At 44.6% G+C, this 144,179-nt stretch overlaps 4 protein-coding genes across 5 annotated transcripts; 2 read left to right on the forward strand and 2 right to left on the reverse strand.

Annotated features, from left to right (window-relative positions):
- Positions 1–15,991: 15,991 nt before the first annotated feature.
- On the forward strand, positions 15,992–30,646 carry PLA2G1B (phospholipase A2 group IB). Its single transcript, XM_040420250.1, has 4 exons — positions 15,992–16,025; positions 22,672–22,831; positions 29,131–29,258; positions 30,528–30,646. Exons 1-4 carry the CDS (start codon positions 15,992–15,994, stop codon positions 30,644–30,646), a joined length of 441 nt encoding a protein of 146 aa, XP_040276184.1.
- A 3,265-nt stretch (positions 30,647–33,911) lies between these two features.
- Positions 33,912–94,327, reverse strand: LOC120991433 (hydroxysteroid 11-beta-dehydrogenase 1-like protein A). The gene is made up of 7 exons (XM_040420251.1): positions 94,193–94,327; positions 86,589–86,759; positions 77,107–77,237; positions 67,178–67,289; positions 43,391–43,576; positions 35,524–35,667; positions 33,912–34,157 (listed from the first exon to the last, which is right to left on the reverse strand). Exons 2-7 carry the CDS (start codon positions 86,671–86,673, stop codon positions 33,943–33,945), a joined length of 873 nt encoding a protein of 290 aa, XP_040276185.1. The 5' UTR covers positions 86,674–86,759; positions 94,193–94,327; the 3' UTR covers positions 33,912–33,942.
- On the forward strand, positions 93,574–95,286 carry LOC120990771. Its single transcript, XM_040419674.1, has 2 exons — positions 93,574–95,101; positions 95,189–95,286. Exons 1-2 carry the CDS (start codon positions 93,775–93,777, stop codon positions 95,284–95,286), a joined length of 1,425 nt encoding a protein of 474 aa, XP_040275608.1. The 5' UTR covers positions 93,574–93,774.
- Positions 95,287–103,415: 8,129 nt separating this feature from the next.
- On the reverse strand, positions 103,416–112,922 carry SIRT4 (sirtuin 4). Of its 2 annotated transcripts, none has more exons than XM_040416507.1 (4): positions 112,880–112,922; positions 110,482–110,998; positions 110,029–110,323; positions 103,416–104,136 (listed from the first exon to the last, which is right to left on the reverse strand). In XM_040416507.1, the coding sequence occupies exons 2-4, from the start codon at positions 110,973–110,975 to the stop codon at positions 103,957–103,959; spliced, it is 969 nt and encodes a 322-aa protein (XP_040272441.1). In that variant the 5' UTR covers positions 110,976–110,998; positions 112,880–112,922; the 3' UTR covers positions 103,416–103,956. The 2 variants fall into 2 exon arrangements, with proteins under 2 accessions (XP_040272441.1, XP_040272442.1); XM_040416508.1 differs by lacking the exon at positions 112,880–112,922 and adding an exon at positions 111,323–111,443.
- Between the last annotated feature and the right edge of the window lie 31,257 nt (positions 112,923–144,179).

Below are 144,179 nucleotides of genomic sequence, written 5' to 3' on the forward strand. Positions count from 1 at the left end.
ATATGGCTTGTGATTGGATTTTTTGAAAATCGCCAGCCTGACAGCCAATGATCGTTGCTGGCAGGCTGGTGACTAAATTGTTCTTTAAATTTTGCCGGCCCGCGATGCGCATGCGCGGGCCGGCTTTGAGCGAAATCTCGCGTCTCGCGAGATGACACGTATATGCGTGACTGTGCGCAGCGCTGCCACCTCCGGAACGCGAATCTGCGTTAGGCGGTCCGGAGGTGGTTAAAGTAGCATTACCAGAGTCCACAGAAAGAGACTTGATAATCGATCGCATTCACAGAGTGCCTAAACCAAAGGGATTGGAAGCAACTCTGCCCCGGGATGTCATTGCGAGGATTCACTTTTACACTGTTAAAGAAGAATTTCTGAGAGTCCTGAGACAAAATCCTACACCATCTGATGTTTTCAAGGGCATCTCTATTTACACAGATCTTTTTGCAGTAACGCTCGCCAAAAGGAAGGAGTTTGCTCCGATTACTACAGTGCTGAGACAGTGCCAAATCAAATACCGCTGGGGATTCCCGGTAAAAGTGCTTGTCACCTACAAGGGGACTCTGCAAGTCTTCAACTCACCACACGAGGCATCTCGCAGGCTACTTGAATGGGGCCTCATCACCGAAGATTCCCAGCTGGCGAAGGAGACCACATCGCGTCCAGACAAGGTCTCTCCGGACTGGGACACTGCCTGATTTGTGAGTCTCTCAATGTTCGGCAGCAGTTAGTTATAGTTTGTAGTGTTAGTCCGAGGTAGGGGGCTCTTGTTTCTTGCCCTAACTCGTATTCTTCACTCTCAAACAACACCTTGGTTGTTTAGGCCATAAGCCTGTCCAGGCTTTTCTGCCATGTTGGCCTTATCACGTACCCTAATATTCATGTCTCTATTACTTGTTTTATGTTCTGTTTATAATTATGTTCCTGCAAATGCCATCATTGTGCTTTTTAAAATACACCGCCTGGTGTAACACTGCCGCTGCACTGCGGTTGGGCAGTACAACCTAAAGGGAATCTACAATTACGGGTCATGGGGATAAAGGTTTTTTTCACTTCATCAATTCCATGATGTTCTTTGTTTTGGTTTCACTTTGTCATCTCTTTTCCTTCTCCCAGCTGTCATCTATTTACACTGATTGCCTCCCTTTATATTCCCTCCCATACTGCCTCACTTTGCGGTTTATACTACTTCCTGGATTGTGTTCACTGCTAGAGGCTGCAACTGCTGGTTCCTCAGATAAGTCTTTTTCCTTTATTTGTGTTTCCGTGCTGGCTTGATTCTAGGTGACCCTGACTCCCTCCGTATTAAGTGCAGGGAGCCGGTCGTGTCCCCTCACTATTATAGGGTTTTCAGGTGTCACACAGTTTAGGTACGAGGGCATGCAATCATCTATCATAAAGATCTTTGCATGGGCATAGCAGTCAGGGAGAGCTCTAGGGGTTTTATAGGGCTCACCCATATGTTCCTTAGTTTGGGATCAAGTCAGTCGGATGTTTATTTATACCTTCCAGTTTTCTGCAACACCATCCGTGACAAATAATCACAAGCTTCTTAATAACACCTAGAACTTAGCTACCCTACAGGAGCGCAGGTCCTCTCTTATAGAACCTTGCTCTTATACCGCCAAGAATCAGGAATGAAGCGCTTACAATCCAACTTCTACCACACAGGAGATAGGGCAGGTGCAATGTTGGCCCGTGAACTAAATCATAGACGGGCTGAAGCTAGAATTGACAGACTACGCTACGCTAATTCTGTGTTCACCCACCCACAAGATATAGCTAATGCTTTTGCATCATATTATTTATCCCTGTACAACCTGTGGCTTGACAGTAATATTTCTCAGCCCTCTTCAGCTGACATCTCATCATTCCTAAACTCTATATCTCTCCCCAAACTGTCTTCGGATGCCATAAGCATTTTGAACAGACCCATAACTACTCATTAAATCCTTACAATTATTAAAGCCACGCCATCTAATAAAGCACCGGGGCTGAACGGCTTCCCGGCGGAATACTATAAAACATTCCATTCCACATCACTTCCTTACTTTCAAAAGCTCTATACCGGTTTTATGTTGTCTGGAGGTATACCCCCTGACATGCTAGCAGCTACAGTGGTCACCTTGCCCAAACCTGGGAAATCTCCTACTGCCACCGAAAATTTTAGGCCGATCTCCTTACTCAATTCAGACCTTAAAATATTTGCTAAAATTCTAGCAGCTCGCATTAACGCTGTGTTGCCTCCATGGTTGTCCCTGACCAGGTCGGTTTTGTGCCTGCAGGCAGTGCAGGCAGGCACTAGGAGAATGATAAACTTAATTCAGGTTGCGGAATGGTCCAGGACCCCCTCTGTCTTTGTCTCCCTGGACGCTGAAAAAGTGTTTGATAGAGTTCACTGGGGGTTCCTGGACCAAGTGCTTAGGAAATTTGGTTTCCATGGGCACATCCTACAAGCTATTCTGGGGTTATACTTTGCTCCCTCTGCAAGGGTCCTGGCCTCAGATTTTTTTTATCAAAAACGTTCTTAATCACTAACGGCACTCAACAGGGATGCCCACTCTCATCCCTTATATTTGCATTGGTTATGGAACCATTGGCGGAAAAGCTCCGTACATGTAAAGAAATTTCAGGGATTCTGGTAGGAACACGCTCCCATTGCATAGGGCTTTATGCCGACGATGTTATTCTAACACTGTCGACCCCTTAGATCCCTAGATGCGGCATCTAAGATAATTCACCAGTATTCCTCATTATCATATTACAAACTCAACATCAATAAAACTAATGTATTGCCCATTAATGTGCCGGATACACAGAAGCATGAAATTTGTGCTCGGCACCAATTCAACTGGGTGGACAAATCAATAACATATTTGGGGGTGGAATTAACTAGCTCAGTCACTGAGATGGTCCACCTTAATATTAGGAGACTAAGGGCCCAATTGCAGAGGGACTATTCTAAATACTCCAAGGAGCAACTTTCGTGGATTGCAAAAATTAACACAGTTAAAGGGTTTTTCCGAGTTATGAAAAAAAAATATATATAGCACTGAAAATCTGATGGGCAGCAATATATAACTAAGCTAAGCAAGTTTTATGCATTAAGTAATTTCCCTGGTTCTTTTCTGGCCCTTTGTTTACATGCAAAAAACAATCTCTGCCCCTTCCCCTGCTCTGCTAAGGGAGTGGCTACAAGAGCTGCCCTGAGTGACATGTCTGCCTGCTGGGGGACTCAGCAGCATGTTGTATGTGTAGGACTACAAGTCCCAGCTGTACAATGACACTGCTAAGGGAGTGGCTACAAGAGCTGCCCTGAGTGACATGTCTGCCTGCTGGGAGACTCAGCAGCATGTTGTATGTGTAGGTCTACAAGTCCCAGCTGTATAATGACACTGCTAAGGGAGTGAATACAAGTTCTGCCCTAAGTGACATGTCTGCCTGCTGGGAGACTCAGCAGCATGTTGTATGTATAGGTCTACAAGTCCCAGCTGTATAATGACACTGCTAAGGGAGTGAATACAAGTACTGCCCTGAGTGCTGGGAGAATCAGCAGCATGTTGTATGTGTAGGACTACAAGTCCCACCTTTACAATGACACTGCCTTGTCAGTGGATACAAGAGCTGCCCTGAGTGACATGTCTGCCTGCTGGGAGAATCAGCAGCATGTTGTATGTATAGGTCTACAAGTCCCAGCTGTATAATGACTCTGCTAAGGGAGTGAATACAAGTACTGCCCTGAGTGCTGGGAGAATCAGCAGCATGTTGTATGTGTAGGACTACAAGTCCCACCTTTACAATGACACTGCCTTGTGAGTGGATACAAGAGCTGCCCTGAGTGACATGTCTGCCTGCTGGGAGAATCAGCAGCATGTTGTATGTGTAGAACTACAAGTCCCAGCTGTATAATGACACTGCTAAGGGAGTGGATACAAGAGCTGCCCTGAGTGCTGGGAGAATCAAAAGCAACTTGTAAGTGTAGAACTAGAAGTCCCACCTGTATAATGACACTGCTAATACACACAGGATCTTCCCCCTACCTTCTTGTGCAATGCTCTCTCTAGTCTGTCAGCTCCTGTGCTCAGAATTGTCACTGCTGCAACTACCCAGTCTGTGCAGCTGAAGGGGTTAAAAATCCTAGGAGAGAGCAGACAGCCTTGAAGGGGGGAGTGGCCAGCACAGTGACATATGGTTTACAGGCTTGTAAACAAACTTTATCAGAGCAGGGAGAGAAGCTGACATCACAGGTCATGTGACCCTCAGTGAAATCTGAGAAACCAGTCACTGGAGATAAAGTGAGTTAATTGGAAAGCTGTTACATTTGCCTAGGTAGGAACATAGAAAGAACAAAAAAATAACTCGGATAACCCCTTTAAGATGTTAATACTCCATAAAAACCTGTACCTGTTCCGTTGTGTTCCCCACAAAATACCGAAGCAACTCATTGAGCGACTACAGGAAGATATGTCGTGCTTTATTTGGGGCAAGTCCCGACCCAGAATCAGTAAGGGAGCGTTATATCCCTCTCTGCGTTTAGGGAGCCTGGGGGTTCCAGAACTGTACATGTACTACTTAGCCAATTTGTTAGATCAAGCCATGGAATGGTGGTCTCCAACTATACCCCACCAATGGCTGCACATAAAAGAACACTTTGTCAAAAGACGGTCTCTAAAAACACTACTGGCAGCATACCTGTTAAAACCCTTTAGTTGTTCTTTGACTCTGAGAACTATGCAGGCTACCCTTTTTGCCTCGGCACACCTGATTAGACCCAAAGCACAAATACCTCTGAACAAAGGACCCTTTCCTATCACGGTTATAGAATACCATATCCCTACACTTTTACTCACTAACTGGCTAAATTGCGGGGTGGGTACTCTGGGATGCCTTTTTGACCAATCCATATTAAAGCCCTTTAAATCATTACACTTCACTTATAAGCTGCCCAATTCGATGTTCTACCAGTATCTGCAGATCCATCACTTTCTTTCTTCTCTTCCGTCTCAGGCAGATAGAGGTGAAGTTGGCACACTCTGTAGTCTACTTAAAGAGTGTAGCACCTCTCACTCCAGTCTCTCAGTCTGGTATGCGATTCTTTTGTCAGTCGATAGTGGGAACAAAAAACCCTTCATGGTTAAATGGGAGGCTGAAATGGGGAAAGTGTTTACCCTGGACTCATGGGCAGATGCTATGTACTGGTCCGTGAAGTGTTCTAGATGTATCAACCACGCGGAGCAGAGTAAGAAGATACAGCTTCAGTGGTATTTAACACCGAATAGGTTATCTCACATTATTCCGAACTACTCACCCTTATGCTGGAGGGGATGTGGTCAAGTGGGCACCCCGTATCATATGTGATGGCTTTGCCCTTCACTTGCTCATTTCTGGGCAGCTGTTTCTGCTGTTCTAGAGGAGGTGACGGGTCTGCAACGGATTTTGAACCCTGAATTGGCTATCTTAAGTATAGGATTGGTGGAGTTCCCACATAGCGCTAGGGGAATTGTAGCCCATATCCTTAATGCTTCAAAAAAGGTAATAGCATGTCAATAGAAGGAGGTACACTCCCCCTCAATTAAATAAGTGGTCAGTCTGGTGAACTTTCCTATGCAATGTGAGTTTGTGTTTGCTTAGTCGATGAGTTACAGGGTGACAACACATAATAAGTGGCTCCTGTGGTTGTCCAGCTCTTATGCCCAGGGCCGCTGATAGGCCAGTACAGCTGGCCCAGTTGTACCGGGCCCGGCTGGCAGGGGGGCCCGGGCTGCCGACTCCCGAGCCATTTTAATTTTTTTGCTGTCAGTGGGCTGGCTCCAGTAACAGCAGGCAGTGTGGGGGCGGCGCTCACTCACTGACGTCACACGCCTGCTCCTCCCACTAGGCGGCGCAGGCGCGTGACGTCAGTGAGTGAGCGCTGCCGCCCGCACTTGTTACTGGAGGCTGGAGGGTGGAGGGAGGAGGCAGGAGCTGAATGTAAGGTAGTATTTTAGTAAAGAGATGAGCGCTGTGCCTGTGCTAAAATTAAAGTTACTGTCTGCAGCCTGCACGGCTGCACCGATTTATTAATGTATACTACTGTGAGTGGCGGGGGGGGATCTATATGGATGACGTCATGACGGCACTGTTATAGGGAGGGCGGGGGATCCGTGGATGGCACTGTTATGGGGGGGGGGGGGTCTGTCATGTGGATGACACTTATGGGGGGGGGCCGGGGGGTCTGTGGATGACACTTATGGGGGGGATCTGTGGATGGCACCATTATGGAGGGGGATCTGTGGATGACACTGTTATGGGGGGGATCTGTGGATGACACTGTTATGGGGGGATCTGTGGATGACACTGTTATGGGGGGATCTGTGGATGACTGTTATGGGGGGGATCTGTGGATGGCACTGTTATGGAGGGTATCTGTGAATGGCACTGTTATGGAGGGGTATCTGTGGATGACACATAGCATAAGATGCTATATACGGTATGTGTCATCCACAGATCCCCCTCTATAACAGTGCCATCCACAGATCCCCCCATAACAGTGCCATCCACAGATCCCCTCCATAACAGTGCCATCCACAGATCCTCTCCATAACAGTGTCATCCACTGATCCCCTCCATAACAGTGCCATCCACAGATCCCCTCCATAACAGTGCCATCCACAGATCCCCTCCATAACAGTGCCATCCACAGATCCCCTCCATAAAAGTGCCATTCACAGATCCCCTCCATAACAGTGCCATTCACAGATCCCCTCCATAACAGTGCCATCCACAGATCCCCTCCATAACAGTGCCATCCACAGATCCCCTCCATAAAAGTGCCATTCACAGATCCCCTCCATAACAGTGCCATTCACAGATCCCCTCCATAACAGCGCCATTCACAGACGACCCCCCATAAGTGTCATCCACAGACCCCCCCCCCCATAAGTGTCATCCACAGACCCCCCCCCATAAGTGTCATCCACAGATCCCCCCATAAGTGTCATCCACAGATCCCCCCATAAGTGTCATCCACATTACTTATGTTTATTTGGATAATAAAACTTATAACTGGCTGGAGAAAAATAAATATCACTTGTAGACAAATCTGCATGTTGTTTCAAGGCGGCGTCTGGGGAGGGGCCAAGGGCGGGGCCAGGGGTGTGGCTGAAGGAGGGATCAGGGGGTGGAGCTGAAGGGGGCCCCGTCATGTATGCTGTACGGGGCCCCATGATTTCTATCAGCGGCCCTGCTTATGCCACTCCACTACCATTTCACCTCTTCTGAAGCGGTGAATATGTGAGGTGCACAGTGTCTATGCACATGCATGTTGTAGATAATATTTGAACATGGCAATTTTGTATGGAACTATTTACTGTTCATTATTATTGTTATGTTATTACTATTTTCATTGTATTTCTTTTCCTTTTTTTTTTTTTGCCTACCAAATACTCAATAAAAAATGTATTGACAAAAAAAAAATGATTGGGGGGCATCTATGGGGTACTTGTTACTGGCACATGATTGGGGGGCATCTATGGGGGCATTTGTTACTGGCATATGATTGGGGGGCATCCATGGGAGCACTTGTTACTGGCACATTATTGGGGGGCATCTATGGGGGCACATCTTACTGGCACATAATTGGGGGGCACTGTGGGGGCATCTATGGGGGCACTTCTTACTGGCACATTATTGGTGGCACTTTCTACTGGCACATTATTGGGTGGCACTATGGGGGCACTTACTGGCACATTATTGGGGGCACTATGGAGGCATCTACTCAGGCCACAAAGAAGGGGTATTTTATATGGGGTAAGGGGGGAGAGGAACACTATGGGGCTTCTACTGAGGCCACAAAGAAGGGGTATTTTATATAGGGGCTCTGTATAGGGTTATTTTATACTGGGGCAGCACATTATGGGGGACACTAAGGGGATCTACTGGGGCACTATATATGGGGCATTTTATACTGGTACATTATGGGGGGCACTAGGAAGAAGGGGGAGAGGAGCACTATGGGGCATTTACTGGGGGCACTATATAGGTGTATTTTATACTGGCACATTATGGGGGCACTATGGGGACATTAGCTCAACTGGGGGCATTAAAAGGGGGTATTTTTTGCACTGGCACATTATAAGGAGAATTATTACTACTGGAGGGCATTATGATAGGCTTTATTACTACTGTGGGTCTATGGGAAACATGATTACTAGTATGGGCACTATGGGAGCATTATTACTTCTGGGGCATAGTGGGGACATGTTGGGGGCACTATAGGAGCACTATCACTACCATGTGTGCTCTAGCAGAGAATTATTCCTATTGGTGGAACTTTTGGGAGCACTATTACTGTGGGGGCACCTTGGTACAGTATCAGCTTACCACAATTATTTTTGGGGGACGTTATGTTTACACTATTAGTGTCAGGGGCACTATTTGCTGGGTGCAGTTACTATATGGCACGGCACTGTGTGCCAATAATTATTGAAGGGCGCTGTCTGCATGGTACTACTATTATCAGGGGGTTTATCTGTTTCTGCAGTATAGTATTGTGGAGCACAGCGGCACAGTATTGGAGGTGGTAGGATGATTTGTTCAGAAGATCGGAGGATGATGGAAAAGTAGTAAACTAAGGCCCCTTTCACACGGGCGAGAATTCCGTGCGGGTGCAATGCGTGAGGTGAACGCATTGCTCCCGCACTAAATCCGGACCCATTCACTTTAATGGGGCTGTGCAGATGAGCGGCGATTTTCACGCATCACTTGTGTGTTGCTTGAAAATCGCAGAATGTTCTATATTCTGCGTTTTTAACGTAATGCAGGCCCCATAGAAATGATTAGGGCTATGTGAAAATCGCATAGCATCCGCAAGCAAGTGTGGATGCAATGCGATTTTCACGCATGGTTGCTAGGAGATGATGTTAGTAAGTTGATTAAAGTTAATTTACTGTATTATTTTCCTTTATAACATGGTTATAAAGGAAAATAATAGCATTCTTAATACAGAATGCGTACTAAAATGTTGCTTAAGGGGTTAAAAAAAAAGTTAACTCATCCACTTGATCGCGCATCCGGCATCATCTTCTTTCTTTTTCTTTGAGGACATCATGTGGTGAGCGCAGTGACGTCAGCGCAGGTCCTGCTCATGGGCGTCCGCAGGGAGGGGCAAGGGGGGGGCAAGTGCCCCCCCCCCTCTGGAACTAGCGAGCTGCTCAGAAGTTGGGGGTTCGGCGGCGGGGCACAGGGAGATGAACGCTTCCATTCTGGAAGCGTTCATCTCCATAGTCATCTGTATCGCCGTCCTCAGGACAGCGATACAGATGACTGTGCTGAGGCAGGGGAGGGAGAGGCGTGTCCCTTTCCCTTCCTCTGATAGGCTGCCGGCCTAGTGCCTGCAGCCTATCAGAGGCCGGCCATGGGTGTAGGAACCCCCAAAAATCTGGGGGGGACAGCATTTTTGCTCGCCGGGTAACTGCGAGTTGTTTATATCGTTAAGTTTTAAGTTTGTGTGTGTGAAAAATCTTTTTCTGGCTCAACAAAATGATGCCTGACTGGTGATTCAATGATCTCTTTTTGTTGACATGCTTCTGAGCTTAGATAGATCACAACAAAAAAGAGTGCCAAAACATACCATTAATGAATCATAAAATGTGAAATTTTATTAATAACAATAGTAAAATATCCACAATACAAACTTGTGAACAAGCAGGGACAATAACACAGTAGCACACCACCACATAGATGAGCTCTAAACTTTAGCAAATTGCAACAATAGAAGATGACCTCTAAAGATGTTAATAACACATCCCATTACAGGGTAAACCGGTCATATAAATATAAAGTGCGTATGCATTGGAAAGTATGCCAAAAAGTGACCTGTGCATATTATGAGCAGCAAAGTACCTACAAATAGACTAGCTAAACTACAGATGCAGCATGAATGGCAACATACCAATAAGAAAAGAGGTGAAGACGGGGTGGTGGCACTCCTTGACGCGCGTTTCGCGTGTGATCGCTTCTGAGCTTGATGAGGATGTATTTGCTTTACTAGGCTTTGTAAAAAACTTGCGGATATCCATTCTGACTTTCTTCACTCAAACTGACTTTGAAGCATAAAGCTAAGGTTCCAGAAAAGACAAAATTTAAAGAAGAATGATAATACTGAATGATAACAAAAGATTTAGATTCCTAACCTGGGGGCAGTGGCGTGCCTAGGGTATTTGGCACCCGGGGCGGGTACTTTCTCTGGCACCCCACCGCCGAAACAATAATCTCCCCTTATATATAATTTACTTACAGTTCTGAAGACTCAGGGGTGCTGGCTGGCTTGGCCTCAGGGGTGCTGGCTGGCTTGGCCGGGCAGAAGGAGTGTGGGAGACTGTGAGGCCTTTTTCTCCAAGCTGCTCCGGATCAGTACTCTGGGCAGCTGGGCTCCGGGCTGGAAGTGAGCACAATAAGAAAAAAATATTTTTCATTACACCTCAGGTCAGACCACCAATCAGACCCCCAATGTTAATCAGACCTCAGCTAACAGAGCCAATAAGATCCCCAATGTTAATAAGACCTCAGATCACACCTCAGCTCAGACCCCAATCAGACCTCAGATAAGAGCCCCATGCCTCATAGCAGCCCCCGGTGCCTCTCCAGCAGCCCCCAGTGCCTCTCCAGCAGCCCCCCGCGCCTCTCATCAGCCAGTAACAGCCCCCCCAATCATGTGCCAGTAATAACAGCCCCCCCCATCATGTGCCAGTAATAACAGCCTCCCCAATCATGTGCCAGTAATAACAGCCCCCCCAATCATGTGCCAGTAATAACAGCCCCCTCATCATGTGCCAGTAATAACAGCCCCTCCCATCATGTGCCAGTAATGACAGCCCCCCTTGTGCCAGTAATGACAGCCCGCATTATGTGCCAGTAATGACAGCCCCCATTATGTGTCAGTAATGACAGCCCCCCATTATGTGCCAGTAATGACAGCCCCCATTATGTGCCAGTAATGACAGCCCCCCATTATGTGCTAGTAATGACAGCCCCCCATTATGTGCTAGTAATGACAGCCCCCCATTATGTGCCAGAGACCTCCTTGGCAGCGATGCGATGCAGGACTCTTCCGGCCTGTGTCCCGCGCTGTACGGCTTAGGTGGCGCGATGACGTCATAGCGCCGCCTGCGCTGGCCTCATGGGGGCGTAGGAAGCGGGGGGGACGGATCCCCCCAGTAAATAATGTGGGGGGGACACAGGTATGGTGAAATCCCCCCCAGCGGGGCAATGTGTGCGGCGGCGGCGGGGCACTGAGATGAGCGCTTCCATTGTGGAAGCGCTCATCTCCATAGTGATCTGTTTGTATCGCCGTCCTCAGGACAGCGATACAAACAGAAGGCTGTGCGGAGGAGCAGGGGAGAGGTGTGTCCCTTTCCTGTTCCTCTGATAGGAGGGGGGCTGTTGTGGCAGCACATGATGGGGGGCTGTTATTACTGGCACATGATGGGGGGGCTGTTATTACTGGCACATGATGGGGGGGCTGTTATTACTGGCACATTATTGGGGGCACTATAGGGGCATCTACTGAGGCCACAAAGAAGGGGTGTTTTATATGGGGGGCTCTGTACAGTAGAATTTTATACTGGGACACATTATGGTGGGTACTATGAGGAAGGGGGGAGAGGAGTACTATGGGGTCATCTACTGGGGGCACTAAGAAGGGGTATTTTATACTTGCAAATTATGGGGGACACTGAGGGCATCTACTGGGGCATTTTATACTGGTACATTATGGGGGGCACTAGGAGGAAGGGGGGAGAGGAGCACTATGGAGGCATTTACTGGGGGCACTATATAGGGGTATTTTATACTGGCACATTATGGGGGCACTATGGGGACATTAGCTCAACTGGGGGCATTACAAGGGGGTATTTTTTGCACTGTAAAATACTATATATTTGTGTCAGAGGTTGTGCTTTTTTAATTTTTAGAATAATGATACAGCCATTTTACTACTCTACGAGGTGTGTGGAAATTTTTTTTTTTGGGTATGTGTTATGGTGGAGGGCGTGATTGCATGTTACGGTGTGGGAAGGCGGGATCCAGGGGGCCCAAGTAAGGGTCCAATCAATATTAAAGACGGCCCTGTATACGACCACTTCACAGCTAATTTTGCCGCCCCCCCTTGACTCAGCACATTGACCACACCCTTTAACCCGCCCCTTTTTGTCGGCCACCTATTTAATGATTGTTTCATGCAACATTTTACTTGACCAGCTAATTTTTATTATTCTAGATATTCTTGCTGGTCATCTGTGCCATTTTGGCCTCAAAACATTACATGGCCCCCTACACTACATTACATTATTGACAACTGTAAGTTTTTACCTTGACTGGTGGTGGCCTAGGTGTGTTTATCAGCAGGTCTGCTCCAGTCACTGTTATGGGGGGATCTGTGAATGACACAGTTATGGGGGATCTGGGGATGACACACTGTTATGGGGGATCTGTGGATGACAAGATCACTAACCCCCACATAAGGGTTACATCGTCTAGATTACTTACGTGACCATCTATTAATCCTCTACCTAAAAGATTTTGAAGATTTTAAATGTTCTGGGTATTTTATTGTATTTTATTGAATTTTTGGATCCCATTTATAATCATATCCCAATAGTGGGTTTTTTATTTATTTTATTGTATCTGCATTTTTTTTTGGGACCTATTGATATGAAGATTGCAATATAATAGTTTAGGAACCAAATAAATTACATTATGCACCTGGATCTGATAATGAGAGGAAGATATAACAGATAATATACTTTTAACTTCAATTATACTAGCTCACAAACGAGGTAGCGAATATTCCCTTATCCCAGTTATACAATGGGGGAATCTAGCAGTTTTTATATAAAAAAACGCAATGGATGCGGAAAAATCGCACAGAAAACACATATAAAACGCATGCGATTTTTTTCTGTTTATTTTATCATTTTTAGCTTGATTATATTATGTTCTTATAATATTCATTTGAGATGGGTGTTATTGGTTTTAATGTGAAGAATAATGCGATGCGAAACAATAGGGTGAGAGGTGGAACAAATACATCTAAGGGGGAAAATCCCAATGCCTTGTTTTGCGATTACCAATGGAATATAGGAAGTGAGGTATAAAAGGACGTCTCATTTAGAAGCTAAGTTACCACTGAGGAAGAAGTCAGATAATTCACAAGACTTCGAAACGCGTTTGGGAGGAACTTTGGCTTCGGGATATCTATACTTAGTATGCGCTGGAGAAAAAGATACGAAAACAACATTTAATCAGGTATTTCGACATCTAAAATTTGAAATCCCCGCTTAGCCGGCAAGCAGGGGAAAAAAGGACTCTCAGTTGGTCGACTCTCAACACGTGATTAATCGAAGGAGGAGTCGACAACACGAGGGACGCCAAATGTGGATCGAAAATTTGAAAGAAAGGCTGGAAACGGGGACAAGCGAAAAGACCCACACTGATGTTTAGTGTGGTCACGCTTTATACATAAATACCTCGCAGAGAACCAACTGAACAGTGAGTACCTCTGAAATTAAATCGTGTGATAATGAATATACACAAATCGAATAAACGCATACTGCTACACTGACTCCATTATCTAAAGTCTACATATTGAGAATTCGAGAAAGAAAGCTAGTGTTTTATCGATTTGAAAAAAACACAACAAAGAGAATTGTTCATATGAAATATTAATCCCGATAGTTTATGGAGTACTTAGTGGACTAAAGTGCTATATGAACTGTTTGCTTTACCCCATTATATTGAACATCTATTGGATCAAAGTGCAATGATGAATTAAGATACCTTCAATCAGAGTTCACCTATTGTATGGATTATCAGCACAACTGTATTGAATTCTATCTCAACATATACCATTGAGTGTAATTATTGCAATATTTATTTATTTTTTATATTTTTTGTATTTTAATTGTTTCTATTGCTGTGATTTATTTGAATTATTCTTGTGAATAAAACCCTATCTTTTGCTGCATCACTCCAGATGTCCGAGTGCCTATCGAATCTTAACTTTGCTATTTAATTTTGGTGACTGTGAGGGCAGTAAGTCACGATACGAGCATCGGTACCATCCACTTGGAGGTAGAGCCACATTAATACTAATTGATCCACTGTTTTTCTAAGATTGACTTAATGAGACTTCTTTGACCTATAATACACTAATCACAAAAAGAGATATTTGGTTTTCGGGTGAAATTTGTGGAAAACTTAAAAAGTTCATGCTACAGTGATATTATATCATGAAAGTAGGGCATTTAAATAGAGGTATGCAATGGTGATTTCCTCATCTCAAACAATTTATTGAAACAAAAGTCAACAAAACTGGTGGTTATACCCTAACAAAAAATATCAATATCCCAAAAACTTGTCATGTGGCCTTCAGCATCAATTATAGCTTGACAACAATGTCTCATGCTGTTCACAAGTCGACTTATTGTCTGCTGAGGTATGGCATCCCACTCTTCTTTAAGGGTGGCCCTCAGGTCATTGATGTTCTGGGGTACAGAGTTACGAGCCTCTACACGGCGACTCAGCTAATCCCATAGGTTTTCAATGGGATTCAGGTCTGGAGAAAGTGCAGGCCAATCCATTTAAGGTCCCCTGGTCTCCAGCAGCCGTTCCCTAATGATGTGACCCTCAATGAGCTGGCGCATTGTCGTCCATGAAGATGAAATTAGGCCTGTGTTGTTCATGCAGAGGCACAATGACTGCATTAATGATGTTATTCAAGTATTATGGGCTTGTCACTGTAGCAATCACAAACTGTAGGGCAGTTCTGTATTGACTAGACACACCTGCCCACACTGTAACACCATCACCACCAAAGGCACATCTGGTGGCAACAGTGGCTGATGCATAGCGCTCTCCTTGATGTCTCCAACATTTTATGGGGGCCATCAATTCTGCTCAGTGTGAATCGATTTTCATTAGTGGACAGAACTGAGGCCTACTGGTCCCTCGTCCAGCATAGATGCTACCTGGCCCATCCAAGATGATGATGCCTGTGGTCAGGTACTCTTGAAGATCGTCTAGCACGCAGACCACGCTGAAGTAAATGGTTTTAAATGGTCTGAAGTGACACTTTGGTGCCTCTCACCTCCCTTAAATATGCTTGGAGTCGTGTGGCATACATAATCTGGTTCTGCAGGGCATTGTTCACAATGAAGTGGTCATCAGTGTGGGATGTGGCCAAAGAACGTCCACTTCTATGCCTTTCTGTGACTCTTCCAGTCTCTCTGTATCTCTGTTGCAACCTGCTGATGACTCTCTGTGACACTCTCACCTCAGTGCCCACTTCCCTCTGAGAACATCCTGCTTGAAGCCTCTCAATGGTGAGGTAATGTTGATCAATTGTTAGGTGTCGTCTTGGTCTCTTTATGTCAAAATGTGAACAGCATGATGAGGAGGACTGTTTAAAATACCAATTTTAATTGAACCAGGAAATTTATTGGGTGATTCACGGATCAAACACCTGTTGTGAATTTTGCCGTTAAGCTCCTTGTTAGGGAACAGCAAGTTGTGCAAAAAGTACTGAAACATTGAACAGTTGGACATGTGCATTCAAAAGTTTATAGAAGGTCACATTAAGTTCACTTGTAAATGTTAGAGCGCATTTTAGGTTAATCCTGAAATTTTACCCACAAGCCAAATAACCCTAACTTTTTGTGAGTAGGGTATGAATTTGTGGTATTTAACCTATTATTATACCATTCAAATATATTATAGAGAAGTAAGCAACAGACTGATTACACAAGTAAAAAATTATCTCTTTCCTACGAAAATACAGGACTTCTAGTAACAGTAAAAAAAACAGGTTGAAGGCCATGCTTCGTCTGTCACATCTAAAGTGAGAAAATGTGCACTTGGCAGCAGAGTGTTGTCAGAACTTGATATTTCTGAATGTGAAGGTCAATGTTTCACTATTTATAGGGGTAAGGTTAAACATGCACATCGAGTCTTTACCACCATGATGCTCGGATTCCTCGCTGTTCTCCTAGCAGGTAGAGTTATTCTTTTTACCTGTGGCACATTATTAGTTATGGTCTTCAACTACCATGGTTGTGGAGAACGATTCTATCAAGAGTATTGTATACTGGTATAATATATACTGTGACACAGTGAGGGGTTGTGTCTGGCAAGGCAGGTATTTTCCTCCCAACATGTGTGGCTGGGCAGGTTTCCATCCAGGTGAGGTCAAATACCGGACCAGAGTTTAAGTGGCGGTCCGGGTTTTGGAAGCACCTGGCTGTCCTTAAATAGGCAGCTGGACTCAGCAAAGTTGTCTCTGTTTTTGGGATCTGAGGCTTTGTGCCGTGCTGGAGGGCTGAGAGGCGCACGCTAGAGAAACAGGCCCCCTAAAGCCTGCTGTGGGCTACTGGAGGCAGAACTGCCAACAAGGTGACTTGTGTTATATGAACTTCCCTTGTGTGTGAATTAACACCAAGACTGCAAAGTTACATGCTGTTTTGCGCAACTGCCTCAAGTGTGAATAAACACTGACGTTTTGAGTTAAGAACTTGTATTTTGCCTCTGTACTGTGCCCGCTTACCCTATCTACCAGAGCAAAACCCCACAATACATATTGTGTGCATATGGTATAGCAAGGTTTTATATGTGTTACAAAAAAAATAGAACTATGCAAAGACACTAAGGCTAGTTTCACACTAGCGTCAAGGAACTCCTGCAGGCTGTTTCAGCAGGTGAACAGCCTGTTCGATCCGTGCTGCCGCTATTGACTATAATGACATGTCGTGCTGCCCCATTGACTATAATGACATGTCGTAGTTTTATTCCAGCCACCTCTCGGCATGTTTGCCGTGCTGCTGCAGGAACTCCGTCCTGCCCCCATTATAGTCAATGGGGCCGGAGCGGTAGTCTGGGGGCATGCGTGCACTAGTGGAAGCATGGATCTGACAGGCTGTTTACCCGCCGGAACAGCCTGCCGGAGTTCCTTGCCGCTAGTGTGAAAGTACACTTAGCGACTCATAGAGACACATATTGGTGTAGGCCTATCAAAAACTATTGCAAAGGAAAAGTGATGGAATATAATCCAATGAGGAAACATGAAAGCCAGTACCTGACTGATTGTTATGAGTATGGGTGACCTCACAGTTGACGAGACTGCTGCTTTTAACCTCTGCAATTCAAAAGCTGAAAGCAGTGGGTAAAACTTGCTGCATAAATTTACATACTGTACAACGATGAGGATCTTTGCCAGAGGCGGATTATAAATAAATAAATGGCCCCATGTTGTAGGCAGGTCCAAATTGACAGAAGCTGGGGCAAGCAATACCTTAGTGCAGGACACAATACCACAGTGCAGCATAAAAACAAACAAACAGCAGAGCCAGATACCACAGTGCAGAATAATATACTGCCCCAGCAAAACCACGTATCACAGTGCAGCACAATACACTGCCTCAGCAAAATCAAATACCATAGTGCAGTACAAAATACTGCTTCTGCAAAACCAAATACCACTGTGCAGCTCAAAATACTGCCGTCTGTGCCACAGTATGAAACTATATCTTCAGGGGGACACATGTCACCGCTAGACAGGAGCATATGTGCCTGAAGCTCCTACATTAATTAATGCTGAGAGCATCAGATCTTTATATACCATGCTAGTGGCCAAGAGGAGGACTTGGGTGGCTTTCTGGGCATCGGCCCACCAGGAAATTTCTCTGTAGGGTCTATGGCCAGTCTGCCTATGTCTGTTGCACACTAATTCACCATAGCAAATCTACAGTGTTTATGCCCTATTGACCGGTACCGAGTTTTCCTTACGTTTACTCCAGTAGTATCATGAATTTACATTAATTTGTTTACTTTAGAGGCCGTGTTTCAAAACTTTTAAAATCCCCCCTAATATACGGTACATCCACACGTGGCATAAACATAATAAGACATATGGGTTTGAATTAGAAAAAATGATTTTACTACTATTTGTAATGATTTAGTTCTATTACTTCTTTGTAGAAAAACTACAGTTGTGTTCAAAATAATAGGAGTGTGTTTAAAAAAGTGAATAAAGCTCAAAATCCTTCTATTAGCTTTTATTTCCATACACACAAATGCATTGGGAACACTACACGTTCTATTCCAAATCAAAACATGAAGGAAAATATATCAAATTTGTGTTGTCCCTCTAAAAAAATTGAAGAAAAGTGAATATTAGACTGTTCAAAAAAATAGCAGTGTTTGTATTCTTCTTTACAAACTCAAACATTCACTATATAAACTGAAAAATGTTTGAAGATTTAGCTTTCCTTTGAATCACTTAACTAAGGGTTCTTTCACACTTGCGTTGTCCGGATCCGGCGTGTACTCCACTTGCCGGAATTACACTCCGGATCCGGAAAAAACGCAAGTGTACTGAAAGCATTTGAAGACGGAACCGTCTTCAAAATGCTTTCAGTGTTACTATGGCAGCCAGGACGCTATTAAGGTCCTGGTTGCCATAGTAGGAGCGGGGAGCGGGGGAGCGGTATACTTACAGTCCGTGCGGCTCCCGGGGCGCTCCAGAATGACGTCAGAGCGCCCCATGCGCATGGATGACGTGTCCAATGCGATCACATGATCCATGCGCTTGGGGCGCCCTGACGTCACTCTGGAGCGCCCCGGGAGACGCATGGACGGCAAGTATGCTGCTCCCCCGCTCCCCGCTACACTTTACCATGGCTGCCAGGACTTTAGCGTCCCGGCAGCCATGGTAACCATTCAGAAAAAGCTAAATGTCGGCTCCGGCAATGCGCCGAAAACGACGTTTAGCTTAAGGCCGGATCCGGATCAATGCCTTTCAATGGGCATTAATTCCGGATCCGGCATTGCGGCAAGTGTTCCGGATTTTTGGCCGGAGCAAAAAGCGCAGCATGCTGCGGTATTTTCTCCGGCCAAAAAACGTTCCGTTCCGGAACTGAAGACATCCTGATGCATCCTGAACGGATTTCACTCCATTCAGAATGCATTGGGATAATCCTGATCAGGATTCTTCCGGCATAGAGCCCCGACGACGGAACTCTATGCCGGAAGAAAAGAACGCAGGTGTGAAAGAGCCCTAATATTTATTAGTATAACCACTGTTTCTGAGAACTGCTGTACATCTGTGTTGCATGGAGTTAACCAACTTCTGGCACCTGTGAGCGGGTTTTCCAGCCCGGGATGATTGGACTACATTCCACAGTTCTTCTCTATTTCATGGTTTTGCCTCAGAAACTGCATTTTTTATGTCACCCCACAAGTTTTCTATTGGATTAAAATCCGGGGATTGGGCTGACCACTCCATAACGTCAATCTTGTTGGTCTGGAACCAAGATGTTGCACGTTTACTGGTGTGTTTGGGGTCGTTGTCTTGTTGGAACACCCATTTCAAGGGCATTTACTCTTCAGCATAAGGCAGCATGACCTCTTCAAGTATTCTGACGTATTCAACCTGATCCATGACCCCTGGTATGCGATAAATAGGCCCAACACCGTAGTATGAGAAACATCCCCATATCATGATGCTTCAGTGTACTGTGGCTTGAATTCAGTGTTTGGGGGTCATCTGACAAACTGTCTCCGGCCACTAGACCTAAAAAGAACAATCTAACTTTTATCAGTCCACAAATTGTCTCTTTCGGCCAGTCAATGTCGTCTTTGGCAAATTGTAACCTCTTCAGCACATGTCTTTTTTTCAACAGTGGGACTTTGCGGGGGCTTCTTGCAGATAGCTTGGCTTCACATAGGCCTCTATAATTGTAACAGTACTCACAGGTAACTTTAGACCTTCTTTGATCTTCCTGGAGCTGATTGTTGGCCGAGTCCTTGCCATTTTGGCTATTCTTGTATCCATTTGAATGATAGTTTTTTCGCTTTCTTCCACGTCTTTCAGGTTTTGGTGGCCATTTAAAAGCATTTGCGATCATTTTAGCTGAGCAGCCTATCATTTTCTGCACTTTTTTATATTTTTTCCCCTCTCCAATCAACTTTTTAATCAAGGTATGCTGTTCTTCTGAACAATATCTGGAACAACCAATTTCATCAGAATTTCAGAGAGAAATGCACTGTAACCAGCATGTACAACATTTGCTGCCTTCCTTCCTTAAATAAGGGCAAAAATTGCCACCTGTTTTTCAAAGAATGAATGACCTCACTCATTGAACTCTCTGCTAGCTAGCTAGCTCTCTGCTATTATTTTGAACATGCCCCTTTCAATAAGTGATTGCATTACAGAGAATCAGCAGCATGCATGTCATGACTGTTGAGTCTGTTGGTTTCTATTACTCTACTACACCTGCTAGTAAATTATTTGCCATGTAAAAATATAATTTCTACCAAAAACAGTGGTTAATCAGGTTAGTGATGTCTGACGGTTATTATTTTGAACACAACTGTATATAGACAGAAAACATGATCTGTGCCAATAAAAGACAAAATTACTTAGTCTAACAAAATAAAAATCTATTGCAAGTAAACCTGAATGGTACTCAAAGTCAGTAAAAGTAAAAACCTTCTGTAATGAGTCACTAGAATTTTTTTTTCCAAAGAACTAAACAAGCAATTTTTCAAATGAGTTTAGGTCACTGCTTAGCAGCAAAGGACTCAACCTGGCAATGCTGTATCTCTGCCTGTAGTGGACTTCACTACTAGTATTTCCATTAATGAGTAGCCGAGGGATAAATATGGTAAATCATTTTTTTCCCCCCCTTTTTTTGTTAATCTGATGTAGAAGGCCCAGGGTCATATTATAATTGGAGGTAGAGAACTCCAGCTCTGGTCCTTGGCTTGTCCCGATTGTCCCTTGGGCACCCACAACATTTATTTCAGTTCTACTTTTAGACATTACTTTCTTAACTTTGTTTTTTGCCTTAATTCATAATGATACATTGGTTAATGTGAGCACTATTAATGAAAACAAGATCAGCTTCCATCAGAGAGAAACAAGGAATCCTTTCCCAAAGGAAAGTTTATTGAGAGATTTTCCTACATTCTGCTGGGTTCAAAAATGTACAGCATGCAAACTGAAATTGAATGGGAGCTGAGTTGAAGGACTACACCTTGAAACGGAGCTCTCTGCTTCGAGCTCCATCTGAAGACAGTTGATCGGTGAGGGTTCTACATGTCAGACCCCTACCAGTCTGATATTGATGATCTATACTGAGGACGGGTCACCAATATCTAAAGAGTTCAAAACTCCTTTAAAGAGGACCTCTCACCGCTCCTGACATGCCTGTTTTAATAGCTTCATACATTCCCCATGTATTAGGCTTATGGCTCTATGTTGTGCCATTCCTTTATAATTCTAACTAGAAGTTATGACTGAATTGCTAGCAGTCTGCAGTAAGGGTACAGAGGGGAGGTAACCAGTTGGGGGTGTGTACCTGCACAGACTCACTCTATCCAATCAGTGCTTCCATTTTCAGACTGTGCAGGTACACACACCCAACTTGTTACCAACTATCTGTACCCTTACTGCAGACTGCTAGCAATTCATTCATAACTTCTAGTAGAAATAATAAAGGAATGGCACAACACGGACATTCTGCAGAGATAGTCCTGCATGTTGATGGGGGAGTCTATCATGTTGTCACCCAAAAGATCTTTCATATGAAATTATGTTGCACAGCATAACATCAGAAATTCAAACCAGAACTGAAAGGTAATACTGTGACCAATAGATGGCATTAAAGAGGACCTTTCATGGGTCCAGACATTATAAACCAAGTATCAGGATACGTAGGGCATAGTGCAGGGATCTAACTGCACTTACTATTTTTTCTGGGCGCTGCTCCGTTCGCCCACTGTGGCCCCCGTTGTATTCTCCCGCCTGGTATGCTCATTTTAGCATCGGTACAGGGAGGAGGAGACTGCCCTGTTTCGCAATGGGCGTCTCCTTCTCCCTGCCTGTAACACAGTCCAATCGCAACGGAGAGTGTCACAGCCAGGGAGAAGGTGAGTATTTTTCTCTTCTCTGCTGCGATTGGACAGCGCTGCAGCCAGGGAGAAGGAGACGCTCATGGAGAAAGACTCAGTCTCCTCCTCATTGCTCCGAAGCTAAAATTAGCTTACCAGGCGGGAGAATACAACGGGGGCCACAGCGGGCGAACGGAGCAGCGCCCAGAAAAAATTGTAAGTGCAGTTAGATTCCTGCACTATGCCCTACGTATCCTGATACTTAGTTTATAATGTTTGGACCCATGAAAGGCCCTCTTTAAACTATCATACAACTACAGTGAGCATTGTGTGATACTGTTGAATTATAATACTGCCATGTTTCGGGGCATGTTTGGGATATAATCAGATTTTCTTTCGTATATCTTATGTCAAAAGAGAATCTTCATAGTTTCTATCTTCAAAACCACTGTCTCTGACTACGCCAGCTTTTCTCTGTTTAATATGAAACTGGATAGTGCTGGGTTATAAAGACATTGGGGGAGATTTATCAAACTGGTGTAAAGTAGAACTTGCTTTGTTGCCCATAGCAACCAATCAGATTCCACTTTTCATTTTTCAGAGCTTCCAATCAGGTGGAACCTAATTGGTTGCTATGGACAACTAAGCCAGTTCTATTTTACACCAGTTTGATAAATCTTCCATATTATCTGTATTATAATCTGAGGAGAAGTCCTTTTACCCCTTCAGTAACATATTTTGGTTTTGTCCTAGTATCCTGTGCCTGTGCCTCTCCTCCCAGTCGGGCACTCTGGCAGTTTCACAGTTTGATCAAATGTGCCATTCCTAACAGTGCACCCCTGCAAGAATTTAATAATTATGGATGTTATTGTGGACTCGGAGGTGGTGGGACTCCAAAGGATGCTCTGGACAAGTAAGCTTTAATTTCTCTCTACTGAACTGATGAACTGATATTGACTGTGCAGCTCATGGAGCATCCTGACAAATCAATATAGTAGATCTATGGGATGATGCTATGGTTCATAATCTTGTTCATACTATATTCTAGTTCTATTTTGTTGATCTGCAGATCATTCTGCTAAGGTTAGCCACATATAGTACCACCATAATTTTCTCCAGCATTTTGAAATATTTTATGCAGATTTTACCTTCAAATGGCTCTGCTTAGTTTAAAGGGATTCTGTCACCAGTTTTCAACCCTGTCAGCTAAACATATGCTGATGTTCAGGGCGTCTTCACGATTCCTAATGTGTGCTTATAAATGTCATCTGTGGGCTTATTTAGCTAAAAAACAGCTTTTACTGACCTGTCAGTCAAACAAATAAGGTGCCCAAGGGGATGACAGGGTTGAAAACTGGTGACAGAATCCCTTTAAAGCGGTTTTACAAGATTAACCAATGACCTATAGGTTACCGGTAGGGATGAGCGAATCGACTTCGGATGATACAGCCAAAGTCGATTCACAAAAAACTTTGTTGTAATACTGTACAGAGTTCCTGCTCCATACAGTATTAGAATGTATTGGCTGCGATTAGCCGAAGTTATTACTTTGCGAAGTCACACGAGACTTTGTGTCATAACTTCGGGAATCAATTATTACTGTACAAAACCTTGGCACCGGACTTGGCTACCGGTTCCTAGTGGTACCTTAGAACCGGAACTGAGTTCGGTACCAAGGTTTTTTACAGTAATAATTAATTTGCCACTTCACAAAGTATTAACTTCGCTGCAGGAACTCTGTACAGTATTACAACAATTTTTTTTGCAAATTAACTTCAGATGTACCATCCGAAGTCAATTCGCTCATCCCTAGACATCTGTATCTGAACAGTGGGGTCCGGCATCTGGGACTCCCACGATCAGCTGTTTGAGAAAGCACCAGCGCTCGCAGTAGCTCCACGGCCATGTTCATCAGTCACATGATCTAGGCGCAGCTCAGTCTTACTGAAGCGTATTGAGCAGAGCTGCGATATCAAGCACTGCCGCTGTACAATGTAGAGAGAAGGCTGCTGCGCTACTGTAAGCTCTGGTGCTGACTGGACGGTGTTCTGGGTGTCAAACCCCCACTAAATCAGATAGGACATAAGTTTAAAAATCCCAGAAAACCCATTTAACCTCTTAAGGACATAGGGCGTACAGGTACGCCCTTGTGCCCTGGTACTTAAGGACACAGGGCGTACATGTACGCCCTGTGTATTTTCGATCACTGCCGTGCGGCTGGCAGTGATCGGAACCCGGTGCCTGCTCAAATCATTGAGCAGGCACCTAGGCTAAATGCGCGGGGGGGGTCCCGTGACCCCCCCATGTCGGCGATCGCGGCAAACCGCAGGTCAATTCAGACCTGCGGTTTGCTGCGATTTCTGAAGTTTCTGGTCCCCGCAGTCCCTGACCGCAGGGATCAGAAACTTTATATGCCAAAAAAAAAGTTTTATTTTGCCCCCCCTGCACCCCCGAATGATTTTTATGGTGGCGGGAGGTGCAGGGGGAGGGTTGCGGGCGGTGTGGGCGGTGCGGGAGGCGGGCGGTGCGGCAGGCGGGATCGCGATCCCCCGCCCGCCTCCCCTTGTATAATCGTTGGTGTCTAGTGGGGATACCAGGGTGCCAGCACATTGCTGGCACCCTGGTATAAACGGCTGACATCTGCGATGCGATGTCAGCCGTTTAACCCTTTCCATACAGCGGTCCGTACGGACCGCTGTATGGAAAAGGTTAACAGCGCAGGGAGCTCCCTCCCTCTCCCATCGGGGGGCTGCTGTGCCTTTGCAGCCCCCCGATGGGGAGGGAGAGAGCCCCCAGAGAGCCCCCCGAGAGATCCCCTCCTTACCCTTCCCCGTCTGCGAAGTTCTGAGCAGTACTGAGCAGACGGGGAAGGTTCCCATGGCAACAGGACGCCTCTCAGGCGTCCTGCTGTCCATGGTGCTGAACAGATCTGTGCTGAAAGCATAGATCTGTTCAGTGTAAGTAAAATACAGTACAGAACAATATATATTGTACTGTACTGTATTATTCAGACATCAGACCCACTGGATCTTCAAGAACCAAGTGGGTCTGGGTCAAAAAAAAGTGAATAAAAGTGAAAAAAAAGTAAAAATCAAAAAACACATTTATCACTGATAAAAAATGAAAAAAATAAAATTCCCTACACATGTTTGGTATCGCCGCGTCCGTAACGACCTGATCTATAAAACGGTCATGTTACTTTACCCGAACGGTGAACACCATAAAAATAAAAAATAAAAAACTATGATGAAATTGAAATTTTGCCCACCTTACTTCCCAAAAAAGGTAATAAAAGTGATCAAAAAAGTCGCATGTACGCCAAAATTGTAACAATCAAACCGTCATCTCATCCCGCAAAAATCATACCCTACCCAAGATAATCGCCCAAAAACTGAAAAAACTATGGCTCTTAGACTATGGAAACACTAAAACATGATTTTTTTTGTTTCAAAAATGAAATCATTGTGTAAAACTTACATAAATAAAAAAAAAGTATACATATTAGGTATCGCCGCGTCCGTATCGCCCGGCTCTATAAAAATATCACATGATCTAACCCCTCAGATGACCACCGTAAAAAAATAAAAATAAAAACGGTGTAAAAAAAGCCATTTTTTGTCATCTTACGTCACAAAAAGTGTAATAGCAAGCAATCAAAAAGTCATATGCACCCCAAAATAGATGCCAATCAAACCGTCATCTCATCCCGCAAAAAATGAGACCCTACTTAAGATAATCGCCCAAAAACTGAAAAAACTATGGCTCTTAGACTATGGAGACACTAAAACATTTTTTTGGTTTTAAAAATGAAATCATTGTGTAAAACTTACATAAATAAAAAAAATTGTATACATATTAGGTATCTCCGCGTCCGTGACAACCTGCTCTATAAAATTACCACATGATCTAACCTGTCAGATGAATGTTGTAAATAACAAAAAAAAAACGGTGCCAAAAAAGCTATTTCTTGTTACCTTGCCGCACAAAAAGTGTAATATAGAGCAACCAAAAATCATATGTACCCTAAACTAGTACCAACAAAACTGCCACCCTATCCCGTAGTTTCTAAAATGGGTCACTTTTTTGGAGTTTCTACTCTAGGGGTGCATCAGGGGGGCTTCAAATGGGACATGGTGTCAAAAAAACCAGTCCAGCAAAATATGCCTTCCAAAAACCATATGGTGTTCCTTTCCTTCTGCGCCCTGCCATGTGCCCGTACAGCTGTTTACGACCACATATGGGGTGTTTCTGTAAACTACAGAATTAGGGCCATAAATAATGAGTTTTGTTTGGCTGTTAACCCTTGCTTTGTAACTGGAAAAAAAATATTAAAATGGAAAATCTGCCAAAAAAGTGAAATTTTGAAATTGTATCTCTATTTTCCATTAAATCTTGTGCAACACCTAAAGGGTTAACAAAGTTTGTAAAATCAGTTTTGAATACCTTGAGGGGTGTAGTTTCTTAGATGGGGTCACTTTTATGGAGTTTATAATCTAGGGGTGCATCAGGGGGGCTTCAAATGGGACATGGTGCCAAAAAAACAGTCCAGCAAAATCAGCCCTCCAAAAACCAAACGGCGCACCTTTCACTCTACGCCCCGCTGTGTGCCCGTACAGTAGTTTACGGCCACATATGGGGTGTTTCTGTAAACAGCAGAGTCAGGGCAATAAAGATACAGTCTTGTTTGGCTGTTAACCCTTGCTTTGTTAGTGGAAAAAATGGGTTAAAATGGAAAATTAGGCAAAAAAATGAAATTCTCAAATTTCATCGCCATTTGCCAATAACTCTTGTGCAACACCTAAAGGGTTAACAACGTATGTAAAATCAGTTTTGAATACCTTGAGGGGTGTAGTTTCTTAGATGGGGTCACTTTTAGGGAGTTTCTCCTCTAGGGGTGCATCAGGGGGCTTCAAATGGGACATGGTGTAAATAAACCAGTCTATAAAAATCAGCCTTCCAAAAACCAAACGGCGCACCTTTCACTCTACGCCTCGCTGTGTGGCCGTACAGTAGTTTACGGCCACATATTGGGTGTTTCTGTAAATGGCAGAGTCAGGGCAATAAAGATACAGTCTTGTTTGGCTGTTAACCCTTGGTTTGTTAGTGGAAAAAATGGGTTAAAATGAAAAATTAGACAAAAAAATGAAATTCTCAAATTTCCTCCCTATTTGCCAATAACTCTTGTGCAACACCTAAAGGGTTAACAACGTATGCAAAATCAGTTTTGAATACCTTGAGGGGTGTAGTTTCTTAGATGGGGTCATTTTTGGGTGGTTTCTATAATGTAAGCCTCGCAAAGTGACTTGAGACCTGAACTGGTCCCTAGAAATTGAGTTTTTGTAAATTTCGGAAAAATTTCAAGATTTGCTTCTAAACTTCTAAGCCTTATAACATCCCCAAAAAATAAAATATCATTCCCAAAACAATTCAAACATGAAGTAGACATATGGGGAATGTAAAGTCATCACAATTTTTGGGGGTATTACTATGTATTACAGAAGTATAGAAACTGAAACTTTGAAATTTGCTAATTTTTTTCAAATTTTTGTTAAATTAGGTATTTTTTGGTGCAAAAAAAAATTTTTTTTTTACTCCATTTTACCAGTGTCATGAAGTACAATATGTGACGAAAAAACAATCTCAGAACGGCCTGGATAAGTCAAACCGTTTTAAAGTTATCAGCACTTAAAGGGACTCTGGTCAGATTTTCAAAAAATGGCCTGGTCCTAAGGTGTAAAAAGGCTGTGTCCTTAAGGGGTTAATATATTACCACCATTATGTTTTAAAATCTCTGTGTTAAATATACAGTGTATATATACATATACACTCACCTAAAGAATTATTAGGAACACCTGTTCTATTTCTCATTAATGCAATTATCTAGTCAACCAATCACATGGCAGTTACTTCAATGCATTTAGGGGTGTGGTCCTGGTCAAGACAATCTCCTGAACTCCAAACTGAATGTCAGAATGGGAAAGAAAGGTGATTTAAGCAATTTTGAGCGTGGCATGGTTGTTGCAGGCCGGTCTGAGTATTTCACAATCTGCTCAGTTACTGGGATTTTCACGCACAACCATTTCTAGAGTTTACAAAGAATGGTGTGAAAAGGGAAAAACATCCAGTATGCGGCAGTCCTGTGGGCAAAAATGCCTTGTGGATGCTAGAGGTCAGAGTAGAATGCTAGAGGCCGACTGATTCAAGCTGATAGAAGAGCAACGTTGACTGAAATAACCACTCGTTACAACCGAGGTATGCAGAAAAGCATTTGTGAAGCCACAACACGCACAACCTTGAGGCGGATGGGCTACAACAGCAGAAGACCCCACCGGATACCACTCATCTCCACTACAAATAGGAAAAAAAGGCTACAATTTGCACGAGCTCACCAAAATTGGTCTGTTGAAGACTGGAAAAATGTTGCCTGGTCTGATGAGTCTCGATTTCTGTTGAGACATTCAAATGGTAGAGTCCGAATTTGGCGTAAACAGAATGAGAACATGTATCCATCCTCTGATGGCTACTTCCAGCAGGATAATGCACCATGTCACAAAGCTCGAATCATTTCAAATTGGTTTCTTGAACATGACAATGAGTTCACTGTACTAAAATGGCCCCCACAGTCATCAGATCTCAACCCAATAGAGCATCTTTGGGATGTGGTGGAATGGGAGCTTCGTGCCCTGGATGTGCATCCCTCAAATCTCCATCAACTGCAAGATGCTATCCTATCAATATGGGCCAAAATTTCTAAAGAATGCTATCAGGACCTTGTTGAATCAATGCCACGTAGAATTAAGGCAGTTCTGAAGGCAAAAAGGGGGTCCAACACCGTATTAGTATGGTGTTCCTAATAATATTATATTAGTTATATTTATAGAAGGAATAACTGTGCAGTTTTAAGAAAAGGTGCAACAGAATGGTTAAATTATCGTGAATATGAAGCATTTACTAAATCAAGAACATCAGGAGCAGTAACAGGTCCTTCTGAAAATTTACACTCATAAAAGTACAGAAGTAATTAAAGTTCAAGGCCAAACATATCCAACAAGATTTAATGCAAATGTGTATTCACAACTCTTTTATGATGAAAACACTACCCTAGTGTTAAATTTATCCATTACTTGAATTGCTTAGACAGAATGGACAAAAAATCCACATATTAGTGCAGATATAAATGTAAATGGATGGCTCTTGCAATTATTCTTACAGATGCTGTCAGGTCCATGACAACTGCTACTCGCAAGCCAACACATACCCCAGTTGCAGTGGCCTTTCAGATAATCCATATACCAGGAGCTATGCTTATACCTGTTCAGGAACAACTATCACCTGTACAGGTAAGTGTTAAATAATATTTACGATAGGAATGTCAAATACAATGTATACCGTAATTGCAGATCCAAGCTGTGTATAAGACTACATTCACGCGAACGTATGAATGAGTCCGCATCCGTTCCACAATTTTGCGGAACGGGTGCGTACCCATTCATTTCTATGGGGCCGCAAAAGATGTGCTGTCCGCATCTGTTGCTCCGTGCCTCGGACCCGCAATTTTTTTTTGCGGACAGGAATAGCCATTTTCTATGATAGCTGTGGCATGTGCGGTCCGAAAATTGCGGAACGCACATGGGCCGGTATCCATGTTTTGCGGATCCGCAAAACACAACGTTCGTGTGAATGTAGCCTTACAGTAATGTCAGTAACAGATATATAGCTAGAAATTTACCACTGACACTGCCATAGTCTAATGTTGTAAGGACCTTCTGACTCTCCCCCGATGGCAAAAGAAAGAAGATAAAATAATTGAAATGCAATGGATGGTACCCATGGCACCACATACATGACCAGTTGCTTGGACTAGCAGAAGCAATGTGCTTTGCACAGGGGCGCACACAGATCTCATAGGGGCCCCATAGAAAAACTTAGTATGTCCCCCCTGCACCTAGTTTCTCAATGTCCGTGAATCAGTCACTCCCAGGCAATGAAGAACATGCACATTACCCCAGTTTTTTTCGGGAAGAAATTTTAATTAAATACCAACTGTAATTTCAAAAAAGATGCCTGTGGCCTCACCTACTTTATCCGACTTTTATGTCAGAAAAAGTGGAACAGGTGCTTCAAATATATGGAGCTAATTCTGAACATAATGTATTTACACCTGAAAATGGCATAATCCAAAAATACATGAATAAATCTCCTGCTTCTCTTCTATTACAAAGCTAGCCACCACTAGGGGGAGCTCAGTGAATAGGAATAAATACATCTACCATGGAAGCTGTAATAATCTCTTTGCATTGAGCTCCCCCTGGTGGTGGCTGCATGAAAATGCAGTCTTTTCGCACAGGGAAGACCAGAACAAATTCAGTGCCGGGCCGCCCTCTCCCCAGGCCCCATGGCAGCTGCGTGGTCTGCCTCTATTTCAGGTACACCACTGGCTTCGCAATGAGCTGCAGCTTGAGAGCGTGTTTAATGGGCAAAGTATCCACTGCTTCGGCTTTTTATAGAAATCTTTCCTACGTCTGACTAGCAATAGATGCACTTTGGCTCTACAAAACTTTATACAACTCTGAACCTTGACCATGCCATTCTAATGTGTCTCTCAACAGCTTATAGTGATCCGTGTGGCCAGTTTATCTGTAACTGTGATCGGGCTGCGGCAATCTGCTTTTCAAAATCTCCATACAACCCTGGCTACAAAAATTTGGATAAAAGCAAATACTGTTAAGGGACAGTAATATAACAAGAAATCAAATAAAGGCATAAAACCAAATGACTGGTCTGGTCTGTGTTTTTCTTTGCTTATACCAATGCTGACCAACCTGCCACATTTTTATTGAAAATAACTGTATGTACAGTACAATCAGTGGCCAGAACACTAACATACAGTACAGTATAGTACAGCACATCACACTGGAGCACAGTACAATAATACTACGCACACACTGTATAGTAGTACAAGAGGATGACGTATAGCACTAGATCCTATACATTATGCACTGTAACACACCGACATTCTAATAAACAATCACATAATCAAATCAATTAACAAGCATCAGACATGTGATATAGGATGGGGAGGGGGGTCTGAAGCCCAAAGGTTTTTGAAAGACAGACACTCCAAAGGGAGAGGGAGGAGGAGAGGGGTATCAATCATCTTCTTTATCGATGTCTGGATGGAATAGTCTCTGAGCAGACTGTGGCAGTCCTGGACGGGCATCCTCTCCCATGTATGAACGTTCTCAGGGGCAGGCCCCCCGGAATGTCCATACATGCCAAGTCTTTGTGCCCGCTGATTAACCTGCTAAAATCCACATGCTTCAAAACAGCCTCAGCAGTGGTAGCAGGGACCCCAGGAATAGACTATGTTAAAGGGGGTTGTCCAGGTTTTTTATTTCTCCCCCAGCCAGCGGTACCTGTGAAGAAATCTATACTCCCCTGCTCCCCGCCTCTCTGCTCCTACTCCATGGCTGTAAAGGTGCACCTGAACCCGTCAGTGCGGATGTTGACAGATGGGAACTGAAAGTCCAGTGAAGAAAGCCTGGGAGCCACAGAGCTAAAACAAAGGGGAAGTAAGCTATTAAAGGGGTTGTGCCATAAACTACTTTTCTCTCTAAAGTTTATTTTCATCAAGTACTCTAGCTCCCATTCCTCCTTGGATATTATTTTTTTTTCCTTTTTTTTTTCAAATTTACCTTTATTTGCAGTTTTCTCTTATCCCCCATGCTTGAATCCTACTTCCTGGCTTGTCGTGTGACTGCTGTTCCATCATGTCATTTTCTACTTTCACATATTCAAATGCTCTGTACAATTTTTGCTAATGTCCATTATTTGTTAGAGCAAATTTATCCTTATCTTTATCCTTCCGTCTGTCCATCCATAACTGATGCTGTAACTGACATGTGCCTGATACTACACATAGAAGAGTGGTTATTGAAGGGAAGGAATAGAAGAGCTGTGAGCCGGGGCGGCAGTATTTTGTGCTGCATTGTGGTATTTGGTACTGCTGGGGACATATTTTGTGCTGCTCTACGGTTTTGCTGGCCGTGCCTACTTCTTTTGTCCCCTAACAGTGATGCCCCCCACAATGCCCCAACAGTAATGTTCCCAAGTGGCTAGGGAATAAAAAAGAAAAAATCTTTCCCTGCTGCCCATGATGCAGGCCGCAGACCTCTTCCCATCTACCGCCTGGGAAGCAGACGGCCAGACGCGATGTCATTGGGCTGCGTCCCAGTGCAGAGGGGCGTGATAGTGTCATTGCGCCCGTCTGAGCAGGGATTTACTGCCTCATACATACTAGAGTAGGACTGAGGACAATTAGGGTGAACAGCGGAGCAGGGAACTATTGTCTCCCTGCCCTGCCACAGTATTCAACTGAATTCAGGAGGACAACTTGTAGCTGCACAGTAGAGTGCCCCCACCCAACTTCCTGGTGCCCTAGATGTATGGCAAAGGTGCCTAATGGTAAATACGGCCCTGGACATATCCTCAGGATAGGTCATCAATATCAGGATTGGTGGTGGGCCAACACCTAGCAGCTCCACTGATCAGGGGTTTTCAGAAGCAGCCTGGAACCGGAAAAACACAGTGGACGGTGTCAGAAGCAAAAAGCTCCAAGCAGAAAGGCCATGGGTTACTGCATCTCATCTTCCATTTACTCGGCATGGCCACAGCTTTGTATGACACCAGGGGCATAGCTAAGGGGTTGCAGAGGTAGCAATCGCTACTGGGCCCAGGAGCCTGAGGGGGCCCAAAGACCCGTGTGCCACATAAGAAGACACTGGTATTATAAAAGGGCATGCTACACCTCTGGCTGGAGGGAAGGGGTTAGGTCAAGAATTTGGCATGGTGGGGGTGCCGTTTCAATTTTTCCCTCAGGCAGCACGGAGGTAATGTGCTTCCCTACCCCTGGCCACAAAGCGCTGAGGGAAAGGGGCCTCAAGCTAAACTTCTGCACCAGGGCCCATGAGCCTTTAGCTACGCCCCCTGTATGACACCATAAGGCCTGTTTCAGACGGGCGTTGCGGGAAAATGTGCGGGTGCGTTACGGGAACACCCACGATTTTTCCGCGCGAGTGCAAAACATTGTAATGCGTTTTGCACTCGCGTGAGAAAAATCACGCATGTTTGGTACCCAAACCCGAACTTCTTCACAGAAGTTCGGGCTTGGGATCGGTGTTCTGTAGATTGTATTATTTTCCCTTATAACATGGTTATAAGGGAAAATAATAGCATTCTGAATGCAGAATGCATAGTAAAATAGCGCTGGAGGGGTTAAAAAAAATAAAAAAATAATTTAACTCACCTTAATCCACTTGCTTGCGCAGCCTGACATCTCCTTCTGTCTCCTTTGCTGAACAGGACCTGTGGTGACATCACTCCGGTCATCACATGATCCATCACCATGGTAAAAGATCATGTGATGGATCATGTGATGACCGGAGTGACGTCACCACAGGTCCTGTTCAGCAAAGGAGACAGAAGGAGATGCCGGGCTGCGCGAGCAAGTGGATTAGGGTGAGTTAAATTATTATTATTTTTTTAACCCCTCCAGCCCTATTTTACTATGCATTCTGTATTCAGAATGCTATTATTTTCCCTTATAACCATGTTATAAGGGAAAATAATAATGATCAGGTCTCCATCCCGATCGTCTCCTAGCAACCGTGCGTGAAAATCGCACCGCATCCGCACTTGCTTGCGGATGCTTGCGATTTTCACGCAACCCCATTCACTTCTATGGGGCCGGCGTTGCGTGAAAAACGCAGAATATAGAGCATGCTGCAATTTTCACGCAACGCACAAGTGATGCGTGAAAATCACCGCTCATGTGAACAGCCCCATAGAAATGAATGGGTCGGTATTCAGTGCGGGTGCAATGCGTTCAACTCACGCATCGCATCCGCGCGGAATACTCGCCCGTGTGAAAGGGGCCTAATAGTATTTTAGCATAATTTATCTAATAAACAAAGTGTTCACAAAAGGAAGACGTACAAATTTCAGTGTTTTATTGATCCAGGTTGTTCACTGAATATTTTCTAGCACATAGAATGTATCCAGTATTTTGCTAATCAGAGTTGGAGTCCAATCTCGCAACATCACAAATGGTTTAATACTCCAAAAAGGATAAAACATTTCTGGTTTCCGTAAGACGGCTGCTTTTACCACCTCATCAGCGCATATCTCTTTGGGTGATGCTGACATGGTCACTTTGTCACCTACTTTACGCACAGCACTCTCTGTAAAATAAAAACACATGTCACATAGTCTATCCGATCTGATACCAGTAGACTTGACCTTAATGAATATTCACCTAGAGCAGGGGTACTCAACAGGCAGACCGCGAACAGCCGTCCGGACCCCTGCTTGTCCCACATCCAACTGTATGTACATCCTGAGCACTTACATACAGTTAAATACCTTGGTGAAGCAGGGTGCCGTCACCTCACTGCTCCACCATTCCCTGGCCGGTGCTCCCTGACCCCAGCAACAGGTGCAATTAAATGACATCATCATGCCTGCGGTGCTGAGTGGGGGAAGCACAAGGCATGATGTGCTCTGGTGGAACAGGCGCTAGGTAACTAGTGCTTATTTTATTAAAAGATACAAGATCTCACTATTGGTACACTAAGTGGGCATATCTCCTGTCAGGGCGCATTAAAGTGGCATATCTACTATGAGGGGGCACAAAGGGCATATCTACTGTGAGGGGGCATTAAAGGGGCATATCTATCGTCAGGGGGCACTAAATTGGCATATCTAGTGTGGTGAGCACTAAAGAGACATATGTACTTTGAGAGGACTATAAAGGGGCATATCTTTTGTGAGAGGGCGCTAAAGGGGCATATCTACGGTGGGGACACTACTGGGGCATATCCAGTGTAAGGGGACACTAAGAAGTCATATCTACTTTGAGGGGGCTCTAAAGAGACATATCTATTGTGAAGGGGAACTAAAGGAACATATCTAGAGTGGGGGTACTAAGAAGTCATATCTACTGGAATGGGGGCACTAAAGGGACATATCTATTATGAGAGGGAACTAAAGGGGCATATCTAGTGTGATGGACACTAATGGGGCATAACTACTGTGAGGGGGTACTAAGGAGATCATATCTATTGGGAAGGGACACTAAAGGGACATATCTATTATGAGAGGGAACTAAAGGGGCATATCTAGTGTGAGGGACACTAAGGGGACATAACTACTGTGAGGGGGCACTAACGGGACATATCTACTATGAGTGGAACTTTCACCGCGCTGTGCTATCTGCGGCTCAGCGCAGCAGGTATGATAGCGTTTTGTCATTGCAGCTGCCATCTTAATCAGTGTGGGGGCCATTTAAGGGGGTCATCGTTGAGTGGGGGACACTTAACAGACATCCTAGTGGAAACTAAGGGGATATTCTTATTGTGTTTGGGCACAATTGGGATTGAATGGCTTAATGTAAAAAAAAAATATAAAAAAAGCTGAAAAATGAAAGCTGAAAACTGATTGGTTGCTATAGGCAACTAAGCCAGTTTTCCTTTACACCAATTTTGATAACTCTACCCCAATGTCTTAGTGTATGTTGAGCAGCACCCAAGCAGATGCCATGGACCTCACCTGTATCAATAAATCCCAGGACAGCCATAGTGACAGATACATTATTCTTGTTGAGATCAAATTCTCTGCGGAGGGAACTGTAGAAGCCTTCCAGTGCGAACTTGGTTGCACAGTAATTTGTTGTAAATGGTGCCCCGATACGTCCTGTTTGGAGAAGAGCTATATTCACAATATGTTCCAGCTGACCCAACCTTAAATTAGGCATTCTATATTGTATTTAAAGGAGAAAAAGTGGGTAAATATTTCAGATCGGGTGGTTTTCAGCTTTTTTTTTCATCTCTCTGCCTTTCCAGAACCATAACTTTTTTTTATTTTTCCGTTCACATAGCCGTGTGAGAGCTTGTTTATTGAGGGACAAGTTGTACTTTCAAATAGCACTATTTTATATTGCATACTATGTAGTGGCTAGGCTGGAATATATTCCAAATGGGGTGCAATTGTGGAAAAAATTCAGTTCTGCCACAACTTCATTCTCTGGGTCAGTACTATTAAAATAATACCACATTTATGTCATTTTTCTTGTGTTTTAATACAGAGAAAAAAAATAAAAACCTTGTAAAAAATGTTTTTTTCCTTTATATTGCCATATTCTACCCTCTGCCCCATAACTTTTTTTAAATTTACATCTATGGAGCAGTGTGAGGGCTAATTTTTTTGTGGGGTGATCTGTTATTTTTTATTCAATTTTTTGGGGAGGTGAGATGATGAAAAAAATGGCAAATTGACCATTTAGAATTTTTTTTATTTTTCTATTATGGCATTCGCAGTATGGGATAAATATATTTATATTTTAATAGTACAGTCGTCTTCAGACACAGTGATGCCAATTTTATTATTCTTTATTTTTATTTGGACTTTTATAAATTTTTAGTATATTTTTTTTTTACGCAAAATAAAACAAAAACAATAACAAGCAATCATTAGACTTAACCTGTTAGACTTTACCTGTAATCTGTAATGGATATTTATCCATTACAGAATACAGCATTCAGTGTATTCCAATGCAGTGCTGCCACCTGCAGGCCTGTATTGGAATATACCGGGCTCTGGCCTGTTACTGCAATGTAACAGCTTCCACAATCTCAGCTGGAGTGTCCTTACAGCTCCACTGCAATATGAACGGTGAGCAGGTGTAATTACAGCTCCACTGCAATATGAACGGTGAGCAGGTGTAATTACAGCTCCACTGCAATATGAACGGTGAGCAGGTGTAATTACAGCTCCACTGCAATATGAACGGTGAGCAGGTGTAATTACAGCTCCACTGCAATATGAACGGTGAGCAGGTGTAATTACAGCTCCACTGCAATATGAACGGTGAGCAGGTGTAATTACAGCTCCACTGCAATATGAACGGTGAGCAGGTGTAATTACAGCTCCACTGCAATATGGACGTGAGCGGGTGTAATTACAGCTTCACTGCCGTGTGGACGGTGAGCGGGTGTAATTACAGCTCCACTGCAGTGTGGACGGTGAGCAGATGTAATTACAGCTCCACTGCAATGTGGACGGTGAGCGGGTGCTGCGGCGGGGCAGGGGAGATAGAGACGTCTCCCTTCCCCGTTCCTCTGATAGGCTGCAGCCTTTTAGAGGGTGGTGCAGGCGGCGCGATGACGTCCTCGCGCCGCCTGAGACGTACAGCGTGGAACACAGGCCGGAAGAGGCCTGCATCGCATGGCTGCCAGCCTGATGGAGGTAAGTATAAGTGTTTCTTTTTTTTATATGGTACTACTACTGGCACATGATTGGGGGGCATCTATGGGGGCACCTGTTACTGGCACATAATTGGGGGCATCTATGGGGCACTTGTAACTGGCACATGATTGTGGGCATCTATGGGGCACTTGTTACTGGCACATGATTTGGGGGCAGCTATGGGGGCACTTGTTATTGGCACAAGATTGGGGGGCATCTATGGGGGCACTTGTTACCGGCACATGATTGGGGGACATCTATGGGGGCACTTGTTACTGGCACAAGGTTGGGGGGCATCTATGGGGGCACTTGTTACTGGCACATGATTGGGGGCATCTATGGGGGCACTTGTTATTAGCACATGATTGGGGGGCATCTATGGGGGTACTTGTTACTGGCACATGATTGGGGGGCATCTATGGGGGTACTTGTTACTGGTACATGATTGGTGGGCATCTATGGGGGGAATTGTTACTGGCACATGATTGGGGGACATCTATGGGGGCACTTGTTACTGGCACATGATTGGGTGGCATCTATGGGGGCACTTGTTACTGGCACATGATTGGGGTGCATCTATGGGGGCACATCTTACTGGCACATTATTGGGGGCAATGTGGGGGGGACATCTATGGGGGCACTTCTTACTGGCACATTATTGGTGGCACTTTTTACTGGAACATTATTGGGTGGCACTATGGGGGCATCTATGGGGCACTTACTGGCACATTATTGGGGGGCATCTATGGGGGCACATCTTACTGGCACATTATGGGGCACTTCTTGCTGGCACATTATTGGGTGGCACTATAGTGGCATTTATGGGGGAACTTCTTACTGGCACATTATTGGGGGCACTATGGGGGCCATCTACTGAGGCCACAAAGAAGGGGTATTTTTTATATGGGGGAAGGGGGAGAGGAACATTATGGGGGCTTCTACTGAGGCCACAAAGAAGGGGTATTTTATATGAGGGCTCTGTATAGGGGTATTTTATACTGGGGCACATTATGGTGGGTACTATGGGGAAGGGGAGAGAGGAGTACTATGGGCTCATCTATGGGGGGCACTAAGAAGTGGTATTTTATACTTGCAAATTATGGGGGACAATGAGGGCATCTACTGGGGCACTATATATGGGGCATTTTATACTGGTACATTATGGGGGGCCCTAGGAAGAAAGGGGGAGAGGAGCACTATGGGGCATTTACGGGGGGCACTATATAGGGATATTTTATACTGGCACATTATGGGGGCACTATGGGGACATTAGCTCAACTGGGGGCATTAAAAGGGGGTATTATTTGCACTGGCACATTATAAGGAGAATTATTACTACTGGGGGGCATTATGATGGGCTTTATTACTACTGGGGGTCTATGGGAACATGATTACTAGTATGGGCACTATGGGAGCATTATTACTTCTGGGGCACAGAGGGGACATGTTGGGGGCATTGTAGGTGCACTATTACTACCATGTGTGCTCTAGCAGAGAATTATTCCTATTGGTGGGACTTTTGGGAGCACTATTACTGTGGGGGCACCTTGGCACAGTATCAGCTTACCACAATTATTTTTGGGGAACGTTATGTTTACACTATTATTGTCAGGGGCACTATTTGCTGGGCGCAGTTATTTTAGGGCACTGTGTGCCAATAATTATTAAAGGACACTATCTGCATGGTACTACTATTATCAGGGGGTTTATCTGTTTCTGCAGTATAGTATTGGGGAGCACAACGGCACAGTATTGGGGGTGGTATGATGATTTGTCCAGAAGATGGGAGGATGATGGAAAAGTAGTAAACTAAGATTTTGTTTGTCAACGGCAGAGACGAGAAATGGCTGAAAAATGGTGGTCTGGTCCGAAAGGAGAAGATGGGGAACGAGAACATCTACATCAAAGAGACGTCACTGGATGTAAGAGGTATGTGGCGCTGTATTACCCTGTATGTAGGGTTGTAAAAAATATATATAAAAAAAGTAATCTGCAAAATACTATATATTTGTGTCAGAAGTTGTGCTTTTTTAATTTTTTGAATAATGATACAGCCATTTTATTTGATACTTTTGTGCGGATTCTTTTTTTTCCTCTATATTAAGGGACACTATAGTCACCAGAACCACAACAGCTAAATGTAGAAGTTCTGGACTGGTGTCTATAGCATGTCTCTGCAAGCTTTTTAATGTAAACACTGCCTTTTCAGAAAAAAAAAGCAATATTTACATTACTGCCAAGGAACACCTCTAGTGGCACTCATTATTAAAGTTTACTACTCTACGAGGTGTGTGGATTTTGTGTGTGTGTGTGTGTTGTGGTGGAGGGCGTGATTGCATACTAGGGTGTTGGAAGGCAGGATCCAGGGGGCCCAAGTAAATTGCTGTACTTCCTGGATTTCATGGTCGCTATTATGGCACCCAACAGGTGAGCTTTAGTGTTAGGACCCGTCTTATAGAGGTCGCCTTGGCGTGCGGCAGACAGGCTCAAATGATTTTGTACAAAATGTATTTGCTAAGCATCTTATTAGCATAGCATTTACAATGTAATATACTTTTGTACTCTACTTTTGGTTTGTAGAGTGCTGTTGCCCTATGTGTTTGTCAAATGTATATTTGCAGCCACACTAGCGACGTGCACCTGCGCATTGGGATCTGCTGACCCCTACCCCCCTTTTTGTGTATGTATTTCAGCCTAGCAGGGCCTGCAGAGCACATCAGAACTGTAAGTACCTTTTCTATTTGCGATGCACCCCTGACCATAGCCCCCTGCGTTACATGCACCCCTGACCAGCGCCCCCTGCATTAAATGCACCCCTCGCGATACATGCACCCCTGACCAGCGCACCCTGCGTTACATGCACCCCTGACTAGCGCACCTTGACTTGGTGCAGATTCACAATGAATTCTACCTATTTAATAGTTTAGACTGTTGAATTAACCTCTTAAGGACACATGACGTACCGGTACGTCATGATGTCCTGGTACTTAAGGACACATGACGTACCGGTACGTCATGTGTTGTTCCGATCACTGCCGCCCGGCCGGCTGTGATTGGAACCCGGTGCCTGCTCAAATCATTGAGCAGGCACCTAGGCTAAATGCGCGGGGGGGTCCCGTGACCCCCCTATGTCGGCGATCGCGGCAAACCGCAGGTCAATTCAGACCTGCGGTTTGCTGCGATTTCTGCATTTTCTGATCCCCGCGGTCCCTGACCGCGGGGATCAGAAACTTTATTTGCCTAAAATAACGTTTTATTCACCCCCCCCCTGCACCCCCAAATGATTTTATGGTGGCGGGAGGTGCAGGGGGAGGGTTGCGGGCGGTGGGGGCGGTGCGGGAGGCGGGCGGTGCGGCAGGCGGGATCGCGATCCCCCGCCGGCCTCCCCTTGTATAATCGTTGGCTTCTAGTGGGTATACCAGGGTGCCAGCACATTGCTGGCACCCTGGTATAAACGGCTGACATCTGCGATGCGATGTCAGCCGTTTAACCCTTTGCATACAGCGGTCCGTACGGACCGCTGTATGGAAAAGGTTAACAGCGCAGGGAGCTCCCTCCCTCTCCCATCGGGGGGCTGCTGTGCCTTTGCAGCCCCCCGATGGGGAGGGAGAGAGCCCCCAGACAGCCCCCCGACAGATCCCCTCCTTACCCTTCCCCGTCTGCGCAGTTCTGAGCAGACGGGGAAGGTTCCCATGGCAACAGGACGCCGTCTCAGGCGTCCTGCTGTCCATGGTGCTGAACAGATCTGTGCTAAAAGGCATAGATCTGTTCAGACAAAGTGTAAAATACAGTACAGTACAATATATATTGTACTGTACTGTATTATACAGACATCAGACCCACTGGATCTTCAAGAACCAAGTGGGTCTGGGTCAAAAAAAAAGTGAATAAAAGTGAAAAAAAAGTAAAAATCAAAAAACACATTTATCACTGATTAAAAATGAAAAAAATAAAATTCCCTACACATGTTTGGTATCGCCGCGTCCGTAACGACCTGATCTATAAAACGGTCATGTTACTTTACCCGAACGGTGAACGCCATAAAAATAAAAAACTATGATGAAATTGAAATTTTGCCCACCTTACTTCCCAAAAAAGGTAATAAAAGTGATCAAAAAAGTCGCATGTACGCCAAAATTGTAACAATCAAACCGTCATCTCATCCCGCAAAAATCATACCCTACCCAAGATAATCACCCAAAAACTAAAAAAACTATGGCTCTTAGACTATGGAAACACTAAAACATGATTTTTTTTTTTCAAAAATGAAATCATTGTGTAAAACTTACATAAATAAAAAAAAAGTATACATATTAGGTATCGCCGTGTCCGTATCGACCAGCTCTATAAAAATATCACATGACCTAACCTCTCAGGTGACCACCGTAAAAAAATAAAAATAAAAACGGTGTAAAAAAAGCCATTTTTTGTCAACTTACGTCACAGAAAGTGTAATAGCAAGCAATCGAAAAGTCATATGCACCTCAAAATAGATGCCAATCAAACCGTCATCTCATCCCGCAAAAAATGAGACCCTACTTAAGATAAGCTGTTTACGACCACATATGGGGTGTTTATGTAAACTACAGAATCAGGGCCATAAATAATGAATTTTGTTTGGCTGTTAACCCTTGCTTTGTAACTGGAAAAAAAATATTAAAATGGAAAATCTGCCAAAAAAGTGAAATTTAGAAATTGTATCTCTATTTTCCATTAAATCTTGTGCAACACCTAAAGGGTTAACAAAGTTTGTAAAATCAGTTTTGAATACCTTGAGGGGTGTAGTTTCTTAGATGGGGTCACTTTTATGGAGTTTATAATCTAGGGGTGCATCAGGGGGGCTTCAAATGGGACATGGTGTCAAAAAAACAGTCCAGCAAAATCAGCCCTCCAAAAACCAAACGGCGCACCTTTCCCTCTACGCCCCGCTGAGTGGCCGTACAGTAGTTTACGGCCACATATGGGGTGTTTCTGTAAACGGCAGAGTCAGGGCAATAAAGATACAGTCTTGTTTGGCTGTTAACCCTTGCTTTGTTAGTGGAAAAAATGGGTTAAAATGGAAAATTAGGCAAAAAAATGAAATTCTCAAATTTCATCGCCATTTGCCAATAACTCTTGTGCAACACCTAAAGGGTTAACGACGTATGTAAAATCAGTTTTTAATACCTTGAGGGGTGTAGTTTCTTAGATGGGGTCACTTTTAGGGAGTTTCTCCTCTAGGGGTGCATCAGGGGGGCTTCAAATGGGACATGGTGTAAATAAACCAGTCCATAAAAATCAGCCTTCCAAAAACCAAACGGCGCACCTTTCACTCTACGCCCCGCTGTGTGGCCGTACAGTAGTTTACGGCCACATATTGAGTGTTTCTGTAAACGGCAGAGTCAGGGCAATAAAGATACAGTCTTGTTTGGCTGTTAACCCTTGCTTTGTTAGTGAAAAAAATGGGTTAAAATGAAAAATTTGACAAAAAAATGAAATTCTCAAATTTCCTCCCCATTTGCCAATAACTCTTGTGCAACACCTAAAGGGTTAACAACGTATGCAAAATCAGTTTTGAATACCTTGAGGGGTGTAGTTTCTTAGATGGGGTCATTTTTGGGTGGTTTCTATTATGTAAGCCTCGCAAAGTGACTTGAGACCTGAACTGGTCCCTAAAAATTGAGTTTTTGTAAATTTCGGAAAAATTTCAAGATTTGCTTCTAAACTTCTAAGCCTTATAACATCCCCAAAAAATAAAATATCATTCCCAAAACTATTCAAACATGAAGTAGACATATGGGGAATGTAAAGTCATCACAATTTTTGGGGGTATTACTATGTATTACAGAAGTGGAGAAACTGAAACTTTGAAATTTGCTAATTTTTCCAAATTTTTGTTAAATTAGGTATTTTTTGGTGCAAAAAAAATTATTTTTTTGACTTCATTTTACCAGTGTCATGAAGTACAATATGTGACGAAAAAACAATCTCAGAACGGCCTGGATACGTCAAAGCGTTTTAAAGTTATCAGCACTTAAAGGGACTCTGGTCAGATTTTCAAAAAATGGCCTGGTCCTAAGGTGTAAAAAGGCTGTGTCCTTAAGGGGTTAATCTACACGTGCCCTAACAATAATCATTTTAATAAAGCATACAAATGCCTAAAAAAATAATACTGTACAACCATTAATATTACCGCTCAGAGAGGACATAACAACGATGCTCCCTTGGGAATCCAGTAGCGCCTTCAGTGCTGTAGACGTCAGTTGGATGTAACTGAGAAAATTGATATAGTTGGAACTCAGCACAGCATCCATGTCACCTTTAAACGATTCAAATGACCCACCTCTAATATGATTCAAAACCAGATAATCCAGACCACCTAAATAAAGAGACCAGAAATAAAGTCTTGCTTATAATTCAATAAAATATCACTGTGGCTGTATCTACAGTGCATCTGGAAAGCCTCAAGTCCCTTTCATTTTTTTTTCACATTTTAGTATGTTGCGGCCTTTTGCTAAAATTAAAAATCAAGTTTCCCCTGTCAACCTGCGCTTAACCTCCTTAATGAGAAAGTGAAAACGGAGTTTTAGAAATATTTACAAATTTATTAAAAAAAGGAAAAACTAAAATTTAGTATGGACATAAGTATTCAGGCCCTATGCTATGACACTTGAAATTTAGCTTGGGGGCTCTCCTATTTCTCTTGATCATCATTGAGATGTTTCTACACCTTGATTGGACTCCACCTGTGGTAAATTCAGTTGATTGGACATGATTTGGAAAGATACATGCCTGTCTATATAGAGTCTCACAGCTGACAATGCATATCAGAGCAAAAAACAAGGCATGAGGAGGAAAGAACTTCTGGTAATGCCCAGAGACAAGATCTTGTGGAGGCACAGATCTGTAGAAGAGTAAGGCTAGGTCTACATGACGACATTTGTCGCGCGTCAATTTTTATAACGGTAGCTTATGGTGTCGCACTGCGACATGCAACATGCTGCGACTGTGACACGACAGTCGCAAAAAACCCAATCAAGATGGATTTTTCTGCGACTGTCGCAGTATATCGCATGTCGCAGTGCAACACCATAGACTACCATTATAAAAATTGTTGCGCGACACATGTTGCAGTGTAGTTGTGCCCTATGTGTCGCACGACTTATTGTCACACGACACATGTCGTTGTGTAGACCTAGCCTACGGCTACATGCACACGAACGTTGTTTGCTTCCGTGTCCATTATGTTTTTTTTTTGCGGATAGGATGCGGACCCATTCATTTCAATGGCTCCGCAAAAAATGCACACCGCGTGCTGTCCGCATCAGTATGTCCGTTCTGTAGCACCGCAAAAAAATAGAACATGTCCTATTCTTGTCCGTTTTATGCATTGTTACAATGGATCCGCAAAAAAAATACGGTCGTGTGCATGTAGCCTAAAGAGAAGAGAATACATTTCTCCTGCACTGAAAGTTCCCATAAGCACAGTGACCTCCGAACTTCTTAAATTAGTAACATAGTAACATAGTTTATAAGGCCGAAAAAAAGACATCTGTCCATCCAGTTCAGCCTGTTATCCTGCAAGTTGATCCAGAGGAAGGCAAAAAAAAACCTGTGAGGATCAAGCAAATTTTCCCCACTTAAAGAAGACCTTTCACCAGAATAAAGTATCTAAACTGACTATACAGACGTGTAGAGCGGCGCCCAGGGATCCCCCTGCACTTACTGTTATCCCCAGGCGCCGCTCCGTTCTCCGGTTATAGCCTCCGGTATATTCATAGTTTCCACTGGGTGGAGCCTAACTATGAATATACCGGAGGCTATAACCGGAGAACGGAGCAGCGCCTGGGGATAACAGTAAGTGCAGGGGGATCCCTGGGCGCTGCTCTACACGTCTGTATAGTCAGTTTAGATACTTTATTCTGGTGAAAGGTCCTCTTTAAGGGGAAAAAAATCCTTCCCGACTCCAATCAGGCAATCAGAATAACTCCCTGGATCAACGACCCCTCTCTAGTATCTATAGCCTGTAATATATAAGTACACTCCAGAAATACAGGCCCCTCCTAAACTCTTTTAGTGAACTCACCATCACCACATCCTCAGGCAGAGAGTTCCAAAGTCTCACTGCTCTTACCGTAAAGAATCATCTTCTATGTTTGTGTACAAACCTTCTTTACTCCAGATGCAGAGGATGTCCCCTTGTCACAGTCACAGTCCTGGGAATAAATAAATGATGGGAGAGCTCTCTGTACTGACCCCTGATATATTTATACATAGTTATTAGATCTCCTCTCAGTCCTCCTTTTTCTAAAGTGAATAACCCTAATTTTGATAATCTTTCAGGGTACTGTAGTCCCCCCATTCTAGTTATAACTTTAGTTGCCCTCCTCTGAACCCTCTCCAGCTCTGCTATGTCTGCCTTGTTTACAGGAGCACAGAACTGTACACAGTACTCCATGTGTGGTCTGACTAGTGATTTGTAAAGTGGTAGGACTATGTTCTCATCACTGGAATCTATGCCCCTTTTTGATGCAAACCATTATCTTATTGGCCTTGGCAGCTGCTGCCTGACACTGGTTTCTACAGCTTAGTTCGCTGTTCACAAAAATTCCTAGTTCCTTTTCCATGTCAGTGTTACCCAGTGTTTTACCATTTAGTATGTACGGGTGACTTGCATTATTCCTTCCTATATGCATAACCCTACATTTGTCAGTGTTAAACCTCATCTGCCACTTATCTACCCGAGCCTCCAATCTATCCAGATCCATCTGTAGCAGTATACTGTCCTTTTCCGTGTTAATTACTTTACACAGTTTAGTGTCATCTGCAAAAATTGATATTTTACTGTGCAAGCCTTCTACAAGATCATTAATAAATATATTGAAGAGAATAGGGCCCAATACTGACCCCTGAGGTACTCCACTAGTGACAGTGACCCAATCTGAGTATGTACCGTTAATAACCACCCTCTGTTTTCTATTACTGAGCCAGTTACTTACCCACATATAGACATTTTCTCCCAGTCCAAGCATTCTCATTTTATATATTAACCTTCTTTCACGCTGTACACGGTACAGTGTAAAATGCTTTGGAGAAGTCCAGATATATGACATCCATTGATTCGCCACGGTGAAGTCTAGAACTTACCTCCTCATAGAAACTGATTAAATTAGTTTGACAGGACTGAACCCTCATGAAGCCATGCTGATATGGCGTTATTTGCTTATTTTCATTGAGGTACTTGAAGATAGTGTCTCTTCAAACAGTTTACCCACGACAGATGTTAAACTTACCGGCCTATAGTTTCCGGGCTCTGTTTTTTGAACCTTTTCGAATATTGGCACCACACATATGTGCCAATCCTGTGGAACACTCCCTGTCAGTATAGAGTCCTTAAAGGGAACCTGTCAGCGGCAAAAGCCATCCCAAACCGCCAGCAGTACCTTCAAGTAGCCGGCAGTGAGTTTCTAATGATGATTTTCTTACTGCATTCAGATGAGGTAGAAGTATGAAAAATGTTCTTTTATCCTCCGTCCGCGCTATTTTCCAGTCAGGCTTGAAGTCAAGGGGGCAGCGGCCTACTTGCTTCAAGTCAAAGTAACCGCGCCCCCTTCCCTGCCCCTTCTCCTGTGACTGACAGCCGGCTGTTCGGCAAAGCCAGCCGGCTGTCAGGCATAAGCGTGGTCAGTCACAGCGAAGGGGCAGGTGAGGGGGCAAGGTTACCTTGACTTGAAGCAAGGAGGTCGCTGCCCCCTTGACTTCAAGTCTGACTGGAAAATAGCACGGACGGAGGATAAAATAAAGTTTTTCATACTTCTGCCTCATCTGAATGCAGTAAGAAAATCCTCATTAGAAACTCACTGCCGGCTACTTGGAGGTACTGCTGGCGGTTTGGGATGGCTTTTGCCGCTGACAGGTTCCCTTTAAATATGAGAAATAAGGGTCTGGCTATGACATTACTTAATTTTCTTAGGATACGGGGGTGTATGCCATCTGGTTCTGGCGATTTGTCTATTTTAGTCTTTTTAAGACGTCGCTGTACTTCTTCCTGGGTCAGACAGGGCACTTTTAATGGGGAATTTACTTTCACATTCTGCATTTCATCTGACAGTTTATTTTCCTCAGTGAATACAGTGGAGAAAAAAATATTTAACAGCTTTGCTTTCTCATCATCGTTCTCTGCAACTCCCCCCTCATTACTCTGTAGAGTGCCGACACCTTCAGATTTATACTTTTTAACATTTATATAATTGAAGAACATTTTAGGGTTAGTTTTGCTCTCTTTGGCAATTAATCTCTCGGTCTCTAGTTTGGCTGCTTTTATTAGTTTTTTTACATATAAAAATTTTTTCTTATAGTTTTTCAGTGCTTCCTTGCTACCCTCCTGTTTTAGTGATTTAAATGCTTTCTTTTTGTCATTTATTGCTTTCTTTACAGTTCTATTTATGCACATTGTTTTTTCTTGTTCCTTAACCTTTTATTCCCATAAGGTATGTACCTCTCACAATTAGATTTTAGGTTGTATTTTCGTGGTTGTATTTTTATTTTTGACGACTTTGTCCCAGTTAGTTAGGCCTATGGCCTCTCTTAGTTGGCTAAATTTAGATTTTTTGATGTTTGGTATTTTTCTTCCTCCCTGAAGAAACACTCTTTTGAATAACAATTGGAAGGTTATTACTTTATGGTCCCCATTTCCCAGGTGTCCCCCAACCTGCACATCTGTTCTGTCAGGTCTATTGGTTAATACTAAGTCCAGTATGGCTGTCCCTCTAGTCGGGCCCTGAACCAGTTGGGAAAGGTAACTGTCTTTGGTTATTGCCAAGAACCTGTTTCCTTTATGAGATATACAGGTTTTAGTTTCCCACTAAAGGGGGGATCTGTGGATGACACTGAGGGGGGGATCTGTGGATGACACTGAGGGGGGGGATATCTGTGGATGACACTGAGGGGGGGGATATCTGTGGATGACACTGAGGGGGGGGATATCTGTGGATGACACTGAGGGGGGGGATCTGTGGATGACACTGAGGGGGGATCTGTGGATTACACTGAGGGGGGGATCTGTGGATGACACTGAGGGGGGGATCTGTGGATGACACTGAAGGGGGGATCTGTGGATGACACTGAAGGGGGGATCTGTGGATGACACTGAGGGGGGGAATCTGTGGATGACACTGAGGGGGGGATCTGTGGATGACACTGAGGGGGGGGGGATCTGTGGATGACACTGAGGGGGGGGGATCTGTGGATGACACTGAGGGGGGATCTGTGGATGACACTGAGAGGGGGATCTGTGGATGACACTGAGAGGGGGATCTGTGGATGACACTGAGAGGGGGATCTGTGGATGACACTGAGGGGGGGATCTGTGGATGACACTGAGGGGGGGATCTGTGGATGACACTGAGGGGGGGGATCTGTGGATGACACTGAGGGGGGATCTGTGGATGACACTGAGGGGGGGGATCTGTGGATGATACTGAGGGGGGATCTGTGGATGACACTTACGGGGGATCTAGAGAGGGGTGTGAGGATGTTGGGGTGGGAGGTCCTGGAGGGGTGTTTGGGTGTGAGCTCTGAATGGGGTGGGAGGACCGATAGGTATGTGGGGGTTGGTAAGATTGGGCGGGCACTGGAGCGATAGAGCGCCCTGCTGTAGGAGAAGCCGGCGGGAGATGAAAGGAGGAGTGGCCAGCTCCTGGTGGTGTCGGGCACACGGCGCAAGCATGGCGGTGGAGGATCTGACTGAAGCCTAAATACCAGACATCAAGGTAGACCTGTAGAAGAAGGTGACAGTGCAGTATGTGATGTATACATGTGTGTAATGTATGTAGTGCAGTGTGTGATCATCACATACTGCACTACATACATTACACACATGCATACATCACATGCCCCCTTACAGTAATAATGCCAAGATATGTGCCCTCTTCACAGTAGTAATGCTCACACATGCCCCCTCACAGTAGTTATGCCCAGATATGTGCCCCCTCACAGTAGTTATGCCCAGATATGTGCCCCCTCACAGTAGTTATGCCCAGATATGTGCCCCCTCGCAGTAGTTATGCTCAGATATGTGCCCCCTCACAGTAATAATGCCAAGATATGTGCCCTCTTCACAGACGTGATGCTCACACATGCCCCCTCACAGTAGTTATGCCCAGATATGTGCCCCCTCACAGTAGTTATGCCCAGATATGTGCACTCTTCACAGTAGTTATGCCCTGATATGTGCCCTCCTCACAGTAGATATACCCAGATATGTGCCCCCTCACAGTAGTTATGCCAAGATATGTGCCCCCTCACAGTAGTTATGCCAGATATGTGCCCTCTTCACAGTAGTAATGCTCACTCGTGCCCCCTCACAGTAGTTATGCCCCGATATGTGCCCTCTTCACAGTAGTTATGCCCTGATATGTGCCCTCCTCACAGTAGTTATACCCAGATATGTGCCCCCTCACAGTAGTTATGCCCAGATATGTGCCCCCTCACAGTAGTTATGCCAGATATGTGCCCTCTTTACAGTAGTAATGCTCACACGTGCCCCCTCACAGCGTTTGCATTTCATTCTGGCAAAGCTACCTGGTTCCGGCCCGCGAAATTTATACCAAGTCTAGTGCGGCCCTCAGACAAAAAATGGTTGGGCACCACTGCACTAGTAGATCGCATGCAGGGATTATCTTTGGAGATAGCTGACCTCCGTCATTCTGTTGCACAGTTTCAGGATTCTCAAGCATTTGGTTCAGCCAGTGGGAACCAGGTCAGCCTTGAACCTAAGGTCGCCTTCCCAGATAGGTTTTCTGGGGGAAGTGATAATTTTGCTCGTTTCAGAGAATCTTGTAAATTGTATATTCATCAGCGTCCGATCTCCTCTCGGGACGAAAATCAAAAAGTGGGGATTATTTCTCTGCTGAAAGGTGATGCTCAGTCCTTGGCCTTTTCTCTACCGATCGGTTCCCAATCCCTCCGATCGGTGGATGAATTTTTCAGAGCCCTGGGCCTTAATTATGATGACCCAGACCGGGTTTCTCAGGCCAAATCTAAGCTGCATAGCTTGAGTCAGGGAGAACGTTCTGCGGAGTCACATTGTTCTGAATTTAGGAGATGGGCTACTGATTCGGAGTGGAATGACCAAGCACTCCGTAGTCAGTTCTGTCAGGGGCTGTCTGAGAGACTAAAAGATCCTCTGGCATTCCATGAAAACCCTGATTCTTTGGAGGCAGCTATGTCGCCTGAGAGAGAGAGATGCAAGGTTCCCCTCTCTCGGGATGCACTATCATATGAGGAAACAAAGTGTCTGGTAATGAGCCTATGCATTTGGGTCTCGTCACTTGAGGCCCTGGTAATAGGAACCTCAGGGTTCAGAGAAGACTTTGTTTCTTCTGTAAAAAAGAAAGACATTTTATAAACGTTTGTCCTTATATTAAACCTCAAGGTGAAAAAGAAAAAAAAAGGGGGGGGTTCTAACTAATAGATCTAGTTCTCTTACTCTTGGTAGCGTGAATGGGGAGTCAGAGAAGGTATTTTTGTCTTTTACCTGTAGTACCCGATTTCTCCTACCTGCCATGTGGCGCTTTACTCCGAAAATATTGAATTGGAAGTATTTGTTAACAGTGGTGCAGGGGTTAACCTTGTTGATTATCAATTTTTTCAGAGTCATGGTTTTAAAACAAGCGCATTAAACAAAGAGATATCTGTGTGCTATTGATTCCACTCCTCTCTCACAAAAGTGTCTGACTCATATGGTGCAGGATATTCATTTGAGGGTGGGTGATTCTCATGTTGAGGCCATTTCTTGTTTTGTGCTGAAGGGTTTGCCTGCTCCTCTAGTGCTAGGTTTACCATGGTTGATCAGACATAATCCTACCATAGATTGGCAAACAAGACAGATCAGTAACTGGAGTGATTTCTGTATGGACAACAGTCTCGGCGCACCACTTTCTGTGGTATCCACTAAGGTGTTACCTCTGTTTTTTTCAGATTTTTTGGACGTATTCTCTAAGGGTGGAGATCAGGAGTTACCCCATCACCGAGAGTATGATTGTCCGGTCAATCTTATTCCTGGAGCTAAATTGCCAAAGTCTCGGTCATATAATCTTTCTCAACCCGAAAGAGTAGCTATGCGAGAGTATATTACCGAGAGTTTGGCAAAAGGACATATTAGACCATCTAAGTCACCCGTGGCTGCCGAATTCTCTTTTGTAAAAAAAAATAAAAATGTGTCCCTTAGACCGTGTTTTAGATTTCCGGGAGCTAAATCTTATCACTGTCCGGGATCCTTATCCCCTTCCCTTGATCCCGGATTTATTCGATCAGAATGTTGGAGCCAAGGTGTTTTCCAAGTTGGATTTAAGAGGGGCTTATAATCTGATAAGAATCAGGGAGGGGATAAATGGAAGACGGCTTTTAATACCCCTAAGGGCCACTTCGAGAACTTGGTCATGCCCTTTGGGTTGACTAATGCTCCGGCAGTCTTTCAGCACTTTATCAATGACATTTTTCATTATTTGGTGGGGTGGTTTGTTGTTATTTACCTCGATGACATACTAATTTACTCGCTTGATATGGAGACTCATCAGGATCATTTAAGACAAGTATTATTGATCCTCCGGGAGAATAAGTTGTATGCTAAGTTGGAAAAATGTGTGTTTGCTGTTCAGGAGCTACAGTTCCTGGGTTACTTGCTTTCTTCCTCAGGTTTTCGTATGGATCCCGAAAAGGTCCGTGCAGTATTAGACTGGGATCGACCTGAGAATCAGAAAGCGCTGATGCGGTTTTTGGGATTTACTAATTACTACAGAAAATGTATCCTGAATTATTCTACTGTTGTCAAGCCTTTGACCGATATGACTAAGAAAGGTGTGGATTTCTCAGTCTGGTCGCTAAAGGTATTACATGCTTTTTCTGCAATAAAGGAAAGTTTCGCTTCTGCTCCTATTCTGGTGCAACCCGATGTGTCTCAACCTTTCATTGTGGAGGCTGACGCGTCAGAATTGGGAGTCGGAGCAGTGTTGTCACAGGGTCCCTCTCCTGGCAAATGGCGTCCTTGTGCTTTTTTTTCTAAAAAACTCTCTTCTGCCAAAATAAATTATGATGTTGGTAATAGAGAGTTGCTGGCCATTAAATTGGCCTTTGAAGAATGGTGCCATTGGTTAGAAGGAGCGATTCATCCCATTACAGTAATTACTGACCATAAGAATCTGGCTTACCTGCAATCAGCGAAGCGTCTGAACTCAAGGCGGGCCAGATGGTCATTGTTTTTTACTAGATTTAATTTTGTGGTCACTTATCGCCCTGGGGCCAAAAACGTCAAAGCGGATGCTTTGTCGCATAGCTTTCCTGGGGGGGGGGGGGGATTCGGAGGATCCTGCTCTGATTTTGGCTGATGGGGTGTTGGTATCCGCCCTTTATTCTGAACTTGAGGAGGAGGTGTTGGGAGCTCAAGGTGAGGCACCTGATTCCTGTCCTCTAGGAAGGTTGTTTGTTCCTTCTGGGCTTCGACACAAGGTGTTCAAGGAGCGTCATGATACTGTCCTTGCGGGACACCCTGGGAGCAGATCCACTGTAGTAGATCTTATTTCTCGGAGATTCTGGTGGCCAGGTTTACGTAAAAGTGTGGAGGGCTATGTGGCAGCTTGTGAGACCTGTGCACGTGCCAAGGTGACTCATACTCAGCCTTCAGGATCTCTTCTTCCTTTATCCATCCCATCCCGTCCTTGGACGCATTTGTCCATGGACTTCATCACTGATTTACCTAGCTCTTCTGGGAAGACTGTGATTTTGGTGGTGGTAGACCGCTTCAGTAAGATGGCGCACTTTATACCTTTATCAGGTTTGCCCAATGCAAAAACTCTCGCTCAAGTGTTTATTGATAACATTGTGAAATTACACGGCATTCTCTCTGATGTGGTGTCTGATAGGGAGAAGCAATTTGTTTCCAGGTTCTAGAGGGCGTTCTGTACTCGTCTAGGAGTTCAGTTGTCTTTCTCTTCGGCTTTTCACCCTCAGTTGAACGGACAAACTGAGCGCACTAACCAGAATCTGGAGACTTATTTTAGGTGTTTTGTCTCCGAGAATCAGGAAGAGTGGTCTTCATTTTTGTCTTTGGCTGAATTTGCCTTGAATAACCGTAGACAGGAGTCCAGTGATAAGTCACCATTTTTTGTTGCATATGGGTTTCACCCTCAGTTTGGTACTTTTTCTGGGACTTAGTCCTCTGGTATACCTGAAGAGGAGAGATTCTCTTCCTCATTGTCATCTATCTGGCGGAAGATTCAAATCAATTTGAAAAAAATGGGCGAAAGATATAAACGTATGGCTGACAAGAGACGTATGACTGGTCCGGACCTGTGTGTGGGTGATTTGGTGTGGTTGTCCACTAAGAACATTAAGTTGAAGGTACCCTCTTGGAAGTTAGGCCCAAGATTTATTGGTCCTTACCAGATCTCTGCCATTATTAATCCAGTTGCGTTTTGTCTTGAACTTCCGCAGGCTTGGAAGATCCATAATGTGTTTCACAAATCTTTGTTGAAAAACTATGTGGAACCCGCTGAACCATCTCCCTTGCCACCTCCTCCTGTCATGATAGATGGTAATCTGGAGTTTCAGATCTCCAGAATAATTAACTCACGTATTCTTCATGGTTCCCTTCAGTACCTTGTACATTGGAAGAGTTACGGTCCAGAAGAGAGAATGTGGGTTCCGGCGACTGATGTCAGTGCTAGTCGCCTTCTGAAGGCCTTTCACAGGGCACACCCGGATAAGGTCGGTCCTGGGTGCCCGGAGGTCACCTGTAGAGGGGGGGGGGGTACTGTCACTGCCTGCCCTGTGAGAGGTCTGAGAAGATTAGATAGACTTGCAGCACGTGAGTCTATCTGACAGGTCTTTCTGTTTTTCCTTGCTGTCTGTTGTTGTGGGCAGAATCTCACCTCTCCACAGGTTCTGCCTCATTTTCTGTTTAGTGGCTCTATTTAAGCCCACCTCTCACTGCAGACCTTGCGGTTGTTATTTCCTTCTGGAGTTCTAAGCTGTTTGTTAGAGGTTCTCCTGCTTCTTACTCATCTCAAGCTAAGTCCTCATATTTCTACTTTGTGTGTGTGTTGTGTCTAGGTCTCAGGGAGATGCTGGTCCCTTCACGGTGGAAGGTCCCGGCAGTCTCATCCCAACTCCCTAATTTAGGGTTTGTGACAGTTTCAGCAGGTCTTAGGTTACGGTGTATGAGTTCTTCCACCATTAGGATTAGCTTATACTGTCAGCAGTCAGGGAGAGGCTCAGGGATAACTAGGAGGTTACCATCCCCCTCCTCACTAGCTTTGGGGCCTAGTCTGTGTTACTGTGGTAGTTTATTTATTTGGTGCTCTTCCTTTCCCCACTTACCGTGACAATATCTGGGTAGTTGAAGTCCCCCATAATAACGACCTCATTATGATCTGCCACCTCGTCTATCTAATTTAGTAGCAGATTTTCTGTGGACTCTGGAATATTAGGTGGTTTATAATAAAGTCCTATTAGTATTTTATTATGGTCTTTGCATCCATTTATTTCTACCTGCAGTGACTCCACAGGTTCATGTCCCTCACTTATATTTTCCCAGACTGTGGACTTTAGACAGGACTTTACATAAAGGCAGACCCCTCCTCCTCTCCAGTTTTTGCGATCCTTTCTAAACAGACTGTAACCCTGTACATTAACTGCCATCCAGCCATGTCTCAGTTATTCCTACTATGTCATAGTCCTCCTCACACATCACTAATTCCAGTTCACCAGTTTTATTAGTCCGGCTTCTGGCATTAGTATACATACAATTAAGAGATTTATGTACACTGCGTGCAGAATTATTAGGCAAATGAGTATTTTGACCACATCATCCTCTTTATGCATGTTGTCTTACTCCAAGCTGTATAGGCTCGAAAGCCTACTACCAATTAAGCATATTAGGTGATGTGCATCTCTGTAATGAGAAGGGGTGTGGTCTAATGACATCAACACCCTATATTAGGTGTGCATAATTATTAGGCAACTTCCTTTCCTTTGGCAAAATGGGTCAAAAGAAGGACTTGACAGGCTCAGAAAAGTCAAAAATAGTGAGATATCTTGCAGAGGGATGCAGCACTCTTAAAATTGCAAAGCTTCTGAAGCGTGATCATCGAACAATCAAGCGTTTCATTCAAAATAGTCAACAGGGTCGCAAGAAGCGTGTGGAAAAACCAAGGCGCAAAATAACTGCCCATGAACTGAGAAAAGTCAAGCGTGCAGCTGCCAAGATGCCACTTGCCACCAGTTTGGCCATATTTCAGAGCTGCAACATCACTGGAGTGCCCAAAAGCACAAGGTGTGCAATACTCAGAGACATGGCCAAGGTAAGAAAGGCTGAAAGACGACCACCACTGAACAAGACACACAAGCTGAAACGTCAAGACTGGGCCAAGAAATATCTCAAGACTGATTTTTCTAAGGTTTTATGGACTGATGAAATGAGAGTGAGTCTTGATGGGCCAGATGGATGGGCCCGTGGCTGGATTGGTAAAGGGCAGAGAGCTCCAGTCCGACTCAGACGCCAGCAAGGTGGAGGTGGAGTACTGGTTTGGGCTGGTATCATCAAAGATGAGCTTGTGGGGCCTTTTCGGGTTGAGGATGGAGTCAAGCTCAACTCCCAGTCCTACTGCCAGTTTCTGGAAGACACCTTCTTCAAGCAGTGGTACAGGAAGAAGTCTGCATCCTTCAAGAAAAACATGATTTTCATGCAGGACAATGCTCCATCACACGCGTCCAAGTACTCCACAGCGTGGCTGGCAAGAAAGGGTATAAAAGAAGAAAATCTAATGACATGGCCTCCTTGTTCACCTGATCTGAACCCCATTGAGAACCTGTGGTCCATCATCAAATGTGAGATTTACAAGGAGGGAAAACAGTACACCTCTCTGAACAGTGTCTGGGAGGCTGTGGTTGCTGCTGCACGCAATGTTGATGGTGAACAGATCAAAACACTGACAGAATCCATGGATGGCAGGCTTATGAGTGTCCTTGCAAAGAAAGGTGGCTATATTGGTCACTGATTTGTTTTTGTTTTGTTTTTGAATGTCAGAAATGTATATTTGTGAATGTTGAGATGTTATATTGGTTTCACTGGTAAAAATAAATAATTGAAATGGGTATATATTTGTTTTTTGTTTAGTTGCCTAATAATTATGCACAGTAATAGTCACCTGCACACACAGATATCCCCCTAAAATAGCTAAAACTAAAAACAAACTAAAAACTACTTCCAAAAATATTCAGCTTTGATATTAATGAGTTTTTTGGGTTCATTGAGAACATGGTTGTTGTTCAATAATAAAATTAATCCTCAAAAATACAACTTGCCTAATAATTCTGCACTCCCTGTATATTTTTTTACCCTACACCTCTCCTTCTGAACTGTTCTAGTCCCTCCTTCCATTCCTCCCCCAGTCCTATCTGCACTATCCTATAACGTAATTACCCTCCCCAAGTCCCTAGTTTAAACACTCCTCCAACCTTCTAGCCATCTGCTCCCCCAACACAGCTGCCCCTTCCCTATTGAGGTGAAGCCCATCCTTACGATAGAGCCTGTAGCCGACAGAGAAGTCGGCCCAGTTCTCCAGGAACCCAAACCCCTCCTTCCTACACCAGTTCTTGAGCCACTTGTTAACCTCCCTAATCTCCTGCTGTCTTTCTTGTGTGGCTCGTGGTACAGTTAGTATTTCGGAAAACACTACCTTTGAGGTCCTTGCCCTAATCTTGTGACCTAAATCCCTAAAATCATTTTTAAGGACGCTCCACCTACCTCTAACTTTGTCATTGGTTCCGATATGGACCATGACTGCTGGATGTTCTCCAGCCCCTCCCAGTAATCTGTCAACCCGATCCGCGATGTGTCGAACTCGAGCGCCAGGAAGACAACACACCGTTCGACGATCCCAGTCTTTGTGACAGATCGCCCTATCTGTACCCCTAATAATTGAGTCTCCCACTACCAGCACCGGTCTGGCTTGCCCTGCTCTCCTGGTCCCCTGCTTACTGGAGCTGACATTCCCCTGACTGGCATAGGAAGTGTCCGGCTACAGCAGTGCTCTCCCTAAACTGACATCCCCCTCATCTGCCAACCTTGCAAACTTGTTGGGGTGTGTCAGATCAGGGCTAGCCTCCCTGGCACTCTTCCCTCTACCCCGCTTTCCAACTGTTATCCAGCTATCTACCTCACTTTCCTGAGCCTCCTGCCCCCCCCCCCCATCTACCCCATAGAGTGCTTGCTCAGTGAGCAGCTAACTCTTTTCCATATTGTCAACACTTCTCAGTGTTGAAACTCGCCCGGTTAGATACACAATGTGCGATTCTAAACTGGCAATTTGCTCACATTTTTAACAAAGATATGCACACTCAAACGGCTCTTCCAGGACTGTATATATTAGACAAGATGTGCACTGACCTGCGCTTTTAATAATGGAACACATACTAAATGGGGATTATGCAAGAAAAGAGAAAAAATACAATATGGTGCAGTGATAAGAATCTAACTTACTGTAGTCCCCTCCTAAAGTCCCTGAATCTCAAGTCACGTAATCTAAAGTCACACACTTAAAATAAAAACACACACTTGCAATCAAACACGCAAATGCTCGCGTTGTTTGTCTGCTTGTATAAGTGCAGCTCTCAAACCAGACAGCTTTTTTCCTCTGGATTCAAAGAAGCTTGGAACAATCAGGGCACTTCCTATAGCTGTCCACCCTACCAAACTAAGTAATCAGGGCAAAAAGGCTTTGGTAAGAGAGATGACCAAGAACTGAATAATCTCTCTGGCTCAGCTCCAAAGATCCTTTGTGCAGATGGGAGAAAAGTAGAAGGTCAACCATCACCACAGTATTACACCAATCTGGACTTTATTGCAGAGTGTCCATAAAGAATCATCTTCTCAAAGACACATGAAAGTTTGGGGGAAAAAAGCACCTAAAGATTCTTTGGCTGATGAAACCAAAATTGAACTTTTTGGCCTCAACTAAGCGTCATATTTGGAGGAAATTAGGCACTGACCAATACCATCTCCACAGTAAAGCATGGTTGTGGCAGCATCATGTTGTGAGGGTGTTTTTGAGGGGCTCTGACTGGGAGACTGGTCAGAGTTGAGGGAAAGCTGAATGGAGCAAAAATATTCAGAATGAAAACCTGATCCAGAGTGTTCTGGACCTCACACTGGGCTGAATGTTCACCTTCCAACAACACAGTGACCCTAAGTATACAACCAGGACAGAACAACTCTGTGAATGTGAGTGGCCCTGCCAGAACCCTGACTTGAACCCAATCGAACATCTCTTGAGAGGCCTGAAAATGGCTGTCTACCAATGATCCCCATCCAACTCGACAAAGCTAAGTAATGAGAAAAAGGGTCTGAATATTTATGTTAATGCAACATTTTAGTTTTTGCTTTTCATCAAATAAGAAAAATGTCAAACATTCAGTTTTCACTAACATACATAAACACAGGGTGGATCGCAAGATCTTGGATAAATCTGGATGTTATAATTTATGATTATAAATAAGGTTATATGAGATAGCCATAACGGGACATGTGCTGTACTATGGTGGATGATATACTTGTAATGTCCTAGAGTGCCATTACCACTTTTTTTCTGGCACCTTGCTACTTTTCCTATGTGCTAATTTTGTATCACCTAATGTACTTCATATCATCTTCTCATAATCTGCATATTTGTTCATGAAACTGGTTATGTTCATGTAATTGCCTGGTCTACCAGAAGATGGTGGCAACATTGGCAATGTTAGTTTCCCTGGAGCGGAACCTCCTAGTTACATTCCAGCCCTCTCTAGAGAGGGAGGAGTTTAGTTAGTCAGTGAGCCAGAGTCTAGTCCACCCTCCTTAGGGAGAGGTTGTGTTTAGGCTAGCAGAGCACTGCCTGCTCTGCTAGGCCCCAGAGGCCCTGCCTCTGAAGTCTACATGGCTGCTTGTCCCCTCCTGGGCTTCATCCAAGCTGAAGCTAGAGCTTGAGGTACTCCAAAGCCAGGACAAGAAGTTCCTAGGATTAAAGATCAAGTAAGAGACAGACTACAGCTAAACTAGGTTCCAGCAGAAGAGGAAAGTTTGTATTTACTCCAGCTAGCATAGCAGTGCTGAGATTGTTGCAGAGAAGTATTTGCCTGCCAAGGTTAAGCCAATACCTGCTGATGACCAAGATATCGTTTGGAAACTATTTGGATTACCATTTATGCCAAGTAAAGCTGTGTTCGATGTTACTACAAAGTCTGGACACCATTTATTCTACTTATTCATCATCCAAGTTCACCTACCCCTTTTTGCACTGCTTCGTACCACATCACGTCTGGAATCCAAGGATTTCCAGGTAGGAACACCGTGACACGTGTACATAACATCTACAGAGACTGTAGGCCACGCTGCACCACTCTGGCAATCCTCCCCTGGGTACCACCAATACATCTACAAAGGGGACTCTGAGTCCTCGCTGCTTCACGGCAGCTGGCGTCACGACTACTTGCTCTATAAGAGGGACATATTTTGTAGAAATCTCCCAAGGGGCAAGGGATACCCCAGGCATGGCCAGTGAGCCTGTTGCATACTTTTAAGAGGAAATGCATATGACGTAAGAGATATGTGCCGGTATACCTGGGAGACGCAGAGGAAGCATCGATGCAGCCATCTTGCAGCCCTCAGATCCATTATATATATATCATGTTGTTGTCACACAAAAGATACAAGGTGAAAGGGGATGTTGTAATCCACATTATGCACCTTATTGTGATTGGTAGTTATGGGAGTGCAACTGTGCAAACAATATTGATTGGTGAAAGGTTTGTCACAACCCCTTTTGTAAGGTATATTTAAACTCGTGATAACACTGATGTATTATAGCTTGAAAAAGGCTTGTAAGAAGCCAAAAACATTGCCTGTTCTTATGTATTGACGGGTTTGGAATAAAAGACGCAAGGTTGCTTCTTATTCTTTACAGATTGAGCTTTGATGAGCCTGTCCGCTGGTGGCTGTGCATCTGAGGATTAAGAATTGGGCGCTGGTGCTGTCTCCACATATTAACTATCCTGAGGATAGGTCATCAGTAGGTCATCAGTATCAAAATCCCGGAAAACCCCTTTAATTATTGTGGAACACCCAAAGGGTTAACAAAGTTTGTAAAACCACATTTGAATAACTTGTTGTTGGGAGGTTTGTATTATGTAAGCCCCAAAAGTGACTTCATAACCAAACTGGTCCTTTAACAATGTGGATTTTGGAAATTTTCTTAAAAATGTAAAAAATTGCATCTAAACTTCTAAGTCGTCTTCCTAAAAAAATAAAATGATATTTTCTAAATGATGCCACCATAAAGTAGACATAGGGGGAATGTAAAGCATCTATCAGTCTAAGGCCTCATGTACACGACCGTTTTTTTTTTTGCGCTCCGCAAAAACGGGTTCCGTAGTTCCGTGATCCGTGTCCGTTTTTTCTTCCGTGGGTCTTCCTTGATTTTTGGAGGATCCACGGACATGAAGGAAAAAGTCATTTTGGTGTCCGCCTGGCCGTGCGGAGCCAAACGGATCCGTCCTGACTTACAATGCAAGTCAATGGGGACAGATCCGTTTGACGTTGACACAATATGGTGCAATTGCAACCGGATCCGTCCCCAGTTGACTTTCAATGTAAAGTCAAGAGTCCCTATTCTACCTTCGAATCTGAGTTTTCTCCAATCCGATGGTATATTTTAACTTGAAGCGTCCCTATCACCATGGGAACGCCTCTATGTTAAAATATACCATCGGATTTGAGTTATATCTGAAAACTCAGATCTGACAGTATATTCTAACACAGAGGCGTTCCCATAGTGATGGGGACGCTTCAAGTTAGAATATACTAAGAACTGTGTACATGACTGCCCCCTGCTGCCTGGCAGCACCCGATCTCTTACAGGGGGCTGTGATCCGCACAATTAACCCCTCAGGTGCCGCACCCCCCTCCCTCCCCAGTTTTAAATTCATTGGTGGCCAGTGCGGGCCCCCCCTCCCTCCCTCCCCTGTATTACATTTATTGGTGGCCAGTGCGGCCTCCCCTCTCCCCCCCCTCCTAATTACAATCCCCCCCATATACTATGGCCCAAGTTGTGCCCCCATTTTTATATTATGGCCCCAGTTGTGCCCTCATACATATACTATGACCCCAGATGTGTCCCTATACATATATTATGGCCCCAGTTGTGCCCCCATACATATATTACGGTCCCAGTTGTGCCCCCATACATATACAATGGCCCCAGTTGTGCCCCTATAGATATATTATGGCCCCAGTTGGTGGCAGCGGAGAGTTCCGATCGGAGTCCCAGTTTAATCGCTGGGGCTCCGATCAGTAACCATGGCAACCAAGACGCTACTGCAGTCCTGGCTGCCATGGTTACTTAGCAATTTTAGAAGCATTATACTTACCTTGCTGTCTGTGGCCGGCCGGGCGCTCCTCCTACTGGTAAGTGAAAGGTCTGTGCGGCACATTGCCTATAGCACAGACCTGTCACTTACCAGTAGGAGGAGCGCATCCAGGGTGCCATAGTTACCGATCGGAGCCCCAGCGATTAAACTGGGACTCTGATCGGAACTCTCCGCTGCCACCAACTGGGGCCATAATATATCTATGGGGGCACAACTGGGGCCATCGTATATGTATGGGGGCACAACTGGGACCGTAATATATGTATGGGGGCACAACTGGGGCCATAATATATGTATAGGGACACATCTGGGGTCATAGTATATGGGGGGGATTTTAATTAGGAGGGGGGGGGAGAGGGGAGGCCGCACTGGCCACCAATGAATGCAATACAGGGGGGGGGGGGAGGGGGGGCCCGCACTGGCCACCAATGAATTTTCAAACTGGGGAGGGAGGGGGGTCTGCCCCCTCCTGCCTGGCAGCACCTGATCTCTTACAAGGGGCTATGATATGCACAATTAACCCCTCAGGTGCGGCACCTGAGGGGTTAATTGTGCGGATCACAGCCCCCTGTAAGAGATCGGGTGCTGCCAGGCAGCAGGAGGCAGTCATGTACACAGTTCTTAGTATATTCTAACTTGAAGCGTCCCCATCACTATGGGAACGCCTCTGTGTTAGAATATACTGTCGGATCTGAGTTTTCACTCAGTGAAAACTCAGCTCTGAACAAGCTTTTATGCAAACGGATCTGCGGATCCATCTGTGTGAAAGTAGCCTACGGACACGGATCATGGACGCGGATGACAATCTTGTGTGCATCCTTGTTTTTTCACGGACCCATTGACTTGAAAGGGTCCGCGATCCGTTGTCCCTCAAAAAAATAGGACAGGTCCTATTTTTTTGACAGACAGGAAACACGGACGCGGATGAACAACGGTGCATTCTCCGAGTTTTCAACGGACCCATTGAAAGTCAATGGGTCCGCAGAAAATCACGGAAAACGGAACAACGGACACGGATGCACACAACGGTCGTGTGCATGAGGCCTAAGACCTAAGACAGTGTTTTTTCACTGTCAGTGATTTGGCTTCAGTGGTCCGTGTCCGATTTTGCTTCAGTTGTGTTTCCTTGTGTCTTCCTTTTTTTTTGTCTGACAGGGGGGAAAAAACTAAGGTTAATGAAAAGTTTAATTTTTTTGCACCAAGGTCTTGTAGAAAAAAAACAGACACGGACGTGGACACGGATGACATACCAGTTGTGCATCTGTTTTTTTTGACGGACCCATTGACTTGAATGGGTCCGTCCTTCATTTTCCACTGACAAGAATAGGACAGGTTATATTTTTTTGACGGACTGGAATCACGGATCACGAACGCGGAGAAAAAACGGAGCACGATCATTTTTTTTTCACAGCTCCATAGAAATGAATGGGACCGCCGCTAAACTGTGAAAAATGACGGAACGGACGCAGATGCACACAACGGTCGTGTGCATGAGGCCTAAGGCCCACTTTTCATTAACCTTCCTTTTTTTCCCCCTGTCAGACAAAAAAAAAGGAAGACACAAGGAAACACAACTGAAGCAAAACCGGACACGGACCACTGAAGCCAAATCACTGACAGTGAAAAAACACTGTCGTGTGCATGAGGCCTAAGGCTACATGCACACGAACGTTAGGGCTCCGTGCCGGTGCTGCGGACCGCAAATTGTGGTCCGCAATGCACGGGCACAGACCGTGGGGCAGTCGCATGAGGATCGCGGACCCATTCACTTTAATAGGGTCTGTGATCCGCATCCGACAGTCCGCACCTCAAAAAAGTAGTGCATGTGCTACTTTTTTGCGGTGCGGAGGCACAGCCAGAAACATCACGGAAGCACTCCATAGAAGCTTCCGTGAGGTTCCGATCCGTGCCTCCCTTCCGCATCTCCTGGATTGCGGACCCATTCAAGTGAATGCGCCCGCGATCCGTGATGCGGAATGCACACGACCGGTGCCCGTGTATTGCGGACTCGCTGTATGCGGGCCGCAATACGGCCACGGGGGGCACACAGTCGTGTGCATGTAGCCTTAAAAGCAGAGAAATTCTAATTTTGTAAATTGGTAATTTTTCAATTTATTTTGTAAATTTTGATTATTTTAATAAATAAAAGTGAAACATATCGACTCAAATTTACCACTGCCATTAAGTGCAATGTGTCACACAAAACAGTCTCAGAACAGCTTGGATAACTAGAAGTGTTCCAAAATTATTACTACAGAAAGTGACACATCAGATTTGCAAAAAAAATTGCCTGGTCAGGAAAGTGAAAACGGGCCAGCGGTAGAAGGGGTTATAAAAATATTTTTCTTGCACGGTAAACGCTGTAATAGAAAAAAAAATTAAATAAGAATAAGGATATCATGTCCTCAGCATATTTGCCAATTCTCCTGGAAGGTCTAGGATGTTTCCAGAAAAAAATAGACATCCCACACACTTTCCAAACATTTCCTTTGCATGGTGTTGCAATGCTGCATCCCCAGCCCCATGCTACAGTACACTACTCACAAAAAGTTAGGGATATTTGGCTTTCAGGTGAAATTTATGGAAAACGTAAAAAGTTCACGCTACAGTGATATATCATGAAAGCAGGGCATTTAAAGGGTTTATGTCACCAGAAATACCTAAATTAAACTGGCTGACATTAGCGATGTGCTAATGTCAGCTGAACCTAACTAGCCTATTCATAGTGTTATCCATGCCCCCGTTACTCCATAAATGTAACTTGTATAATATGCAAATTAGCCTCTAGGAGCAGGGGGGGGGGGGGGGGCGTTATCCATTCTCCCACCTCTGTCACTTCCCTCCAAGTCTTGATTGACAGGGCCAGGCAGCGTTCGCATCCTCCTGCCGGCCCTGAGTGCATGGTAAATTCTTTCGGCTGCGCCGTGCCGTTCTGTATTTAGCGCAGGCGCAATAAGGAGGTCGGCAGCCAGTGAGCATCCTTCCTTCACTATGCCTGCGTTGAATACTGAACAGCACGGCACAGGCGCGAGATATAACATGCACTCAAGGCCGGCAGGAGGATGCGAACGCTGCCTGGTCCTGTCAATCAAGACTTGGAGGGAGGTGACAGAGGTGGGAGAATGGAGCCTTTAGGAGCAGAAGCAACACCCCCCCCTGCTTCTAGAGGCTAATTTGCATATTATAAAAGTTATATTTATGGAGTAACAAAGGCATGGATAAAACTAGGAATAGGCTAATTAGGTTCAGCTGACATTAGCACATCGCTAATATCAGCCAGTTTAATTTAGGTATTTCTGGTGAAACAAAAGCCAACAGGTGGGTATACCCCCTCAAAAAATCTAGGTGATACATTTCCTAGCTCTACTTCATTTTGAGGATTGTACATTTCCCAGAAGTTGGACTCTCACCAATCTAATATATAAAGCTGAGTGTATGTGTGTGTATGTATGTCCGCTAAAGGAATCTGCACTGTCACATTTACAATCACAAAATTTGGCACACAGGTACATAAGGTGTCTGAGAAGGTTTTAGACCAGGTCTCAGCTCTCTAGCACATACCGTTCCTGAGATATTACCAAAAAATGCATTAGCCAATAGAAACCTGGTCACATGACCCTTAGCCAATAAAAGCTCGCAGGCCCTTAGTCTCCACATACACACAGTTTTACACCAGGTTTCCATAACAATCCAAACATTTTTCTTCACTGCTGTAGGCCAGCTTTAAAGAGGCAGGGTGCTTTGGATGACACTGTTAAGGGAGCGGAATGCTGTGGAGGTCACAGTTCAGGGGGCAGGTAGGGTTGCCATTCAGGCCACCCTCAAAAGACAGACTTAAAAACCCTGCCCCCAGGTCATGCTAAGTCTTGCCCCTGACCCGGTTAGGCCACGCCCCTCCCAAAAATGAAGGAAAAAAATCAACTTCTGCCAGCTGCAGGGGTGGAAGGGAGGGTGACTTTCTCCTTGCAGCTCACGCTCTTACAGCACAGTGCTGCTGTCTGAGAGTGAGCTGTTTAAAAGGACTTCCCTGTGTCCGTCCAGGAATGCGCTGGACGACGGAGGACAAGGAGTCTAAAAGCCGGACTGTCCGTCTAAAACTGGACCTCTGGCCACCCTAGAGGCAGGCTGCTGTGAAGGTCACAATTAAGGGGACGGGATGCTGTGGAGGTCACTGTTAAGGGGGCAGGCTGCTGTGGAGGTCACCATTAAAGGGGCGAGCGCTGTGGAGTTCTCTGTTAAGGGGACAGGGAACGGTGGAGGTCACAGTTAACGGGACGGTCCTCTATGGAGGTCAGTGTTAAGAGGCGGGGTGCTGTAAAGGTCACTGTTAAGAGGAAGGGCGTTGTGGAGGTCACATTTTAAGATAACAGAGCTCGGTAGAGGTCCCTGTTAAGGGGGCGGGTTATTGTGGAAATCACTGTTAACGAGATGGGGTACTGTGGAGGTCACTAATAAAGGGGCGGTCGCTGTGGAGGTTACGGTTAAAGGGGAGAGCACTGTGAATATTACTGTTAAGGGGGCAGGCCGCTGTGGATGTTACTGTTGAGGGGGCAGGCCGCTGTGGAGGTCACTGTTAAAGGGTCGAGGTACTGTAGATGTCACTGTTATAGTGGATACTGTCAATATCTTTTAAGGACACAGACAAACATTAAATGAAATAGATTAAATATACCCGTGCGAAGCCGGGTCCTGCTGCTAGTAAAGAAATAAAGGGTAGATCAGTAAGTAAAGTCCTATCAGTTTATGACTTTAGTTTTTTTATCCTATCTTTTATTATAGAAATAATAAACTTTTATTTGCATTATGTTTTTATCAATTAAAAGTACATACCTAACATTTTTTTCCCATATGTTTGTGGAAGCTAGCCTGAACTTCTGAAATATCATACCTTACCCTGGTAGAAGTGTTACCCCTGTAGGTAGGGACAGACACAGACAGTGAGCCCTGACCTAGAACTCAGCCCGTTTCCCTATCAAACACCAAGAGACAAACAACACAAAAACAGGGTCATACGTAAATGGGTCAGAACCAGGCAGGCTATGTAGTACCAAACAAGAGACAGAGAGTGGTCAGAAGAACATCTATACTCTATTTCTCTTTAATGTTTTGCATGCTCTGCTGCTACTCTGTATATGAAAGCTCGGGATAGGGTAGCAGAATTTCTTTCACTTTCTATGTGCAGTGTATGGGAGACAATATAGCAGCTAGACCTCATACACTAGCTCAGGGAGAAATGAGAATTAGAGGTGGAGCCTACAGCAGAGACAGTTGCAAAAAATAAATAAAAAATCCAGGATATAGTGTTAATTCTCATGTACATGCACATGACAGCTTATCCTGTAAAGCTTTAACATAACTATTTGACTTACAATAACAGTAGGTCATTAATGTATGATAAAATGATAGGTTTAACTAAGCGATTCTAGATTGTCATCTACATTGATCAGTGAAAGTTCTAATACTGTAAGTCAGTCAGCTAAATGTGTAAATGTGATGGTGGAGTCTTTGGTTCATATTTTACCAAGTTTTGTAATTGCTTCTTGGGCCACATTCTGAGCCAAGGTCAAATTCCCCATATCAGACACTATGTAATGGGCCGATCCTGCCCCCAGCGTCAGACATTTCTTTGCCACCTGCAAAACAAGTAAGATAAAGAATAAAGGCAGAGTGCCATAGGTCTGATCTGCTTGACATACATTGCTATTTTTCTTTTTATGGTAGTATACTTAGAACTTAAAGACCAAGGTGGCCATAGAGATGAAGATAGAGACGTCAGAAAACAGTACAAATGAATATTATCCCAGTCGGCACTCAATCACATTCAGCGGGAAGGAGTAACCTCCACGTGTAGTCCCGAGAAATCCCAGCAGCCGTGTAGTTATAAATCAGTATGAATAAATAGAAGGAAAAAGCGTCACTCACCGAATCTTCACAAATCGTAGCTTTATTACAGGTTAAAACACTGTGGATGCGGGTCACAATTGCAGCAAAATCAGGCAACAGCCGTTTCGCGCTAAGATCGCGCTTTGTCAAGCCCCGGTGAGTGACGCTTTTTCCTTCTATTTATTCATGCGATTATTAGACGCTAATTCTGGCAGAGCACCACCTATTTCACTGCATGTTTGCTGAAAGAGAAGTGTTGCTGACATTGGACCGCGATTAGTAGTGCCGGCTGTGATTTCTTCTTGTTGTGGAGTTATAAATCAGTGTTTTGTTTTATTTTCTGATCATAATATGCATCAAAGATATACCCTGACGCGTTTTGGCATAACATCCTTCATCAACAGGTGATCAGAGTCAAAAGATACATATACAGTCAGGTCCATAAATATTGGGACATTGACACAATTCTAACATTTTTGGCTCTATACACCACCACAATGGATTTGAAATGAAACAAACAAGATGTGCTTTTACTGCAGACCGTCAGCTTTAATTTGATTGTATTCAAATCAGGTGAACGGTGTAGGAATTATAACAGTTTGCATATGTGCCTCCCACTTGTTAGGGGGCCAAAAGTAATGGGACAGCTTCCCAGCTGTTCCATGGCCAGGTGTGTGTTATTCCCTCATTATCCCAAATACAATGAGCAGATAAAAGGTCCAGAGTTCATTTCAAGTGTGCTATTTGCATTTGGAATCTGTTGCTGTCAACTCTCAAGATGAAATCCAAAGAGCTGTCACTCACTATCAGTGAAGCAAGCCATCATTAGGCTGAAAAAAACAAAACAAACCCATCAGAGAAATAGCAAAAACATTAGGTGTGGCCAAAACAACTGTTTGGAACATTCTTAAAAAGAAGGAACGCACCGGTGAGCTCAGCAATACCAAAAGACCCAGAAGACCACGGAAAACAACTGTGGTGGATGATCGAAGAATTATTTCCCTGGTGAAGAAAACACCCTTCACAACAGTTGGCCAGATCAAGAACACTCTCCAGGAGGTAGGTGTATGTGTGTCAAAGTCAACAATCAAGAGAAGACTTCACCAGAGTGAATACAGAGGGTTCACCACAAGATGTAAACCATTGGTGAGCCTCAAAAACAGGAAGGCCAGATTAAAGTTTGCCAAATGACATCTAAAAAAGCCTTCACAGTTCTGGAACAACATCCTATGGACAGCTGAGACCAAGATCAACTTGTACCAGAGTGATGGGAAGAGAGGAGTATGGAGAAGAAAATAAACTGCTCATGATCCTAAGCATACCACCTCATCAGTGAAGCATGGTGGTGGTAGTGTCCTGGCGTGGGCATGTATGGCTGCCAATGGAACTGGTTCTCTTGTATTTATTGATGATGTGACTGCTGACAAAAGCAGCAGGATGAATTCTGAGGTGTTTTGGGCAATATTATCTGCTCATATTCAGCCAAATGCTTCAGAACTCATTGGACGGTGCTTCACAGTGCAGATGGACAATGACCCAAAGCATACTGCAAAAGCACCCAAAGAGTTTTTTAAGGGAAAGAAGTGGAATGTTATACAATGGCCAAGTCAATCACCTGACCTGAATCCGATTGAGCATGCATTTTACTTGCTGAAGACAAAACTGAAAAGAAAATGCCCCAAGAACAAGCAGGAACTGAAGACGGTTGTACAGGCCAGGCAGAGCATCACCAGTGATGAAACCCAGCGTCTGGTGATGTCTATGCATTCCAGACTTCAGGCTGTAATTGACTGCAAAGGATTTGCAACCAAGTATTAACCCCTTAAGGACACAGGACGTACAGGTACACCCTGATGTCCTGGTACTTAAGGACACAGGGCGTACCTGTACGCCCTGTGTATTTCCGATCGCCGCCGCTCGGCGGGCGGTGATCAGAACCTGGTGCCTGCTCAAATCATTGAGCAGGCACCTTGGCCCCCCCCCGTGTCGGCGATTCAGACCTGTGGTTGCGGCGGTGATCGGGTGGGCCATCGGGTCCCCATGCGGCTGTAGGGGGGACCCGGTGGCATGGAAGGCAGCGCAATGCCTTCCTGAGGCCCCCTGGATCTCACAGGCCGGAAGCTGTATGAGTATTACACACAGTATTACTCATACAGCCAATGCATTCTGTGGCGGAACCAGCTCCGCCACTTGTGCCTGGAGAGGACTGCTTGACAGCCTCTTGCCATGTGATTATGGTCCCTGGGAGGTTTGGGCATACTGTATTTTATTATGCTGCTGCTGGCCCTTTAAGAACCATCTGAGTTACTGGATGGCCACCATTTCATTTATCAGAGGCACATGGTGAGAACAATGGATGAAGCACATGGTGAGAACAATGGATGGCGGCCATTTTAACTCACAGACACTGTTTGGACTTTTCTACACTGTGCCATCTCGCCGGTATTTGGTGCACAAAGACATCGGGCAGTAGTTTTAAACTATATAACAGGGGACACATTATACAGTAATTATTTTTTATATAGCCTGTATATGTTCTGCGGAATCTGCATTAAACTGTATCTTCCAAACTACTGAACGGATCTGGGAATATTTTGGATATGTGGTTCACCCAGATCCCCCGGTTCCGAGGATATACTTGTTATGGGGTTATTGCATGTTTTTTTTATAAAACTGTATTTCTCTGCCTGTGATAATTATATTACCCATTGTGTTCAGTAATCATATCACAGGCAGAGGGGAGGATTTTGTGTGGGAGTGTCTGTGTGTATTGTACGGATTGATTGGTTGCATTTCAAAACCCTGTGGGCAGTACTATGTTTGTGGATTGTGAATAAAAGAGGCTGTATGCCCAGGAAAGTGTGTTCTGCTTGACCTCAAAACGAAGTGTTGTCTCGTCTCTTGGGGGAATTGGATTGTATGCTGATTGCCAGGAGTGTAAGCCGATTGTATGCTTTTCCTGTTCAGCTGTTTCCAGTGTTCGTGTGTTTCCTGTTCCGGAGTTGAAGGATTCGTGTAGTTTGCAGTTCGGCAGACTGGTGCTTGCAGTAGCTGCCTGTCAATCGGAAAGGAGGATATCGTCTGAACGGAGTTGTGTGCTGAACGGTTCGTTACACATTCCAATACAGAAGTATTGGAATGCATTGTAAAAGGGATGGAAACCCCAAAAGTTGAAGTCCCAAAGTAGGACAAAAAATAAAGTAAAAAAAAAGTTGAAAAAATAAAGTCCCCCCCCAAAAAATTAAAAGTTTCAATTAAAGATAAACAAAAACTTCATTTTCCCCAAATAAAGTAAAAAAAAATTGGTAATAATAGGGGGGAAAAAAAGTAGACATATTAGGCATCGCCACGTCCGTATTGACCGGCTATATAAACATATCACATGACCTAACCCCTCAGATGAACACCGTAAAAAAAAAAAAAAAAAAAAACTGTGCTAAATAAACCATTTTTTTGTCACCTTGCATCACAAAAAGAACAGTAAGCGATCAAAAAGGCGTATGCCCACCAAAATAGTACCAATCTAACCGTCACCTCATCCCGCATAAAATGAGACCCTACCTAAGACAATCGCCCAAAAAATAAAAAAACTATGGCTCAGAATATGGAGACACTAAAACATCATTTTTTTTGTTTTAAAAAAGCTGTTATTGTGTAAAACTTAAGTAAATTAAAAAATGTATATATATTAGGTATCGCCGCGTCTGTATCGATCGGCTATATAAAAATATCACATGACCTAACCCCTCAGATGAACACCATTAAAAAAATAAAATAAAAACGGTGTAAAAAAAGTAATTTTTTGTCATCTTACATCACAAAAAGTGTAATAGCAAGCGATCAAAAAGTAATATGCACCCCAAAATAGTACCTATCAAACCGTCATCTCATCCCGCAAAAAATGAGACCCTACCTAAGATAATCGCCCAAAAACTGAAAAAACTATGGCTCTCAGACTATGGAGACACTAAAACATGATTTTTTTTTTTTTTTAAATGATATTATTGTGTAAAACTTACATAAATAAAAAAAAGTATACATATTAGGTATCGCCGCATCCGTAATAACCTGCTCTATAAAAATATCACATGACCTAACCCCTTAGGTGAAGACCGTAAAAAATAAAATAAAATAAACGGTGTAAAAAAAGCAATTTTTTGTCACCTTACATCACAAAAAGTGTAATAGCAAGCGATCAAAAAGTCATACGCACCCCAAAATAGTGCCAATAAAACCGTCATCTCATCCCGCAAAAATCATACCCTACCCAAGATAATCGGCCAAAAACTGAAAAAACTATGGCTCTCAGACTATGGAGACACTAAAACATGATTTTTTTGTTGTTTCAAAAATGAAATCATTGTGTAAAACTTACATATATAAAAAAAAGTATACATATTAGGTATCGCCGCGTCCATATCGACCGGCTTTATAAAAATATCACATGACGTAACCCCTCAGATGAACAACGTAAAAAAAAAAAAGAAAGACGGTGTTAAAAAAGCAATTTTTTGTCATCTTACATCACAAAAACTGTAATAGCAAGCGATCAAAAAGTCATATGCACCCCAAAATAGTGCCAATCAAACCATCATCTCATCCCGCAAAAAATAAAACCCTACCCAAGATAATCGCCCAAAAACTGAAAAAACTATGGCTCTCAGACTATGGAGACACTAAAACATGATTTTTTTTTTGTTTGTGTAAAACTTACATATATAAAAAAAAAGTATACATATTAGGTATCGCCGCGTCCGTGACAACCTGCTCTATAAAAATACCACATGATCTAACCTGTCAGATGAATGTTGTAAATAACAAAAAAAAAAACGGTGTCAAAACAGCTATTTCTTGTTACCTTGCCTCACAAAAAGTGTAATATAAAGCAACTAAAAATCATATGTACCCTAAACTAGTACCAACAATACTGCCACCCTATCCCGTAGTTTCTAAAATGGGGTTACTTTTTTGGAGTTTCTACTCTAGGGGTGCATCAGGGGGGCTTCAAATGGGACATGGTGTCAAAAAACCTACAGAATCAGGGCCAAAAATATTGAGTTTTGTTTGGCTGTTAACCCTTGCTTTGTAACTGGAAAAAAAATATTAAAATCTGCCAAAAAAGTGAAATTTTGAAATTGTATCTCTATTTTCCATTCATTCTTGTGGAACACCTAAAGGGTTAACGACGTTTGTAAAATCAGTTTTGAATACCTTGAGGGGTGTAGTTTCTTAGATGGGGTCACTTTTATGGAGTTTCTACTCTAGGGGTGCATCAGGGGGGCTTCAAATGGGACATGGTGTCAAAAAAAAACCAGTCCAGCAAAACCTGCCTTCCAAAAACCGTATGGCATTCCTTTCCTTCTGCGCCCTGCCGTGTGCCCGTACAGCAGTTTACGACCACATATGGGGTGTTTCTGTAAACTACAGAATCAGGGCCATAAATATTGAGTTTGGTTTGGCTGTTAACCCTTGCTTTGTAACTGGAAAAAAAAATTTTTAATGGAAAATCTGCCAAAGAAGTCAAATTTTGAAATTGTATCTCTATTTTCCATTCATTCTTGTGGAACACCTAAAGGGTTAACGACGTTTGTAAAATCAGTTTTGAACACCTTTAGGGGTGTAGTTTCTAGAATGGGGTGGTTTCTATTATGTAAGCCTCACAAAGTGACTTCAAACCTGAACTGGTCCTTAAAAAGTTGGTTTTTGAAAATTTCTGAGAAATTTCAATATTTACTTCTAAACTTCTAAGCCTTGTAACGTCCCCCAAAAATAAAATGTCATTCCCAAAATGATCCTAACATGAAGTAGACATATGGGGAATGTAAAGTAATAACTATTTTTGTAGGTATTACTATGTAATATAGAAGTAGAGAAATTGAAACTTGGAAATTTGCTAATTTTTTATAAATTTTGGGCAAATTTGGTATTTTTTTTATAAATATAAGGGAATTTTATTGACTCTATTTCACCAGTGTCATGAAGTACAATATGTGACGAAAAAAACAATCTCAGAATGGCCTGGATAAGTAAAAGCGTTTTAAAGTTATCACCACTTAAAGTGACACTGGTCAGATTTGCAAAAAATGGCCTGGTCCTTAAGGTGAAATATGGCCGTGTCCTTAAGGGGTTAAAAAGTGAAAGTTTGATTTATGATTATTATTCTGTCCCATTACTTTTGGTCCCTTACCAAGTGGGAGGCACATATGCAAACTGTTGTAATTCCTACATCATTCACCTGATTTGGATGTAAATACCCTCAAAATTAAAGCTGACAGTCTGAAGTTAATGCACATCTTGTTTGTTTCATTTCAAATCCATTGTGGTGGTTTATAGAGCCAAAAATGTTAGAATTGTGTCGATGTCCCAATATTTATGGACCTGACTGTATATAGAGAAATGAATCAATCACAAGCTTGTGACGTCAGACGCCCACATGGGCGGTAAATACAAAATAAACAATCAACAAGGTTTCACTTTAGGTAACATATAGTATATACTACCAGTCCCCGTATTCAACGTGAGGACAAAGTCTATAAAGATAACGAACAAAATAAGGATTAATGTTGAAAATCAGTATTAGAACATTCCATAGGACAGTATATTTCACTACAATCGTGTTATTTCATAGTCCCTATTTAAGCCTCTAGGATGAAGTGTATCCAATGTGTGAATCCAGTAGGCTTCCCTGCGTAACAAGAGTTTTTTAATGTCACCACCCCTCCTTGGTCTCCTGATTTGCTCCAAAACCTGGAATTTTAATTGTGCTATCGTATGTTTATATTTATCAAAATGATATGGGAGGAGTAACAATAGATTTTTTGTTCATATTGTGGACTTATGTTTACAAATCCTATCTCTTATTGTCTGCATAGTTTCTCCGATATATACCAAGCCACATGGGCATTTTACCAGATAAATAATGTTAGTCGATTCACAGGTAAAAAAAAAAACTTATTTTAAAAGGCTGTCCTGTACGGGGATGATAGAATATAGAGCCTTTGATAATGTTAGAACATTGAGAGCAATGAAGGCACGGGAAAGTGCCTTTTCTTTGCGTAGCCACAACACTCTGTCTGCTGGTTACCTTCTCTGTCTCTGATATATTGCAAATCAGTGATTACACTGAGACACAGAAGGAATTTTTCTACAGATTTTTACGTTTGGTTCTGTTTGAGAACTTTTTAATGTTTGAAGACACTTATTACGTACAGCGGAGTGGGACTATGATGGGCTCAAACGTGGCCCTGCCCTACGCAAATGCATTTATGTCACCTTTTGAAGAAATATATGTATACAACACTGAACTATAATCACCAGAATATATTAATCTGGAAAAGATTTATAGATTAAATTTTTTGCGTGTGGGCCCTCCTCTCCTTTTACAATTATTTGAATACAGCCTGTGAGGGCCTGAGATTCACCATATCATATGATAAAAATACAGTAAACTTTTTAGACACTGTAGTGATGAAAGTGGTGATCTTTCCACTGATCTATACAGGAAAGAGACAGATAGGAACAGTGTCCTTTTTTTATACCAGTGCCCACTCCCCATCCTTGAAATAAGCAATACCTAAGTCTCAATACCAGAGGGTTTGGTGGTTTGTCACGAATCCATTAAAGCAAAATTCCAGGTTAGAGAAGATGACCCTGAGATTTGCTGAGAGGGGATACCCTAGATCAGTACTCAGTCCCACCCCCCGCTCAGGAGAAGGTACAGAGATTGATACTTTTTTACATACATTTCATCCCTATAACTCGGGTTTTGACAATGTGGTACAAAAACACTGGCATTTACTAACAAAAGCCTATCCCGGAGTGGAAGAATTTAAACATCCACCATTAATTTGCAATAAAAAAAAAAACGAGTTACAGGGACAAATTGGTACATGCTGATTTGGGCAGTGAGAAGGTAACCAGCAGACAGAGTGTTGTGGCTACGCAAAGAAAAGGCACTTTCCATTGCCTTCATTGCTCTTAATGTTCTCACATTATCAAAGGCTCTATATTCTATCATCCCCGTACAGGACAGCCTTTTAAAATAGAAGGGGTTTTTTTACCCTTGAATCGACTAACATTATTTATCTGGTAAAATGCCCATGTGGCTTGGTATATATCGGGGAAACCATGCAGACAATAAGAGATAGGATTTTTAAACATAAGTCCACAATATGAACAAAAAATCTATCGTTACCCCTCCCATATCATTTTGATAAATATAAACATACGATAGCACAATTGAAATTCCAGGTTTTGGAGCAAATCAGGAGACCAAGGAGGGGTGGTGACATTAAAAAACTCTTGTTACGCAGGGAAGCCTACTGGATCCACACATTGGATACACTTCATCCTAGAGGCTAAAATAGGGACTATGAAATAACACGATTGTAGTGAAATATACTGTCCTATGGAATGTTCTAATACTGATTTTTAACATTGATCCTTATTTTGTTTGTTTTCTTTAAAGACTTTGTCCTCACGTTGAATACTGCGACTGGTAGTATATACTATATGTTACCTAAAGTGAAACCTTATTGTTGATTGTTTATTTAGTATTTACCGCCCATGTGGGCGTCTGACGTCACAGGCTTGTGATTGATTCATTTCTCTTTATATATGTATCCTTTGACTCTGTTTGATCACCTGTTGATGAAGGCTGCTATGCCGAAAGGCGTCCGGGTATATTCTTGATGCATATTATGATCAGAAAATAAAACAAAACACTGATTTGTAACTACACGGCTGATGGGATTTTTTCTAAAAATGCTACGTGTTAGACTTCCCTTAGCATGTTTCTTATTAGAGCAAAAACTGCAGCCATATTGTATCTGACCATTGCAGTCAATAACTTGTCTCTTTAGTGCATTGCTAAGGCAAGCAATTGACTGCGGCCGTCACATGTCGTCAACGTAACCTCCCTGTTGCAGCCTTGTGCAGTGGGGCTGGATCCACTAGGTAAGTACTGCTCAATCCTATATTTCAGGTTATGCCCAAGCTGGACAACCCCTTTAACGGGGTATTCCGGTTATAACAAATTATCACCTATCCTATCGGAGCGCCAGAGATAGAAATGAATGGAGTGGTGGCCCTGTGAATCGGGGGTAACTTGTTATAACTGTAATACCCCTTTAAACATCCCCTAGCCCAGTGGTGCCTTACCTATGGCATGGGTGCCAGAGGCGGCACTCAGAGCCACCTCTGTGGGCACCCGCACCCTGGAAAAAGTCTATGGTGTACCAATATGCCTTAGACTTTTCCTGCCATTCACCAGCACAAGGCGCATTATGAAAAGCAAAGGCAGCGCATTGAATGTAGGCAGGCTATTATAGCTAAATGATAAAGTACATAAAAGATATACTATATTAGTATAGAGGTTAAATTTCTGTGTTGGAACTTTGCGATAAATAAGTGGGTTTTGGGTTGCAGTTTGGGCACTCGGTCTCTAAAAGGTTCACCATCACTGCCCTAGCCATACTGTCATACTGTATGATGGCCATTTATTTGTGGTATAGCTCATTTAGCGTGAATTGTATTCATAGAAAGAAAGATGAATCTGTATAAACCTACCTCCTCTAGTTGTTTAGCCCTTCTGGCGGTGAGCATCACATGAGCCCCCATTTCTGCAAATTTATATGCAATCTGTTCTCCGATCCCAGTACTTGATCCAGTCACTAGTACTCTCTTCCCTTTTACCATTTCTGCAAGAAAGCAAAAGTTACACAATTGGCAGGCAGCACCATGCTTGGCAGTGTCCGTACTACTCCTGACATGAACTTGTACTTCAAGGCAACAATTTGCCAGCACCACATGCAATCCAGATTAAAAAAAAAATCTTTATTGTCTCCATTAAAAGGTTTCCATAACAGAGCGGTATGACAGGTTTACATAAAAGCCTTAATCATAACCCCATCAATACATTGTATCGCTCTTTATTAAAATCCAATGACACCTCCCCATTAATCATACACCAGTGCAATCATAATGAGAAAATAAAAACAGAATACACTTCTTAGTATCACACAAATTGAAATTTGCTGACAATTATATTATAATCTAACCAATCAATATTTGTATATCAAATCATATTGATGACTTAAAGGGGTTGTCCCACGAAAAATATTCTAAATTCTTCAAACCAGCACCTGGATCTGAATACTTTTGGAATTGTAGGTAATACATTTTTTTGTATAGCCTCTGAGTTATTCACTATCCGTACAGCTCCACCTGCTGTTCACTCTTTTTCAAAATTCTCTGTCCTGCTCACTGAGATGGAAGCACATGCTCAGTTCTATCCTTCAACTGCTACCAGCGGCACCAGAAAGGACACCCCCCCTGCTTCAAATAAATCTAGCACAGCAATTGGAGAAATTAATGGTGAGATCTCTGGATCCATGTGAAATACTATATGATATCTGATTTTTATTTTTTACATTATTCACTGGATAACCCCTTTAACCTTTTTGGAGATCTTCGAATCCACAGTAAATATCAAATAAGCCTCTATATTGAAAATCTTTCTGCTAAGATCAATGCCTTGTATCTCAAGGCTTCTCAGATCATCTCCATGTGTTTTTCTGAAGTGCTTTGAAAGCATGGAAATTATAGGAAATTGATGCTGCACCCTACATACTGTAATTTACATATAGTGCAAAATGGCAAATAATTAATGTTGCAGGTATTACAATTAATGTATATGTTGTTAAATACCTGTAACTTTTTCCCACCTTCATGTGTAAACACGGTCTACGTTTTCCATGGCCACATTTATAAGTTTCTGTAGTTCTCAGCCATGTATAGTATGTCTATTTGGTATCCCTTCTAAATACAGGCTAGGTGACAAAGTTGTACCAAATGTGGGTGCTTTTCTACAGGCAAATCTGATCCCAGGTTCCAGCATATTTCTGAGGTTGTCATCTTGATGGGTATAAATTTCTTAATTATAATTTTTATTTGGTCAAATTCACGGCCATGTGTTATTATAAATGTAGGTTGTGGCCTGTCCTTTGCACTTTTGGTTTCACACTGTTTATTAGTTGTACACGTTCCATCTGTTTTATTCTATTTTCAGCATGATGTAACAAATGATGGGAGTATCCCCTACTTTATAATCTAACATGCAGCTTGTCAGATTCTGCAGGGAAAAAAAAAAAAACACATCCGTAATCGGATCCAGTCACCATATGGGATAATATTCACCACATGTTGTGGATGATGATGCTAGCAGTCACGTGTTCCCACTCAATTATTTTCTATATGTAGCAGTGTTAACCTTATTCCCCTTATTAGACAACATAGCATCCAAATTTGGCAAATTTTATTTTGCAATATTGTTTGTAAAGTGTAAATTTATATCATTGTTATTAATATTTTGAACAAATGATTGAAGTCCATCTCTGTAAATGTCAATATCATGCCTCTCTCATCTATACACCTCTCGCACCAATTATTGCGTGGGGGTGGTATATATTTGACTTTTCCCATTATGCCATAAGGAGATTTTTTGTGAAACTCACGTGTAAAATCTTTTTCTCGTCTTTTCCATTGGGGGACACAGACCATGGGTATAGCTTAGGCCACCACTAGGAGGAGACACTATGCAAATAAGAAAAAACAGCTCCTCCTCCACTGGCTATACCCCCATGCTCCAACAGGAGGACCTCAGTGCGTGCAAAAGGGGAAAACGTCCAACGGTTAAACAGGAACCACAGCCTGCAATACCTTGCGCCCAAGGGCAGCATCAGCCGACGCCAGAGAGTGCAGCTGGTAGAACTTTGTAAAGGTATGTAAGGACGACCAGGTGGCCGCCTTACAAAGCTGTGATGAAGAGGCTCGATTGCGCCTAGCCCAGGAGGCCCCCACCGCCCTGGTGGAGTGCGCGGTAACCCCCGCTGGGGGAATCCTACCCCGGGACCTATAGGCCATGGCAATAGTGGACCGAATCCACCGAGCCACAGTGGCCTTGGAGGCTGCCAGACCCTTACGAGGCCCCTCGGGAACCACAAAAAGGCAGTCCGAGCAGCGAAATGGGGCAGTAACACCCGCAAAGCACGGACAACATCCAGAGAATGGAGGGCGCGCTCCTTGGGGTTCGCCGGGGGGGGGGGGGGGGGGGGGCAAAAGGATGGCAGGACTATGTCCTCGATAAGGTGGAAGGCGGAAACCACCTTGGGCAAAAAAGAAGGGACTGGGCGCAGTACCACCTTGTCCTTGTGGAAGACCAAAAAGGGCTCTTTAGAGGAAAGGGCGGCCAGCTCCGATACCCTCCTGATAGAGGTGATGGCCACCAAAAAGACCACCTTCCAGGTGAGAAGACTCAGGGAAATGTCCCTCAGGGGCTCAAAAGGAGCCGCCTGGAGAGAAGACAGAACCAGGTTCAGTTCCCAGGGGGGCAGAGGAGGGACATACGGAGGGACCGAATGCGCCACCCCCTGCAGGAAGGTCCTCACCGGACCTAGCAGAGCCAGAGAGCGCTGAAAGAAAATGGCCAGAGCGGAGACCTGACCCTTCAGAGAGCTCAGGGACATTCCTATCTCAAGACCCGACTGGAGAAAAGAGAGGACCACCGGAACGGAGAAATGAAGGAGAAAAACGCCTATCTTCTCACAAAAGGCAAGAAAGGCCTTCCAGGTACGATAGTATATCCTGGAGGAAGCCGGTTTCCTGGCTTTGATCATGGTCTTCACGACCGAGTCCGAGAAGCCCCTCCTCTTCAAGATGGCGGTTTCAACAGCCACGCCGTTAAACAAAGTGGTTGTAAATTCTGGTGGAAGAGAGGTCCTTGAGACAGCAGGTCCTCCCTGAGAGGAAGAGGCCACGGAACGTCCACCAGCATCCGAGTGACCTCCGAGAACCAGGCGCGGCGAGGCCAATCGGGGGCGATGAGGATGGTCGGGATTCCTTCTGTCGCGACCCTGCGAAGAACCTTTGGGAGTAGAGGCAGTGGTGGGAAGACATAGAGGAGTGCGAAGCCTTGCCACGAAGACACCAGAGCGTCCACCCCGTACACCTCCGGATCCCGAGCGCGGGCCAGGAACGTGGGAACCTTGTTGTTGAGCCTGGACGCCATCAAGTCAACGTCCGGGCGGCCCCAACGGCGACAGACGTCCTCGAATACGTCCGGATGCAGAGACCACTCTCCCGGATCCACCCTGTTGCGGCTGAGAAAGTCCGCCGTCCAGTTTTCGACCCCTGGGATGTACACTGCAGACAATATTGGAACGTGAGTCTCCACCCACTGGAGCATCCTCTTCACCTCCTGCATCACCGGCCGGCTGTGGGTCCCACCCTGATGATTGATGTAGGCCACGGCTGTGGCATTGTCCAACTGGATCCTTACTGGGAGACTCGCTAGGAGGGGGGTCCAATGAGACAGAGAGAGGAAAATTGCTCTGAGCTCCAATATGTTGATCGGAAGGCGGACTTCCACTTCTGACCACACCCCCTGAACCGTCCGAGCCCGGAGAACGCCGCCCCAACCCAGGAGACTGGCATCGGAGGTGATGACTGTCCAGGAGATTGGGAGGAAGGATTTCCCCAATGTCAGATTCTGAGGGGACAGCCACCACCGGAGGTCCATGCGAGCCCGAGGAGGAAGGCGGATCCGAGAGTCCAGACCCCTCGATGTCCTGTCCCAGAAGGACAGGATCGCCTGCTGCAGAGGCCGAGTGTGAAACTGGGCAAAGGGGACTGCCTCGAAGGAGGCCACCATAAGCCCTAGAACCTGCATGCACTCCCGGATGGAGAGACACGGGGAATGCAGAAGGCGAGACACCGACTCCCGTATCCATGAGAACTTGCAATCCGGGAGGAATACCCGGGCTGCAGTAGTGTCCATAATCATCCCCAGGAAGGACACCCTCTGGGAAGGATGGAGAGAGGACTTCGGGAAGTTGATCAGCCAGCCAAACTGTTGCAGTGTCTGAACAGTGATCCTGACGCTGTCTTCGGCCTAGGGATGTCTTCGGCCTTTATCAGAATGTCGTCCAGGTAGGGCAGCAGAGATATGCCCCTGGTACGGAGAAGCGCCATGATCGGCGCCACGATCTTTGTGAATACCTTCGGGGCTGTCGCCAGCCCAAAGGGAAGGGCGACGAACTGATAATGACGGTCGCCAATGGCAAAGCGCAGGAACCTGTGGTGAGATTCTGCGATAGGGACATGCAGATAGGCGTCCCGGATGTCCCCCGACGCGAGGAACTCCCCTGGAAGAAGAGAAGCAATAACGGAGCGGAGGGACTCCATCCGGAACCTCCGCACCCGCAGGGACTTGTTTAACAGCGTCAGGTCTAGGACCGAACGCACTGATCCCTCCTTTTTTGGCACTACAAAGAGATTCGAGTAGAAACCTGCCCCCTGTTCCTCCAGAGGAACTGGGACAACTACTCCCCTGACCAGAAGGGAAGAAACCGCTTGTAAAAGGGCCGAGGCTCGGGCCGGATCCCTCAGGACAACGAGACGGAAAGAAACGTTCCGGAGGTCTGGAAACAAATTCTATCCTGTAACCGTAAGTTACAATTTCCAGGGCCCAGGCGTCTTGAACGTGAGCTCTCCAGACATGCTGAAAGGAGAGCAGACGGCCCTCCACCGCAAGCGGTGGGGGCGCCCCTTCAGGCAGAGGACTGCTTGGGGACCGCGGGGAGGGCAGAACTCCCCTGGAACTGTGCCCGCAGGCGCCAGGAAGGTTGAGGCTTAAAGGAAGGCTTCTTGCGGGAGTCCTGAGAACCGCCAGAGGAGGGGGCTGACGCAGACCTGGAGGAGGAAAAGCGCTGAAAGGACTGGTTTCTAGAGCCAGAGGGGCGAGCTCTGAAGGCACGCTTGGATCTAGATTGGGGCAGGTGTGTACTCTTGCCCCCCGTAGCGTCAGAGATAATCTCATCCAGTTTAGCCCCGAAGAGCCTGGAGCCCGCAAAGGGGAGGTTAGTGAGGGAGCGCTTGGAGGAAGAGTCGGCGTCCCAGACCTTCAACCAGACCTCCCTGCGCTGCGTGACCGAGAGGGCCGAAATCCACGCAAAGAGAGTGCGGACATCCAATGAGGCCTCACAGAGGAATGCTGTCGCCTGGGACATATGGAGGATGAAGTTCAGGGTGTCCGCAGAGGCATCCTGCTCCGCGAGGTCCTGATGATGGCGCTGCAACCACACCGAAAGCGCCCTGGCTACCCAGGCTGAGGCGAACGCGGGCCGCAGACCTGTGCCCGCCAGAGAGAAGATGGCTTTGGAAAGAGTCCAAACGCCTGTCAACGGAGTCCTGTAGGGAGGACCCGTCCAGGACTGGTATTGCTGTATTCTTAGCCAATCTGGCCACCGGCGGGTCGACCTTAGGAGGAGAAGACCACTGCCGCACGTTATCTGCTGGGAAAGGATAAAGAGTATCCATGCGCCTTGTAGCAGAAAAAAACTGTGATTAGGGCGTTCTCAAGCCTTAGAAAGCACCTTGGCGAACTCGCCATGAATAGGGAATGTGACTGCCTCCGGTTGTCTGGATTGGAAAAGGGGGAATTCCTGGCTACTAGTAGAAGGAGGTTCCCCCTGGATGTCAAAGGTGTCACGTACCGCCGTGACCAAGTCTGCCACCATGGTGGAGAGCTTAGGTGAGGGTTCCGGCTCCGTGTCCTCGTCCGAGCCGGACCTTTCCCCTTCAGACCTGTAATCCCTGCGAGAGGGAGAGGCTGAACACACCTCCAGGCGAGGGGGGGGGGGGGAAGCAGAGTCATCCGAGGAGGGATGCTGCTGCGTACGCTGCCTCTCTACCGCCGCAGGCGGTAGATCAGTGGCCACCATGCGTTCCATAAAAGGCCATAGCTAGGGCGGCCAAGTCCGCGGCCGCCCTAGCTATGGCAGAGGCCCAGGAGGGCTCCGCGGGCTCCGAAGGGGCGGAGGAGGGACTGGCCTGGTTTGGTGAAGGGGGAGGAGGTGGATGATCCCGTCCCGAGGCAAGGCAAGAGTCACAGGAGCCTGTAACCGACAGTGGCAAGCAGCAGACCTTACAGGATCCCAGTGGGACCTGAGGCGTCGCTTTAGATTTTTGGGAGGCCCCAGGTTTAGGCATGATGGTGGCAATACCGGAGTCAGGGTCTCCTACCGTTTTGCAGAACACTGCCTGTCCTACCGTGACCAGTGAGGAGCTGGAGTAGCAGTCAAGCGTGGAGAGGCGCTGAGCAAAGCGTAAGCGCCGGAGCTGACGTGATAGGCTCCGCCCCCCAGTCACATCACAGATAGCGCGAAAAAAATCGCGTGCGCGGGAACTATGAAAAAAGGAAGACCCCGGCTCCGAAAATGGCGCCCACCGCCAGAATGCAGGGGACAAGAAGGAATCCCTCCTCCCTCTCAACCAGCCGGCCCTCCCAGATCCACAGGTAAGCCCTAACGAACCGTGTCACAGTGTGAGCACGGGGGGAGGGGGAGCTTGCAGGAGAGCCGGTGTACTTATCTGAGTCCTGCAGTCTTCACCCCCTGTACCGGACCAGCAGGGGTTCACCTCTTCAGTCATCTGGCACAAGGAGTGGCAGTGCACTGGATAGAGGGCAGGACTAGGTGACCCCGGATCTGGTAGGCCACCGGAGCTGCAGGTCGAGCCCGGTTCCACTTATCTTCTGGGGGGAAAGGGAGGTAGCCGGGGACGGCCATTCGACCCCGGCGCTCGCTCCACTGAGAGACCAGGGACGCACCATGCGACCCTGCGTCCTCTGTTTAGAAAAAAACAAACAGGAGAAGAAAAAACTACAGGGACAACCCTGCAGGAGCAGCAGTGTCACCTCCTTATCCGACACTAAGCTAAAACTGAGGTCCTCCTGTTGGAGCATGGGGGTATAGCCAGTGGAGGAGGAGCTGTTTTTTCTTATTTGCATAGTGTCTCCTCCTAGTGGTGGCCTAAGCTATACCCATGGTCTGTGTCCCCCAATTGAATGGGCGAGAAATAGATATTTTCCAACTAGGTAAAAAATTATGCCCCTATGGATACCCCCCTCGTTTGCAAATATGCTCCATTAAAAGAGAAATAATTGTATTTTAAGGGGAACTCAACGCCCATAATGAGAAATTCCTTTAAAGGAATTCTATCAGCTAGGTTTAGCCTATAGAGCTGAAGACATGTGCTGCTAGATCGTCACTAGCACGTCCACAATATACATTTCCCATAGCTCTGAGTGCTTTTATTCAATAAAAAAGTGAGGCTAGTAAGGAGCGCTAGCGGTCTGTTTTGTTACCAACGGTTCAGGAGCCCAGCCACGCCCACTGTGAAGGAGCCCAGCACCGCCGCATCCTCCGAATCTCCTCCCTGCTCCCCCAACGTCACAGATTTGAAGTGCTGTAATCTCGCGCATGTGCGAGTATGCCGCATGTGAGTGCCGACATGGTGTTCCTTCCCTGTGCTGGCATCAGGCTCAGGGAATGAACTGCGCATGAGCTAGCCGGCATGCGCGAGATTACGGTGCTTCAACTATGTGACATCAGGGGAGGAAGGAAGAGATTCAGAGGATGGGGGCGGTGTTGTGCTCCTTCACAGTGGGCGTTGCTGGGCCCTGAAACATTGGTAACAGCCCCTTGGGCTCCTTACTAGACTCATCTGCATATATATAAAAACCCAAATCATGGGAAATAGAGGGATACAGGTTGGCCAACTGTGCTATTCCCAATTTATTTGTCTAGAATCGTGCGAAATACATTAAAGTCAAATATAGGTGCAAAGTTCAAACCCTTATTAAAGTACCGAAACTTGAGCATCCAATAAAATATAGCTGAAAAGATTAATAACAGAGTCACTTATCTCTGATTGTCATTTTCTGATGAGATATTTAATTATTTTCTTCCATATCTTTCTTCTTGTTTTTTTTTTTTTTTTTTTAATCCTTCTGACTATCAGATTCCATTATGATTGCCTTTCTCATTATGATTGCTCCGGTGTATGATTAATGTGGGAGGTGTCATAGGGTGTCATGCCATTCATTGTTCATGAGATTATAATTAAAGAGGTTGTCCCATCTTGAACATTGGGGGTATATTGCTAGGATATGCCCCCAAAGTCTGATAGGTGTGGGTCCCATACCTATTCTTAGAACGGAGCCCACAAAATTCAGGAGGGTGCACCATGCATGTGCGGCTCCCCTCCATTAATTTCTATGGGACTGCTGAAAATAGCACAGCAGCTATTGAAATTAAAATCAATTAGAAGCGCACCGTGCAAGCACAGCCAGCGCTCCATTCACTTCTATAGGGGTTACAGAAATAGATGCTGTCCCATACAAATGAATCAAGGGTGGCCGCACTCGCATGGTGCGCCCTTCAGCATTTTGTGGTCTATGTTCTAAGGAGGTTCTATGTCCTATGTCCGGAAGTGGGACCTGCACCTATTAGACATTGAGGCATATCCTAGTGATATACCCCCAATGTTCAAAATGGGACAAACCCTTTAAGGCTTTTTAGCTGAAGTATGTAAACCTGTGATACTGCTCTGATATGGAAGCCTTTCAATGGAGGCTTTACAGCGAAAGGTAAGATGCACTATACATTGCAATCCCATACCCGTATGTTCATTTTATATTTCTCAATATATTTTAATAGGAATACTGAAACCTATCTAAAGCCTCATTCACATGTCAGTGTTCCACGGACGAGTGCTGTTCATGTTCTCCACTTACAGCACACGTCCCCATTCATTGTAATGTTTGTATTCACACATCAGTGTTTTACCACGGTCCGTATTTTAAGCACAGAAGCATGCTCTATTTTGTCCGTGTTTATGAATCCATCATGCCCATTATAGTCTATGGGTCCGTGAAAACCACAGATGCCATCCGTGTTTCACAGATCATTAGGAAGAGATGCTTTGAAAAAAAAATTCAGCTGTTCGTGGTGAGTGAAACACAGATGACACACGGACAGCAAAAAATGGACACATGGACTACACACGGATCCTTCACAGGCAGCTTCACGGAGGCATCACTGAACACCTTTTCACGGACTACAACACGGACTTGTGAATGAGGCTTAAGGCATATTATATAGAATACTACAATTAGCACATAATCTATTACGATATACTACCACACTTACCTGGAGATATGCTCTCTGAGCTGTAAAAGTAATAGGCACCCAGCCCTATGACCAGAGAGAAGAGCAGCACATTGATCCCAGCCATGCTGCAAGTCAGCCGCTTGTTGATGACAGGAAAGTGACCACTGGACAGAAGAGTCCGCACTGACTCCTAGCTTGTCTGCCTGAGACCTGTGAAAGGGAAGGGAAAAAGCTCCTCCCAGGTAAAAGTCTGGCAATCTCTGCAGCTAGAACGCCCAATCTTTACTGCTTTTTACAGGTTTTATGGCTAAAAAAACATTTCACCATGCAAAGTCCTCCAATAAAACGTATCTTTTACTATAACCATTTAAAATATCCAGAAAATACACGAAAAATAGCTAAAGACACCAGAGGCAAAAGCCAGGGATTTTTATCCAACCAACGAAATAAGTCGTACAGGGGTACTAATGAAAATAATATTTTATCCATTGTATTGTATCCATAATGGACTGTCCATTTGTCCCCCATTCCTAGCCAGGAGTGATCTATCGTCTGAGGAGGGTTCAGTACACAAATCCCCTTTATCCAGGGTTAATGAAGCTCCTGTGTTGGAGATTAAAGGGGCCTGTCCCATCTGAATATTTATGGCATAAGTGTCAAATAGGTGTGGGTTCAATCTCCGGGTTCAATGAAGGTGTGGTCACACAGCTTGCTCTCCATTCATGGCGGGACCCACACCTATGGGACATTTATGTCATATCAAATCGATATATGAAAATAACCCTTTAATAAATAGACAGGATAAGATCGCGTTACTACTATAGCAGCGATCTCAAGAGAGAGGAGCGAAGGAGGATGGGATGAGTGGCTAAGATGGAGATAATTGTACTTACAGGTCACAGTGACAGTCCTCCCTGCACCCGTGCAGTGAATGGAGGGCGCACCCTTTCTTCCCTCGGGGCACTCCCTGGTATTGGGGCACCTGCCTGGTGGTACTTCGGGTGCCCTTGATGGATTATGTTTGGCTGGGTGTAAGGCTGGAGTGTGGATGCCAGTGAATGGTGGAGACAATAACCAGGCCCATTGATGGCAATACGTCTTTCTTTACTCAGTCGATGATAGGTGCAGTAGTACATTTAACAGCAAAAAATACACAGTTCCAAAGCGTATCACAATGCAGACTTCTCCCAACAGCAGTATATAGGCAACAATAATGGTAGTTGTAGTACTCAATAGTTAAAGAGGTCTTCCAGGTGTTCTATACTGATGGCCTATCGACAGGATAGGTCATTAGTATAAGATCTGTGGGGGTCTGACTAGGTCAGTGATGTCATGTCCAATGGTCTAGTTACAGCTCAGTCCCATTTAAGTTAATGGGCCTGAGATACCAAGCACAATTTTTTCTTCTCTTTCTCCCCCCTTTATACCTGCCATTGTCTACCCTTTACCCTTTTCTAGTGTATTGCTCATTACTATTAAAGGGGTTCAGGAGTGGCTTAATATTGATGACCTATCCTCACTTGAATGAGACAGAGCAGTAGTAATTACACTGCACTGGCAGTTGACGACATGCACTACCCTTTCAAACAGCTGATCGGTGGGGTTCCCAAGAGTAAGACACCTGTCAATCTGATACTGATGACCTATCCTGAAGATAGGTCATCAATATTAGGCCACTGCACAGCCCGTTTAAGTTCAACCCGTTTATTATAGGACTTTACTGTATATTGCTGCTAAGTCTCCATTGTGTTTTCCAGGTAAGTATTTTAGTATCCATGTAATTATACTGTGACTATTGTGTACAAAAGTCTGTATACTGCCATCAGAGAGGTTGGAGCTTTTTCCTATATTATCCAAAAACGCCGACCGCTGCTGGATTGTAGGGTGGTCGTAACCATTGAAACAAGCAGTGTATATTGTGATGGCAGAAAGGGATGCAAATGAGCTATTAACAAGCTCTGCCTCTGATGCCACCAGATGTAAGGCAGTTATCTTATAAGTCAATGTTCGACCCTTTAAATAGGCCTTAAGACATGACGGATATTAAATAAGCCGGCACCTCATCTGCAGACAGTTGTTTCAGGCCGATTGCCCTTTATCAGTGCAGAGCAGAGAGTGGCCTAACTCAGGATTTGGGGGGTACTGTATCTCCTTGGGGAGAGAGATGGCCTTAATCGGCGTGGGGAGACTTATAGGCTATAAATGCTCGGACCCAGTTAAACCATTACTCTTTGCTCTGCACTGATGAGGGACAATCACCTCAAAACAGCTGTCTGCAGATCAGGTGCTGGCTTATGTAATATCAGAGTCATGTCTCAAGGCCTATTTAAAGGGTTGAACATTGACTTATAGGATAGCTGCCTTACATCTGGTGGCATCAGAGGCAGAGCTTGTTAAGAGCTCATTTGCATCCCTTTCTTCCCAGAATTCCAGAGGAGCATGCATGGCCTACAAGTCTCACGCCGATTAAGGTGCTCTCTCTCTAAGGAGAGATAGTATCCCCCAAATATTGTGATGGAAAAATGGATCTAGCCAGCAAAGAAGATAATATGGCCAATCACAATACATTAGTAAGTGCTTGTATTAACTTTTTCTACATTATAAATGCAATTTGGTGAAGTGAGACAAGTCCTATAATGGGGGGGAATTTATGATAAGGGGAATATTTGAAGTCAGTTTTGCTTGAGTACGTTATGCCTCATTTATCAAATGTTACGTTGTTTGATAAATTTATCTTTCCCTTAAACCTGACACTTTTGTCTAGAAAAACTACTCGTTTTCCTACTCCACCATCCTACTGGAGTGAGACTGTGACTTTGTTTTTTGTTAAAAAGTAAAACTCATTAATATAGCCAACCACTTTTTCATCCATATTTCAAAACTGAAATGAGTGGTGTAAAAATGCAAAAAGTCACAAAATTCCCCATTTTGCGACTTTTTGAAGTCAGCATTCTGGAGTGAAGGCATAATAAATCAGGACCAATGTTTTTATTTGATTTAACCCCTTCCCGACACATGACATACTACTACATCACGGTAACCACTGCGTTCCCGCAATTTGACGTAATAATACGTCATGGTGATCGCACGGGCACTGGAGCGGTGTGCGCGCGATCACTCCAGGGGCCCGGCAGTCCCTGGTAGCCGGGCCCCTGCTGTATCTGTATCGGATTAGCCCCTTCTATGCCGTGGTCCACGCTGACCGCGACATAGAAGGGGTTTGTGTCGGGCGAGTAAGCACATCGAGCCCCCGCACTGCTGTGGCGGGGACCCGATGCGTGACAAGGCAGTCCGAAGCCGTGCAGAGGCTGCCCAATGCCTTGCACAGCATCGGGACCTGCCTTCCACGGGTGCTGAGGAGATCCAGCCTCAGGCTGGGTCTCCTAGGCAAACTGTTAGTGTATGACTCAGTGTCATACACTAACAGGCAATGCATTACAATACAGATGTATTGTAATGTATGGCAGAGGGGATCGAACCCCCAAAAGTGAACATCAGAAATAAAGTAAAGAAAAAAAAAGTTAAAAAAAAAAGTGTTTTTAATAAAATTAATAAAGTAAAGTAAAAAACAAAACGCCCCTTACCCCTTATTTTATAATAAAAAACAGAAGAAAAAAAACAACCCCACACATATTAGGTATCGCCGCGTCCGTAATGACCGGCTCTATAAATATATCACATGATCCACCCTGTCCGATAAACACCATAAAAAAAAAACCTTACACCTTACATCACAAAAAGTGCATCACCAAGCGATCAAAAAGGCGTATGTCCCACAAACTGGTATCAATAAAACAGTCACCTCATCCCGCAAAAAATGAGCCCCTACCTAAGACAATCGCCCAAAAAATAAAAAAACAATAGCTTCCAGAACATGGAGACACTAAAACATAATTTTTTTGTTTCGAAACTGCTATTATTGTGCAATATTGTGAAATACATAAAAAATATATATCTACATATTAGGTATTGCCACATCCGTAACAACCAGCTCTATAAAAATATCACATGACCTAACCCCTCAGGTGAACACTGTAAAAAAAAAAAAAAAGTGTAAAAAAAAAGCATTACATCACAAAAATTGCAACAGCAAGTGATCAAAAAGGCGGATGCCCCCCAAAATAGTACCAATCAGACCATCACCTCATCCCACAAAAAAATGAGACCCTACCTAAGAGAATCGGTCAAAAAATAAAAAAGCTATCATTCTCAGACAATGGAGACACTAAAATATGATTATTTTTTGCTTCAAAACGACTATTATTGTGCTAAAGTGAAATAAATAAATAAAAAGTATACATATTAGGTATCGCCATGTCCGTAACAACCAGCTCTATAAAAATATCACATGACCTAACCACTCAGGTGAACACCGTAAAAAAAACAAAAAAAAACACTGTGTAAAAAAAGCCTTTTTTGTCACATTACATCACAAAAATTGCAACAGCAAGTGATCAAAAAGGCGTATGCCCCCCAAAATACTACCAGACTGTCACCTCATCCCTCAAAAAATGAGACGCTACCTAAGAGAATCGGTCAAAAAATAAAAAAGCTATGGCTCTCAGACTATGGATACACAAAAATATCATTGTTTCAGTTTCAAAAATACTATTACTGTGTAAAACTTAAATAAATAAGAAAAAGTAGACCTATTAGGTATTGCCACATCCGTAACGATCTGCTCTATAAAAAAGTCACATGACCTAATCCCTTAGGTAAACGCTGTAAAAATAAATAAAAACTGTGCCAAAACAACAAATTTTTTGGTCACCTTGCCCCATAAAGAGTAATAATGAATGATTAAAAAATCATATGTACACAAAAATGGTACCAATAAAAACGTCAATTCTTCCTGCAAAAAACGAGCCCCTGCACAAGACGATCGGCAGAAAAAATAAATAAATAGGACGTTCAGAAAATGGAGATAAAAAACATAATTTTTGTTTTCAAAAATGCTTTATTATGTAAAACTGAAACAAACATCATAGGAAGTAGACATATTTGTCCGTAACAGCCTGTTCTATAAAAATAGCGCATGATCTAACCTGTCAAAATAAAAACTGTGCCAAAACATCCATTTTTTGGTTACCTTGCCTCACAAAAAACGTAATATAGAGAAATAAAAAATCATATGTACCCCAAAATAGTACCAATAAAACTGGCACCTTATCCCGTAGTTTCCAAAATGTGGTCACTTTTTTGAGTTTCTACTGTAGGGGTGCATCAGGGGGGCTTCAAATGGGACATGGCATCTAAAAACCAGTTCAGCTAAATCTGCCTTCCAAAAACCATATGGCGCTCCTTTCCTACTGCGCCCTGCCGTGTGCCCGTACAGCAGTTTACGATCACATGTGGGGTGTTTCTGTAAACCGCAGAATCAGGGTAATAAATATTGAGTTTTATTTGGCTGTTAACCCTTGCTTTGCTACTGAAAAAAATGGATTTAAATGGTAAAATTAGCAGTGTAGTTTCTAAAATGCGGTCATTTTTAAGTGGTTTCTATTATGTAAGCCTCACAAAGTGACTTCAGACCTAAACTGGTCCTTAAAAAGTGGGTTTTGGGACAAGATGCAATCCTCACTCGAACTCAGCTCCGCAAAGGACACACCTCTCGCACTACCCCCACCAGATGTCATGGGGGCCTGCAGCATCGCAATTCAAAGGCCTAGCACGGTTATTCCGAGGACCTTGGGTGAAGCCCCTGCAGTGATGATCGGAATGCTTGTAACTACCTTCCCACAACTCTGGAAACTACGTGCAAGCTTCCTTGAGCAGTACATTCTGGCAGATCGAGGGTTGTTGAACTCGGCAGGTGGGAGAGTACCATGGTTTGACCCTACCTCAGGACCTGCCGGTCCTGATATAGTGAACCAGGTTGTAAAGTGCGCACTCTCTGTGGTATACCACATGGTCAGAAAACCAACAAAGGACCCTCGCCAGCAAATAACTAAACGGTTCAATGCTCTCAATGCCACCGTAAAGCCAGGTGCGCAAATCCCTGTTGTAGACTTAAACACTGAACTTGATGGTCGTGGGGGGCACAGTGGCTTGCATTGAAAGGTCTTGATGGGGATATACTGAGGGCTTTACTGGAACTTGAGGATCACAACAGTGTTGGACCTACAGGGAGAGCCTTCATTGCTCAAGTAAAGTTAGTCGCATCGTATGCCGAGATGACCTCGTACCTCACCATTAAATCGTTTATTGGCGAAGGGCTGTCAAGGGCTGCTATGCTTCCTGGTGTTGGCAGAGAAATAAGGGAATTTGTTACTGCTGAGAAAGAGCTCCGCGACCAGCACAAGGATTTGTTCCCTTACCTTAAATCACTGAGGATGTCAGGCTTCGAGAGGCTTGCACCCGGGAAGTTTCCCAACTTGTGTAAGGTTGCTGTTATCCGGAAAAGAAAGATTGATGGAACATTCGATCGCTATGTTTCTACAACTTCCACTCCCACCTTAGCAGAGCATGAAATCAATGAAGCTGTCCAAGAAGGGCCCTTAAGGAAGAAGATGATGAGTAATGAAGATGAAATTGGGGTCAAGAGTGTTTTCCGAGCAACAGACGCAGATATTATATCTTGCAGTGGCCCGAGCCAAAATCAAGGCTGCCAGACAGACCTACTAGCAGCCCTCTTAGAGAGACTATCGCAAGGAAACATGACAGCCTAATGTTTATATTGTACAATTCTTCCCCTGAATTAATAAAAAAACATGACACTATGTCATCGGAACTACTCGCCAGAACCCTCAAGATTCTAGTTAAAAATCTCAGGTTAGTTGACGAGCACGATGAGTCAGAGACTGAAGAGGGACCTCTCTCAGGCAGTGAAGGACAAGACGAGGAAGGCCAACAAGGAGGCCAGGGAGAAAGAGAAAGCAGGAGGAGGAGTCAGTACACGCAGCATCACAAGTTCAGGGCCTGGTCCTCGAAGCACAGCAGAGGTCCCAAATAGAAGGAATGTCGATGGAGACCGTGTTATTACGGTTAGCGGAGCACCTGAAGGGCCTACCCAGGGGAGACCTAGAGAGGTTGTGTAGAATCGAGGAAACCCTGGGTGAGCTTAAACAAAGTATGCTCTCCTTGACAGCTGCAGTGATTAGGATAGAGCAGAAGCTACAAACACTCAACCTGTCTTCCTTTGTTGGGTCGTATTCCCAAAAGCCGGTGGTTAACCTCACTCCTGCTCTTTCCCCGCAGGTCTTACCGGAGAAGCCGTCCACCAGCAATGCTGTTACTAGCCTTCCTAGATCTGGCCCAGCTTCCACTTCTGGTTTCTGGGGAGCCTTTGATTAAGGCAAATCTCTGCTCTACCTCGGGAACCCCTAGTGTCTTGTCTTTCTCCCTGCCATCGTTTTCCCCAATACAACCTGAGCAAAAAGTTTGCCGAGTTACCATCACCCACACTGAAGCACGTCCTCTTCAAGCAACTCTTCATCGATGCAAAAGGCTTGTTACAGTAACCTCATGGGGAGTATTCCAAGACTGTGATTTCACCTATCTTGCTACGCTGCCTCGCAAAGGATGTGTACAAGTTGAAACATACCCCCAAGACCCGTGTGATGATTGGTGGTATGCCGGAGATCACCCCTACATTTGGAAATTATCTGCACAAAGATTTAAGTGCGAATTTTGTTTGTGCTTACCTATCACTGAAGCCACCGTTAGCTTTCTACCTCATCCACCGAGGCTCTATTGCTCCTTTGATGACTGCTCAGTCTGCTCTCCTACAGATTTAACCTCAGGGGTTTGTGTATTATCCTCCGGCACGGAGATTACCTTTGTTCCGCCCGTGATTAACGACGAGTATGAGGAGCTAGAGGTAATTGGAAAGTTATTCTATAACCCTCGTCATGTGATGATTGACACCCTCCATGCCTCATACACTTTAGATGAAAATTTCCTTTTCCGAGATGACAAGTTCAAAGTCTCATGCCGAACCCGAACAAAACGCGATACAGAACAGGAATATACTGATGATCAACTAAGGCCTTTACTCCGCGTTTTGAACGACGCCGCACATATGGTACACCGGTTACTAACTACTTTATTGAGTCAACCTTTAACCGACATGTCTGCATTTGCCCAGCAAATACTTGGGATAAAAAACATTATTGGGGTGGTAAACAAGGGCTTAGTATTGTATTGGGAATGTCAGCCCGTGCCGGTGGAACTGCTCCCGTGGGCCAACGATACACTGTATCCTCCTGTATTATTCAACAATCAAACCTATTACATGAACCCCTACACTCAAAATCTTTATGCCACATCTCCCCTTGTTTCGTCTGGTATGTACGTAATTATAGCCCAGCCGAGCAGCTACTACTTAGGATCGACAGGGTCAGGCATGATACCAAAGAAGATTCAAGCTTCAGGACACTACCTCAACCTTACTTCGCCTCTAGAGGGTCTCGACGCATTAAACGATCTGAGGACCCATGTACATCTGTCTGATCCATTGTCAATTGCAGTAAGGTCTACCTTCGATCGAGATGCCTTTAAACATGAAGTTCTAAGTCAAGCCAGCGACTACGCTGCGCTTCTTTCTGTGGGGTTTGGATATACCGTATCTCTTTCCCCCTTAGTTTCCTTAAAAGATGTTTATATTAAAGCTTCCCAGATTGGGTGATTTATGTTTTTAGTTAGCTCTATTTTACTATTTTTAGTCAAAGCCTATAATTTTTACAAGTACGGCAGGTTTGCCAGAGCACTCCCTCCTATATCTGGGGACCAGTATTAAAGAAAAGAAGAAAAAAAAAAAAGTGGGTTTTAGAAATTTCCGAAAAATTTAAAGATTTGCTTCCAAACTTCTAAGCATTCTAACCTCCCCAAAAAATAAAATGTAATTTTCAAAATGATCCAAACATGAAGTAGACATATGGGGAATGTAAAGTAATAACTATTATATGAGGTATCACTATCTATTACAAAAGTAGAGAAATAGAAATTTGAAAATTTGGGAATTTTTCAAAATTTTTGGTAAATTTGGGATTTTTTACAAATAAAGGTGAAATATATTGACTCAAGTTTATGACTATCATGAAGTACAATGTGTCACGAGAAAACAATCTCAGAATGGCTTGGATAAGTAAAAGTGTTCCAAAGCTATTACCACATAAAGTGACATGTCAGATTTGCAAAAAATGGCCTGGGCAGGAAGGTGAAAACAGGCCCTGGGTTGAAGGGGTAAGAAATGAAAAAAATAAATAAATCATTCATGCAAAAAAAGTATATTAAAAGAATTCTGTCAGCTATTTTGACCATGCAAAACTGCTGATAGCATTAGAACAGGAGAAACACATATTTCCAGGAGCTTTTATTATCAGTAGTGTGAATCTGAACTTTTACTCTGCTGTGCACTGCCCTGAGTTGCTTCACAGCCCCATCACTCTGCGGGTTGGATGCTACAGTGATCTGTCAGAGTGCAAAATGTTAGATCAAAATCCACTGTGCCTCTCTCAACTAAGGGGTGGGACTTGACAGAAGAGGGGGATGTTGGCTAGTAAAAAAAAAACAATCTAATATAAACACAAAATATGCCCAAAAGGGCATGATGATTACTTCCCCTAAAACTACCACAGATCAATGACACAAAAAGTAGTAGCGTATATAAAACTTAACTTTTAATCAATTTTACATAAAAAATATATGAATAAACCATGCATGTACCTAAATAATAACAAAAAGTGTGTGCACACCAAAATATGTGCCACAAACAAATTGCAAAAATGTTAATTACCCTATTAACAGGCAAATATTAAGGGCAAGTAACAAAAGAAGCTTCCAAATACTGGAGTCGTAGTTACCGGATACCAAAAAAAAAGAAACACTGTCCCTAGATCGCCCTGTCAGGTCTAGTATGCCCTAATGACCTCCTAATACAGAGTCATCGCCCTGACAAAAGCAGCCCCGTCAGGAACCTTTGCTGTCATCTTAAGGGGAGAAAAGTAAGTCATGCTGTATAGAATGAGAGGAGAGGCTATGTTAGGGGGTGAGGAGAAGAGTTCTTCAGCTGTGAAACTAAAACACCCATTATGTGCTACGAGTCATTGGTAGGGTAAACTGGGAAGTTGTGGGCAGTAGATCACTGCAGTATATGGTTTAGATATTGAATTTACACATTACACATTAGTTACAAGACTAGGTGTAGGGCTCGACAATACGTCCTGGATGCAGAGAATACAGTATTCATATATGAACGGCGTCATGTATAATTCGGGGGCTGTTTCATTACTTTGTGCCTATTTGTGTGCTCCAATGGTTGGTGACTACGTTAAAGGGTCACTCCTATCTAGACATTTTTGTCAGTGTCCGCTCCCTTTTTTTTTTTTTCCGGTCCGTATGCGGAACCATTCATTCCAATGGGGCCGCAAAAAAAAACTGACATGGTTCCGTGTGCATTCCGTATCCGTATGTCCACAAGTATGTTCTGCAAAAATATGGAACATGTTCTATTCTTGTCCGTTTTGCAGACAAGGACATGCATTGTTACAATGGATCCACAAAAAAACCCGGATGCAATACGGGATGTCAGACATACAGTACAGACCAAAAGTTTGGACACACCTTCTCATTCAAAGAGTTTTCTTTATTTTCATGACTATGAAAATTGTAGATTCACACTGAAGGCATCAAAACTATGAATTAACACATGTGGAATTATATACATAACAAACAAGTGTGAAACAACAGCAAATATGTCATATTCTAGGTTCTTCAAAGTAGCCACCTTTTGCTTTGATTACTGCTTTGCACACTCTTAGCATTCTCTTGATGAGCTTCAAGAGGTAGTCCCCTGAAATGGTTTTCACTTCACAGGTGTGCCCTGTCAGGTTTAATAAGTGGGATTTCTTGCCTTATAAATGGGGTTGGGACCATCAGTTGCGTTGAGGAGATGTCAGGCGGATACACAGCTGATAGTCCTACTGAATAGACTGTTAGAATTTGTATTATGGCAAGAAAAAAGCAGCTAAGTAAAGAAAAACGAGTGGCCATCATTACTTTAAGAAATGAAGGTCAGTCAGTCAGTCAGCCGAAAAATTGGGAAAACTTTGAAAGTAAGGGCTATTTGACCATGAAGGAGAGTGATGGGGTGCTGCGCCAGATGACCTGGCCTCCACAGTCACCGGACCTGAACCCAATCGAGATGGTTTGGGGTGAGCTGGACCGCAGAGTGAAGGCAAAAGGGCCAACAAGTGCTAAGCATCTCTGGGAACTCCTTTAAGACTGTTGGAAGACCATTTCAGGGGACTACCTCTTGAAGCTCATCAAGAGAATGCCAAGAGTGTGCAAAGCAGTAATCAAAGCAAAAGGTGGCTACTTTGAAGAACCTAGAATATGACATATTTTAAGTTGTTTCACACTTGTTTGTTATGTATATAATTCCACATGTGTTAATTCATAGTTTTGATGCCTTCATAGTCATGAAAATAAAGAAAACTATTTGAATGAGAAGGTGTGTCCAAACTTTTGGTCTGTACTGTATATCATCCGAATTGTTTACGGATCTGTGTTTTGCAGACCACAAAATACATACAGTCATGTGCATGAGCTAGGAATATCACCCGGAATGACCTGGACAGTCCGGGTTTGTAATCCTGTGCCCGGGTACAAGCCTTTCTCAGACCCGGGTACAGGTTTAATTTCAAACTGCAGTGCAGACTGTCTGACTTGCTCGCTCACGCTCCTGACAGCTGGCGGTGAGTGAGCGGCGGCGAGCTGTGAGCAGCCGGCACTGGCTCGAACCTGAAGAGGACGAGGCTGCCGGTCAGGATGGATTGAAAGCTGGAGAGCTGTGGGCTGCGGGTGGTCAGCAGGAGCACGAAGACGCTGCTGAAGGAGAGCAGCAAACCCTCGCCCCACAGCATGGCAGCGCGCCGGGACTGAGCCGCTCTCACTCCCAGATCAGGCTGGATAACAATGAGACGAGCCGCGGGCCTGCGCTCCTCCCGACCCAGGCTCTTCTTTCCTATCACGACACCTCCCCTCTTCCCCAGTCTCCGTTACCGGACCCAGGACAGCTGTCGGACTCTCACACAACACTCCACAGTCAGTGTGCCGGCCCCGAGTGACGGTTCCCGGGGGATGAGGGCCACATTACTCTAACTGGGGGTCACTAATAGGGGCATTATTCTTACTGGGGGGCACTAATAGGGGGCATTATTCATTCTGGGGCGCACTAATAGGGCCATTACTCTTACTGGGGCACACTAATGGGGGCATTACTATTACTGAGGGGGCACTAATGGGGCATTACTATCACTGGGTGCATTACTATTACTGGGGGCGCTAATGGGGGCTTTAATATTCCTGGGGAGCCACAGTATGACAGTCACTTCACACCTCGTGTTAAGCCACGCCCCCACAACCACACACCCCTTTGGGTGTGGCTTAACTTGCCCGGTATTTTTTGTTGGGAAAGGTGGCAACCTTAGCATGAGCCCTTAGGTGGTCAACGTATTTTAAAGTGATACAATTACACTGCCAGATGGATCAACAAACCTTCAGCCAAGCAACATAAGTGTAAGGGTTTCTGCATGCAGTTTTGAAAGCCAAAATCAGAAGTGGATCATAAAAAGAGAGAAAGTATAAAGAAAAGATACAACTTCTCTTATTTTTTTTAACTCATTCCTGATTTTGCCACCAAAACTGCATGAAGAAACCTGACCATGTAGCTTTATGATAAGAATCACGAGACTATTTGCAGCAGCTAGAAAAGTATAAGGAAAGCCACTTTTAATGCATATGTCAGAAATACAGACTCCATGGGGAAGATTTATTATGGCTTACCACTACCAAAACATGGACAAGGCATGAGGAGGCGTGCACCAGAAAACTGGAGTACGTTACATATGAAGTCCATGTCTGCTCCTGGCTAGCATAGATTTCAGTCTGGCCCATGGAGAACAGGAGATGCAGCAAATTCATTAAGAGGCATGAGATTTATCTAAACTAACCCTTACGGTTAGCGGAACTAGAGATGGCACTTCAGTCGTTCATGAATGAAAAAGCCCCTAGATGGGTTACCGTCGGAGCTCTTTAAAAAATATAGTACTATCTTATTAACATAGTTACTGATAGTGTTTAATGAGGCTTTTCAGAGGGGACTACTGCCTGCTTCAATGAGGAAGGCAATAGTCCTGATTCGCACAGACCTATTTTCTTACTGACCTCCGACGTTAAAATTCTAGCTAAGGTCCTAGTAAACAGGCTGCAAACTGTAATCACTACTATTATTCATAGTGACCAAGCTGGTTTTATGCCTGATAAATCTACATCACTTAATCTCAGGCCGCGGCGGCTGTTCCTCAATATTCAGAGGCAGTTGGAGGCGGTCAGGAATCGGGCTATACTATCCCTTCGATGCAGCTAAAGCCTTCAATAGTATTGAATGGCAATATCTGTGGAAGGTGTTGAGGGCTATGGGCTTTGGAGATACAGAAATTGAACCGAAGAGATAAAAGTATCAATGTCCTATCGCAAGGATTAGGTCTAATGGTGACACTTCGGAGGCTTTTGAGCTGGAAAGGGGAACCCGACAAGGCTGTCTGCTCTCTCCTCTTTGCTATAGCAATTGAACCGGTATCTTTCAATGTTGCATGGCCATGCTTAAAATTTCGGACTCTTTATGAATATCCCATCGATCCCAGACGCGTTTCGAAATAGATCCCTATTTCTTCCTCTCGCGTCTGGGATCGATGGGATATTCATAAAGAGTCCGAAATTTTAAGCATGGCCATGCAACATTGAAAGATACCAAGGAAATTACTTTCTGAAATGAACGAAAGAAAACCGACTGGTGGTCGACTTTATTAACAGCTGGCTAACAGCTCATCTCGCGATAATTTAAGCGATCTTACGGAGTTCCGATTTTATGACGTCAGTAATCAACTACACTCTGTCGTTTGCATTTGATTGAATCAACACAGACGTAAGCGCTCTTACATGTGGGACGCCACAGAGTTGCGCAGTAAATAGTGAGTACCCTACTCATCCTATTATGAGACTGTTTGCTATGGATTTTGCCGAATAGGTATTATTTGTAAGTAAAGGACATTATTCATTACCTGCATTTTATGGACTTGTTACATGAGATAGTCCATCCATTATCTCATCCATCCCACTATTACGTGTATGTGTGCTTTTATGTTTTAATAAATTGCACTATTTTACTTTATTGGTTCTTTGCGTGAACCCATATGTTTGAGTGCCGGTCCAATACTATTTAATTTTACTGTTTTTGAAGGGGCGATTCATTTTGGACATTGGCACCTATCCGTGTATATAGAGAGTGAGCCGTCCCATTACTATTCATTAGTGAAGAACGTGTCTCCCTATATGCGGATGACATGCTAATATACATAGGGGATTTAAAGGGGTCGCTTGGTCTTATAATGTCCCTCATACAAGATTTCGGTGATAAATCAGGTCTCCGAATAAATTGGGATAAATCTATTCTGTTCTCGTTGGACCCGATTCCCTCTGGTTTCTCCCTTCTGTCCACCCGGCTACAAGTTGCCAAGTGTTTTAAATATCTGGGTATTAACGTCTCATCAGATATCGGCAATTATGTGAAAGATAGTATTGATCCGCTTCTAAAAAGTATGATTGACAAAATAAATGCATGGTGTAAGCTGCCACTGACTGTAGTGGGCAGAAGCAATCTCCTTAAAATGATACTTTAATTATACTATATGTTTTGTATAATTCCCCGGTGTGGATCCCGCAAAGGATCTTTTTTTTTTTTAATTCAGGGCTTGTTTAGAAGCCTGATCTGGCGTAAAAAAAAAAACAGCCAGGATTAAGCTGGACACCTTGCAGAGGGGAAAGGATTCAGGAGGATTATCTATCCCCAATCCTTGGCTATACTTTATCGCTTCACAGATGCAACAGGCTCCTGGGGAAAAATGAGTCAGCAAAACTAGTAGCTCACATTATAAGAAGCAAATTCCCTATAGTATTGTTGGAATAGGGTGGTCTTCCCGCTCAGGTTGCGGGGCTACCTACAATTAACTTAATCTGCAAGGTGTGGCGCAAATGCCGAGATCTGCTGTCCGCAAAAGGTTTCACCCAGGCTACTCCACTGTGGAAAAACCCTCAGTGACCCGAAATATTCCACCTGGAAGGGTTCTCCCCGTGGGAGGAGAAGGGAGTGATATTTCTGTACCAACTGCAGAAGGACGGGGAGTTTAAGTCATTTGAACAGATTGAACAGATCCGCAAATTGCTGATCCGCAATACACTACGGACGTGTGAATGGATCCTAAGAATGGCGGGACCATCTCTTCGCTAGGGGTTCAACTATCGGCTCTATATGTCATTTCCATTTCTTGTTGCCATATTACATGAGATGTATGAGTCCCTATTTTTTGTACAATTTTCAAAATGTATTGAATAAAAAATATCTGATTAAAAATAAAAAAGGCATGAGACTAGAGCAGGGCAAATTAAGAGAGACATTCATAATTCCTCCCCATGAGTTCTATCATTTCCCACTGAACCAGTTAGCACTGTTCCGTGGAGCAGTTGTAATCTGCCCCAGGACATGATCTGCATGAAGACTGTATGTTCTGTGCCTAGGTAGGTGTGTTCTAGGCCTGCACAATATATCGCCAAAGCAATCGCAATAAATCGCCATATCGCAATCGCCAATTGGCCGACCCAAAAATGCTGCAATTGTATTACCATATTTTTCGCTTTATAAGCCGAACTTTTTTCCCCCCAAAAGTGGGGGGGAAATGGCAGTGCGTCTTATAAAGCGATGGTTGACTTTTTACGTGGCTGACACGGATGTATCGCCGGCCGCTATGTTGCACATCGCGGCCGGCGATACATCAGTTACAGTGCGGGGAGGGAGGAGGGGCTGCAGGCAAGTCGTTATTTTAATGAACAAATGTTCTTCTATTTATTCTGTTTATCTGTTCTGTGCAGTGCTATTAAGAAAATGGCAAGTTTTGTATTTTGTACTTTTGCAGTAATGCAAATATGTTATTTAATTTAGTAAAAGATGTTTTATTTTGAAAAACACTGTGCATTTCAGTTCTGGAGTTAAGCATAACTACATTTCAGCATTATCAGTAATTTCTGTGTGCTTTTGCCTTGAAAATCCAAGCAAATAGACCTCTAGCACAATTCCCTTAAAATATTGCATCGCATATCGTTATCGCAATTTTTAGGGCCCTAATCGCAATCGCACAAAATTCCTATATCGTGAGGGCCGGGGCATATGTTTAAAAATCTAATATTTGCAGGGGAAGAAACACCTTTATTATATTATTGGAGTCACCATATTTAATAGTTTGGCAATATAATAATATCAGCCACATTCTATCACCATCCTACAAGTAATGACATATGTTAGCCAAAGGTTAAGTGCACAAGTGGTGCATGTGGCAAATGAGGTAGTTTGAAGTCAGCAATACATGCAAAAATCATATTAACAAACTACTATCAAAGATGGACAATAAACTCTGGTGGTCTTTGTGTAGTATCTTCAAACTATTTTCAGTATACTTATGCCTTATTTTCATTTGCTCTTACTAGAATCTGTGCAATGTAGTTATGCTAATATTGCTTTTTACATATACTGTATAACCCATGACCTGAGGGTGCTTTTGTACATCGCAGCAGAGGTGACGGGTCTCTTATGCGTCACGTGAACCAGTGACATGACATTGACGAGGGAAGACTTGAGAGCTGCAGCAGCGCTAGGGAGAAAAGGGGTCAGAGCCCTCCTCAGATCCAGCTACGCTGGTGGAGGGTCTGCCCGAAAGGCCACCAGGTGTGAACAACCCTTTTAAGCCAATGTCACGAGTGGATCGTTCAGGAGGGGAAATATATGGGAAAGTTTATATTTTGTCTCTTTTTTTGAATCCACTCCAAAAACAGTGAAACTGGAAGTATGAAAGCACCTTTAGGAAAGTTTTACCTGACTCACAGTCGGGTCAGGATTTACTATTGTAATACAGGCGCAGGAGTACACCATCAATATTGTATTGGGATGGGTATGACAAACTGCCCCTCCTCGCCATCAGCCGGTTTGCAGTGGCTCTGGAAGTCGATCAGATGTTCATGTCCTATCCTGATAGACCATCACTTGTAAAGGAGTGGAAGACCCCTTTAAAGTAAAGGTCCACCGTTTGTTTTTCTCACTCTAAACTGGTTCAAAATACTGTGCCGATGAATTTCTTAATATATATTTTGACTGGCAAGAGCCACTTTTTTATGGTATACAGTGCTCCAAATCACCCTGCACAGACATGAATTTAGAGGGAGCAATGTAATAAGCTCCTAAGCACCCCTAACTGGTTCATATAAGCAGCCACCATGTCACCTTTTACATTTCGGACCTAAAAATGAAAAAAGACAGGATGGTAAAAGGTGGTTTCACTTTAAGTTCACATGAAAATATTTAGCCCCCAATTTCTTGCTGCTCCTGATCCACTGCCATTATCTTGGGTAACACATCTCCGCAGCGAGCATTAACTTTAACCGCTGAAAGGTGATCGGCTCTTGTGGCTCCAATGTTAAGTAAAGCAACAGGAATGTTCTTCTCTTGGGCTTTCAGTGCAAACCGATATCCAGAATAAACCTGGAAAAAAAACTAAAATTTAATCATTCAAATATGTTTAAAGGAGTTGTGCAAGAATGGCCGGCTGGACCTGTAAAGGGAAGCTTACTTTCCTACTTCCCCGTTCTGGCTCGCGATACTCCGCTGCACTCCCTTGCTGAAAAAAATCTGGTTTGACTCCACCTGCAGCCAATCACTGGCCATGCCGGTAACCGGATCACCTTATGTTGTGTGACCATTTGTCATGACAAAATGGGAGCCCATCACCACCACAGCCATTAGCTGTAGGTGTTGTCAAACCGAATATTTTCAGTGAGCGAGCCTAGGGGAGCAGCGCAGGTCGGGTGAGAAGGAGCGGGGAGCCAGAAGCAGGGAGCAGGTGAGTAAGCTTCCCTTTACAGGTCCAGCCAAGTGGGGGGATTGGGGGGCGGGTTCTATTTTTGCACAACAATGTTTTTAAATAATTTATCGGGGTATTTTATTGGTTTCGGAGGTAGACATTTAAGTTAGGCTCCTTTCACACTAGCGTTCGGGTGTCCGCTCGTGAGCTCCGTTTGAAGGGGCTCACGAGCGGTCCCGAACGCATCCGTCTGGCCCCAATGCATTCTCAGTGGAGGCGGATCCACTGAGAATGCATCCGCCTGCCAGCGCTCAGCCTCCGCTCCGCTCAGTGAGCGGACACCTGAACGCTGCTTGCAGCGTTCGGGTGTCCGCCTGGCCGTGCGGAGGCGAGCGGATCCGTCCAGACTTACAATGTAAGTCAATGGGGGCGGATCCGCTTGAAGATGACACCATATGGCTCAATCTTCAAGCGGATCCGTTCCCCATTGACTTACAATGTAAAGTCTGAACGGATCCGTTCAGACTACTTTCACACTTAGAAAATTTTCTAAGTTTTAATGCAGACGCATCCGTTCTGAACGGATGCGAACGTCTGCATTAAAGGAGCGGATCCGTCTGATGAAACATCAGACGGATCCGCTCCGAACGCTAGTGTGAAAGTAGCCTTACATAACATGTGAGAACAAGACATGGAAAAAACCCCGCCTATAGTTTGACATCTGACATAGTTCAACGCTAGATCCCGGGGTGTAATTCTAGTTATCAATTAACATGCAGTAAAAGAACCTGCTCCCCGGTCTTAAACAAGGCAGAAGGTGGATGAACTCCGTGTCATAGTATATAAACCTCACGTACAAACAAACCCATGTGTGAGGCTTAGACAGCTTCATATCTCAGGGCATTCGACAGGTCATTTTATTTTATAGGCACTGCTGTGGATTTTGTGTTATGTATGGCAAAGGGTGAAATCCAATGACCTTTTTCACTTGCTAATAATTAAAGGAATATACGTGGAAAGACGGCTCCACCAATGCAGTACGTCAATAACACTTTTTTCGAATACTGTACATTATATTTTGTCATTCCAATAAATCCTGTTTTGGGTGTAGAATATACTGTATTTACCTTTTAGTCAAAGGCTTATTCCCATCTAGACATTTATAGGATTTCCACAGGATATGTCATAAATGTCCGATAGGTTCAGGTTCAGGTCCCAGAGGTGAGACTCACACCTATCTCACAATCAGATCCCTGTCACGTGGCGGCTTACTCAGGTATTTTCAGTCCCGCAGCAGTAAATCAGGAAATACGCACATGTACGGTTTCATCTCCATTCCCGGCAGCGCGCTGCAGGGCCTCCTTGTTGAGATAGGAACAGGTTCCAAAGGTAGGGCCTGAACCCATCAGTCTTTTATGGCATATCCTGTGGATATGCCATAAATGTCCAGATGGTAAAACCCCTTTAAGGGTCCATTCACACGTCCTCAATTTCGTTCCGCATTTTGCGGAACGGAATTGCGGACCCATTCATTTCTATGGGGCAGCACGATGTGCTGCCCGGATCCGGAATTGCGGACCCGCACTTCTGGGTCCGCAATTCCATTCCCGAAAAAAAATAGAACATGTCCTATTCTTGTCCGCAATTGCGGACAAGAATAGGCATTTTCTATTAAGTGCCGGCAATGTGCTGTCCGCAAAATGCGGAACGCACGTCGCCGATGTCCAACGGACATGTGAATGGACCCTAAAGGGGGTTCTCCATCCCATTATGAAATATTTGCCCAGAGCAGCTCAAACACTGCTTATTTCTGCCCTAAATACCTGTGTTTCAGGTCAGAATTTTCCTTCCCCTGTTCTTGGCATCACTACATCCTGGCTGTAAGTTAACATGCAGAACTTCCTGTTTTCATCAGCTTCCTGCTGGGTTTTCTAACCAATCCCAACATGCTTGCTCTGTAATGTTTCTCACATCTGCTCTAATGGCCCGCGCCAGCAGGAGTTCCGATCCGGGCTGTTTAACTCCATAGATGATATTATTCAAAGATCACAGACAGTCAACAATTTTTTACTGACAAATTGGAAAACCATAATGAATGATAAAGATTATAAGTAAGGGTACTTTCACACTTGCGTTGTTGGATTCCGGCAGGCAGTTCCGTCACCAGAACTGCCTGCCGGATCCGGAAATCTGTATGCAAACGGATGGCAATTGTCAGATGGATCCGGATGCGGATCCGTCTCACAAATGCATTGCAATACCGGATCCGTCTCTCTGGTGTCATCCGTAAAAACGGATGCAGTATTTATTTTTTTCACATTTTTAAAGGTCTGCGCATGCGCAGACCGGAAAAACTGATCCATTTTTCTGGAACACTTGGTGCCGGATACGGCATTTGTTGCTGCAGTATTTTCACCGGCCAAATACCGTAAGAGTGACTGAACTGAAGACATCCTGATGCATACTGAACGGATTGATCTCCATTCAGAATGCATTAGGATAAAACTGATCAGTTTTTTTCCGGTATTGAGCCCCTAGAACGGAACTGAATACCGGAAAACTTTAACGCTAGTGTGAAAGTAGGGATCGACCGATTATCGGTTTTACCAATATTATCGGCCGATATTCAGGATTTTGAACGTTATCGGCATCTATTTTGCCGATATTCCGATAACGTATGGGGAACAAGGATCGCGCTGCTGACAACACTCTCCGTGTACCTTCAGCAGCACAGGGGAGAAGGAAGCAGCGTCTCCCCCCCCCCCCGTGCCGCTGCTGCCACCAATGAGAGGAGGGAGGACAAGAGGAGGGGAGGGGCTGTGGCCACTGCGCCACCAATGAAGATACCTCTCTCATTAATTCATACACAGGAGGCGGGAGCTGGCTGCAAAATCACATAGCCGGCTCCCGACCTCTATGAGCGGTAGCTGCGATCCGCGGCAGTTAACTTCCGCAGATCGCAGCTACTTGTCATAGAGGTCGGGAGCCGGCTATGTGATTCTGCAGCCAGCTCCCGCCTCCTGTGTATGAATTAATGAGAGAGGTATCTTCATTGGTGGCGCAGTGGCCACAGCCCCGCCCCTCCTCTTGTCCTCCCTCCTCTCATTGGTCGCAGCGGCACAGGGGGAGGGAGACACTGTGCTGCCCCCCAACCCCAGTATTAATCATTAGTGGTGCAGTGCGCCCCCCCCAACCCCAGTATTAATCATTGGTGGTGCACTACGCCCCCCCCAACCCCAGTATTAATCATTGGTGGTGCAGTGCGCCCCCCAGTATTAATCATTGGTGGCAGTGGCCACAGGGTCCCTTCTCCCCTCCTCCTCAGTGGAAGTTCCGATCGGAGCCCCAGCAGTGTAAGCCTGGGGCTCCGATCGGTTACCATGGCAGCCAGGACGCTACTCAAGCCCTGGCTGCCATAATCGGCTGGCTCCCTTGCTGCTGTGTGCACAAAGCACAGAGCAGCAGGAACAGTGTGAGGTCCTATTCACCCTGATAGAGATCTATCAGGGTGAATAGGACGAGGGTTCTAGTCCCTAAGGGGGCTAATAGTTACTTAAAAAAATATATAAGTTAAAAAAATAAATAAAATGATAATAAGTTAAAAAAAAAAAAACACAACACCAAAATATTAATTATAAATGAAAAAGAAAGGTTTACAAAAAAAAAAAAATACACGTTAACAATAAACATTCATTTTCAGCAGATTTGTGTAGGATTTTATTTATTTTTTTTCAAAAATGAAAATTCACTGAATATCGGTATAAATTATCGGCCTGAAAGTTCACAGATTATCGGTATCGGCCCGAAAAAAAATCTATAATCGGTTGATCCCTATGTAAAAGTACCCTAATACATGTCTATAGCTCACTATACCAATAAGAACTCATTACCAGCATTTACTGTGAGCTGTAAAATGATAATTACCACCAAAATAATCTAGTCATGTACCATCAGCCTCAAAAAAAAAATCATGGACACGTCTATTTTTTAATACGGACACAAGCAAAGAGTTGCCTATTTTTACAGACTGTCCAGAAATTTCTGGACGGCTGGCAATCCTGCTCTCTCTGTCTCCTATAGGCACCCCACAAATGAGGCCTGCTTTCAGCATATTTGTAGATGACTGTGCCTCTCTGGCGCAGCCTTCTGGTGAATGTCAGTATAGCACAGACAGAAAAATACATAACATTGCATAAGCCAGTGATAGGCAAACTGCGGCTCTCCAGCTGTTGAAGAACTACAACTCCCAGCATGCAAAGACTGCCTACAGCTTTCAGCCTACAGCAGGGCATGGTGGGAGTTGTGGTTTTGCAACAGCTGGAGAGCCGCAGTTTGCCTATCACTGGCATAAGCAATACAATGCATCATAGAAATGATCAAAAGAACGCTTATTAAAGTTCCCTTGTGGGACAAAAAAGTTGTATTAAATAAAACAATTCCAAGTTAAAAAATACACCTTTTCTTCATTTGAAAAAAAAAAATAATAAAAAAAAAAAAAGCTTTTTAATGGAAAAAATTGCCAAAATAAAATCCCCTCAACATATTTGCCATTGCCGCATCTGTAGTGACCTGCACTAAGCAATTATCATGTCATTTATCCCATATGATTAAAAAAAATGGTACGTCAGGCCCGCCTCATGTATCATTTTCTACGCCTGTTTTAGGCGTAGAATATGTTCTAAATCTACTCCAGCAAGGGAGCTGGCGTAGATTTAGACCGGAGGTGGATGCGCCGAAGTTTTGTAGAGGCCAGCGCCTCTACGTAACTTCGACGGATCCACCACCAGTGCAGGGGTTATTAAGATCAGCGTCTAAAACATCGGTCTTAATAAATGACCCCCTATGTGCGTGTCTTCCCTCAGGCTCTGGTCATAAAGGTGGCCATACACCTTCAATGGTTGTTGGGCGAACACTCAAAATCGGCATGTACGGTCAACTTTGCTTTTACGTGTATGGACAATTTAGAGGTTATCTGCATTTTTTTTTTTATGTTTTAATGGTTCTCCCCTTCATGTGATTAAGCACTTTAACAGCGATAATGTAGAAAATACTTCTACCGGGCCAGGGCTGTGCTTCCTAATGTAATTAGGTTGTGGGCACTTCCTAGATCACAATACATTCGGCACGTGATCCTAGCCCGGTTACAACCTGCAAAGTATGTGGGTTGCGCCTGCACAGTCAGGCAACCTCGGGCACTGACTGCTCATAGCGCCCAAGCTGGTTATACCGGGAGCGCAGCGCTGGACTGGTAGAAATATATACAAAGTTTATCGCTATTAGACTGTTTAACCACATAAAGAGGAGGACCATTAAAAAAATAACAAAAAATTGCGGATAACTCTTTTAAAGCCTAAACAAAAAGAAACGTCTTTCAATGATTGAGAAATATGTTTTTTATCTGCCTTACAACCACACATATGTACAGATATTTTGCTACCGATTTTCTCTTATAAACCACAGCAGAAATCATTTTGCATAGACCCATAGTAAGCTACAACAGTAACAAACTAAAATCATGGGGGGAATTTTTTATTATTATCCCTAACATACATATTATCTACATGACTGCGTACCTGAAGTGAGGATCCAACAATGAGCACTGCATCCGATTCACCTAAGCGCTCATAAAGAGAGTACACCAATTCTCGGTTTACCGTGTCACCAAAGAAAGTCACCTGTGGTTTAAGAATACCTCCGCATTTCTCACAAGAAGGCACACGGAAGTACGACACTTGTTCATCTGTGAGGAAGACGTCGCCATCCGGTGCCACTCCATATGCTTGCTCGTTCCAAGATGGATTTAGAGCGATAAACTTTTCTTGAACTTCAGATCTCTTAATTACTGTATGACAGCCAAGGCAGATCACCCTAAATATGGAGATTATTCACAATGAGAATGGATAATACTGACATCAGGCCCTTAGCAGTACTGGATAGATGAGAACAGCCACACTAGGAGCAGGGTTTGCATTAAATGATAAACTTGAAGGGAATACTGTGAATATGGAGATGCAACAAACACCTACCTATGAGTACAGCCATGTAACTCGTTCATACGACGCTGTCCGGCCTTGGCATGTAGAGCATCTACGTTTTGTGTTACTAACCAGTGCAGTTTCCCAGTATTCTCCCAGCTAGCCAGGGCCAGGTGTGATGGATTGGGCTTATGGGAAGAGAATTGTGGCCACCCTACAAAGTTGCGAGCCCAGTACCGTTTGCGTGCAGCGTGACTCCTGACAAACTCTGCGTGCTGGATAGGCCTCCGTTCAGTCCTGGCATACAGCCCTACACCCTCCGAGCGATAATCGGGAATTCCCGATTCCGTAGAGATCCCAGCTCCTGTCATGACAAACAGTCGCCGAGAGCGAAGAATAAAGTCTTGGAGCTTCTGCACGTCATTTGGATCTGCAGATGGGCAAGATGGGACATATTCGGACACGTGGAGGTGAGAGCTGAGCCTGACCAGACCTATGCGTCGCATTCGATGTAAAGGGGAGCATTTCATGACACAGATCCACATCTTTCATGTATAAATCAGCTCATCTGCAAGGGAAGCAGAGAATACGTTAAAGCCCATCGGGTCGCCAGAATTCAAGTTTGTAAGAGAAGAAAGAGCAGAGCTGTTAGCTGCCGTCACCGTCCCTTAGACACAATGGACAGAGCCGTGGAGTGCCAGCGCCAAGTCTACTCCGAACCAGCTGATTGGTGGGCATGCCAGGTGTTGGACCGCCACCGATCAGAAACTAAAGTACGGATACAATTCTGGATAACCCTTTTGTTAAAGGAGCATTCCGTTATTTTAAAAAAATATCTTCTAATGTGCTGAGATTCCTCATCAAACATAAAAAAGAAACAGATCATCAATACCTGATCAGTGGGGGTCCGACTCCGGAGACCTCTGCCAATCAACTGTATGAAGGGGCTGCGGCGCTATGTGTGCACTTAGACCTCTTCCTAGGCCACATATATCAGTCACATTGCCTAGGCCGGTGATGGCTAACCTCTGGCACTCCAGCTGTGGTGAAACTACAACTCCCATCATGCTCTATTCATTTCTATGGAGTTCTGAGAAAAGCCAAGCAAGTGTACATCTCGGGAGTCGTAGTTTTACCACAGCTGGAGTGCCGGAGGTTAGCCATCACACACAGGCCTAGGCGCAGCTCAGTTCCATTGAAGTGAAGAGTAAGTAGTAAGTTTTATGGTCCGTGGTAGCGGAATCCATAACGGAATTCTTAGATAACCCGAACCTTGTACGCCGAACTTGAAAACAGAAGTTCACTCAACACTACTCTGCACCAGCTGTGATTTTACCACCGCTGACCATGCTTCATATTGAACTCCATTATTAGTGGTCAGTACTTTAGTGGAGCTTAATTTACCTCAGTTAAAGGGGTTTTCTGGGTTCAGAGCTGAACCCGGACATACCATTATTTTCACCCAGGCAGCACCCCTGATGTTGGCATCGGAGCATCTCATGCTCCGATGTGCTCCTTTGCCCTGCGCTGGATCACGTAGGGCACGGGCTATTTTGTTTACAATAACACACTGCTGGGCGGAGGCTTCCGCCCGGCAGTGTGTTCGGTGACGTCACCGGCTCTGATAGGCGTTCTTTAGCGCTGCCCTAGCCGTTTTACTGGCTAGGGCAGCGCTAAAGCCCGCCCATCAGTGCCGGTGACGTCACCGGGCTTCTTGGCAGCCCCATGGAGAGCCCGGTACGTCACCGGAACTCTTGAAAAAATGCCTTTGCCCTGTGCGATTTAGCTCAGGGCAAAGGAGAGCATCAGAGCATGAACTGCTACGATGCTCAAGTCAGGTGGGCTGCCTGGGTGAAAATGGAGGGATGTCCGGGTTCAGCTCTGAACCTGGACAACCCCTTTAAACTATGGAGTAATGTAATGCACATGCCTAGAATCCCCAGGCAATGAATGATACTCTATAGCGGGGATCAGCAACTTTTGGCACTCCAGTTGCTGTGAAACTACAACTCCCAGCATGCACACCTACTCGGCTGTATTTGTAACTACCAGAGAAGTGACAGGAGGATTCTGGGAGTTGTAGTTTCAGAGTTGCTGATCCCTGCTCTATAGGAACATATCTCTTCACTGTGGTATCTGGCAAGATCTCCACATCTGCGTCCTTCCAGCTGTACCACATTGGTTAATAATGTGTTATGGCGGCTCCTTAGGGAGTGCAGGGACCGGTCCCCCACAGAGCAGGCGCAGTGTCCGCAGCATGGGCGGATCTTATACACCAGTGTCCCGCAGTGCTCAGAGGACACACAGGGAGCAGCCATTACACACATGCTACACCACAACACCGGCACCATAACCGGCCTCACAGCTGGGTGTCACCGGCCACAGTAATGGGAGACACCGCAGTAGTACTAGTACAACACCCGATACACTGCCCACAACACCCACTTACCCCAGCACCGATAGGAGCTAGAAACTACAATTCCCACAGTCCTTTGCGACAGGAAGTTCCCATGTCATAGGAGCCTCAGTACAATATAGGACGGGTCATGTAGGATACCAGAGGATCCATCAATTTACTGACAGCCCCGGAGGCTTATTATACACTGAGGGAGCCCTATGTGAGGAGAACCTGCACACTCCCTGACCTATAGACTAGCATTTTAAGAGTTTGTGCTTATTGGTTGTTAATAAACATATTTTTTTTTATTATGCATCTCAATATATTTGTCACTGAGCCAGGAGTATAAATCTCTGTACTGCCCTCGGTGACAGGGAGAGGGCTCACCTCCGCCAATCTCTACCCCTTGTCCTAAACCAGTCTGAGTGACCACTGTGACAACTGATTGGCTGAGCAGTCACATCACTGTGCAGAGCCCAGTGGGGGCCCCTGACCCATACATATGGGAGTGATGGGGCATCAGTAAGGTCTCATGTTCTACTATTTTTTAATAGCATTCTGAGACCCCCTTTTTCAAACTACTGTCCAGACAGACCCTCTAATATATAGAGCAGCTGCAGGACATTGACACCACTTTGGGGGATCTGTATGACAGGATTGGTAAAAATCCAGTTGGTCCAATAGGTTCTGGAGATGTCTGAGCTGTCTCGCAGCCTTTAGGCTATGTTTGCACGGTATAAAGGGGTATTCTGGTTGTTACAAGTCTATGGATAGGGGATTATTAGATTATTCTACCACTGGGGACCCCACTGATCATGAGAATGGTTCATTCTGTGGGTACAGGATCCCTGTTCTCATAATAGTTATTCACTATCCTGCAGATAGAGGATAACTTGTAACAACTGGAATACCCCTTTAAATCCATTTGACCAAAACCAGGAGCGGATCTCCCTCTGAGGACAGCATGTTTTTGGTGATGGAAATGCTGCCAAAAATGTGTCAAATACCACTAGCTATTTTAACCCTTGAAGTCAATGGGGAACACAGCTAAAATACGCTAGATTGAAGCAACATGCTACAGCAACAAGCATATTTGAAAAGTGCTATGTAAAAAGTTAGTGGGAAGCTGTTGGCAGTATTTTTTTCAGTGTCTTACACGATGCAATAAGTCATAGATTAAAGCTGTGTGAACATAGCCTTAGAAGTTGTTATACACATTAGATGAATGTCAGCTGAATGCTCATGAGTAAAGGTACTTTCACACTTGCGTGAATCAATTAAGTTATGGTGACAGGCACTCTATCTATTTTTATGGTGACAGGCACTCTATCTATTTTTCGGGTTTAACATGCAAAAGCCGGATCCGGTTTGACTGAACACACAGCGCCAGATCCGGCGTTAATGCAAGTCAATGGAAAAAAAGGCCTGATCCGGCGTTCAGTCAAAGTGTTCAGGATTTTTGGCCGGAGGTAAAAATACAACATGCTACGTTTTTCTGAAAAGCATGATCAGTCAAAAAGACTGAACTGAAGACATCCTGATGCATCCTGAAGGACGGACTCTCCATTCAGAATGCATGGGGATAAAACTGATCAGTTCTTTTCCGGATTTGAGCCCCTAGGACGGAACTCAGCGCCGGAAAAGAAAAACGCTAGTGTGAATGTACCCTTAAAGTGTAACTGCCGTTTCATTTTTTATTCCCTAATGGTATAGTACACCCTGCTGTATATGTGCTTTTGTGATTAAAAATTTGATCATTTTCAGTTTTATCTGCTAATAACTCCCACAAATGCCTGCTACGAGCCTTACAGGGGGGTGATCAATGACAGGGGGATGATCACCCCATATAGACTCCCTGATCACCCCGCTGTCATTGATCACCCCCCTGTAAGGCTCCATTCAGACGTCCGTATGTGTTTTGCGGATCCGCGGATCCGCAAAACACATACGGATGTCTGAATGAAGCCTTACAGGGGGGTGATCAATGACAGGGGGTGATCACCCCATATAGACTCCCTGATCACCCCCCTGTCATTAATCACCCCCCTGTCATTGATCACCCCCCTGTAAGGCTCCATTCAGACGCCTGTATGTGTTTTGCGGATCCACGGATCCGCAAAACACGGACACCGCGGATCCGCAAAACATGGACACCGGCAATGTGCTTTCCGCATTTTGCGGATCCGCACATTGCCAGAACTATATAGAAAATGCCTTTTCTTGTCCGCAATTACGGACAAGAATAGGACATGTTTTATAGGCTCTACAAAAAACGCAGTGTTCGCCCGATCAGGCCTGATCTTGTCCGCCCCACCTCAGTGACAGAATTATATTTTTTTCTGATCACTGCAAAAACATCGTAAAATCGCTGCGGCGCTATAAAAAGATCACTTTTGAGGGGCATGGCGAGTTCATAGAAGATTTTTTATTTTTTTTGTCACAAGTTAGCTGAAATAGATTTTTTTGTTTTTTTGTTTTTTCTTACAAAGTCTCATATTCCACTAACTTGTGACAAAAAATAAAATCTCACATGAACTCACCATACCCCTCACGGAATCCAAATGCGTAAAATTTTTTAGACATTTATATTCCAGACTTCTTCTCACGCTTTAGGGCCCCTAAAATTCCAGGGCAGTATAAATACCCCAAAAGTGACCCCATTTTGGAAAGAAGACACCCCAAGGTATTTCGTGAGGGGCATGGCGAGTTCATGTAAAATTTTATTTTTTTGTCACAAGTTAGTGGAATATGAGAGTTTGTAAGATAAAAAAATAAAAAATAAATAAAAAATCATTTTCCGCTAACTTGTGCCAAACAAAATATATTCTAGGAACTCGCCATGCCCCTCACGGAATACCTTGGGGTGTCTTCTTCCCAAAATGGGGTCACTTGTGGGGTATTTATACTGCCCTGGCATTTTAGGGGACCTAAAGCGTGAGAAGTAGTTTGGAATCCAAATGTGTAAAAAATGCCCTGTGAAATCGTAAAGATTCTCATTGGAATTTGGGCCCCTTTGCGCACCTAGGCTGCAAAAAACTGTCACACATGTGGTATAGCCGTACTCAAGAGAAGTAGGGCAATGTGTTTTGGGGTGTATTTTTACATATACCCATGCTGGGTGAGAGAAATATCTCTGTAAATGACAACTTAAAAAAAAAAATTATACAAAGTTTTCAATTTACAGATATTCCTCTCACCCAGCATGGGTATATGTAAAAATACACCCCAAAACACATTGCCTTACTTCTCCTGAGTACGGCGATACCACATGTGTGACACTTTTTTGCAGCCTAGGTGCGTAAAGGGGCGGAAAGTCCAACGAGTACCTTTAGGCTTTACAGGGTTGCTCACAATTTAGCCCCGCCCAAAATGCCAGAACAGTAAACAAACCCCACAAATGACCCCATTTCGGAAAGTAGACACCCCAAGGTATTCGCTGAGGGGCATATTGAGTCCATGAAAGATTGAACTTTTTGTCACAAGTTAGCGGAAAGGGAGACTTTGTGAGAAAATAAATCAATCAATTTCCGCTAACTTGTGCCAAAAAAAAAACCTTCTATGAACTCGCCATGCCCCTCACGGAATACCTTGGGGTGTCTTCTTTCCAAAATGGGGTCACTTGGGGGGTATTTATACTGCCCTGGCATTTTAGGGGACCTAAAGCGTGAGAAGAAGTCTGGAATCCAAATGCCCTCCTAAAAGGTACTCATTGGAATTTTGGCCCCTTTGCGCACCTAGGCTGCAAAAAAGTGTCACACATGTGGTATCATCGTACTTAGGAGAAGTTAGGCAATGTGTTTTGGGGTGTCTTTTTACATATACCCATGCTGGGTGAAAGAAATATCTCTGTAAAAGTCAACTTTGTATACAAAAAATGGGAAAAGTTAACTTTTACAGAGATATTTCTCTCACCCAGTATGGGTATATGTAAAAATACACCCCAAAACACATTGCCCTACTTCTCCTGAGTACGGCGATACCACATGTGTGACACTTTTTTGCAGCCTAGGTGCGCAAAGGGGCCCAAATTCCAAAGAGTATCTTTATGATTTCATAGGTCATTTTTTACACATTTGTATTACAGACTTCTTCTCACGCTTTAGGGCCCCTAAAATGCCAGGGAAGTATAAATACCCCACAAGTGACCCCATTTTGGAAAGAAGACACCCCAAGGTATTCCGTGAGGGGTATGGTGAGTTCATGTAAAATTTTATTTTTTGTCACAAGTTAGTGGAATATGAGACTTTGTAAGAAAAAAAATTAAATAAAAAAATCATTATTTTCCGCTAACTTGTGCCAAAAAAAATAAAAATTATAGGAACTCGCCATGCCCCTCACGGAATACCTTGGGGTGTCTTCTTTCCAAAATGGGGTCACTTGTGGGGTATTTATACTGCCCTGGCATTTTAGGGGACCTAAAGCGTGAGAAGTAATTTGGAATCCCAAAAGAATTTGTATAAAAAAAATGTATAAAAAAAAAATTTGTATAAAAAAAATGGGAAAAGTTGACTTTTACAGAGATATTTCTCTCACCCAGCATGGGTATATGTAAAAATACACCCCAAAACACATTGCCCTACTTCTCCTGAGTACGGCGATACCACATGTGTGACACTTTTTTGCAGCCTAGGTGCCCAAAGGGGCCCAAATTCTAAAGAGCACCTTTAGGATTTCACAGGGCATTTTTTAGGCATTTGGATTCCAGACTTCTTCTCACGCTTTAGGTCCCCTAAAATGCCAGGGCAGTATAAATACCCCACAAGTGACCCCATTTTGGAAAGAAGACACCCCAAGGTATTTCGTGATGGGCATAGTGAGTTCATGGAAGTTTTTATTTTTTGTCACAAGTTAGTGGAATATGAGACTTTGTAATAAAAAAAAAAAAATCTTCATTTTCCGCTAACTTGTGACAAAAAATAAAAATTTTCTATGAACTCACTATGCCCATCAGCGAATACCTTAGGGTGTCTACTTTCAGAAATGGGGTCATTTGTGGGGTGTTTCTACTGTATGGGCATTGTAGAACCTCAGGAAACATGACAGGTGCTCAGAAAGTCAGAGCTGCTTCAAAATGCGGAAATTCACATTTTTGCGCAAACCAATAAATATACACTTATTGCATTTTTTTTATCAAAGACATGTAGAAAAATAAATTTTGAGAAAAATTTATATAGATATCTAGTTTTGTTTGAAAAATTTTACAACTGAAAGTGAAAAATGTCATTTTTTTGCAAACATTTCGGTCAATTTCGATTAATAATATAAAAAGTAAAAATGTCAGCAGCAATGAAATACCACCAAATGAAAGCTCTATTAGTGAGAAGAAAAGGAGGAAAAATTAATTTGGGTGGTAAGTTGTATGACCGAGCAATAAACCGTGAAAGTAGTGTAGTGCAGAACTGTAAAAAGTGGTCTGGTCATTAAGGGGGTTTAAGCTAGGGGAGCTGAGGTGGTTAAAGTGTAGTGGCCTTGCCGGGTTACTGCAGCTCAGCCCCATTGAAGTGAATAGAGACATTCTGCTTCAGAAAAACCGCAACACATCATTATTTAGGCAGCAGAATGTTATTCTGCAGCGGAACGCAGGGCGTCGATTGAACCTTTTTACCCTATAGGCCGCTTTCACACGAGCGAGTTGCCCACTCCGGACTCGCTGCGTCAGTATAAGACAGTTCCCGTCTTGATCTCCCAGAACTGCCGGGGTCGCATAGCATTATATTGATTTATGATGCTGTGTAAAAATTAGAGGGTATAATGATGCTGTCAGTGTTATCCAATACATTCCATAACTTTTACAGAGGATCATAAATCATTAAAATTGCTATGCGACCCCGGCAGTGCTGGAAGTTCAGGATGGCAACTGTGTTATGGCTCATGAACACGACCGTTGCCCGGCCATAGCCGTATTGTGGCCCGCATATGGCAGGTCCGCAATACACAGGCACCGGCCGTGTGCACCCCGCATCACGGATGCGGACGCATTCACTTGAATGGGTCCGCAATCCAGGATATGCCGTGTGGAACGGAAGCACGGATCGGAAGCACTACGGAGTGCTTCCGTGGTGTTTCTGTCCGTGCCTCTGCACCGTAAGAAAACAGAACATTTTCTATTTTTTTACAGTGTAGATGGATCACGGACCCATTTAAGTTGGGTCTCGATCCGTCTGGGCCGCCGCATGAATGTTGCCTGTGCATTGGGGACTGCAAATTGCGGTCCGCAATGCATGGAACGGCCGTGTGCATGAACCCTTATACTCATGCTGCAAGTCTGGAGTGTGCAACTAGCTCGTCTGAAAGTGGCCATAGGGGTAGCATGGGGAAAGTCTTTATGCTGCATATCTCTGGGCAGATTTTTCCAACACATGTAAAGGCAACCTTACATGGAGCAATGAACAGGAAGAAACATTTGTATGAATGATAACTACCGTGTTTCCCCGAAAATAAGACATCCCCTGAAAATAAGACCTACCTCTAGTTTTGCCTATCGCTGTAATATAAGGCATCCCCCCGAAAATAAGGCCTCCCCGATAATAAAGCATCCCCCGAAAATAAGGCCTCCCCGATTATAAAGCATCGGCCGGACATAATGCCTCCCCGATTATAAAGCAAGCCACCCCAGAATGTAAGGAGCTCACTGATTGGCCGCAGCCGCCGCCAGGAAAAGCTGCCGCCTTCTTCCGCCCGCTGCTCGCTCTGCCCTGATGGAGTCTCACAACTTGGCTGGCACGGACACACAGGGGACGGGGTGACAGGTAGGGGGGGGGAATATCTGATGAAAGGTGGGGGATGTCTGGTGAAGATGGGGGGGGGGAGACTAAAAACGGTAATTAACCACCTCCGGACCGCTGTACGCAGATTCGCGTTCCGGAGGTGGCAGCGCTGCGCACAGTCACGCATATACGCGTCATCTCGCGAGACGCGAGATTTCGCTCCAAGCCGGCCCGCGCATGCGCATCGCGGGCCGGCAAAAGTTAAAGGACAAGTTCGTCACCAGCCTGCCAGCAATGATCATTGGCTGGCAGGCTGGCGATTTTTAAAAAATCCAATCACAAGCCATATAACCGATCATATTAGTAAATATGATCTGTTATATGGCTTCTCTGCTTCTCTGCTGGTCCTTTTCGTCGGTTGGATCCAGCAGAGAAGCAGACATCACTGTGAGTAGCACCAAACACTTCACTGTAGCCCCTGATCACCCCCCTGCACCCCAATTAACCCTTTGATCGCCCCTGTCAATCACCAGTGAAAGGAAAAAAAGTGATCAGTGTAAACTGTCACTTTTTTTTTTTCACTAGTATTGGCTGTTAGGTTTTAGGGATAGTTTAGGCCCCTTGGTTAGGTAGTTAGCGTCAGTTAGCGCCCACCCCACCGCACCGCAGTCACTTTTATTCGCTGAATAGCGTATCGCTAATCAGCATTTGTACTTTTATAGTATCTGTAAGTGATCAAAACTGATCACGGTCAGATCTATAATAGTATTAGTGTCACTTTAGTTCGCCCTCCACCCAAAACGCAGTGTTTGCCCGATCAGGCCTGATCGGTCGCCCACACGTGCGTTCACCCACGCCCGCCCCACCGCAGTGACAAAAAATATATTTTTTTTTGATCACTGCACATTCATTTTACACGCACTGCGGCGATAAAAAAATCAGTTTTGATATTTTTTATCAACCGCAGCGGCCTCCGGTACTTCGCTAGCCTCCCCTTTGTAAGACAGGCTTGCTTTTTTTCTTGGGTAGTCTCAGGGAATACCCCTAAATTTAGTTGTCCAAAATGTCAAACAGGGGGTATTCTTCTGAAGAGGCCTACAGGATTCTGACCCAGTCGGATGAGGAGTGGGAACCCTCATCTGATGAATCTAGCGGGTCAGAATATGAACCTGTGGAAAGCAGTGGCTCTCTGACCCAAAGTTCGGACGAGGAGGTGGAGGTCCCTGGCAGCACCAGGCGTACCCGGCCCCGTGTCGCTAGACCACAGGTTATGCAGGATCCGCTTCAAGAGCAGCAGAGTGGGGCTGTCGCTGCCGGATCACGTGGTGAGGCATACACCAGCAGCGCAGCCCTCCCTGGACCTAGTACCAGCACTGCCGTACAACATGGTGACGTGGCGAGCACCAGAAGGGCAGTTGAAGCTGGTACGGTGGCACGTGCACTAGTTACCCCGTCGCAGCCACCGCACAGACAGGCCCGTAGAGCCCCTAGAATCCCTGAGGTGCTGGCAAACCCTGATTGGCAGTCACCAACTTCAGCCGCACCTGTAGTTCCCCCTTTCACCGCCCAGTCTGGAGTTCGGGTTGGGACGGCTCAAATCGGTTCGGCCCTGGGATTTTTTGAGCTGTTCTTGACTGCGGAGCTCTTGGACTTAGTCGTGGCAGAGACCAACCAATATGCCACACAATTTATATCCGCCAACCCGGGAAGCTTTTATGCCCAGCCTTTCCGGTGGAAACCAGTCCAAGTTTCCGAAATTAAATTTTTTTTGGGCCTTCTCCTCAACATGGGCCTGACAAAAAAGCATGAATTGCGGTCATATTGGTCAACGCACCCGATTCATCACATGCCCATGTTCTCTGCTGCTATGTCCAGGGCACGATTTGAGGCCATCCTCCGTTTCCTGCATTTTAGCGACAACACCACCTCCCGTCCCAGAGGCCACCCAGCTTTTGACCGGCTCCACAAAATTCGGCCCCTCATAGACCATTTCAACCAGAAATTTGCAGATTTGTATACCCCCGAGCAAAACATCTGCGTAGACGAGTCCCTAATACATTTTACCGGGCGCCTTGGCTTCAAACAGTACATCCCAAGCAAGCGTGCCCGGTATGGGGTCAAATTGTATAAGCTCTGTGAAAGGGCCACATGCTATACCCACAAATTTCGGATCTATGAGGGAAAAGATCAGACCCTGGAGCCGGTCGGTTGCCCTGACTACCTGGGGAGCAGTGGGAAGACAGTCTAGGACTTGGTGTCACCCTTATTCGGCAAGGGGTACCATCTTTATGTGGACAATTTTTACACAAGTGTGGCCCTCTTTAGGCATTTGTTTCTAGAACGGATTTGCGCCTGTGGCACCGCGCGAACTAGTCGCGTGGGCTTCCCCCAACGGCTTGTAACCACCCGTCTTGCAAGGGGGCAGAGGGCTGCCTTGTGTAACGAAGAACTGCTCGCGGTGAAATGGAGAGACAAGCGTGACGTTTACATGCTCTCCTCCATTCACGCAGACACGACAATCCAAATTGAGCGAGCAACCCGTGTCATTGAAAAGCCCCTCTGTGTCCACGACTATAATGCGCTCATGGGAGGGGTGGACTTCAATGACCAGATGTTGTCTCCGTATTTAGTTTCCCGCAGAACCAGACGCTGGTATAAGAAGGTGTCTGTATATTTAATTCAATTGGCGCTGTACAATAGTTTTGTTCTCTACAGTAAGGCTGGGAGAACACGATCTTTCCTCAAATTCCAGGAAGAGATCATCGAGAACCTCCTTTACCCAGGAGGTTCCGTGGCCCCATCCCCCAGTGTAGTTAGCCGTCTACACGAGCGACATTTCCCCAGTGTCGTTCCTGGTACCTCAACCCAACCGTCACCCCGAAAAAGATGTCGTGTCTGTAGCAGGAGTGGAATAAGGCGTGACACCCGCTATTTCTGTCCTGACTGTGCTGACCACCCTGCCCTATGCTATGGAGAGTGTTTCCGGAAGTACCACACACAGGTACACCTAGCATAGGGATTGCATCTCACAGGACAGGCACACAGGGCTATTAGGGCCCTTTTACTCTCAGCTGCTGCAAACCTCTACTTTCACCTGGGATAAAGTGCATAACGTACTTCGCCACATCTTTGGGCGATTTGCGCTTTGCACATTGTCCCATGGGGAAGGAGAGGTTTGTTCTATAAAGGTAAAAAAAACTAAACAAAAAAAAAATTACCGGTAAGTAAAAAAGTTAAAAAAGTTTTAAAAAGTTAATATGTTCTGTTCTAAAGTTAATAAAGTTATTGCTTTGCGGCCTGGTTTTTTCTTTTTTGTTTTGTTTTTTTTACCTTCCAGGTGGACCAACCGATCGACCAGCTGCAGCACTGATGTGCATTCGGACAGAAGCATTGCGCTGCTGTCAGATTACACGCAAGTCGGTGTATGCGGCGCTGCAAGACGAGATTTCTCCTCTGCAGTAAAAGATATGTTTGCCGAGGCATATGAGCTGAGGAGGTGGCGGTGTTCATATACTTTGGCAAACACTTTGTATATATAAAAAAAAAAATCCCGGCAATGATTTATTCATCCACATCGATTGATGTGAATGGAGAAATCTGGTTTGCCAGGGCATACGAGCTGAAGTGGGTATGGATGTTGGGCGGAGCTCCTATGTCCTGGCAGACGCCTTTCCCCTCCTTTTTCTTTTTTTGGCAGAGATTTTTTCATCCACATTGATCGATGCGAATGAAGAAATCTGTGCCGTTCATTTTTTTCTTTCAGCCCAGAGGCTGAACGGAAAAAAAAAATCTCATTACCCGTATGCTCAATATAAGGAGAATAGCAGAAACTCCTAATGCTGGGCATACATGTAATGATTGCGGAGACCCTCAAATGCCAGGGCAGTACAAACACCCCACAAATAACACCATTTTGGAAAGAAGACACCCCAAGGTATTCGCTAAGGGGCATATTGAGTCCATGAAAGATTGAAATTTTTGTCCCAAGTTAGCGGAAGGGAGACTTTGTGAGAACAAAATCCAAAAAATCAATTTCCGCTAACTTGTGCCAAATTTTTTTTTTTCAATGAACTCGCCATGCCCCTCATTGAATACCTTGGGGTGTCTTCTTTCCAAAATGGGGTCACATGGGGGGTATTCATACTGCCCTGGCATTTTAGGGGCCCCAAAGCGTGAGAAGAAGTCTGGTATCCAAATGTCTAAAAATGCCCTCCTAAAAGGAATTTGGGCACCTTTGCCCACCTAGGCTGCAAAAAAGTGTCACACATGTGGTATCTCCGTATTCAGCAGAAGTTGGGGAATATGTTTTGGGGTGTCATTTTACATATACCCATGCTGGGTGAGATAAATATCTTGGTCAAATGCCAACTTTGTATAAAAAAAATGGGAAAAGTTGTCTTTTGCCAAGATATTTCTCTCACCCAGCATGGGTATATGTAAAATGACACCCCAAAACACATTCCCCACCTTCTCCTGAGTACGGAGATACCAGATGTGTGACACTTTTTTGCAGCCTAGGTGGGCAAAGGGGCCCACATTCCAAAGAGCACCTTTCGGATTTCACAGGTCTTTTACCTACTTACCAGACATTAGGGCCCCTGGAAAATGCCAGGGCAGTATAACTACCCCACAAGTGACCCCATTTTGGAAAGAAGACACCCCAAGGTATTCCGTGAGGGGCATGGCGAGTTCCTAGAATTTTTTATTTTTTGTCACAAGTTAGTGGAAAATGATGATTTTTTTTTTTTTTTCATACAAAGTCTCATATTCCACAAACTTGTGACAAAAAATAAAAACTTCCATGAACTCACTATGCCCATCAGCGAATACCTTGGGGTCTCTTCTTTCCAAAATGGGGTCACTTGTGGGGTAGTTATACTGCCCTGGCATTCTAGGGGCCCAAATGTGTGGTAAGGAGTTTGAAATCAAATTCTGTAAAAAATGAGCTGTGAAATCCGAAAGGTGCTCTTTGCAATATGGGCCCCTTTGCCCACCTAGGCTGCAAAAAAGTGTCACACATCTGGTATCCCCGTACTCAGGAGAAGTTGAGATATGTGTTTTGGGGTGTCTTTTTACATATACCCATGCTGGGTGAGATAAATATCTTGGTCAAATGCCAACTTTGTATAAAAAAATGGGAAAAGTTGTCTTTTGCCAAGATATTTCTCTCACCCAGCATAGGTATATATAAAATGACACCCCAAAACACATTCCCCACCTTCTCCTGAGTACGGAGATACCAGATGTGTGACACTTTTTTGCAGCCTAGGTGGGCAAAGGGGCCCGTATTCCAAAGAGCACCTTTCGGATTTCACAGCTCATTTTTTACAGAATTTGATTTCAAACTCCTTACCACACATTTGGGCCCCTAGAATGCCAGGGCAGTATAACTACCCCACAAGTGACCCCATTTTGGAAAGAAGAGACCCCAAGGTATTCGCTGATGGGCATAGTGAGTTCATGGAAGTTTTTATTTTTTGTCACAAGTTTGTAGAATATGAGACTTTGTATGAAAAAAAAAAAAAAAAAAAAAATCATCATTTTCCACTAACTTGTGACAAAAAATAAAAAATTCTAGGAACTCGCCATGCCCCTCACGGAATACCTTGGGGTGTCTTCTTTCCAAAATGGGGTCACTTGTGGGGTAGTTATACTGCCCTGGCATTCTAGGGGCCCAAATGTGTGGTAAGGAGTTTGAAATCAAATTCTGTAAAAAATGAGCTGTGAAATCCGAAAGGTGCTCTTTGGAATATGGGCCCCTTTGCCCACCTAGGCTGCAAAAAAGTGTCACACATCTGGTATCTCCGTACTCAGGAGAAGGTGGGGAATGTGTTTTGGGGTGTCATTTTATATATACCTATGCTGGGTGAGAGAAATATCTTGGCAAAAGACAACTTTTCCTATTTTTTTATACAAAGTTGGCATTTGACCAAGATATTTATCTCACCCAGCATGGGTATATGTAAAAAGACACCCCAAAACACATTCCTCAACTTCTCCTGAGTACGGGGATACCAGATGTGTGACACTTTTTTGCAGCCTAGGTGGGCAAAGGGGCCCATATTGCAAAGAGCACCTTTCGGATTTCACAGCTCATTTTTTACAGAATTTGATTTCAAACTCCTTACCACACATTTGGGCCCCTAGAATGCCAGGGCAGTATAACTACCCCACAAGTGACCCCATTTTGGAAAGAAGAGACCCCAAGGTATTCGCTGATGGGCATAGTGAGTTCATGGAAGTTTTTATTTTTTGTCACAAGTTTGTGGAATATGAGACTTTGTATAAAAAAAAAATCAAAAAAAAAAATCATCATTTTCCACTAACTTGTGACAAAAAATAAAAAATTCTAGGAACTCGCCATGCCCCTCACGGAATACCTTGGGGTGTCTTCTTTCCAAAATGGGGTCACTTGTGGGGTAGTTATACTGCCCTGGCATTCTAGGGGCCCAAATGTGTGGTAAGGAGTTTGAAATCAAATTCTGTAAAAAATGAGCTGTGAAATCCGAAAGGTGCTCTTTGCAATATGGGCCCCTTTGCCCACCTAGGCTGCAAAAAAGTGTCACACATCTGGTATCCCCGTACTCAGGAGAAGTTGAGGAATGTGTTTTGGGGTGTCTTTTTACATATACCCATGCTGGGTGAGATAAATATCTTGGTCAAATGCCAACTTTGTATAAAAAAATGGGAAAAGTTGTCTTTTGCCAAGATATTTCTCTCACCCAGCATGGGTATATATAAAATGACACCCCAAAACACATTCCCCACCTTCTCCTGAGCACGGAGATACCAGATGTGTGACACTTTTTTGCAGCCTAGGTGGGCAAAGGGGCCCATATTCCAAAGAGCACCTTTCGGATTTCACAGCTCATTTTTTACAGAATTTGATTTCAAACTCCTTACCACACATTTGGGCCCCTAGAATGCCAGGGCAGTATAACTACCCCACAAGTGACCCCATTTTGGAAAGAAGACACCCCAAGGTATTCGCTGATGGGCATAGTGAGTTCATAGAACTTTTTATTTTTTTGTCACAAGTTAGTGGAATATGAGACTTTGTAAGAAAAAAAAAAAAAAAAAAAAATCATCATTTTCCGCTAACTTGTGACAAAAAATAAAAAGTTCTATGAACTCACTATGCCCATCAGTGAATACCTTAGGGTGTCTACTTTCAGAAATGGGGTCATTTGTGGGGTGTTTGTACTGTTTGGGCATTGTAGAACCTCAGGAAACATGACAGGTGCTCAGAAAGTCAGAGCTGCTTCAAAAAGCGGAAATTCACATTTTTGTACCATAGTTTGTAAACGCTATAACTTTTACCCAAACCATTTTTTTTTTACCCAAACATTTTTTTTTTATCAAAGACATGTAGAACTATAAATTTAGAGCAAAATTTCTATATGGATGTTGTTTTTTTTGCAAAATTTTACACCTGAAAGTGAAAAATGTCATTTTTTTGCAAAAAAATCGTTAAATTTCGATTAATAACAAAAAAAGTAAAAATGTCAGCAGCAAAGAAATACCACCAAATGAAAGCTCTATTAGTGAGAAGAAAAGGAGGTAAAATTCATTTGGGTGGTAAGTTGCATGACCGAGCAATAAACGGTGAAAGTAGTGTAGGTCAGAAGTGTAAAAAGTGGCCTGGTCTTTCAGGGTGTTTAAGCACTGGGGGCTGAGGTGGTTAAAATGACACAGGGTGATCAGAGGGGGGAATCAAAATGACACAGGGTGATCAGGGTGGGGAGGGGCATCATTTAAAATGACACAGGGGGATCAGAGGGGGGAATCAAAATGAGACAGAAGGATCAGAAGGGGGTACTAAAATGCTATAGTAATCCCCCCCCCCCCTCTGATTCTCCCATACCATTTTGATTCCCCCTTCTGATCCCCCTGTGTCATTTTAAGTCACCCCCCTCCCCACCCTGATACCCCTGTGTCATTTTGATTCCCTTCTCTGATCACCCTGTGCCATTTTAAGTGATCCCCCTCCCCACCTTGATTTCCTTTTTTTTTTTCAACAATAAATGTGTACCGTATTTTTCTTCATGGACATCCCCTGAAAAAAAGACCTAGCGCATCTTTTGGAGCAAAAATTAATATTAGACACTGTCCTATTTTCGGGGAAACAGGGTAGGTCGATCATCAGTCTATGTAAAAGGGCTTAGAGCTCATGCACTAGAACGTGAATGGGTCAACATCCGCGAGCGGCGAGCACACGGACAGTGCCTGTGCAGCACGGGAAACCTTAAAATAAGAAAATACTGTAGTGAGAATTTATTAAAACTGATGTAAAGGAAAACTGGTTTAGTTGCCCATAGCAACCAATCAGATTCCACCTTTCATTTTCCAAAGGAGCTCTAAAAAATGAAAGGTGGAATCTGATTGGTAGCTATGGGCAACTAAACCAGTTTTCCGTTACACCAGGTTTGATAAAACTCCCCCTATGTTTTGTGTCTCAATTATTGACAGAATGAACACAGCTTTATAAACCACATAGTGCTCTATGATCACGCTCCCATCTCCCCCCATTTACTCTTTAACATCAACACTCGGCTTCCCAAAATTTTCACGGGAGTTTCCCGCCATGTTTAGTTCGTTCTGGCACAACCTGGGTACTTCTGTAATAGGGCATCCCGGCTGTCCTGTATCGCTTACAGTACTGCTCTCCAGATATGGGACACAGGTGTCTTTTGGGCTTTCTTTTAGGGAATATGCACATGGTGGATTCCATTGACCCTTGGATTTCGGCTGTACATTAACCACTAATGGTCTGGACGCAGAGGAGCCCCACTGTATGGAGCTAACCTGTTAGCTCCTGTGTGGAAACTACATCAAGAAGTGACATCAGTGCAGGAAAAGTTCCATGGCTGTATTTACCGTAATGCAGATTTCCAGTGTGACCATACCCTAAGAATACTGTCTCAAAATCATTGCTTCAACTACTCTTATTGAAAACCATAGTACCTGCATGTTCACATTTGATAGAAAATGTTCAGTTGCAAATTTGGTCTAATCTGTGGCAAAATTTTCAGACAGATTTTACTGCAGATTTTGGCAACAATTTAGGACATGCTGTGGATTTCACACTCTGTAGTATGCAAAAATAAAAAACTAAAAACACTGGGGCACATGTAATAAGGGACTTGCAACACGTCAGTTGGACGTGAAAGGGGCAGGGGTGTGTTGGGGGCCGTGCAGAAAATTTACTTACATTTGCTCCCATGAGCCTTTAGCTACGCCCCTGTCCGTCTCCACTTAGCATTCAAATGTATGGGCTCCGGCGAGGAAAATACATTATTTCCATAGTCTCGCTGGACGTCCGTGAATAACTTCGAGATTTGATTTTTTTACTTTAAAACCATTTTTGGTACTGAAGCCGACTTCAGATCCATGTTTCAAAATGGTTTTAAAGTTAAACAAATCGATGGCTGCGCCTCACTGGAGCCCATACATTTCAATGCTGTACAAAGACCTGTCTCCATAAAGCATTAAAACGAAGTTTGGAGCGAATCGACTTCGAATCTAGGATCCGAAGCTTGATTTACATAGTAACATAGTTTATAAGGCTACAAAGCACACGAATGTTGTTTGTTTCCGTGTCCATTCGTTGTTTTTTTTGGCGGATGGTATGCGGACCCATTCATTTCAAATGGTCCGCAAAAAATATGGACTCGCTGTGGCGGAACCCGCCTCGCCACTGGGCATTGGAGAGGCCTGGCTACCCGCCTCCTACCTACTGACTATGGCCCCTGGTGAATTTGTACGTGGAATGCAATTTGGGCATGTGGTATTTTGTATTGCTGTGTGTTGTGGACTGTATATATCTTGCCCTGGCTGTAAAGTTTGCTATGTTACAGGCATTGTTGTTCTGTGCCTCTTCTCCTCCCCCTTTTTCCTGACCCATTATTCCCCCGGCAGGGTGTTGTCACAGGGACACAGGGAGACCAGTTTAAACCAGCTGCTCTGTCCCTCCTCAATCTCCCATCAGCCCTTGCTATTGTCTGGCCCCACCCTTCCTTGTACCAGAGTCCTCTAGGTACCCTATTGTATGTAAATTAGGCTGTTGGGGGGTTTAAAGTAGTGTGCTGTGTCTAAATAAAGTGAGTTCCTGTTTTAACCCTTAAGGTGAAGTGTCGTCTCATGCTTGGGGGAGGATTTATTGCATGCTGTCCCAGTTTGACTGCTAGGAGTGTAAACCTATTCGTATGGTTTCCTATTCAACTGTCTACAGCATTAATATGCTTGAGGATTTATATGATTCTTCGGTTTGGTGATTGTGGTGTCTGCCAGAGTGCTTGGAAACCTCAGGAAAACGCTAGGAGCATCCGTCAACGGAGGTATTCAGTCTAGGGGTGCCAGGTGATCCGTTACATTGGTGGCAAGCAGTGGGATGGCGTCCTGGTGTGAGAGGAACAACACCCTGGAGACACAGGAATTATTATGGAGCGGCATAGAACCAGCGAGTACCTGGACAACGCTCGAGGTAGAAAAGGAATGTAACCGGAGGTTACAGAACCTCTTTGCACCACTGGTCAAGCCAATAGGAGAGGCAACCAGGTTGGATTGCAGAGAGAGCGCCCGACAAGAGATGTGGGAAGAAACCCTAGAAGGTGTCCAGCGTTGGCGAGGGGAGCGTCTTCCCAGCAAGGAGCAGTGGTTACAAGCCAGAGTGGCCCTACGGATACCTATGCTGGGAGAACAGGCCCAGGAGGAATTGGTGAGGCAACTTAATTCACTGGCATGGAGGGAACTGGGTCTCGATGATGCATACCAAGCGCTACGGAATGGCCAAATTTGACAAACCCGAGGGCAAGGATTATAATGGCCCTGGCTTATTATGGGGGTCCTTTGCAGAACCGGAATTTGGGAGTGTGGCAGAGTCACGGCTTTGGGACATATTTGACTACAGAGAGGCCGTGCTGGATCTCCCTATGGCCGAAGACCTAAGGCCAGACCTGATTGAACTGGCTGTCCAGGAATGGGAACTGGAGCAGGATTACCAGCACCTGGTCAGCTCCAGTCAGTCACCCTATACCCTGCAAGTACCACCAGAGCAGTGGGAGATCGAACAGAATGATGTGATCAAGTGACACCGCCTGTCTCTAACCTGATGGGGCTTATGGACTGTACACCATTGGGAGCGTTGGGTTTCGTTCCCCCTCCCCAACAACTAAGCCCGTCATCAGGGGACCTGCATTCGGTACCTCCTACTCCCCAACCAGCCCCAGAAATGAGGGACCTTATCGACTGGTCCTGGGAAGACCCACAGATGGCAGGTGGAGATGGGACCGAGATCTCTCTACCGGCCCTACAGAGATACTGGGCAGCCGGCCCAGATCTCCAACTCCAGATGGGGGTAATACAGGGAGAGAAGTGTGTCGTCCTTCCTTCCCAGCGGCAGAGTGCTTTACAGGGAGGGGAGACAGCCGGTTTCACTCCCCAGCGGCAGTGTGAACTACAGGGAGTGGAGACAGCCGGTCTCACTCCACAGCGGCAGAGTGCTTTACAGGGAGGGGAGACAGCCGGTCTCACCCCACAGCGGCAGTGTGAACTACAGGGAGTGGAGACAGCCGGTCTCACTCCACAGTGGCAGTGTGCTTTACAGGGAGGGGAGACGGTCGGTCTCTCTCCCCAACAGCAGCAGTACCAGGAGGAGGAGGTAAGCAACCCCTCCCCTCCACAGCCAACTCCAAACCAGGTACTGGGGTCAGTAGAGGAGTCGTTAGCCCCCTTTGGCCCCCTCCCAGCAGAAGAGCTGGCATCTGGGCAGAGCGCCGCTGGCCTCTGCCCTACTTGTCCCCTTACCACCCCAGCAGAAGAGCTGGCATCAGGGCAGAGAGCCGCTAGCCTCTGCTCCACCGACCCCCTTGTTACAGGACTGGCTTGTACCCCCCTCGCCCCAGCATAAGTGCTGGCATCAGTGCAGAACACCGCTGGCCGCTGTTCCCCAAGTAGCCCCAGCGGTTTGCCTAGCACACTAAGGGGAGACAGTAAGCCCCACAACAGTGCAGATGGGACCGTAGTCTCTGTACCTGCACCACTGGAGATATGGACAGTCTGTCCTGGTCCACAACAACAGGACAATGTATTGGAAGGAGAGGCAGTCTGTTTTCCCCTACAACAAGGGAGGGTGTCGCAGAGAGAGGAGCCTGTTACCCCTTCCCCCCAGCAACAGCTTTGTTCAACCAGGGGAGAGGGCACCCTGGTTACCTTCCCCCCAAGCCATGGATCTACAACTGGGCACAAGCGGCAGGGGGCCATAGGGACAACTACACCCTTTGAGAAAGGCCGGCTGACTATCAGAGCCCCAGACCGCCTGGAGGTCTGGATAGTCTCAATGGGAAAGGGGAGAAATGTGGCGGAACCCGCCTCGCCACTGGGCATTGGAGAGGCCTGGCTACCCGCCTCCTACCTACTGACTATGGCTCCTGGTGAATTTGTACGTGGAATGCAATTTGGGCATGTGGTATTTTGTATTGCTGTGTGTTGTGGACTGTATATATCTTGCCCTGGCTGTAAAGTTTGCTATGTTACAGGCATTGTTGTTCTGTGCCTCTTCTCCTCCCCCTTTTTCCTGACCCATTGTTCCCCCGGCAGGGTGTTGTCACAGGTACACAGGGAGACCAGTTTAAACCAGCTGCTCTGTCCCTCCTCAATCTCCCATCAGCCCTTGCTATTGTCTGGCCCCACCCTTCCTTGTACCAGAGTCCTCTAGGTACCCTATTGTATGTAAATGAGGCTGTTGGGGGTTTAAAGTAGTGTGCTGTGTCTAAATAAAGTGAGTTCCTGTTTTAACCCTCAAGGTGAAGTGTCGTCTCATGCTTGGGGGAGGATTTATTGCATGCTGTCCCAGTTTGACTGCTAGGAGTGTAAACCTATTCGTATGGTTTCCTATTCAACTGTCTACAGCATTCATATGCTTGAAAAGGATTTATATGCTTCTTCGGTTCGGTGATGGTGGTGTCTGCCAGAGGGCTTGGAAACCTCAGGAAACGCTAGGAGCATCAGTCAACGGAGGTACTCAGTCGGGGTGCCAGGTGATCCGTTACACCCGCAATTCGAGGACCGCAGAACACATACAGTCCTGTGCATGTAGCCTAAGGCTGAAAAAATACATCTGTCCATTCAGTTCGGCCTGTTATTCTGCAAGTTGATCGAGACAAAGGCAAAAAAAAACTGTGAGGTAGAAGCAAATTTTCTTCACTTTAGGGGGAAAAATTCCTTCCCGACTCCAATCGGGCAATCAGAATAACTCCCTGGGTCTTCTCTAGTAGGTATAGCCTGTAATATATTAGTACACTCCAGAAATACATCCAAGCCCCTCTTGAACTCTTTTATTATACTCACCATCACCACCTCCTCAGGCAGAAAGTTCCATAGTCTCACTGCTCTTACTGTAAAGAATCCTCTTCTATGTTTGTGTACAAACCTTCTTTCCTCCAGACGCAGAGGATGTCCCCTCGTCACAGTCCTGGGGATAAATAGATGATGGGAGAAATCTCTGTGCTGACCCCTGATATATTTATACATAGTTATTAGATCTCCCCTCAGTCGTCTTTTTTCTAAGGTGAATAACCCTAATTTTGATCATCTTTCTGGGTACTGCAGTCCACTCATTCCAGTTATAACTTTAGTTGCCCTCCTCTGAACCCTCTCCAGCTCTGCTATGTCTGCCTTGTTCACAGGAGCCCAGAACTGTACACAGTACTCCATGTGTGGTCTGACTAGCGATTTGTAAAGTGGTAGGACTATGTTCTCATCACGGGCATCTATGCCCCTTTTGATGCAACCCATTATCTTATTGGCCTTGGCAGCAGCTGTCTGACACTGGTTTTTACAGCTTAGTTTGTAGTTCACCAAAATTCCTAGGTCCTTTTCCATGTCAGTGTTACCCAGTATTTTACCATTTAGTATGTACTGGTGACTTGCATTATTCCTTCCCATGTGCATAACCTTACATTTGTCAGTGTTAAACCTCATCTGCCACTTATCTGCCTAAGCCTCCAATCTATCCAGATCCCTCTGTAGTAGTATACTGTCCTCTTCAGTGTTAATGACTTTACACAGTTTTGTGTCATCTGCAAAAAAAAATATTTTACTGTGCAAGCCTTCTACAAGATGATTATTAAATATATTAAAGAGGATAGGGCCCAATACTGACCCCTGTGGTATCCCACTAATGACAGTGACCCATAATTTGCTCAACGCTAGTCATCAGTATGTGATCAGTGGGAGCTCCGACTCCCGACACACCTTCTGATCAGCTGTTGAAGAGGCCACCGGAGCTCCTGTGACTGTGGCCTCCTCACAGCTTACCCAGCACAGTCCTGTACATTGTATAGCGGCTGTACTTGGTATCGCAGTTTAGCCCCATTCACTTGAATTGGGCTGAGCTGCACTTAGGCCACGTGACCACTGAAAGTGACGTCACTGACCTAGGAAGAGTCCACAGCGCTTACTGAAGCGACTCGGCCTCTATAAACAGCTGGAAAATGGACCCCCACTGATCACGTACTGATGCTCTAAGGATAAGTCATCAGTATAAAACACTCCGAAAGCCCCTTTCAAGATACTCATGGTTTATTTATGTACGAAAATGTTACACACTGTGTGGATGTAATACTCTGCAGATTTTCTGCCTGCAAACCCGGACGGAAAATCTGCAGCATTTCCGCTACTTGTGGACGCAGTCTTTAGCTATATTTTAGCTATGTTTATTGGTATCGCATTATAGGCTTGTATTAGAGAGTGGTGTTAAGAGGTGTCATACAGTGACGCTGTATTACAGGGGCGAGCACTTAGCGGTCTGTTATTTTAACTGAAGTGCAAACATTACAGCGTTCACTCAGCTAAGCAGTGGGTGTAATAGAGATATTGTCAGTCCACAGAGCTGCTGGGATCCAGCCATCCGTCACACTAAATAATTATGTCATGCACAATGCATTCAATGGGGAGGATTTGTTCATTGTGTTTAATGCCGGCTAGTGTGAGATCACCAGGAAATCCTTCCCATGTATGGAAACTACAACAGCTCCTCTCTGACACTGCGCCTGGATTAGGAAAATGTGACAGTCTACAGAACATCTTGTTTATCTCACAGATTAGGGCCATAAAATCAAATTATGACTGCAATATCCGTGAGCAACTGGTAGAAAATAATAACAGTTCAAAAGGTTTGTTATCAACCAGACCCCTTTAATAAAGAGAATCTATAAGATGCATATAGTGACCATCTTGGCAATCATCAATGCCTGGGTCAAACCACACACCGGGTTCTGCTGAAGTTTTTGTACCTCCAATGACTGAGGTCCCTCACCATAGGGCTTGTGAGACGCTCGCCATGACTGTACAATATCACCACCATCAGAGTGTAGCGATGCGATCCAGAGTCTCCCAAACCAAATCACCAATAAAATCTTCTACTAGAGCTTCACTGTCCTGCAGGGGCGGATTGGACATAGACCTTACAGGGGAATTTCCCGGTGGGCAGATGCCTAGGGGGCCGCCTGAGTCCTCCTCACGTCCGGCCAGTGAAAGTTTTAGGGGATGTATTTTGTGCTGCTGGCAGTATTTTGTGAAGGACTGTGGTATTTGGCTCTGTTGGAGTGGTATAATGTGCCACAATATGGTATTGCTGGCCCTGTCTTCCCTCATTTTGGACCCAACTACAAAACAGGGCCACTTTTAGTATTTTTCCAGGGCCACTTTAAGTTTCCAGTCTGCCCCTGCTGACCTGTGCTCATTTAGGTAGGACCCTCACTCACCAAACCTCCCCCTTTAAACCCACTACTCCTCCCCACCTACAGCCTCTTAACTACGGTAACCAGTTATTCCACCCCTAATTTCACACCTAGCCTACAAGTAGACCATAGGTGGGCAGCCTCCTCCAGTTTGCCTACCTAGACATCCTCGTAGCATGGATTATGCGACCACCTGTACTCAGTCCATAGCCCATGTCCCAGCGTTTGGCTAATTTTTAAACTTAAATAGTGATTGGCGAGAGGCCGTGCATGTGCAGTTGCTTCGCTTTACTTTGGATTCCCCGTTCTGGAGATGGTTGTGGGTCCCAGGGGTGGGACCTGCTCCTATCAGACATTTGTAACTTTTAACAAATGGCACTGTACAGACCTCATGCATTAAAATGAGTGCATTTGCCCACATTGACAGGGGCGTATCTATAGGGGTGCAGAGGTAGCAGTTGCTACCGTGCCAAGGAGCCTGAGGGGGCCCAAAGACCCTTGTGCCGCATAAGAAGACACTGTTATTATATAAAGTGCATGCTGGTCAAGTTGCTCCTATGGCTGGAGGTAAGGGGTAAGGTCAAGAATCTGGCATGGTGGGGGTGCCGTTTTCGTTTTTCCTTCAGGCAGCACGGAGGCAATGTGCTTCCCTACCCCTGGCCACAAAGCGCTGAGGGAAAGGGGCCTCGAGCTAAACTTTTGCACCAGGGCCCATGAGCCTTCCTCTGGATCAACTTGCAGGATAACAGGCCGAACTGGATGGACAAATGTCTTTTTTCGGCCTTATATACTATGTTACACCCCTGTATGACACCAGAATAATATTTTAGCATAATTTAGCTGACATTTCAATTTTTGCCTCAGGCAGCAGGAAGGCAATGTGCTTCCGGCTACTTTTACATCTCCTTTTTCAATTCCGCTATTGAGATTCATTATAGGATCTCCATAGCGGAAGAAAACGTTTCAGTTTTGTCCCCATTCATTGTTAATGGGGACAAAACTGAACTGAATGAAACAAAATGCACTAAAATGCATTCCATTCCGTTTGGTTGCGCTCCCATCGCGGACAGAATAACGCTGCAAGCAGCGTTTTTCTGTCCGCGATGTGGTGCGGAACAAAACGTCCTGACACACAATGTAAGTCAATGGGGACGGATCCGTTTTCTCTGACACAATAGAAAACTGATCCGTCCCCCATTAACTTTCAATGGTGTTCATGACGGATCCGTCATGGCTATAGAAGACATAATACAACCGGATCCATTCATGACGGATGCATGCGGTTATATTATTGTAACGCAAGTGTTTTTGCAGATCCCTGACAGATCAGCAAAAGACGCTAGTGTGAAAGTAGCCTCCCTGGCAACAAAGCACTGAGCGGTTGTTATGAGTTATGACCAGTCTGGTTCCAGATCTGAGCGGTTGTTATGAGTTATGACCAGTCTGGTTCCAGATCTGAGCTGTTATTATGAGTTATGACCAGTCTGGTTCCAGGTCTGAGCGGTTATTATGAGTTATGACCAGTCTGGTTCCAGATCTGAGCGGTTATTATGAGTTATGACCAGTCTGGTTCCAGATCTGGGCAGTTGTTATAATTTATGACCGGTCTGGTTCCAGATCTGGGCAGCTGTTATAATTTATGACCAGTCTGGTTCCAGATCTGAGCGGTTGTTATGAGTTATGACCAGTCTGGTTCCAGATCTGAGCGGTTGTTATGAGTTATGACCAGTCTGGTTCCAGATCTGAGCAGTTGTTATGAGTTATGACCAGTCTGGTTCCAGATCTGGGCGGTTGTTATGAGTTATGACCAGTCTGGTTCCAGATCTGAGCAGTTGTTATGAGTTATGACCAGTCTGGTTCCAGATCTGAGCTGTTATTATGAGTTATGACCAGTCTGGTTCCAGATCTGAGCGGTTATTATGAGTTATGACCAGTCTGGTTCCAGATCTGGGCAGTTGTTATAATTTATGACCGGTCTGGTTCCAGATCTGGGCAGCTGTTATAATTTATGACCAGTCTGGTTCCAGATCTGAGCGGTTGTTATGAGTTATGACCAGTCTGGTTCCAGATCTGAGCAGTTGTTATGAGTTATGACCAGTCTGGTTCCAGATCTGGGCAGTTGTTATAATTTATGACCAGTCTGGTTCCAGATCTGAGCTGTTATTATGAGTTATGACCAGTCTAGTTCCAGATCTGAGCGGTTATTATGAGTTATGACCAGTCTGGTTCCAGATCTGAGCAGTTGTTATGAGTTATGACCAGTCTGGTTCCAGATCTGGGCAGTTATAATTTATGACCAGTCTGGTTCCAGATCTGAGCTGTTATTATGAGTTATGACCAGTCTGCTTCCAGATCTGAGCGGTTGTTATGAATTATGACCAGTCTGGTTCCAGATCTGAGCAGTTGTTATGAGTTATGACCAGTCTGGTTCCAGATCTGGGTGGTTGTTGTGAGTTACGACCAGTCTGGTTCCAGATCTGGGCGGTTGTTATGAGTTATGACCAGTCTGGTTCCAGATCTGGGCGGTTGTTATGATTTATGACCAGTCTGGTTCCAGATCTGAGCAGTTGTTATGAGTTATGACCAGTCTGGTTCCAGATCTGGGCGGTTGTTATAATTTATGACCAGTCTGGTTCCAGATCTGGGCAGTTGTTATAATTTATGACCAGTCTGGTTCCAGATCTGAGCAGTTGTTATGAGTTATGACCAGTCTGGTTCCAGATCTGGGCGGTTGTTATGAGTTATGACCAGTCTGGTTCCAGATCTGGGCCGTTGTTATGAGTTATGACCAGTCTGGTTCCAGATCTGAGCGGTTGCTATGAGTTATGACTAGTCTGTTTCCAGATCTGGGCAGTTGGTATGAGTTATAACTAGGGTTGAGCGATCTTCTGTTTTCAAGTTTGACGTACAAGGTTCAGGTTATCTAAGAATTCCGTTGTGGATTCTGCTACCACGTACCATAAATAATGGTCAGTGGTAGTGAAATCCATAACAGAATTCTTAGATAACCCGAACCTTGTACGCCGAACTTGAAAACAGAAGTTCACTCAACACTAGTTATGACCAGTCTGGTTCCAGATCTGAGCAGTTGTTATGGGTTATGACCAGTCTGGTTCCAGATCTGGGCGGCTGTTATGAGTTATGACCAGTCTGGTTCTAGATCTGGGCGGTTGTTATAATTTATGACCAGTCTGGTTCCAGATCTGGCCAGTTGTTATAATTTATGACCAGTCTGGTTCCAGATCTGAGCTGTTATTATGAGTTATGACCAGTCTGCTTCCAGATCTGAGCGGTTGTTATGAATTATGACCAGTCTGGTTCCAGATCTGAGCAGTTGTTATGAGTTATGACCAGTCTGGTTCCAGATCTGGGTGGTTGTTGTGAGTTACGACCAGTCTGGTTCCAGATCTGGGCGGTTGTTATGAGTTATGACCAGTCTGGTTCCAGATCTGGGCGGTTGTTATAATTTATGACCAGTCTGGTTCTGTCATGGTCTTACCTTCTTGCTGTTCTCCTTCGTTTGACATGTGCTGGCGGCCATCTTGGTTTCTGGGTTTCTTGTAGCCTTCCACCCTGCGGCTCCTCCTTCCCACTGGGAGGAGCTGGATGCCTAGCTCATATATATAGGAGGTCTGTGGCTTCAGTTCCTTGCTTGGTCCTCCTGTGTTCACATGCTTCTAAGACTGCTGCTGCTTCTGGTTCCTGATCCTGGCTTCGTCTGACTACCCTGCTGGTTCCTGATCCTGGCTTCGTCTGACTACCCTGCTGGTTCCTGATCCTGGCTTCGTCTGACTACCCTTCTGGTTCCTGATCTCTGGCCTCTCAAAGACTCTGCTTCGGTTTCACCATTCGTTTGGACTTTTGCTTTACAGCTTTATTTTCAATAAAGCCTTCTTATTTTCACTTATCTCTTGTTGTACGTCTGGTTCATGGTTCCGTGACATTTTCCAGATCTGAGCAGTTGTTATGAGTTATGACCAGTCTGGTTCCAGATCTGGGCGGTTGTTATAATTTATGACCAGTCTGGTTCCAGATCTGGGCAGTTGTTATGAGTTATGACCAGTCTGGTTCCAGATCTGGGCGGTTGTTATGATTTATGACCAGTCTGGTTCCAGATCTGAGCAGTTGTTATGAGTTATGGCCAGTCTGGTTCCAGATCTGGGCCGTTGTTATGAGTTATGACCAGTCTGGTTCCAGATCTGAGCGGTTGCTATGAGTTATGACCAGTCTGTTTCCAGATCTGGGCAGTTGGTATGAGTTATGGCCAGTCTGGTTCCAGATCTGGGCGGTTGTTATAATTTATAACCAGTCTGGTTCCAGATCTGGGCAGTTGTTATAATTTATGACCAGTCTGGTTCCAGATCTGAGCAGTTGTTATGAGTTATGACCAGTCTGGTTCCAGATCTGGGCAGTTGTTATGAGTTATGACCAGTCTGGTTCCAGATCTGGGCAGTTGTTATGAGTTATGACCAGTCTGGTTCCAGATCTGGGCCGTTGTTATGAGTTATGACCAGTCTGGTTCCAGATCTGAGCGGTTGCTATGAGTTATGACTAGTCTGTTTCCAGATCTGGGCAGTTGGTATGAGTTATAACTAGGGTTGAGCGATCTTCTGTTTTCAAGTTTGACGTACAAGGTTCAGGTTATCTAAGAATTCCGTTGTGGATTCTGCTACCACGTATCATAAGTAATGGTCAGTGGTAGTGAAATCCATAACAGAATTCTTAGATAACCCGAACCTTGTACGCCGAACTTGAAAACAGAAGTTCACTCAACACTAGTTATGACCAGTCTGGTTCCAGATCTGAGCAGTTGTTATGGGTTATGACCAGTCTGGTTCCAGATCTGGGCGGCTGTTATGAGTTATGACCAGTCTGGTTCTAGATCTGGGCGGTTGTTATAATTTATGACCAGTCTGGTTCCAGATCTGGCCAGTTGTTATAATTTATGACCAGTCTGGTTCCAGATCTGAGCAGTTGTTATGAGTTATGACCAGTCTGGTTCCAGATCTGGGCGGTTGTTATGAGTTATGACCAGTCTGGTTCAAGACCTGGGCGGTTGTTATAATTTATGACCAGTCTGGTTCCAGATCAGGGCAGTTGTTATAATTTATGTCCAGTCTGGTTCCAGATCTGAGCAGTTGTTATGACCAGTCTGGTTCCAGATCTGGGCGGTTGTTATAATTTATGACCAGTCTGGTTCCAGATCTGAGCAGTTGTTATGAGTTATGACCAGTCTGGTTCCAGATCTGGGCGGTTGTTATGAGTTATGACCAGTCTGGTTCCCGATCTGAGCGGTTGTTATGAATTATGACCAGTCTGGTTCCAGATCTGAGCGGTTGTTTTGAGTTATGACCAGTCTGGTTCCAGATCTGAGCGGTTGTTATGAGTTATGACCAGTCTGGTTCCAGATCTGGGCAGTTGTTATAATTTATGACCAGTCTGGTTCCAGATCTGGGCGGTTGTTATGAGTTATGACCAGTCTGGTTCCAGATCTGGGCGGTTGTTATGAGTTATGACCAGTCTGGTTCCAGATCTGAGCGGTTGTTTTGAGTTATGACCAGTCTGGTTCCAGATCTGAGCGGTTGTTATGAGTTATGACCAGTCTGGTTCCAGATCTGGGCAGTTGTTATAATTTATGACCAGTCTGGTTCCAGATCTGGGCGGTTGTTATGAGTTATGACCAGTCTGGTTCCAGATCTGGGCGGTTGTTATGAGTTATGACCAGTCTGGTTCCAGATCTGAGCGGTTGCTATGAGTTATGACTAGTCTGTTTCCAGATCTGGGCAGTTGGTATGAGTTATAACTAGGGTTGAGCGAACTTCTGTTCTCAAGTTTGACGTACAAGGTTCAGGTTATCTAATAATTCCGTTGTGGATTCTGCTACCACGTACCATAAGTAATGGTCAGTGGTAGTGAAATCCATAACAGAATTCTTAGATAACCCGAACCTTGTACGCCGAACTTGAAAAAGAAGTTCACTCAACACTAGCTATGACCAGTCTGGTTCCAGATCTGAGCGGTTTTTATGAGTTAGGGCTTATGAGCCCGGTAGAACCCTGTGTACGGAGCCTGTGCTGCTCAGGAGTTGTAAAACCTCTGTACAGTCTCCATCAGACTCCGTTTGCAACAAATTCTTGCCCACAAGCAATGCTTCTAGGGAAGAAAACCTCTGTGCATGTGGACTCTGATGAAGCGTGAACCCCCTTCCCCTTTTCCCCATAATAGTAGTATGGCCACAAATCTTCTCTGCCTAAAGAAAGGAAGCCAGACACTTCATTCCAGAGCCAAGGGTTCACCCTGCTGTTTCTGGTCCCCTGTAGACCAGCAGTGTGACATCCCGTCTGTCGAAATGTGCACCGATGCAACCATTCACTGGCCTCAGCGATGACATGTACCAAACTGACATGTGACTTGTGAGGCCAGTGAATGGCTGCAGCAGTGCACAGGAAGATGGATTGGAACCCTTGGCACTGGAATGGAGCGCTAGTGAATAGGTAAGTGCCTTTCTTTCCTTAGGAGGAGACGATTCGGGTCCATAACTACAACGGAAGTGGGGGTCAGACATCCCCTTTAAGTCCACCCTGTTCACATCACATATGGAAATTTCTGCATGTACCTACATCCTCTACCACTTTTTAGTGTCCCTATAATTAGTTCACTGACCCAGGCATGGAGAGATGCAGGGGGCATTCTGGGTGGCACACATGCTAAGGTAACTATGTAGCATTGCACAGTCTCATGCACTGTGGCTATTCCAGTTTATAGGACCCATGCATGAGATGCCCAGTGTGCTCCATGACTAATTTCACCGTAATTACAGACGGTGACCTACAGCAGGAAGTGCTATTTTACATTAGAGAAGAGGTTTCTATGTGACATTCTAGGGATAAATCTGATTTATCTTTCAGAAAGTAACCGTTCTATATCAGTGAGCTTCGGCCTCCAACACTCATTATTCTTACTACCCGCTAGGTGGCGCTAGAGAGTAGTCTATAGTCTTCTATTAGCAGTAATATAACTCCGGACACAAACACTGTGGTGACTGGACACGGAACCGAGCGAGACGTCTCTATAGTTCGTACCGCCGATGCAGTGTGGAGTGTATTCCTTTCAGCCAGCGATCACCATGCATCTCAGTATCCTCAGGTGAATCCTAAGTGGGTGGGAGGATGACGTCACGATATCGGCCCCCTCATTTGCATGGAGTACCCATCATGCACCATTATGTGATTATATCTAATCCGATTTATATTGTGTATGATATACGAGGTGCAGCAGCATGGCGCACACAGCGGCCGGTTCAAAAGTGGTGGTAGATAAGGAATAGCAGGTACAGGTAGTGGACAGAGCGGCTCGCTTTAATGTTACAGCATTGCCTGGGTGGCTGGAGCGTCGTGCTGCCGGTGAGCGGTAGCTTTGCGCAGTGGTAGTATCGTATACGATGTATACGTCTACCATACATTATAGATACATAATATAAATCCCCTATTCGTGGAATTATAACACATCAGTGAATTTAAAGACAGCTGGCTAACCCAAAGGGTAAGGGATGGATCATCAGGGACTATTTTACATATAACATTATAAAAACAAGATGTCCCATTCAGAGGACACTATACATGTAGATCCACTGATGTGGTATACATGATACAGTGCCCATGTAGTTTGATATACGTGGGGGAGACCACGATGGAATTGAGAGAGAGAATCAATAAACATAAAAGTACAATAAGAAAGGGTGCATTAGATAAACCGGTTGCAAAACATTTCATTGAACATAATCATTCCATAAATCAATTAAGATTTCGTGCTATTGATAGTGTGGGATATCTGAGACGGGGTGGGGACAGAAAGAGAATCCTGAGAAGAAAGGAACTAAAATGGATTCACACCCTTAGGTCCCTTCAACCATTTGGCCTTAATATAGAATTTAACGTCACTTCCATTGATTGAGATGGGTAGCTAATATGTCCCCTAGGTATTGGGACATCTTGTTTTTATAATGTTATATGTAAAATAGTCCCTGATGATCCATCCCTTACCCTTTGGGTTAGCCAGTTGTCTTTAAATTCACTGATGTGTTATAATTCCACAAATAGGGGATTTATATTATGTATCTATAATGTATGGTAGACGTATACATCGTATGCGTTTAATCATGTACCTTTTTACCCATTACAATCAGAGTTGTTCTATGTGATTTATCGATGGATGTATTATAGGCTATATGGCCATGCCAAATATGTGATTTTCTTGCCTATGTCAATCGGAACTGTCCCATGTGATTATTTGATAGATGGATCTAAATAAGTTTGTCTCATTTGAGATATAGGAATGATTCTTGTGGATGCGTCCCCGTTACCATGGCACTGAGGAGGTTGCGCTGCAATGACGCCGCACGCGAGTGTTCGCGTGATACGATCATCTGACGCACAAGGGCGCGTCTTGATGACGTCTGCGGACATGACACGTGATTACGTGCGTCATGTGGTTTTGGAGACAGCCGATTGGCTACATGAATGAGCGCCGTCAGTTTCCGTGGATACGGTTTGATACAACCTATCAAGTAAGAGCAGCTGTGCGCGGTTGCACACCTCACATGGGACAACGCTGACATGACCAACATCGCCATACTATGTCTATGATCAGGTGGAAGGTAATAACCTATTAGGTGAACACATGGCCAAAAATGATTGGTAGATGAAATGAACAGTGATTAACATTGGTGATTGGAAGGGGTGTGTTTTTATGTGGGATATATATATGTGTAATAATGTTGATGTCATTAGGCTTGACAAAGTGTCACGAGGGTGTCAAGAGCCCCGCCTGACTCCGTTATACCCAGGGTCAGGAAGTCGCAGCGGGTGGCTGCGTGCTCTATGTAGAAAGATAGTGTTTTCTTTA

This window comes from Bufo bufo, chromosome 2 (genome assembly GCF_905171765.1).
Source record: "Bufo bufo chromosome 2, aBufBuf1.1, whole genome shotgun sequence".
In the NCBI taxonomy this organism is placed as follows: Eukaryota; Metazoa; Chordata; class Amphibia; order Anura; family Bufonidae; genus Bufo; species Bufo bufo.

Bases quoted from the DNA above. Each gene is read 5' to 3' on its own strand.
- PLA2G1B (XM_040420250.1), top strand. From the start codon at position 15,992: ATGATGCTCGGATTCCTCGCTGTTCTCCTAGCAG. The intron at 16,026-22,671 runs GTAGAGTTATTC...GTTTTGTCCTAG, and splicing joins CCTCGCTGTTCTCCTAGCAG to TATCCTGTGCCTGTGCCTCT. The intron at 29,259-30,527 runs GTAAGTGTTAAA...GTCTCTCAACAG, and splicing joins AACAACTATCACCTGTACAG to CTTATAGTGATCCGTGTGGC.
- LOC120991433 (XM_040420251.1), bottom strand. From the start codon at position 86,673: ATGGCTGGGATCAATGTGCTGCTCTTCTCTCTGGTCATAGGGCTGGGT. The intron at 67,290-77,106 runs GTAGGTTTATAC...CTTGTTTTGCAG, and splicing joins GGGCTAAACAACTAGAGGAG to GTGGCAAAGAAATGTCTGAC. The intron at 35,668-43,390 runs GTAATATTAATG...TTCTCCAAACAG, and splicing joins TGTTATGTCCTCTCTGAGCG to GACGTATCGGGGCACCATTT.
- LOC120990771 (XM_040419674.1), top strand. From the start codon at position 93,775: ATGCTGTTACTAGCCTTCCTAGATCTGGCCCAGCTTCCACTTCTGGTT. The intron at 95,102-95,188 runs TTGGATATACCG...TTATGTTTTTAG, and splicing joins TGCGCTTCTTTCTGTGGGGT to TTAGCTCTATTTTACTATTT.
- SIRT4 (XM_040416507.1), bottom strand. From the start codon at position 110,975: ATGTGGATCTGTGTCATGAAATGCTCCCCTTTACATCGAATGCGACGC. The intron at 110,324-110,481 runs GTAGGTGTTTGT...CTCCATATTTAG, and splicing joins TTACATGGCTGTACTCATAG to GGTGATCTGCCTTGGCTGTC. The intron at 104,137-110,028 runs GTACGCAGTCAT...TTTTTTTTCCAG, and splicing joins TTGTTGGATCCTCACTTCAG to GTTTATTCTGGATATCGGTT.